The sequence below is a fragment of the Odocoileus virginianus genome, chromosome 15 (assembly GCF_023699985.2).
Source record: "Odocoileus virginianus isolate 20LAN1187 ecotype Illinois chromosome 15, Ovbor_1.2, whole genome shotgun sequence".
Lineage (NCBI taxonomy): Eukaryota > Metazoa > Chordata > Mammalia > Artiodactyla > Cervidae > Odocoileus > Odocoileus virginianus.
Window position 1 is genome coordinate 65,009,727 of NC_069688.1, and position 121,896 is coordinate 65,131,622.

Here is a 121,896-nt window from a genome sequence, read left to right on the forward strand (position 1 = left end):
TCTGAATAACACTTTTACTGTTTTGCCCTGTCTGTACTCCGTAAATATATACTGTCTTTTTTTTTTTTTCCTAAACAATATCTCCAATGTCTTCTGTAAAGTGCAATAAAACTTCTGGTCAGCCAGGAAACAAATGATGTGAAGTAAATTTGAAGTTGAAGTATTTTAGCTAATTTAAGAAATACTGTGGATCACAACAAAGTGGGAAATTCTTGAAGAGATGGGAATACCCGACCACCTTACTTGTCTCCTGAGAAAACTGTATGCAGGTCAGGAAGCAACAGTTAGAACCGGATATGGAACAGCTGACTGGTTCAAAATTGGGAAACGAGGATGACAAGGCTATATATTGTCACCTTGCTTATTTAATTTATATGCAGAGTGCCTGCTCAGTCATTCAGTCATGGCCTACTCTTTGCAACCCCATGCACTGTAGCCCACCAAGCTCCTCTGTCCATGGGATTCTCCAGACAAGAATACTGGAGTGGGTTGTCATGCCCTCCTCCAGGGGATCTTCCCAGCCCAGGGATCGAACCTGAGACTCCTACCACTCCTGCACTGCAGACAGATTCTTAACGGCTGAGCTATCTGGAAAGCCCATTATATGCAGAATACATCATGCAAAATGCCAAGTTGCATAAAGCACAGGCAGGAATTAAGATTTCCTGGAGAAGTATCAACAACCACAAGTACAAGTGATACCACTAGGACTTTAGCAAAGAGGAACTAAAGAGCCTCTTGATGAAGGTGAAAGAGGAGAGTGAAAAAGCTGGCTTGCAACTCAAAATTCAAAAAACTAAGATCATGGCATCCAGTCCCATCACTTAATAGCAAATAGAAGAGGAAAAAGTGGAAGCAATGACAGATTTTATTTCTTGAGCTCCAAAATCATTGCAGATGGTAACTGTAGCAATGAAATTAAAAGACACTTGTGCCTTGAAGGGAAAGCTATGACAAACCTGGTCAGCATATTAAAAAGCAGAGACATTACTTTGCTGATAAAAGAACTCTACATTCAAAGCTATGGTTTTTCCAGTAGTCGTGTACGGATGTGAGAGTTGTACCATAAATTAGAAGACTGAATGCTGAAGAACTGATGCTTTCAAATTGAGGTGCAGGAGAAGGCTCTTGAGAGTCCCTCGGACAGCAAGGAGATCAAACCATTCCATCCTAAAAGAAATCAACCCTGAATATTTATTGGAAGGACTATTGCTAAAGCTGAGGCTCCAATACTTTGGCCACCTATTGGAAAGAGTGACTCATTTGAAAAGACCCTAATGCTGGGCAAGATTGAAGGCAGGAGGAGAAGGGGACAACAGAGGATGAGATGGTTGGATGGCATCACCTTCTCAATGGACATGAATTTGAGCAAACTCTGGGAGGTAGTGGAGGGCAGAGGAGCCTGGTGTGACAAGTCTGGGTCAAAAAGAGTCAGACATTACTTAGCAACTGAACAGCAACAAGAAATACCTTCTCCAGCAGAAACATCAGTATGTATCTTGAAGAAATGAAAAGTAGAGACATGAACTAGACTTTGACCAACAGTTTATAAGTTGGTTCCACTGGACTGTAATGTAATGCTACCGAGGTATCCTTATTGGTCCTAGCTTCTCTGGAATTTTTCCTTTCTCTTTTTCTTTCTTCTTGCTTGGACTCCTAACTTTAACAGATTATTCACTTTGTTTTAATAAGACGTAAACAATTGTGGTGTGTAAAGTATCTACTACTCCAGTTTCTACTAAATAAATCAGTGCTCAGACTCAGTGTTTGCCAAGAAGGAGGAAATGCTGCAGTTCAGACTTAATCATTCTCAGTGGGTGAGTGGGCATTTGCTATTTGAGGTAGTATTTTAGATTTAGAAGGCCAACATCCATTCTGTCTTCTTCAGGTAAGATAACCTTGATTACGCTTTAGCAAACCGCCCTTCCCGCTTCTCAGCTCATGAGCATCCAGGAAGCTTGGCCAATCAAATATTCTGGCTTTGAAATTTGATCCTGAACGGGATACCAGCTTCTTCACAATGGCCGCAGCTTACCTTTCCTTGTTGTGGGGGACTGAGTCCCTCAGTCTGAGCTCCAGGGCCTCTGGTTTCATTCCTCTGATTTGCACTTCCAGCATTTTCTTTGATTATGGAAACTATCCAAATCACTTCTAAAGAATCCAGGCTTGTCTCTTAAGTTGTGCTGAGTGTGCTGCATGCATGCATGCCAGTTGCTCAGTCGAGTCTGACTCTCTGACCCCACGGACTGTGGCCCGCCAGGCCCCTCTGTCCACGGGATTCTCCAGGCAGGAACACTGGAGTGGGCTGCCATGCCCTCCTCCAGGGGATCTTCCCTACCAGGGACTGAACCTGTCTCCTGCACTGGCAGGCGGAGTCTTTACCGCTGAGCCAGCAGGTGTTTCTTATAGCCAAAGAGGAGAAAAGCCTGAGAGATACATTGGAAAACACTTTTATTTAAAAATACAAAACAGCCCTGACCAAATGGAGATCCACCCCTGGGGTACCACTGAATGCAGTGAAACCAGCTATTAGCAAACATCCCGGACTTTGTAACTTCCAAACAGAAGTTTTTCCATTCTAAGATGCCTTGCTGGAAACATATTTAGCTGACTGATTAGTACCTTTATTCTTTTGAATATCTCTTCAATCTAAGGATGATTTATACCTTTTCTCTCATTTCTTTCACTCCTTCCTTATTGTCAACAGAGGGGTAGGGTAGCATTATGATTTTATTTCATTGTGTTTTGTTTCTTTTTAGAATAAGAGGTCACCTTTTACAAAATTTGTTTTGTTTTGAACACAGGCATTTTAGTACTTCAAATCTACCTGTGCACTCATTGATAATGAGAAACTGATCTTCTTGCCCAAGGCTAACCAATAGAAATATAATGTGAACCACATATGTAATTTTCAATTTCCAAGTAGCCACATTTTAAAATGGTGAAAAGAAACAGCTGAAGTTAATTTTAATAATATATTTTACTTATACATTTAAAACAATATTTCAACATAAAATCAATATAAAGGTATTAATGATTCTTATTATACTAAGTCTTTGAAATCCAATATATGTTTTACACTCAGAGCACATCTCAATTCAGATGCAAATTTTAATTAGAAATACTTGCTCTGTATAGGGCTTCCCAGGTGGCTCAGTGGTAAAGAATCTTCCTGCCAATCCGGGAGATGCAGGAGACCCTGGTTCAATCCCTGGGCTGGGAAGATCGCCTGGAGGAGGAAATGACAACCCACTCCAGTGTTCTTGCCTGGAGAATCCCATGGACAGAGGAGCTTGGCGTGCTACCTGACTGTATATATATGCATATATATTTAATGCATGCATATACATTAAGTACTTGAAAAACTAAATACCCAAGTTTTTCCAGCATGCTTAATCTTGTCAAATAACTGAATTGGACTAGTTTTTACGTTTAAATTAATTAAAACTGAATGAAATTAAAAATTCAGTCCCTCAGCTGCACTGGCCACATTTCACGTGCTCATTTCATATGGCTAGTGGATACTGTTTGGACCTCACAGATCTAGCAGAACTAGCTGGGAATGTGTGTTTAAGTGGCAGGAGAGAGATGTCCAAACATGTCTCGGGTCTCGTTTATGAGCTTTCGATGCCTGAGGTATGTTAGGATTCACTGAGGGCTTCCCAGGTAGCTCTAGCCGAGCGGGCTACAGTCCATGGGGTCACAGAGAGTCAGACACGACTGGGTGACTCAGCACGATGCACACGAGCTTCACTGAACTGTAGGTTTATTGTTTTCATCAAGCTTGGGAATTTCTCAGCCATTATTTCTACAAAGTTTTTTTTCTATCCTATTCCATTCCCTACCCCAAACAAGCCACCTCTTCCCAAAATTCATCCAGTCCACCACCAAAATTCCAGACTTCAATATCCTGCATGTTAGACAGCTTAATGTGGTCTCAAAGCTTATTCTTCTTTATTTGTTCCATTTTTTTTCTTTAGTGTTTTATTTGGGGTAATTTCTGTTGCTGTGTCTTTAAGTTTACTAACCTTTCCTTCTTCAGTGTCTAATCTGATGTTACTCCCATCTACTATATTCTGTTTTTCATTTCAGATAATGTATTTTTCACTTCTAGAATTTCAATTTGGGTCTTTTTTTCTTAGATCTGCCATTTCTCTCTTCATTGTGATCATGTTTTTTTCTTCTTTTTCAAACATATGGAGTATATTTACTGTAGCAATTTTAATGAACATACAGAATATATTTACAGAAGCTGTTTTACTATCCCTTGCCTTCAAATTCTATCATCTGTGTCACTTCTGAGTCCGTTCCTACTCTGTGACTTTTCTCTTGGTTATGGGTTGTATTTTCCTACTTTTTTGCCTGCCTGGAATTTTCTCATTGGATGCCAGACTTCGGGAATGTTATCTGTTGGGTGCCAGTTTTATTTTAGTTGTTCTCTTATTATTACTTATTAGCTTTTATATTCCTTTAAGCATCTGGGCGTTTCCCTGGTGGCTCAGAGGTTAAAGCGTCTGCCTGCAATGCGGGAGACCTGGGTTCGATCCCTGGGTCGGGAAGATGCCCTGGAGAAGGAAATGGCAACCCACTCCAGTATTCTTGCCTGGAGAATCACACGGACGGAGGAGTCTGATGGGCTACTGTCCATGGGGTTGCAAAGAGTCGGACAGGACTGAGCGACTTCACTTTCACTTAAGCATCTGGGGGTTTTGTTCTGGGATGCAGTGAAGTTACTTGGAAACGTTTCATCCTGTTGCAGCTTGCTTTTAACCTTTTTGTGGGTCTTCCCTGGAAGCTTAGACAGTAAAGAGTCTGCGTGCATTGCGGAAGACTTGGGTTCGATCCCTGGGTCGGTAAGATCCCCTGGGGAAGGGAACGGCTACCCACTCCAGTGTTCTTGCCTGGAGAATCCCATGGACGGAGGGGCCTGGGGCTACAGTCCACGGGGTCGCAGAGGCGACTCTGCTGACTGACACTTTCACTTTTAAGCTCTTTAGGGTGGACCCAGAACAGCCTTTAGTCTAGGCATAATTTGACGTCACTAATGAGGCAATATCCTTGCAAGGACTCGATCTGATGCCCTTTAGTAGGAGGTCTTCCCCGTGGCCGACGGAGACGCGTCCCCCTGCCCTGTGTGAGCTGTCGGGACTGACCTGCTTCTTCTTTCCGGGGATCCCTCCGTGTCAGTCACTTCCTCAGACGTGCACAGATCCGTCCTGAGCCAAAAGCTCTGGAGGGGCCCCTCTGCGGATGTCCAGCGCGCGCTCTCCCTTTCCAGAAATCTCCCCCTCGGCTCTCCTGCCCCTCTAAGCCCAGCAGGCTCCCGGAGGCAGCGAGCGGGAACCGGAAGCCTCCGCCTGCCCCCGTCTTCTCTGCGGCCTTCCGTCCTGTGTCCGAAAACCGTCGCTTCACACGTTCCCTTCAGTTTTCTAGTTATGTGAGAGTAGAAGGTAAATCCAGTTCCTGTTATTCTGTCATGACCCCAAAGAGGTGAAAACCGCCTTTCAGGCGACACTGATAAGCCTCTACTGAACGACAGCTGCAGGAGAGGCTGCAGGCACACCGGCGGGGCTGACCCGGAGGAGGCACCGCAGCGCGGCGCGGCGCGGACGGAGCCGAGTGCGTCACCGCCGCTTCCCGGCGCAGGGGCCTGGGGCGCTCAGCCACGCCGAGAGCCGCTGGTCCCCGCCGCCGGGCCGGGCGGGCGAACGGGAGCTCTGGTGAAACGTGGCCCGCCGCGGCGGGGACGGGGAGAGAACCCCAGGAGACAAGCCGCGGGACTGCGGAGTCGCACGACGCGGGGACTGGGGAGCAACGGAGCGGCAGCAATAAGAAAGGGGTCGTTCCAGCACAGATGCAACGTAAACCGGGACGGGCGGCAGGGGAGAGCGCAGACGGCTGCGAGCGCGTTTAGAAGGGAGACCCCGGCGAGTCTGCAACCAGGAAAACATTTCCCAAAACAAAGGACGTTTTAACTGAGATTGAAGAGCTAAGACGTGGTATCTGTGCTGGGGTGGGTAGAAAGACTGCTAAGAAGGGCGTCACATGCAAAAGGCCTGTGGCAGGACGGAACCGTCAGCCCTATCAAGTCCAACCCTTAGATTTCTCAGTGAAAAAACACAGACTGAGTTTATGACTTGCCTAGTTGTATTGTGTTCATGGCAGAGCAGGAATAGGATCCAGAACTCCTACCTCCAAGCCTAGCGTTGTTTCCATTCCACTGGACCTTGTATTCCCTAAGCTAATGTTGGGAATTACTAGATCATTTTCTATAATGATACTTGTCATTTTATGGTCCGTGATACATTTATGGGCAGCACATAATTTTGAATTTTACTTTCATTTAAAAATCATTATGGCCAAATTTTATCTAAGATATATTTTTAATTGCCTATATTTCTATGTATTTACAAAGAATATGACGCAAATTGTAAATAAATGAACGACAGAGCCCAAAACATAAAAGAATGAACACACATTTAGCACACTGAAGCCACAATAGCATCATAATGGCCTGGGAACAGAAATGCAGCTCCCTAAACGGCTCAATGACACCCAGGAGATTCTCGCTCAGCAGTGGAAGCTGTTAGTGCTTCCAGACATTTTGGGAAATGCAGCCATTGCCCCATTCCAAGCTTAATTGGCATAATAAATGTCAATTAAAACTCCCTTAAGATTTTAAATTGCAAAACTCAATGAAACTATTTATGTGTAAACTCACAAAAGACTTCTTTTTACAAGGAGCCTCGCCTAGGAAGAGTTGTATTTCTTGAACATTTACCCTGGGCTACAAATCTCCTAACGTGGACACACACTGCAAACCCGCCTTCACACAGGGAGGCCAGTTCTCTCCTCCATCTTCCCTGAACACATCACTCTTAAGTGGCTTATAGTCGATTATATGTTTCACATGTAATAGGATTCAGTTTTCTTTCAACAAATACATAGAGAGTACCAACCATGTGCCAGGACTGGAAATACAGCAGGGAACAGGGTAGAGTGGTCCCTCCTATCGGGATGAAGAGATCCTCCAAAAGGCTACCGGGAAGTGCCTTTTCATCTTAAAGGGATCCTAAATCTACACATGACTCCTTTAACTTTTACCTATGAGGCTTAAAAGACAATTATTCATCCAGTATAAATATAAAACAGAATCTGTAATGGTGTCAGTATTTGGCAAAAACAAGGTCATGCCTTATGTACAGCTCTGTCCAAAACTTCCGTTCTAAGTAGCCCAAGCTGCCAAATGTTGGATGTCATCATCCTCTCCTTCTGTCCTCCTAGAAGATGCTGGAACAAAAAAAAAAAGGATAAAAATCAGTCACTGGTGACATTCACACCTTCAGCACAGAAAACAAATAAGAATTACTTATTAAAAGGCCTATATTTATGAAATGAAAAATAAGTGCTAAAAGAGATGTGTGTGCTAAGTCGCTTCAGTCGTGTCCGACTCTTTGCAACCCCATGGACTGTAGCCCACCCAGCTCCTGTGTCCCTGGGATTCTCCAGGCAAGAATACTGGAGTGGGGTGCCATGCCTTCCCCCGGGGGCTCTATCTTCCTGACCCAGGGACAAACCTGTGTCTCTTCCGTCTCCTGCATTAGCAGGCAGGCTCTTTATGACTGGCACCACCTGGGAGCCCAGACATGCTCGTTACTCTTGGAAGTTTCTTTTTTCTTGGCTGTGCAGGGCCTGAGGGATCTTACTTCCCTGACCAGGAATCAAACCCACGCCCTGCAGTGGAGGCACTGCATCTGAACCACTAGACCACCAGGGAAGTCTAGAGGAGAGGTCCCCCCGAGATAGGCCTGGCCATCATTTCAGGTCAGTATTTGACCACGGGGGCTGGGGTGAGGCACAGACCTGCTCGAGAGCGGTGTGCAGAGGACGCGCTGGGCATCCTACCCGACCCTCTGTCTGGCTGAGCTGGGAGCGAGGAGGAAGGCACATTCGGAAGTCTGATATTTGTCATCTTCTTATTTAATTCTTCCTGCTCCAGTTCTTCAAGTTCTGCCATCAGCTCATCCTGAACATAGGAGAAAGAAAGAATTATGGAGTTAACGTTTCAAGAAGTGGGTTTCCTCAAACACAATAACAAAAACATCTGCTACCCAATTGATATGTGAGAACCCAGTGAAATGGAATATTTATTTTAAGACTAAGTCTTTTTTGCAACACTGAGCAATAATTAAAATATGAATATTTGGGGTTGTGCAAATTTGTTGTAGCTAATCTTATAATACTTCAGTCAACAGCTTTTTTTTTTAAAGTAATTTGTGCTAGCTGAATATATAACCTCCAGAGCTTCTAGAAAATTTACACTTTGCCTGTCATTTTTGCAATGTAACTTTTATGTTCTACTGTTAGGAATTCAGAATCTGTGAAACTTTAATTAGAGGAAATATATATTTTCATTTTGGCTAATGCTACTGAAAATAAAACAGATATAGCAAAACCTTAACATACCAAAAATAAAAAGAATCAAAGATACTATGGCTCCTTTGTTAAACTGCCAAAGCCAGTAAAAACCATGCTGTGTGTTTGAGTTAAGAATAACTCCAGGTAGGTACATTGTATTTCTTTCTGTTAGCAATAGTCCCACACAGTCTGGTTTAATCTTAAACTACTCTGTCCTGAGAACCTTAGAAAAGCAAGTGCAGGTTGAGACTTTGAGGGTAAAAGTCACCTTATGACAGAAATGATATGACTTGAGATGACTAGCTCAGGCCTAACTGGCCCCAAGAGTCCTCAGGTTGAGTCCAACCCCCTGAATGAGGTTGGGAGTCAAAACTAAACTTGTCATCATTATAATTCTCAGGTCGTTGTCATTAGAAATGACCTAGGGCACTCATATTCTACCAAGGAGACTTCTTCATGTATTCATTCATCACTGAACAAATTTATCGAGAGCTCACTCCTGGCCAGGCCTGAGCTCAGGGCTCAGGAGACAAAGTCCAATCAACAGTCCCTACATTTAAGGGGCTTTTTGAATGCAGGAGAAAGGCTCACAAACAAATAATTATTCTGTCTTAAAAAATGAGAGTAACCATACTATGGCCAAGAGTGGAGATCTTGAAGTCAACCACAACTTTGGATCAAGTCACCATGTATGAGACATACAGCGAGCTGAACTGTCTGAGAACTGTTATATCTACCTCAAAAAAGGAAATAAACGCAAAAACATATAGCACAAGGTTATGTGAAATAGTGCCGCAGGGTAGTTGCTGGCTTTACAGTTCTCCACAGGCTGAATGAATAAAATACCTTCAGAATGACTATTCTGACATCCTATTTCTGCTCAAAAGAATAATTAGGAACAAATACAGCAAATGTAGAAGCAGCAGAACATACTACCCTGCACTGAATGTGCCCGGCATCGCCAACAGTGCTTGACGGCTACTAACAGCACTGAAAAGACTTACATTTCCTACAAGTATGTGGTCACAGAATAACCATTTCCATCATTTTCAGATTCAGGTAATAAACACTTAATTATTCACTGGGGAAGGAATTTTAGAATGTAAGGAACTTTAGAAGAGTCTAGTGATCGTCATGTTCATTTTATAAATGAGAAGACTGAGGGTCCAAAAGTGAAGGGACTTCACAGAGCTCTCGGCGCGTGGCAGAGCGGGGCGTCCTCACGAGCCCAGGGCCCCCTTCAGCACGCCCTAAAGCCTCCAGACGCTCACCAGCCAGCCGGGGCAGGCGGACTTCTCCTGGGAAGGGCCGCCAGCAACACTCCAGGCTCGGCCGACCACAGACGGTCTCTGTCGAGTGGCCTCCCTGTTGCTATCGTCATTGCTGCCGCTGTCCCCACAGTCATTCAAACACATAAAAACCCTGTTGCTCCACAGGCCAAACAAAGACGGACCTCGGGAAAGACCTGGCCCGAAAGCCATCCTTTCCCAAGCCGTGGCCCACATCATTGCAAAAGCTGTTGAAAGAAGCCAGCAGACACAGAAAACAAGCTCATGGTTACCGAAGGGAAGGGGATGGGGTTACGTGAGGACTTTGGGATTAACATTCACACGCTGTCATGAATGAAGTCGATAACCAACAAGGACCACGGTGCAGGGAGCCCTGCTCAGTATTTTAGAATAACCTATAAGAGAAACGAATCTGAGACAATAGCTTTGTGTGTGTAACTGAATCATGTTGCTGGACACCCGAAACTAGACAACACTGGTACATCAATTACACCTCAACTTTTTAAAAAGGAGAATGGAGAAAAATGAGATGAAATAAAATAAGTATAGAAACAAAAAACGGTTGACACCCAATCCTCACTCTCAAGGATTCTGTGGAACGACATCTTACTTACTAGATGTGCTGTTTTTAACAGTACATGAATGCAGGAAGTCAGATTCTTTGCCACGCTAATCTGAAACATTTCAAAACATGCACCAGGCTTCCTGTGTGTGCTTTGAGGAGGACAATTAAAATTCACAGCACAGACTTCACCAGTATAATGATAGTCTGTTATTACTGGACTGATGAACCTCAGTGGAATGTGTGTGTTAATAAAGCCACTCCACGTTTGTTTCACAGCCCGGGTAATAAACAGGCCGCCCGAGCCCTGATTGAACAGCAGCGTGCTCTGTCTGTCCCGTGCAGAGTGACACCGTCTGCCCTGTTTTGCCCAGATGTGTGAGCACTCCATTTCTCGTAATGGGGCTATTTAGGAACCCGTCAACAATTAAACATCACTGACATTACATAATCACATGCTGCTTTTTTTAATAGCTGGGAACTTAATTAGGGGGCAATTTGCCAAACTGTATTAATCTTTCCTTTAAATCAGAGCTGCCAGCACTTCATTTCCCTCTTAAGACAGGTGTTTTTCTAACAGATACCATTTATTCTTTAGTGATATTAAAGGACATATGTAAGGAAGCCTGCTTGCTTCTCATGGTGGGAAGCTATCTTTTTTTTTTAAGATTTTTTTTTTTGATGTGGACCACTTTTAAATTCTTTATTGAATTTGTTACAATACTGCTTGCTTTATGTCTTGGGTTTTTGGCCCTGAAGCACGTGGGATCTTAGCTCTCCAACCAGGGATCGAACCCACAACCCCTGCACTGGAAGGTGAAGCCGTAAGCAGTGGACCTCCAGGGAAGTCCCAGGAAGAGCTGCCCTTTTCAGAGACCACGGGCTCCATTCTTTACACTGTGCTACCCACCTCATCAAAGTCACCGCCGAATCCAACCCGCTGAGAAAATGCTTCAGAGATTTCCTGGGCAATATCCTGTTGCTCTGTGATCTCTTGCATCAAATCATCTATTTTGTTCAGATCCCTGGGAAACAATGTTTTGTTGAAATATTGTAGAATTTTGCTTTAAAATTATAAATTTAGATACAATCCCCTATGAAAAGTGAGTCAATTTAACATAAACTCTTAGTTATTTCAGTAGGACAATAAACATACCTGATGATAACATTTATCAACTTTAAGAAGAATTTACACTTCAACAAATTAATAATTCTGTATGTGCACACATATTTTAAAGTATGTAAGCTAAATGGATAGCCATTACCTTCGGGAGTCACTAGGAGACATGCCTGCAGACCCATTTCAAAATTCTGTCTGGCAGCTGAGGGGCTAAGTGGTGCCCGACTCCCTGCGACCCCATGGGCTATAGCCCACCAGGCTCGGACTTTGTCCACAGGATTCCCTAGGCAGGAACACTGGAAGGGGTTGCCATTTCCTTCTCCAGGGTGAAAGGGCATATGAAACGGTTAAAGACATGCTGTGTATTAACTCTGCAGGAAGTGATGCCACGGGCCATCAAGGACCACGGCGAGTGAGATAAGCCAGGGCGGCAGTCAGGAGCCGCTTTCTGTAGAAGATGGACTCTGGAGACCAGAGATCTATTTTCCAGGATGCCGCGTGGCCCTGAGATCCTGACTTCCTGAGAACTTCCCCACGGCTGCTGATGGGCCGGGAGACAACGGATGAGAGCAGGGTGAGGCCTGTGAAGGCCGGAGAAGCACACCGTCAGCAGAGGGATCACAGGCCCAGGGCCGACGGCGACTCTCAAGCCAGCTCCTGGCGCCTGAGCCCCTCTGGCCCCTGAAGCCCCGTGGGCTCGGGTCCGAGTGCCCCGGCGGCCGCGGCCGCATCCCGTCTCTGTGTCAGCCCTCCAGCTCTGAAGCCAGGCCACGCTGATGGGTACCGGGGAAGTGACAAGTTTACTCATTACTGAGTCACTAACACTGAAATTGTCATCCCCAGTGGAATTAAATACTTTGCATGTTTTCCAAACTCCACATATAGGAAAAGCTGAATATTTGACAGCATTTCATGTAGTAATCAAAAAGAGAACGTCAACATCCTGCTGTGCTGTGCTAAGTCGCTCAGGCGTCTCCGCCTCTTTGCAACCCCATGGACCACAGCCGGCCGGGCTCCTCTGTCCCGGGATCCTCCAGGCTCCTCTGTCCGTGGGAGTCTCCACCATGGACCACAGCCGGCCAGGCTCCTCTGTCCCAGGATCCTCCAGGCTCCTCTGTCCATGGGAGTCTCCACCATGGACCACAGCCGGCCGGGCTCCTCTGTCCGTGGGAGTCTCCACCATGGACCACAGCCGGCCGGGCTCCTCTGTCCCTGGGAGTCTCCACCATGGACCACAGCCGGCCGGGCTCCTCTGTCCCGGGATCCTCCAGGCTCCTCTGTCCGTGGGAGTCTCCACCATGGACCACAGCCGGCCGGGCTCCTCTGTCCCTGGGAGTCTCCACCATGGACCACAGCCGGCCGGGCTCCTCTGTCCATGGGAGTCTCCACCATGGACCACAGCCGGCCGGGCTCCTCTGTCCCGGGATCCTCCAGGCAGGACATGGGCGCAGGCCGCCAGTTCCTCCTCCAGTAGCCCTCCGACCACCCCTTATTTCCGCTTCTTATATTTATAACAAATATACTAGGGTCATGTATTTAAAAATCACATGTGAAAGGTACAGCTAAAATACGGGCCCAGGAGTAAATTTTTCCCAAAAGGAACACCCGGGGAGGATGCGGCTGGACTGCCCGGGAGAAAGGCTGTGATTCTGGAACGCAGCATCTAAGTCACAGCAATGACAGAGGCGGTGACCTTGAGAGGGACTCTAACAATCCCCCAGAAGCTGTCAGAGCGACGGCTGATGGTCAGCTGGTTATCAGGACAGGAAAACGTCAGCAAAGCCGCCGTCACTGACCATGGCCTCTCTCTCCCCGCCTCCTCCCACCCACGGACCCATCTCCACGTCCCTCAGACACTCGTGGCCCTTGTACACCTTTGGCCCAAATTTCACCATCATATTTAAGCTCAGGAAAGGATTAGGGCCCAGGCATTGATTCTCAGTGCAGATAAAAAGCAGTCAGGAGCCCCACTACCGCTATGAATTCTGATGACTGAGCACTTACTTTACGCTGCGAACTCCTAACGGCAATGTATCTCATTTCTCATCGTCTCTCACAAGAACCACGTGAGGTGAGTGCGATTATTATCTTTAACTTACAGACAAGGAAACTGAATCGGGAAGAGACAAAGTATTGTCCAAGGGCAGTCAGTCAGGATCTGGGATTACAATCCAGAAAATCTGCCCCAAATCCATGCTTGTATCTATTATATTGTATGCCAATGGTTCTCGAACATCGGTCAGGATCAGAATCACTCAGAGAACTTGGTTGAAAACAAAAAGGCCCAGTCCCGACCTTTCTTGAAGGGGCGTGGGCATCTCGGCTCTCTTTAGTGGTGATTTCTGAGCCGTCCCAAAGTTTGAGCCTGGAAAGGAAAGATCCCCTGGAAGAGAAAATGGCAACCCACTCCAGTATTCTTGCCTGGAAAATTCCAGGGATGGAGGAGCCTGGTGGGCTACAGTCCATGGGGTCGTGAAGAGTCAGACACGACTGAGCGACTTCACTTCTGCAAAGTTTGACAGCCACTATGGTACAGTTCTAACACCTTCACGGATGTTACCATTTAAGCCTCTTTAAAACTATATGATGAAAATATTGGCAGGTGGAGTATCAGAGAACAGTGAGGCCTGGAAAACATGAAAGGCAAAATGAGTGCCCTCTATTTTCTCATGATCTTTTCTTTTGCTAATACCTTAAAACTTCCGCTCTTTCTCTGTGGGAGCATTCCATTCCAACCTGTCAAAGAGTCTCAGATGAGTAAGCCCATGCCTGCCCAAGCCATCAAACAGTTCCAAAGCTCTGAGGGAACCCAAGACTCAGAGGAGGGCTGAAGTCACTCACATGTTCTCATGAACGGCTTTCATGGCTTTCGCTGCAAGGCCCATGTTCTTTAACACCTCCGTGTTCGTGTATGAGTTTTCCAAGGCTTCTCTTTGGAACTCAATGGTGGAAAGTGTGCCGTCAATCTGAGTGAGCTGCTTCTCATACCTCTTCTTCCTCTTCAGGGCCTGTAATGCAGCTAAATAAGGGAGAAGCCACATTTATAAGAAGCTTTACGTAAACTCACTTACTCACGAGACATTTACTCAGCATCAACCATGGAGACCCGGGTTTGATCCTTGGGTGGGGAAGATCCCCTGGAGAAGAGAATGGCATCCCACGCCAGTGTTCTTGCCTGGAGAATCCCATGGACAGAGGAGCCTGGCGGGCTACAGTCCACGGGGTCGCAGAGGCGGACACGACCGAGCGCCAGATGAGTGAGTGAGTGAGTGAACCACGGACTCAGCACTTTAGAAACCCACAAAGAGGACCCCAGACAACGCTGAGGAACGTAGTGGCAGCATCTCTCTTGCAATAGCTTGTACAAACTGCCACTCCCTAAAACATTTTGTTATTCTCCCAAAAATCTGCCAGGTGTCAGAGGACGAAGAGTCAGAATACCATATTCTATAATATATACCACAGAAACATTTTCGTTAATGTTGGATTTTAGAAAAAGACTAGGTAAAAATAGAAGTACATATTGTGTAAGATGAAAATAAAGCTTTAGAGAAAGAACGAGCCTGAACGACTATCTATTTTAGCCCTATATTCTTTCTTCAGTTAGCAATGATCGCGCCATGAATAAACCTCACTGGCTATGACACTGCCACTGTGCAAAGTTATTCTTATTTCAAAGACAAGTTAGTTGAGACCCAGAGAAGTTATATGAGTTGTCTGATGTTAATAACACTCCAAAACCCAGCAAGCCAACCATGTCGTTATCCGAAGTGACTATGAGACAATCAGTAAGGTTACACCTAATCATAAATGTCATGAAATCAACAGAGTCACACTCAAGGATTAGATGGCATACTGCTGAGGGAAAAGACTGCTGCCTTCAGAAAAATGATATCCAAATTCCCTCCCATCAGCCTCAGCAAAATCTTAACGAGCATCTTTCATAAGTCACGAGTCCATTCGACTATGGCACCTTTGAAAGCACCCTGAAAAATAGGTAGGCCTTAAAATGTGAGTTTTGAAGAGGCATTTAGTGAAAGTACAGGAAAGAGCAGTAGAAGAATGCTAACATGAAGATAATCAAATGGAATTGACAGAAGAACTCAAATAGTTTTATGGTTCAGAGTGAAACGTGATTGCGACAGATTTCTGAGAGAAGGCTCTTCTCTGTTTTGAACAATTCCTTCTTGCACTTCCAACAGATTTAGTACATTTATTCCAACGCTTTTTGTTTGGTGCACAAAGACTCCTAGCCATTATACTTTCTGCTGGAGTTTTATTAGCGATCAATAAATAAATATTTGTTGTCATTGTTTGTTGTTTAATCGTTAATTTGTGTCTAACTCTTTTGTGACCTCGTGGACTATAGCCTGCCAGGCTCCTCTGCCCATGAGATTTCCCAGGCAAGAATCCTAGAGTGGGCTGCCTTATTACTTGCTATCCATTTAATCCTCTTTACCTTAAATTCCATTTTGTTTCATATTAACGTTTAATATAAAATTAGTACTTACATACTATATATTAGCATTAAAGAAAATTAATGTTTCAGCTTCTTTCTGTTGAATTTTACCTGTAATACTTCTATGTGGACCTCAATTTCAAACTTTAAAAAAAAATTTTTTTGGTATGCCTATAACAGGTAGAATATATTTGAATGTTTAATGTGTATGATTATTTTTAACCATTTGAATACTCTCCAACTTTTAAGGTAAGTTTTTAAGTTATTTTTATTTATTGTAATAACTGATATGTTGTCCAAAAATGGTCTTTTTACCATCATCTTTTTTGTGTCTTCTGTTTGTTATGCTTTTTATTTTCTTTTTGCTTTCTTGTCTATATACAGATTAATTTCCCTTTGTTCATTTTATTCCCCTTTAATTGTGGGATAGTTATACATACTAAATTTATTCTCCTACTGGATACTCTTGTATTTAAAATATACACATAAAATTAAACTTAAGCTTTCTATTCATGTTGAAAATTAATCAGTATCTATAAAACTAATTATTCCTAAACAAGATTGTCTTAACACCCCAACACCCCAAGTACTGAAATATCTTACTTTTATCAGTTCCAGATGACTACCAGTTTTAAAAATTATTCTTTCAATTTTTTAAGGAAATATTTCTTAACAGCTGCATTAAGCTTCATAGACACAATTTCAACAGTTATTTACACTAAACTGAGAGTGTCTGCTGGCTTGTTTTCCTACGACTGCTTCTTGTATCCTATAATATCATGAACCCAAGAGAAGAGATAATGTAGAGAATAAATATGTTAAATAAAAATCTGTTAAAAACAAAACTTACATTAGTGTCTACAGAGAGAGCAAGAGGCTATTGTGTTATAAGACAAGAATGGGCTATCCCAAAAAATGAGCAACTAGAAAATAATAAACAGTTCTTAGAAATTAAAAACTCAACTAAAAAATAAATGTTTAAAAAGTAGAATAATAAATATAGCTGATGACTAAAACAGTGACCTGGAATATAAAGTTAAGGAAATCTACCAGAACAAAGAACAAAAAGATAGATAATTTAATAAATTAGAGGACAGAACCAAGGAATCCAACATCCATCTTACAGGAAGTTCAAAAGAAAAAAAGAAAGAATATTTCAGGGGAAGTGTGGATACTAAGATAAAAATAAGCAGCAGTCTCAGGAAAAAATAGGCAGAAATAATGGAGGGGGAAGAAGCAATAAAGAAATTACAGAATGCGCTGGAACTTTCTGAGCGCTTAGGACTCTGCCCTGCCACTGCAGCGGGCCCGGGGTTTGATCCCAGGTTGGGGAACTAAGACCCGAGAGCCGTGTCCTGTGGCCAAATAAGTAAATCAAAGACAGTTACTGCTGCCGACGTGATGAAAAGTAAAAAAGGAATTAGAGTACAGTTTCCCCAAGACGAAGGAAGATGATTCTTCAGAATACTCACTGAACACATAGATGGGAAAAACAAAATAAAAGGCACATGCCTAGCCCTCCACCAGTGAAATTTCGTTTCTCCAAGGTAAAAAAGAAAAAAAAAAAATCTTCGATGTCTCCAGAGAGGAAACAAACGAAACGACTACTGACAAAGGGATGAGACAGTACTATCAGTAAACCTCAGAAACTTTGGCGCTCCAACAGAAATGTGACTTAGAACTTAGGCAATGTGTTGAAGCTAGATTCTGTAAAAATCCAAGCAATTATTTAAGCGTGAAACAAATGAAGTCATCTTGAGACGCATAGGTATTTAGAGAATTTATATTTATGTACCCTTTCTGAAAAAGAATTCTTTACCTTTTACTCCAGTAAAACTAAAAAGAAAGAAAAAAAGTCTTAGGACAATCTAGGATACCGGAAGCAACTTGAAGGAAATGAGCCAGCAGATGTAAATAGCTGCCGCGATCACAGTCACAGAGGTGTTTCTCCAGAGGCCTCCCCGTAGACCCGGGCAGGGCAGGGCGTGCCGGCGGGCAGGCCTGCTCTCGGGGCGGGGAGGAAGCAGACGGCCGGGCGGTCCTGCAGCTGCCGAAGGCGCGGCAGGTGTGGACGTTCTCCTGTCGCCCTCGCGGCGGTAACTTCTCCTCCCGTCCCCTCCGCCCGCGGGGAAGGCCCAGGGTCATCTCGCCTCCTCCCCGGGGCGACACCGCAGCGTCCGGGATCGCATGAGCGGCACTTACTCCTAACTTTAACAACAGTTTTTATGTTTGTTTAATCTGTCCTTTAGGAAGGAAACTGAAAAAAGAGGCCTCTGGCGCAGGGGCCTTCCTACAGAATCTCAGCGCTGCTCTGCGGGGAGGCTCCCGGGCGGACCAGCGGCGCTGCGCTGTCCGCCCGGGGCCACGCTGCGCGCGGGCCTCGCGTGGGACTGCAGTCCTGTGTTAGTCAAGTCGGTCCGACCCCATCTCCCCGACCCTGAGGGTAAGCCCTTTGTAGAAAGATACAGCATCTCATTCACCTGCCTCCCCAGCACCTGGCCCAGCTCAGGGCACACGGCCAAGCACAACGAAACCAACTTGGATGGAGCATCTGCAGTCAAGTGAAGTGAGAGTGGCTCAGTCCTGTCCGACTCTGCGACCCCATGGACCCTACAGTCCACGGAGCTCTCCAGGCCAGAATCCTGGAGTGGGTGGCCTGTCCTTCTCCAGGGATCTTCCCGACCCAGGGATCAAACCCAGGTCTCCCGTGCTGCAGGCGGATTCTGCACCAGCTGAGCAACGATTTGTTACACTCTCACAAAAACTGCAAGAGTAAACAGGATCACTGATCCATTTCACAGAAGACAAGATCAATGAATGTTAAGCAAATAAATCTGATAATTTTGTGCACCGTCACAGCACAGTATAATGGAAAGAGCATGACCTGCAAGGCCAGAGGGTGAATTTTTCTTCCGTGACTTAATACATGTATATTCTTGGATAAGTCATTTCCCTTCTCTGAGCTTCAGTCTGCTGTGCTGGAAAAAGAAGACAGAATCCCCCAGAGGCTGGGTGATTATTCTAAGAATTAGGGATAATTTATGGAAACTGCCTTAGACTGAGCAACTAAGTATTGTTACTAATAACAGTGATTTATATAACATTCATTAATTAATGAGACTGTATATCTTATTTCTTTTTTGATTGAAGTATGGACAGAGGAGCCTGGAGGGTTACAGTCCATGGGGTAGCAAAGAGGCTGGCATGACTTAGCGACTAAACAACAAAACAGTTGATTTACAATGTTGCATTAATTTCTGCTGGATAGCAAAGTGACTCAGTTATACCTTGACACATTCTTTTTTATCCTCTTTTCCATTATGATTTACCTCGGGGTGCTGAATATAGTCCCGGTACTGTACAGTAGGACCCTGTTGTTTATCCATCCTATATAACAGCTTGCATCCACTAATCTGAAACTCTCAGTCCATGGATATCTTGTTTCTGAGACCCTCTGGGCAACAAGTTACCTGTTTTTTCACCATAGCTCACCATAACAAGAATATACTATTACAAAACAGCTCTACATTTCAATGGTGCAGTACAAAATACGATAATAGAGCAGAGTATCCTAAGAAGTTAAACTCTAAATACACATCTCCACCCAACAGGCCCAGAAGTGGAATGTCAAAGTACGCCTCCTCCCTGCCTTGCCAAGCAGCCTCAGTGTTTATACTCTTGGAACCACTAACCGCAAGGCATTTTCTTTATATTTTGAGAACTGTACAAAACGTTTTCATTTAAAAATATGCCACATTTCCTAGTAAGAATTAGTTGTAGATTACTTTCTGCAAATTGAGAAATGTAATTTGGTATAAAAGACGGGGCTTTGGGGTCACTAGATCAACATTTTAATCCTACCTATACCAGTTAAAACCTGCGTGTCATACCCTTAGTATGTGACCTTGATTCTCCTTAAATGATGCTTCCTCACTTGAACGTAACTCCTGCTGTTGCTGTTTAGTTGCTCAGTCACATCTAACTCTTTTGCAGCCCCATGAGCTGTACGTAGCCTGCCTGATTCCTCTGTCCATGGGATTCTCCGGGCAGAAACACTGGAGAGGGCTGCCACTCCCTTCTCCAGGCGATCTTTCAGACTCAGGGATCAAATCCACATCTGCACTGGCAGTCGGATTCTTTACCACTAAGCCACCTAGGAAGTCCCCACAACAACAATAATAACACACAGGATGAAGCAGTCTTTGGGGCCTAGAGAAGAGAACAGCAGTCTCAAAGGCCCCTTGCTGAATCATCTAACTTCGGAGAGAACAAAGCATAACGCTAGTTCCATCCTGATGCTCCAGGCCAGCTGCATCTATCTGGGACTTATCTCCCCCTGTCCGGAAACCTACCGCCCCCTCCACCCGCCCAGAAGACTTATCACCCCCTGCCCAGCTGCAAGTATCATCTCAACAGAGGAATACTCAAATATCCTGCCTGATTGACGTTTCCCTTATCGCTTCCACGAACCTCCCTATAAGTATGAAGCCTCCCTGATCCCTTTCGGCGCTCAGCCTGGTCCTTAGGCCGACTGTCGCCCCTCCTTGCCTGAATAAAGGTAACCTACTTCTGTTGAGGTTATCTTTCCTTTTCTGCCTCGCCGGAACTGTACCTTACACAGAAGATGAAAATAGAACATTGTACTCTGGAATCACGTTGCCTCCTTTCAAATCTAGCCTCCACCCATCCACTGCTACGTAGCGTTACATAGTTGCTTATTGGAAAATGGGAATAAAACTCACATTGTTGTTGAAGATTATATTAAATAATGTATGTAAAGTACTTAGACAAGCACCTGGTGAGTGGTTAATAAATATTAGAAACCTTCATCATTATCATCATCTCCTTCACAAGATGTCAAACCATATGGTGACATGTTTCCACCATGTGGTGGAAGCCACATGATATAATGCCCAACCTTGCCAATATTTTTTTATTAATAATAATAAGTTTTGGTTTGGACACAGTTTTGAATGTCTGTGTTCACATATGGGTTTGGCTCTTCAAAATAATTGGGAGAAATGTGAAAATTCACCAATATGTGAGGTCTCAACTTACACTATAATCCACATACCACAAGCTACACAGTGGCCTGAATCAGAATCCTAAATTCTGAAAGCAAGCTGGTAATGAAGGAAAGTGACCAAGAAAGAGATGTTAAGGGGAAAGGCTTTATTTTCTCACCTTTGAGAAAGAGACTGTCACAATAAAAGACAGTGCAAGAGTGACAATAAAGAGCAGTGGACGCTGGCTCCGGGGTCAGGGGCCCGCAGAAACAAGCGGGCCCTCTGGCCACCAGGAGAGGTCAAGCCTGACCTGTGGAAGCAACACGTGTGAAGCAGCCGTGAAGCTGCACACCCAGCCCTCCACACGCTCAAAACGAGCCAGATGTCTGGGTTTGCATCCCACACCCTTCAAATTTAAAAACTGAGCTACATTTTCAAAAAAACCTTGTGTGAGCCAAATTGATGAGGTCTGCATGGCTGGACCCGGCCCCAGGACAACTGACACTCCCTCTAGCTTCTATCTGGCACAGTAAGCTAAGACAGTAAGACAAGAGGCTTCTGTTTCAAAGAGCCGAGAGGTGTACATGTCAGGAATCTCTCTGTGAACTGCTTCTCATGAAATGATGATGCCATGGGCCCACCATGAGTTGGACAGGCTTTAACTCTGTTTCCTAATAAACAATCTAGGAAAGAAACAGCTGTATTTTTTTTTTCAAAGACATGCAATAAATGTTGCAAATCAAGCATGCCTCCGGATTCTGCAAAGAAGGACACTTTTAGAATCCTGTAATTTAAGCTGTGTAAAATGTGCAACTCAATCTTCCAAACTCCTACATGTGGTTTTAGGCAGCTGATGAGACCTGGGGAACATTGTTTTGAAAACAAAGGAATCTGCTGTAGTCCACTGAGGGGGAAAGCTTGCAGGGGCTTTGTCTCCTGTGTGACAGGGATGCGCCTTCCGTGATGGAGCTGCAGAACAATGCGCTGTCTGTGTTCCACTGAGGGATACAGGAAGAACCATTACTGTACAGTGCACCGAGGATTTAGGGCTGAAATGTAAGAATCACCCACTTGAACCAAAATTCAACTAGCCCTGTGCGACTTTATCACACTGCCAGAGGAGGGAGGCTTTCAGTCACCCGCTAAAAAGATAACTTCAAACAGCAGGAAAGAGCTGCAGTTTCATTGCTCAGATAAGGTACAGGGCATCCCAGTTAGAAAGGTCGACTTGTTCTTTGCTCATTCAAGGCATGTAAATGTGTCCATTGTTCATCCATCAGGTGGCAAAAAAGGAAAAACCTTTTTGGAACCATCATACCCAGGGACTATAGACAAAACTGTGAAATATGCAACTGCGTTTTGACAGCTCCTTTCTCCCCCAAGAATGGATGATTTCTGGAGAAGGCCTAAAAAGACGAAGCCTGTAAGATTTAATCCTAGACAGCGCTTAAGTGACATACGCCACACATAACTGGTTATGGTTCTGTTTTGTTTTTAACTGAGAAGTTTCATAATCATGTTGTTTTATATGAGAAACTTTAACGCAAGTCCGGTGACTCACATAAAACTCACTTGATTCATTACCCAGTACCTTCAACGTATGGCTCCTTGTTATTGTTCTCAAAAACACAATCTGTGTAAGCACCACCATGAGCATTCCATAAATGGAATAAAAACAAAAGGTCTCTCTTCAAAGTCACAGGTTAGATGGGAAACAGCCAGTGAAATATTAGAGAATTCTAACACTCATTTATTTGTCCAGAGCCAGGCCTTAATGAATTCTCTCTGGCCTTCTTCATTAAATATATATATATATATATATTTTTTAATTTATATAATGTATATATTCCTCATCTGTTCATTTTCAGTCACTCCATAATATGTACCGAAGCATCACCAAGTGCCCATCATTGCGTTAGGCCACTGCAGGGACGAAGAAAGAAGGCTACGATCTCAGAGGAAGCAAGAGAGAAAACAGGCGAGGGAAACCCTCATGGAGGAACGCATCGACTCTCTGGAGGGTGACGGACACCTTCGCAGAGGCGGTGATGCAGATGGAGCTCGGGTCAGGGAGACTGTCCACGCGGGCTCTCAAGCACGCGGCCCGCTCAGGACCAGGAGCAAAGGTGCTACACAGAGGCCCCCGCCCTCTCCCCTACTGCGAGCCTCCGGCTCAGTGATGCCAAGTTCCTGGCTGAGACACATTAGGAAAAAGTGAAGTCGCTCAGTCGTGTCCGACTCTGCGACCCTGGGGGCTGTAGCCCACCAGGCTCCTCCGTCCATGGGACTCTCCAGGCAAGAATACTGGAGTGGGTTGCTCGTTCCTTCTCCAGGGGATCTTCCCGACCCAGGGGTCGAACCCAGGTCTCTGGCACTGCGGGCAGAGGCTTTAACCTCTGAGCCACCAGGGAAGACACCAGAGCAAGTCACGCCAGCTTGCCACACTAGCTGAAACTTGTAAGCAAGATCCCATTTTCGGAGGTCTCACCAATATTAAATGACTTAAAAAAAGGATGACTAGCAAGTTAAAAGGAGACTAGACCACAGAAATGATGAAGCAGATTATACAGTGGCAAAGCAGATGCCCAAGAAAACAGTAAAAAGGAATGAGACTGGACAAAGTAAATAAGAGACACTCCGGGGGAAGGGCATTTGGAAGAGGAATGTTACTAAGCAGCTAGTGAGGTCGGGCTGAATTTTGTGTAAAAAAAAAAAAGAGTATTGATTAACATTGTACGGTGTGAAAGATTACGGTGAGGTGTCCTCACCCATCCGCAGAAAGACAGAAAGAGACAAGGGAAGCGGAAGTTGTTTTCCAGTAGAAATGTTCATCTCATCATCCTAGAAAGCTCAGACTCTCTTTCAGAGATGAGCGGGTGCTTACTGTCAGGATGTCACCCAAGAGATCATGACAGGAGATAAATCTGAGAGAAGGTCATGACCTCAAAGTGCCATCAGGCTTGAGTTGACGAAAAAGGAAGAAAGTCTTGCATAAAAGACTCATTTTAAATATCCACTGAAATTCCTATTTTTTTAAAATAATTCATTGCTTCCAAGGTCAATTTCCAGGCAAGTAAATTAACTTGATATTGGAACATGATACCGAACTATCATTAAGGTCTACTTGATATTCTTTGTAAAAATCCAATTAAGTGACCAGGCAGAATATATAACCAATTGAATGAATGGCTTCTTCTTGCTACTAGTATTACTGGTAACCTCACACACGGGTAACCTCTGGTGGCCCTGCTATTGCCGGGGATACAGAGAGCAAAGTATAAACCTGAAACCAGCAAATATGGAGCAGAAAAACCCTGAAACAGCTGAGTATGCTTCATTCTGCAGGGTAGACACAGGCACCTGTGGGTGTAATGTTGTGTGGTGTGTGTGTACGTTTGTGTCTGTATATACGAATGCATGTGTGTATGTATATACATGCATGTGTACATCTGTGTGCGTATGCATACATGTGTATGCATATATGTGTCTGTATGTGTATATACGTGTGTGTGTGATGTGCCTCTCTTTTCTGCTTGTAAGTAAGCATTCCTTGTTCACGTGATGTACCGATACTTCCAACTACTGTCGCTGTGCCTTGTAGGTGCTGCTGACAAGCAACAAACCTTGTCTCCAGAGCCGCCTTCAGCCCCCACTGCCTGTGACTCCCTGATTATTCCCCAGGGATCCTGTGATCAGCGAATCTGGAGGACTCCACAGCTCCTACCCCCGAAGCAAGCTATCACTATCAATACCTTTAATTCTTAAATAATACATTTAACTTGATGAACGATATGCACTATTCTTTTGTTTTTCAAATGTGAGAGAAAAACACTCAGCAAATATAGTTCACATAAATAAAGCAGTCCAATTGCTCAAAAAATGATAAAACATAGGTTCTTGGGTGTATGATCTTTGAACTACACATCAATATAAACTGGTTTAACATAATTGTAACTTTTTTCCTTTCTGCAGTTAACACAGTAGAAGTTCTGAGTTGGGATAATATCTTTATTCAAACTCCAAGGTTGTACTGACTTTCCCTTAACATGGATGAAACAGACAGGAAGAACTGGCCATGTAAATAGCACTGCTCGCTGAGAAAGGCCTGCTGAACAATGTTCCTGCTAAAGCAAAGGCGGCACACCCACTGTGACGGACAGCATACAGCACCACGTGGGAAAGGCAGACAAATTCGCTAGAAATTCATGTTCAAACAGAGAATGAAATATCCAAAGTGCTTGTCCAATGTTTGGCCACACAATGGTCTCTTTTATGTGTGACCAAATATAAAAGTGTAAACTTCATTCACTTTAACTAGATGGTTGACATTAAATTTTAATTTGCAAAAGCAGAACTTCTAATGCAGGGATTCCCAACTTCTAGCAGAGAATAACCCACTTTTCCGTTCCTATACTTTAAAGTCACCACTCCTGCTTGCTTGCTCTTGGAGAGCTTGTTTTGTCTGAGGGCAGCAGTTACACTGTTGGTATTTCCGTCACTAGACCGCTGGATTCAGAAGAGCTGCCAGAGGCTGCACAGAGCAGATGGCGGGTGGGTCGGGCTTTAGCTTTCCCCATCCTCTCACTGGAAATACCCACAAGGTAGAAATATTGGAGACAGAGGCTTAGCGTGGGCTGAGAAAGCCTCTGGTCCAGGTTTAAGAGTTCTTACTGCTTTAAAGTATAACCATATAAACTTTGGACTGAGTCCTAGATATTTCCAATGAGTTTGGAAAAGACCCTGATGCTGGGAAAGATTGAGGGTAGGAGGCGAAAGGGTCACGGAGGATAAAATGGTTGGATGGCATCACCAACTCAATAGACATGAGTTTGAGCAAACTCCAGGAGATAGCGAAGGACAGAGAAGCCTGATGTGCTGTAGTCCATGGGGTCACAAAGAGTTGGATACAACTTAGCAATGGAACAACAATTCCCTATTAGTACCCTATTAGAGGTAAGTAATTAAAATCTCTGGTATAAGAAAGTTACTCAGGAAATGGTTTACTATTTGCTTTATATTTATTCCATACTCTTGGTTTTTTTTTTGTTACTTCACCTTCTGCAAATTTTTGAGCCAACTGTGTATGTTAGAACTTCTTTCAAATGCTAGAAAAAGTAGGAGAAATTTAAACTACCAGTATATACTAGAAGTTCTGACTACTGTTTGCTAAAGCAGAGGACTGACAGTGTAACTTTAAAAAATAAATCCTCAATGTTATCTATATATTTTAAGCATTGGTGATAATTTTGTCCGCACAAATAAATTCACGTGTACTTAAGCATATAACAAAAATTAAATGCCAAAATAGATCAGTTATGTCCTTTCCAAATCAGAGCCCCAAAGCAAAGCATCATAAACTTTAAAACTCCGAATTGGAGCTCTTGCCTTATATCTCATATGTTTTGAGTTGTGGTTTTATTCTGTTATCTTGAAAATAAAATCTGATCTGAAATAAGTAGTCCTAAATACTGAGAAACATACTAATAATACTAACTACACCTGAGGGCAATCTCACAGTCTTCTCCTGTCATAGTTTCTTAAAGCTACACAGGTCATGGGATTTTGGCATAATCACGGTATTAGTAGTAATTTTTCTATCTTATTCTATTTTATTGTGGCTGATTCAATAAACTGTAAGATAGCATAAATCATGGAAAATTATATTTTTGCTGAATGGAAATATTTCCTAAAATAAGCTGCTGTTTTTTTCAGCTTTCTGGAATTTAGATGAAGAATAATAACAAATGAATGATCCTATATTTATAATATTGCTTCAAATTCATGAAGGAAAAAGTTAACTGTATATATAAAATGTTATGTAATACAAAAATAGTAACAATTAGCCTCATATAAGGAACTATAATACATCAGCAAACTGTCAAATTTTGTGCCACAGGTACTTGAAAGAATGATTCTAGAACAGAAAAACTATATACTCTAGTTTCCGAGGAAGTAGAAAAGAAGCCAGTGGTAACTAGAAGTCAATTCAAGTTCACAAAGATGAAAAATGAGTTCAAAACTAATCTCATAGGCTTCTTTTCTTTGGGTTACTGAAAGCTGACCCTAAGAAAAAATATGGACCACCCACTGGCTTTCTAACCTTAAATATATCAAAATCACCCAGAAAGCTATGAGTGCCACAATTCAAAGGCTTATCCCAGATCTCTTGAAACAGAATCTCCTGCTGGGGCAGCTTAAAAGCTCTCCAGGTGAATCTGATGAAGCTAATACTATCTGTTCATAAACTGGCATTTGCGAACCAGAGGCGTGTGAATATAGTTTGGTTTTAGGAAGATAATTCACAAAGTGTGCTGAGGCATTGTTAGGGAAAGAGAAAAAAGTAGAGGAGTGAGGTATATGGACCAGAGATAGAGGTCAGGTGTATTCCCAGTGAGAGCGGTCAAACGGGTAACCTCGCCTTAGCTGCATCTCACATGAAGCAGTGTTGCTCCATGCAGACAGGATCCCGGAATGCAGTCTCCAGGAGCATCCACCAGGCTCTGTCCTTCTGCGGGTGCGCTCAGCCGCTTCAGTCGTGTCCGACTCTCTTGCGACCCCACGGACTGTAGCCCGCCAGGCTCCTCTGTCCATGGGATTCTTCAGGCAAGAACCCTGGAGTGGGCTGCCACTTCCTCCTCCAGGGCATCTTCCCAACACAGGGATCTAATCTCTTGCATCTCCTGCATTGGCAGACGATTCTTTACCACTAGCACCACCTGGGAAGTTTTATTCAGTATATTTTAACAAATACTTTGACGACAACAACAACAACAAAGGCAACCGATTCAACTAAAAGAAATCACTCATACATTGTTTTTGTTGTTCGGTCGCCCAGTCGTGTCCGACTCTTTGTGACACCATGGACCGCAGCATGCCAGGCCTCTCTGTCCATCACCAACTCCCAAAGTTTGCCCAAGTTCATGCCCATTACATAAGTGATGCCATCCAGCCATCTCATCCTCTGATGCCCTATTCTCCTTCTGCCCTCAGTCTTTTCCAGTATCAGGGACTTTTCCAATAAGTCAGCTGTTCTCATCAGATGACAAAAATACTGGAGTTTCAGCTTCAGCATCAGTCTTTCCAACTAGCATTCAGGGTTGTTTTCCCTAAAGATTGACTGATTTGTCAATATGTCTTATGTCTCATTCATAAGACAATAAAATTGAAATTTAAAAATCTTAATTTTAAGACAACTGAATTTAAGATGATATTGAATAGACATAAAACACGGAATGCAAGGTTAACATGTTGATTTACATAAAGGGGCTAGGGTAAATCTGGCTGGGATTTTTTAACTCTTTCCAAGTCCAGTTGAACAAAAAGCAACTAATATGGCATCTGAAAAAAGCAGATACAAACTCAAACTGTGTCAGCAAAAAAGAGACACAGCTCTGAGCTGGTCAGTACCTAAGTGTGTAAGTGAGTGTTTAAATCTATGCAGGACCCTTGCCAGGGCCCAGAGGGGAGAAGGAGGTATTAGGAAAGCAAGAAGTTTTTAAAGTTACCGCTTAAGTGAATAGAGCTCCCAGGGCTGGTTCAGGTATTTTAGGTCTCGGTAAAGAAACTGCCTGCCAACGCAGGAGATGCAGGAGGCATGGGTTCGATCCCTGGGTCAAAAAGATCCCCTGGAGGAGGAAATGGCAACCCACTCCAGGATTCTTGCCTCGAGAATCCCATGGACAGAGGAGTCTGGCGGGCTACAGTCCATGGGGTCGCAAAGAGTGAACACGACTGAAGCGACTTAACATACCTAAAACACAACACAGGGTAAAGCCTGATGGGCTCCCGAGGTGAGGGAGGGAAGTTGAGGGTAGAGGCTAAGAAAGTATCATATTTCTATTGATCCGTCTTTTCCAGGAGAGAGCGAGGCAGTCGACAGGAGAATTAAACCTGGATACTGTTTGTCAGGGGCTTCCCAGGTGGCTCAGCGGTAAAGAATCCACCTGCCGCTGCAGGAGACGCAAGTTTGATCCCTGGGTCGGGAAGATCCCCTGGAGAAGGGAATGACAACCCCCTCCAGGATTCTTGCCTGAGGATCCCGTGGACAGGGGAGCTGGCGGGCCACAGTCCACGGGGTCACAAAAAGTCGGACACAACTGTGTGGGCAGTGCTTCAGAAATAAAGTTCTTTTCCCTGTCTTGGAGTACAGTGTGGTAAAAATAATCGGATAACCAGAGACAAACAGAACGCTTCATTCTGAGATGCTTGGGGGCACTCTGAATACTGGGTGACCCTGGCACCCGTCACGATGACTGTGGAGTTATAGGACCCTGTGACTTTCCTACTGAAGACTAATGCCCGGTGCCTGGAAGGCCTTGCCGGAGCCCGGGAAACGCGCCCTCACAGTCCGTATGCGGGAGGCGGTGGACGCTTCCCTTCCCACTGTCCGAGCCGCGGCAGGAGGGCGGGAGAAACAGGGACGGATGACGGAAAAGCAGAGCGGAGACAGTGCCCCCGTTTCCCGGCCGCTGAACGAGCCACAGGCCCTCAGACGGCATCCGAGTCACCGAGCTGTCTGTTCAGAGCTCAGGTTTCGGACGCCTCCACTCGCCCGCTGCACTGGAATTCTCAGGGGCTCAGGCCCGCGTGTAGAGAAGCTTTGTTCAGCAAGGAGGCCGCCCAGTCAGTGAGGCCTCCGCGGGGACCGTGCCCGCGGCCGGCCCGCCTCCTGTTACCCGAGGCCCTGGCACTCACCAGCTGGCGCTGGGGTGGTTCTCGTCACCCAGTTCTTCGGGGCCCCGGGGTGAGGCTGCAGGACAAGTGTCACAAAAAGCCGGAGGGGAGTCCGGCACGATCTAACCCGGGGGGCTGGACTCCGCGGAAGCCCCCTGACTGCGCCAAGTCAGCCTGCCCCCAGCGGCGCGCGGCTCGGCGCGAGGAGCAGACCCCCCACCTGGGCTCGCTCATGTCACCCGCGCCTGCAGAAGGGGTCGCCGGCCTCCCCCGGGCGGTCCCCGCCTTGTGACCCGGAGGGGCCGCGGTCCGAGCCCCTCGGCCTCCGCCTGCCCAGGGCCCCTTCCCCGCAGCTCCGGCCCGGCCCCGCTTCCCGCATGGAGACAGGCCTGGGTTCCTGCTCGGCCTGCGAGGCCGCCCCGGGGCCGAGAGGAGAGGGCAGAGAGGCCCCGACGCCGGGGCGCCGCTGACCTCGCCCGACGGGCCCGCCGCGAGCGGCCCTCTGCGGGCGGCCAGGAAGCCGCGGGCGTGGTGCTGCAGACAGGCGGCCCGGGGCTGGCCGCGGCCTCCACGCGCGCACGGCCTGCATTCGCCGCGTCTCAGGAAGCAAGACTCGAGCCCATGTGCAGCCGACCTCACCTTCAAAAAGCGCCGCGGTGTCACAGAGGCGGACACTCAGAGCCCCGGGTTAAGGGCTTTACACGCTAAAGTCAAGCGCCCTCAGCTCTGAGGATCAACCTTATCACCAACTTCACGCGGTGAAGAGGCTGAGACTCGGCCGGCCCAGCAAACGCTTCAAAATCGCCTGCTTCCAAGCGGCAGGACGCGGCCAGGCTCACACCCACGGCTACGTGCTCGGAAGCCCAGGCTCCGACCACACCACCAAGTTACCTTCTGTCAAATGCTTACACGTTTGATGGAAACTGAAGAGGTGTATGCTGATGTCAGGCAGGAACCATCACAACGCAGTAAAGCAATTATCCTCCACTTAAAACAAGTTTTTAAAAATAGATAACTAATGAGAACCTATTGAATAACACAGAGAACTTTACTTAAATGGGAAGGAAATCCAAAAAAGAGGGAATATATGTATATGTATACACACACACACACACACACATAGCTGATTCACTTTGCCGTACAGTAGAAACACAACGTTGTAAAGCAACTACACTTTTAAAATTTTAAAATAAATGAATAAAAACAATCTTTTAAAGAGTTCTCAAGCAGCGCTGGTCCTTGATCACCCCAGTGACACACGCAAATGTTATCAGTGCTCACGGGTGCCACGATATGAACACGGTTAGGAGCACTTGCATTTCCACCCCATTAACATGACCATGGATTTGGTTTCCTCATCCTGAACCCTGACCACAGGGCAGAGTCACCCCCGGAGGCACTTTGAAAAACTGACGTCCCAGCCCCACTCCAGCCAGTTACACTGGAATCTGTGGGGATGGGCTCCTCCGAGCATCAAGGCGACTTTCACACTCAGCCAGGATTGAAGACTGCTCTCAGGACAGTGCTCAGCAGAAGCAGGAAAAGGAATTAAGTGGTATCTAAAAGTTGTGCTTTTCCACAAAGCAGATTGCTAGTTATAAAGGAGTTCTATCATAGTAATCTAAATGAACTGTACTAAAGAATTTCTACTCTTCTCAAGTTTTTAACCAAACTATAGACCTTGCTTCCAAATGTTACTCTTTCAGATCAACAGGGCCTTGATGCCATGGTTGTTATCACTCAGGCTTGTTTAGGTAGAACATGGTAACTTCCAGAGAAGTCTGAAGGAAGCATTAGCCACCACTGCACGGCTTTGTTATGAGTTACAATGAAAGCAAGTTTCAGACTCATATCTGCAGATACACTTATGAAACAAACACATCTTGGCCACGCAGGCAAAAACAGTTTGTCCATCAGTTTTATGAGCTCACTGAAGCCCCAGCTCCATGTCTTTAAGTCCAATACACGTGATATGCAAGGCTCACTGAACACAGACACTGACCTTCACTGGCAGGGTGCTAGGCTCTATGGAAGGCCAGACACCCACCTGAACCCAGGGCTGGACACTGCACTGATCTGACCAAGCCCCAGGCACCATCCTGATGTTAGTTATACACCTCATACATTCTTAATGCCTGTCCTTACATTGCGAGCAAGGAAGTACCTCTAAACTCTTAGCCAATCCACATGTTTAGAATATCCACAATTTCACCAACGAGATCCCATTTCTAACATTTATTATGCTAATATAGCAGTTACTCATTTTACCAATAAAACCCATTTTTGACATTGATGATGCTAACTGTCAAAACTTCTGTTGCGGAGATCATGGAAGAATGTGAACTGGCCAGGAATGTGCAGCGTTCACTGCAGCACCATTTACAGCAGCCGAGACAGAGAAGCAACCTAAATGGCCATGGACAGAGAAATGGATGAAGAAGCTTGGTGCATATATACAAGGAAATATTGTTCTTGTTGTTTAGTCACTCAGCTGTGTCTAACTATTTTGCAATCCCATGCACTCTGGCCTGCCAAGCTCCCCTGTCCACGGGATTTCCCAGGCAAGAACACTGGTGTGGACTGCCATTTCCTTCTGGAGTGCAATATTACTCAGCCATTAAAAAGAGTGAAATAATGCCATTTGCAACAGCAAGGATGGACCCAGAGATTGCCATAGTGAGTGAAGTAACAAAAAGAAGGAGAAAGAGTATGATATTCTCTATATGCAGAATACAAAAAGAAATCTAAAAAAGAACCTAAAAAGAAATGATACAAATGAACTTATTTACAAAACAAAAACAAACTCACAGACTTAGAGAATGCAGTTATGGTTGCCAGGGGCACAAGAATAGGAGGAAGAGATCGTGAGGGAGTTTGGAATGATGTGCACACATCGCTATATTTAAAGTGGACCAGCAGGGACCTGCTGTAGGGCACAGAGAACTCTGCTCGATGTTCCGTGGCAGCCTGGGCGGGAGGGGAGGGGGCTCGGGGAGAATGGATACATGCGTATGTATGGCCCAGTCTCTCTGCCGTTCACCTGAAACTATCACAACATTGTTATCTGCTATTCTCCAATGCAAAATAAAAAGGTTTTTTTTTTCTTTTAATTGTTCTGTCTGGGAGTGTGGCCCTTTCTGAAATGATATTAACTGGCCAACCAGCAAGTGTTCTTGACAGCATGTTAGCTGACTAACCACCTCTAGAAGTAAAACCTTAAATGCAGGTACACATGTCACTCTGATTACCAGGTAATTTACAGCCATTCTAACACTGACATTGTGTGGCACAAGACCCTTTTAGCACTAAGTATATTTGACTTTATTATGTGTGTGAAAATATTTCTTAGTGGCTAATGGAAAATAGTAGCCATGAGCATGTGAAGTTACTTGGTTTATTTGGAAGATGCTGACATTGACAGTGTTTCCAATGCATGGTCTATGACAGGATTCTTTCATAGCTTAGATTACAGATGGCCTCACGCCAACCACACTCGTCCTATTCCAGGCCCATTGCAGAACCAGGTGAGGGCCACACCAATGAAGCTCCCATGGATAAATGACAAAAGGTAAATGGCCTTTCTGAAATCAATTGATTATTAACATTTGAACTTGAGACTTACATCTGTAGCTACTCTGATTTAAGGAAGTTAGATTGACATTCTTATCAGTGTTGTCTTTGTGTGTATCTTTATAAAGGCTACTTATAGACACTTTAGTGTATTGCCACCTCAAGAACATTTCTATATTATTTTACATTATTTTCTTCTGAAAACAAATCTATATTTCCACCACGTCGCAAAAGCAGATTTTTTTTTATTTTTCATATTTTTTAAGCCAATATTTACTTAACAACCACTGTGGATAAAGCTACAAACAGATCCAAATGGATAACAAAACAAAACAAAAATAAACCCTTGACAGACACTAAGCAAATGTCAGAGTTCCTATCAAACCAAAGAGGAAGGACTCAGGAAAAGAACAACCAATGGCTTTTTAGCAAGTCTTAATGTCAGAGTGTCTCTGCAGAAACTGCCATTGAATAACATCCCAAAATATTTTCAGACATGAAGTAAAAATAGAAACCAGAATTTAACTCTAAAACAGGCCATGATGTGGGCAAGAGTTGGACACAAGAGCATAGGAAAATGAAACTTGGTTTCTTTATTGTTGGTCATAAAATGGGCACAAATGTAGCGGGCACATTTTGGGGGGAAGAGCAAGACTTTTAAGGTTAATTCCAAGAGACATGATTCCTTTCCAGCATTAAACAATGGCAGGGTCATTTAGGACGAACTAAAACTTCCCGAGGCTTCATTATGACTCAAGAAGCCTAATTTCTTGAGGCTGCAAGTTCAGGGTTTGGTGGTGAGCAGAGTCCTGAACTGCCAGCCCAATTTCTGGGTCTGCCATTGACCTTGTGTTACAAGAGCAAATCATTTCAATTTGCTGGGTTTTTATATGCACCCCCGGGGGCTCTTTAGATTTGTTCTCTACAGAGAGAGCTGTTCACTGAGGAAAGCAAGTCACCCTGGCAAAGAACAAAGGGTTCAAGGTGCAAGAGAAGCGCCCAGAACCATTACTGACTCAAAGTCCTTCCCAAGCGGCAACAGCCAGTGGTAGAATTAATATTTAAATGTCTGAGGTTTTTTTTTTTTTTTTTTCATATCTCAAGGCACCACCGCCAGCTAAAGCCTTCAACAGCGAAGGGAAGCCGGAACACAGCAGAATATGCTCCCCTGGAGACTCACAGGCAAGTTACACTGTGATTCCAAATACAAACGCAGGGCAGAAGAGTTGGTATGTGCTGCTGGAGCCAGCAGGACTGGACCAGGGTGACACAAGCCAGGGGAAGACTTTAAAGTGGCACAAAAAAAAAAAAAAAAAAAGATTGTCTTATAATCAAGATAAGTAAGATTTTATTGGAATATTTTTGAAATTCAAAATTAAGGCGAAAAACTCGATGATGAAGAAGACATCCCATTTTTACATGAATTTGAATTAAAAAAAAAAAAAAGGCTGTACAGAACACATAGGTGTGTGAGCTAGTCGCTCAGTCGTGTCTGACTCTTTACGACTCCATGGACTGTAGCCCACCAGGCTCCTCTGTCCATGGGATTCTCCAGGCAAGAGTACTGGAGTGGGTCGCCATTTCCTTCTCCAGAATACATAGGAGCCAGTTGCAAAAGAAAAGAACCAATAACACCAATCCAGTCTTTACTTAAGATGTTGATATTTTGTTCATTACAGATGCTTCTGTGTCAACTTTGAGCTTTCTAAAGATACCATTAAAAATGCGGTTCATCTTGATCACTGGGACTTTTGGTGTGTCTTCCTCTTTCGCCATCGAGGATGGCGCTGCGCTCAGCCCCCTCCCAGTCCGGCCGGGGGGCCACCACCAGTTCCCAGAAAGGCTGGGCCAGGCGCCGGGCGGACGCGGCTGCCCCGGGCCGGGGCTGGGTGCCTACCTCGTTTGTTCTGCGTGCCGTGCTTCCTGGCCAGGCTGAGCTCCCTCTGGATGCGGCCTTCCAGGTACTCCTGCTTCTTGCCCAGCATCTCCTCCGTCTCCCGAAGTCGGGCCAGAGCTTCCTGGGCGCTGGGGGCCGCGCGGCTCTTGGAAGAGCCTCCGCCTTTGAAGAACTTGCCCAACTTGCTCATCGTGGTGGGGGGCCGGGCAGTCGTCCGCGGGGCTCGCGGCTCGGGCTCCGGACGCGCCGGGGAGCAGGTGAGCGTCTCCGCCCGGGTCTCGGCCAGGCCCGGGAGGCGGCGCCCCCGAGTCCACACGCCGTCGGGCGCAGGTGACTCCCTCTCCCGGGCATTTCCTGGCGGCCGGGCCCGCCCCGCTCGCGGGGAGGGGAGGGCACCGCAGGCGGACGCGGCCGGCGCCGCCCGGTCCCCGGGCATCGGAAGGAAAGAGAAGGAAGGAGCTGGAAAGGCCGCCGGGGCCACAGCCCGGGGCTGCTGCACCCACGCTGGGGACTCACCCGGGGCCAGTGACCGGTTTGATGCCGGCTCAGAGAAGCGCAGACCGCTGTCGGGGGGTTGTGCGGGGCCGAAGTTCAGTTCAGTTCGGTTCAGTCGCTCAGTCGTGTCCAACTATTTGCGACCCCATGGACTGCAGCACGCCAGGCCTCCCTGTCCATCACCAGCTCCCAGAGTTTACCAAACTCATGTCCATTGAGTCGGTGAGGCCATCCAACCATCTCATCCTCTGTCGTCCCCTTCTCCTCCTGCCTTCAATCTTTCCCAGCTTCAGGGTCTTTTCCAATGAGTCAGCTCTTCACATGAGGTGGCCAAAGTATTGGAGTTTCCGCTTCAGCATCAGTCCTTCCAATGAACACCCAGGATTGATCTCCTTTCGGATGGACTGGTTGGATCTCCTTGCAGTCTAAGGGACTCTCAAGAGTCTTTTCCAACACCACAGTTCAAAAGCATCAATTCTGAAGGGCTCAGCTTTCTTTATGGTCCAACTCTCACATGCATACATGGCTACTGGAAAAACTATAGCCTTGACTAGATGGACCTTTGTTGGCAAAGTGACGTCTTTGCTTTTTCATATGCTGTCTAGGTTGGTCATAACTTTCCTTCCAAGGAGTAAGCGTCTTTTAATTTCATGGCTGCAGTCACCATCTGCAGTGATTTTGGAGCCCAGAAAAATAAAGTCAGCCACTGTTCCCACTGCTTCCCCTGAAAGCCGGTGTGTAATGCACATGTACCTTGCTGGCCTGGGCTGGAAGGACAAGATGCTCGTGTTCCACACATGCGTTCTGTGTGTTTCTGTCTGTGATCGCGTGTGAGCACAGGGTCAGGTCTGTGTCCTTGTGAAAGAGTGTTCAGGTAGGTTCGTCCCTGTGTGCGTGGTGTGGGCTGGGAGGGTGGGGGCACCGGCTTGCAGGGACACTTGTCTGCCTCTGTGATGCAGGTGTGATGGCAAGAGGCTTATTCTCAGAACACCTGGTCTGACTGGGCATGCCGCTGCAGGTGTAGACTCTGGGCAGGTTGATGTGTGCTGGCTGCCAGTGGGCTTGGGTGGATTCTAGATCACCCTCACACGGTTTGAAGTGGTGAGAGGCGAGGACCATCTCTTTTCCTAACGTGGGGGCTTTGGAGTGTGTTCGGTGGCCGCATTCAATTCAGCGTCACTGTTAGTATCTCTCTCTTTAGTCACTCAGTCGTGCCCGACTCTTGCGACCCCATGGACTATAGCCTGCCAGGCTCCTCTGACCATGGAATTCTCCAGGCAAGAATACTAGAGAGGGTTGCTATTTCCTTCTCCAGCTGTTAATATATACAAAGCCTTTAATGGGGTGTCCTTGTGCTTGGATCTATGTCGGATGCCTTTGCAGAGACACCTCAGTAACAAAAGGGAAACAATGTCCTAGAGAAAAGCAATATTCTTTTGTTCCTTTTCAATACCTCAGTCCCATCTATTAGAGCTGCAAACAAAGAATTTGGTAAGATGAAAGGACAGCAATAGGTAATGATTATGGATGATGCGATTCAACTGAAAATCTGTGCGGAGCATGCTACAAAGATGTGGAATATGGGACTGAGTCTATGTCCTAGTTTTCCAGGGCTATTCTGTCCTCCACATAATACAGCGCTATTAGAGCAACATTACCCACCGCCATCAGGACCTATTTGTGATTAGCTAACCACTGATTATTAAAGGAGGGGAAGCATCCATTACTATGGCAGACACACCTTGGTTCTCAAGACCAGTAACCCACTTTTGTCTGCCATCACACCCACCCGGAAGCATCAGTTTGATCCATTTTACCCAACATTGGTAGATCCAGCATTGCATTTTGACAAAGAAATTGGATGTGTTTCTAAGAGGCTTACTGGTCCTATATCTTAGACACACAAACATGTGAACTTATAATTTCCCAATAACTACAGCCTGCCACCTCTTACCATTTTCTGCCTGGCCATCCAAAGCACTTATGAGCTGTAATATATCTAATCTTGTGTATATTACACTATAATAAGCATTATCTTTTGTTATTATCTAAATGTTTCATAAATCTGTTTTGGAACTTATTTTCTTGCTTAGATTTTAAGCCCCGTGAGAGTGGAGAAATAGCACATGTTCTGCTGGTCAGTTTAACCAAAGTTTACTGAGAGTATTCTACACATAAGGTACTGGGAATGCAAATATAGTCTGCCATCTGGGAGCTTACCTTATAGTAATAGCAGTAATGGGTGCCATATTTGAACACCTATCATATGGCAAGCACACCACATGTCTACTTAATAAGATGTAGATCAGCTGCACAAAACAGGTGCTGCCGCTTCTATGACAGATAAACAACCCGTTTCAGCTGGTGACTTGGACAAGGTCACATAGGTAGTGAGTGTAAAAGACGCTTTTGTCTGAAAGCTTCTGGTCTTTCTACTGTTTACATGACCTTTCCCTCTGTGTGGTTTGGACCAGAGGAGAAACTCACAGAGCATTTATTTAATTAAATAACATGGGGAGTAAAGAGGGTGGTATGAGGTATCAACTTCCAGAGATCATACAAGCATTACTAAGTTCATAGAGGAGTATGTTTAAGTAAGAACCTCTCCACTATAGAAAAAACATTCCTTTCTGGCTCCTAGACACTATATTTTTGTTGAGAGAACACTGAACAAGTGGAACAGAGGGATGGAAAGTTATAATGAGCTGCTTAGTCATCCATCTATCCATATTTTCATTCAACAGCTATTTATGGAGCATCTCTGTTTCAGGCATTATGGTAGACAGTGAGGAGATGATTAAGAACAAGATGGAGGCATTTTACAAGTTAGGAGAGAAGACAGGAGGTAAGCAACTTATCCCACAAATAATAGACTTTATAAGTTAAAGTTTTATTAAGTGCTATGGAGAACTCGGAAGGACAGAGACCTGTCAGGACAAATTGTAGATAAAGTTGATTTTGTCTTGGGTGTCAAAAAAAAGTGACTTGAAAAAGTGACATTTAACCTGGAATTTGAATGATGAATAGAGGATAGCTTGGTATAGAGAAGGGAAACTGGTATTCCAAGATAAGGAATCATTCGTTCATTATTTTTTTCTGAGTGCATATGATATAGCCAGTACAGATCTAGACGCTGGAGATTCAGCATTGAAGAAAGAGAAACTAAAATCCATGCATTTTTGAAGCCTACTTTCTAGTCAGGAAATGATGGACAATTAATGAAGAAAGCAATGTACTCTATGGAAAAAATAAAGCAGGTAGTGTTAGAGAATTAATGTTTCAGACAATGTGTGGAAAAACATTGAGTTTAAAGAAGACAGAAGAGCAGAGTGCTGTGAGATTGTCTCTAAATGTCAGCTGAGTCCTGATCACATAGGGGCCACCTGATATTCTAAGGAGCTTGTTTTGTATCCAAAGAGCAAATGAAAATCAGTCAGAAATTAAAATAAAGGATGTAGTCGTTAATTTATAATTCAATGGAAGAATCTATTTTACTCGATTTAGTGTGTCAGACTTTCAAAAACACATGTGGTGTGCAAAGCAAGCTTCATTTGAATTAAAAATCATTCCCTTCCATTAATATGTAATCTCAATAGGGAAAAGATAAAACTTGCAAGCAAGCAAGCCATCCAAATATACAGTAGTGTTTAATCCAGCAGTGGGATTTAGAGAATAAATGTTTAAATCAATGATGTAGAAGCTGAAAATAACACATTAATCTTCATTCAATACTCATCCTACAAATGTGGTTTCATAAAGAGTTCTCAGCATCTAGTATATTTTTCATTTTTTAATCTCAATTGATCTCAGCTAATAAGGAGGCTGTTGTTCAAAAGAATGATCTTGTTCAGAATGATTTACCATGGTTAAGATGGCAAAGGAAATTGGAAATTTATAGATCTGTTAAAAAGACTTAGATGTCAGGCTAATTGATACATTTTGGTCACCCCTTGAAATTACATCCATTTTTAGAATGCCAAATGAACTCTCCAAAGCAGCAGAAGAAGAATTATCCTTTAAACATACTGCAGAATCATCATCAAATAGTTATTTATTAAACAGCTCAGCTAGCATGTACACATTCTTTCCATCAGCAGTTTTTTGTTTGTTTCTCAGAACTAGATATTCATTGTATATAGCACAATCACAGTAATGAATACAAAAGTAGGCATTATGAAAAACAATAATTTTGCAAAAATAAAAGTTTTATTGCCCTAATTGATAATGAAGATCTATGATGCCTGTGACTGAGTTTTGCCTGCATAGCTTTGAATCCATATTTTCTCATATTTTTGTCCATTCCTGATTACAAAGAAATTAAAGAATCTAAGTGTTATCAGATTGAGCTGTAAAGTGTTTTCTACACCAGCCACTTAATGAATATAAAAGGAGAGGTAACCCGTCTACCTCAGCATCATCTTTATCACATCACCTTCCCAAAGTTGATTCTTAACGTGCATGCTAAGTCGCTTCAGTCGTGTCTGACTCTTTGTGACACTATGGACTGTAGCCCACCAGGCTCCTCTGTCCATGGGGATTCTCCAGGCAAGAATCCTGGAGTGGGTTGCTGTGCCCTCCTACAGGGGATCTTCCCGATGCTGGGATTGAGCCCACGTCTCTTACGTCTACCTGCAGTGGCAGGTGGGTTCTTTGCCACTAGTGCCACCTGGGAAGCCCCTGATTCTTAAAAAAGATCATTGGAGAATTGGATTCTCCCCCCAAGAGCCTGCAGAAGGAACACAGTTATGCCAACACGTTGGTTGTAAGAGTTTTCACGTCCAGTACTGTGAGATAATAAATTTGTGTTGTTTTAAGCCATTAAATATGTGGGAATTTGTTGTGGCGACAATAGAAAACTAGTGCATATAACAAGGAGCTGATCTGATCTAGGGCGGGTCCTAGAAACTCTTTTGAGAGCTGGATGATGAGGAGGAGAAAACTAAATAAGTGAGGAAAGGAGAGAGCATCCCAGGCTGAGACTAGCCCACGCGGTGGAGCAGAATAGCTGGTAAGTACAAGTAGTTAGGTCAGTGGGAAGACAGAGCAGGACAGTAGTTTTAGGTGCTAGGGACAGGAAAGCAGGAGGTGGGTGATTTTTTAAGCCATTCTATGAACTGGGGGTAGTAATAGCATATATCTTAAAGTGTCATTATAAAGATTAAGTGATTCACTTAAGTGCCTGGTACATAATAGCATAATCCAAAATTTTAGCTGTTATTATTGTTCAGTTCAGTTCAGTCACTCAGTCATGTCTGACTCTTTGTGGCTCCATGGACTGCAGCACGCCAGGCCTCCCTGTCTGTCACCAACTCCCGGAGCTTGCTCAAACTCGTGTCCATTGGGTCAGTGATGTCATGCAACCATCTCATCCTCTGTCATTCCCTTCTCCTCCAGCCTTCAATCTTTCCTAGCATCAGGGTCTTTTCCAATGAAGTCCTTCACATCAGGTGGCCCAAGTATTGAAGCTTCAGCTTTAGCAGTTCTTCCAATGAATATTCAGGACTGATTTCCTTTAGGATGGACTGGTTGGATCTCCTTGCAGTCCAAGGGGCCCTCAAGAGTCTTCTCCAGTATTGTTAGGTTTGAATAAATATTCAAGATTTGATTTTGAATATATTGTGCAAGATAAGTGTTAGGGATACAACAAACCTACTGAATGTCACATAAACATATAGAGACAGATTAACCAACAGTTATACAGGAAACATCTGTATAACCACGACACAGCCCGCTGGTCCTCATGGAGCTTACAGCACAGAGGGGAAGACAAACACTAATCAAAAAATTGTATAAACAAATCGAAAATCAAATCTGGGACAAATGTTTGGGAGGGGGTACGAGGTGAATGTTACAAAAGCAGGAGTTGTCCTAGACAGGAAGAACAAAGAGGACTTTCCTAAGGAGAACATACTTGTGGTCACAGCTAAGGGAAAAGCAGAAATGAACCAGATCAAACGGGAGAGGGAAGAGCATTCCAGGTACAAGAGCACAAGGGTGACGGGCCTGAGGCTCTGAGTGTGAAGAGGCCCTGGGAGACAAACAGAAGAGAAAGACAGGTCGGGCCAAGATTGGAAAGACTCTAAACGCCAAGCAGAGTCATTCCTTCCTAGGTCATGTGAGCTCCTTGAGATCAGGTCTTAATTCTATATCAAATCTAGAATCATATTTGATAAATAATAGATACTCAAAGGACTTGCTAAATCGACTTAAGTGCAGATTTTATTTAATAGCTAATAGAAGCCACAGAAGTTTGTTTGTTTGTTTGTTTTTGGCCAGGTAAATCATAATTTTGCCTGGTTAGTGTTAGTAAGAAAGATATGTTTCAAGTCCCACTTACTATAGCAGATGGCTAATGTCCTGGAGGACTGAATTTTTGCCTGTGCATTCAGAAGTCTTTCCCAGATGAAAGGTTAAAAGCATTACACTCTGAAGGTGGAGTAAGAGTGAAACCTGTTTGCTAAACTGGTCCAATGATAAGAATGACAGTGAGGGCACTTGTTAAAAACATAACTTCCCAGGACCCATCCTAGACCCTGTAAACAAGACCCCAGAAAAGGTGTGAGTGGCTGTATTTATTGACAAGCACTTACCTGATTCTTACTCTCAAGAAGGTTTAGAAAACTCTGGTATAGAGGACCTTTAAGGGCAAAGGAAAGGCATGTGTAAAACTATGAACATCTGAAAGAGCCAGGAGGTATATTATGAAAATGACTGGGGAATAGGGCACCTGAGAGGAGGTGGTTGTTACTGAGGCTGGAAATTGTGAAAAGCTTTACCGATAAAGTTTGTTCTTACTAAGCTAGAAAATCTTGTGAATAATGGAGAGCCAATGGAAGATCTTAGGCAAGGAAGTGAGTTTTGGGGGAAGAAATAATTCAAGAAATGGAAAAGTACAGGTTTGAGAGACATTTTTGAGAAATAATTGAGAGTGCTTAACTGCTACTTTTATGAGAGAAGTGAGAAAGGAGAGGTGGAGAGTGGATCCAAGGCTTCTCACGCGGCAGAGTGCCTCTGTTAGGGAGCGGATGCCATGGTAAGAGAGCGTTCCATTTTAGACTTAGGAATAAGGAAGGGGAAACCTCCAATTTGGGAGGAAGTTCTCAAGGTAGAGAATATGGTTGTGGAAGTCACTGGAAGCATGGGCATTTCACTAGTATGAGGATGTAAACTGATAAGTGCTCCAAGCACAAAATGATGGGGAAATGGGCATGTTTGAGCAGCACTTACAAAAATCTTTCCCAGGTGGCTCTGTGATAAAGAACCCCCCTGCCTGTGCAGGGGGCGCAGGAGATGTAGCTTCCATCCCTGGGTCGGGACGGTCCTCTGGAGAAAGGAACGGCTACCCACTCCAGTATTCTTGCCTGGGAAATCTCATGGACAGAGGAGCCTGGCAGGCTGCAGTCCATGGGGACTCAGAAGAGTAGGACACAACTTCGCAACTGAACAGCAACAAGAGGAGAAGTCAGCAAAGAGACCAAATGGGGATGGAAGAGTTAGCAACTGCGATCTTGGCTATCCTCACCACCTAATGGCGACCTCCTTCCGAAGGACTTACGCCAGGACTGTTGCACTCGGTGCCCTGACCCCACAGCAGGCCACCACTGACCCACGCCTCTGCCCGAGGCTCCTGGACACTCACAGCGAGTCCGGCTCAGTCTCCTGTGAGGTCACAAGGTTTTGTTTGTGCCCTCCAAGAGTCTGCTTCCCCAGTCCTGTGAAAGTTCTGTAACAAATCCCACTGGCCTTCACAGTCAGATTCCCTGGAGGTTCTCAGTTCCTTTGCTGGATCCCCAGGTTGGGAAATCTGCAGTGGGTCCTAGAACTTTCACAACAGTGTGAGAACTTCTTTGGTATAAATGTTCTCCAGCTTGTGGAACCGTCTAATGCTTCCTATACTCCCACACTAGAGAACTGAAAGAACAAACACATTTCCATTTTTATTGCACTGATAAATATTTGCCACCTATCTAAGAACATTTAAGAGTAAACTTCTAGAAAATCTGCCCTTGGTTAATGCTATCAGATAAAGAAACATACAAAAATCTAAATAAGCCACTGGTTTTTCATTTTTAATTTCTTTATTTTTTTATTGGAGTACAGTTGATTTACAATATTGTTTTACCTTCTGCTATGTTCAAGCTGGTTATAGAAAAGGCAGAGGAACCAGAGATCAAATTGCCAACATCCGCTGGATCATTGAAAAAGCAAGAGAGTTCCAGAAAAACATCTATTTCTGCTTTATTGACTATGCCAAAGCCTTTGACTGTGTGGATCACAATAAACTGTGGAAAATTCTGAAAGAGATGGGAATACCAGACCACCTGACCTGCCTTTTGAGAAACCTATATGCAGGTCAGGAAGCAACAGTTAGAACTGGACATGGAACAACAGTCTGGTTCCAAATAGGAAAAGGAGTACTTCAAAGCTGTATATTGTCACCCTGCTTATTTAACTTATATGCAGAGTACATTATGAGAAACACTGGGCTGGAGGAAGGACAAGCTGGAATCAAGATTGCCGGGAGAAATATCAATAACCTCAGACATGCAGATGACACCATCCTTATGGCAGAAAATAAAGAAGAACTAAAGAGCCTCTTGATGAAAGTGAAAGAAGAGAGTGAAAAAGTTGGCTTAAAGCTCAACATTCAGAAAACTAAGATCATGGCATCTGGTCCCATCACTTCATGGCAAATAGATGGGGAAACAGTGGAAACAGTAGCTGACTTTATTTTTCTGGGCTCCAAAATCACTGCAGATGGTGACTGCAGCCATGAAATTAAAAAACGCTGCTCCTTGGAAGGAAAGTTATGACCAACCTAGACAGCATATTAAAAAGCAGAGACATTACTTTGCCAACAAAGGTCTGTCTAGTCAAGGCTATGGTTTTTTCAAAAGTCATGTACGGATGTGAGAGTTGGGCTACAAAGAAAGCTGAGTGCTGAAGAATTGATGCTTTTGGACTGTGGTGTTGGAGAAGACTCTTAAGAGTCCCTTGGACTGCAAGAAGATCCAACCAGTCCATCCTAAAGGAGATCAGTCCTGAGTGTTCATTGGAAGGACTGATGCTAAAGCTGAAACTCCAGTACTTTGGCCACCTCATGCGAAGAGCTGACTTATTGGAAAAGACCCTGATGCTGGGAGGGATTGGGGGCAGGAGGAGAAGGGGACGACAGAGGATGAGATGGTTGGATGGCATCACTGACACAATGGACATGAGTTTGAGTGAACTCCGGGAGTTGATGATGGACAGGGAGGCCTGGCGTGCTGTGGTTCATGGGGTCACAAAGAGTCAGCCATGACAGAGACTGACCTGAACTGAATACAGCAAAGTGAATCAGTTGTACATATATCCACTCTTTTTTTAGGTTCTTTTCCCATATAGGCCATTAAAGAGTATTGAGTAAAGTTCCCTGTGCTGTTCAGTAGGTTCTGACTAGTTATCTCCTTTATATATAGTAATGAGCATGTCATCTCAGTCTCCCAATTTATCACTTCCCCCAAGCTGGGATTCCCTGTGGCTCAGTGGGTGAAGAATTCGCCTGCAATGCAGGAGATGGGGCTTTGATTCCCGTATCGGGAAGATCCCCTGGAGAAAGAAACGGCAACCCACTCCAATCTTTTTGCCTGGGAAATACCGTGGACAGAGGAACCTGGTAGGTTACAGTTAATGGGGTCGAAAGAGCCAGACACAACTTAGTGACTAAATCACCAGTCTCCTCCAAGCCACTGGTTCTTCAAAATACCGGAAGCTGTTGACACTTGGATTTTAGTCCAAACTCTTCCACTAACTTGAGCAAATCATTTAATTTCTCTGAACCTGAGATGCATGAGACAGGGTGCTTAGGGCTGGTGCACTGGGACGACCCTGAGGGATGGGATGGGGAGGGAGGAGGGTGGGGGATTCAAGATGGGGAACACGTGTACACCCATGGCTGACTCATGCGAATGTATGGCAAAAACCACCAGAATATTGTAAAGTAATTAGCCTCCAATTAAAATTTTAAAAAAATTCACACACAAAAAGAATTTCTCTGAACCTGCTTATCTATCTTCAAAAAAAAGCTGGGATAGCTAGATATCTTCTGATACTTCCAGCTCTAAAATCTAGTTTTTCTCCAGACCCAAACAAGCCTGAGATGAAAATTTTAAACAGATTTTTGAAGAGCAAATCTTGAAGTAAGGATACCTGTTTCCCAATCCACACTCCCCCTTCCTCAATGAATATTTGTTGGGAAATATTCAAAGTTATATATGACGCATTGGATACTTTTACAGTTCTTGTCCTTAGCACAGCTTTGTCATTCATCCTCTCTGAGTCGTGTGGCGTCATGTCAGTGGCATGGCATCCATTTAACCCCACCTAGAAGAGCCTGTCTTTTCTCAGTACATTTGGAGTGACTCATCAACACATGAAGCTTCCTACCTCCCCATGGAATGACCACAAGCTTTCTTTAGGATGTGTGTTAAATGAGTCTGTGCTCTGGCAACTGAGTGGCCCTAGGCGGCCCCTCAGGACTTCAAGAACTAGAGACTTTTTGCCTGCCAGAACGTTAAACAAACAAACGTCTACATTTAAAAAACCCTGATTCTCTTGCAAGGAGTACTTATATCATCAAGTAACACTGGTGTAGAATGAGTCAGGAATTGAACCACACACACACACTCCTGAGGAAGCCTTCCGCAACTCCAATTTCGCAGAAGGAAGATAAACCCAGAGGGCACACAAGCACGCAATCTCCCAGAAAACTGTATTTTTTTCTAAGGACTGGGCGACAGGACTTCCACCCACAGAGACGCCCAACAAGTCAACAACCCTTCCTCTGGCTCCGGACGCCCGGACCGGCCCTTCCCTCTCGGCACGGTAGGCCCTGCCCCCTCCCCGCCCGCTCCCAGCGGCCGCCGCGCGCCGCCTTGCCCCGCCCCCGCCCCACCTGCAGGCCCCGCCCGCTCCCCGCCCGTTCCCAGTGGGCGCCGCGCGCCCTCTGGCCCAGCCCCCTCTGCACCAGTTCCCCATCGCCACGCCCATTTTCACGCCCCACCTCATGCCCCCGCCCCGCCCCGCCCATTCCCAGCGGGCGCGGCGCCTCACTCCCTCGGCCCGCCCCTCGCCCCGCCGCCCCGCTTCTCGGCCCACCTCTCGCGCGCGCGGAGATGGCGGAGCTGAACGTCGGGCGGCACTGCCAGGTGGAACGCTGCCGGCGGCTAGGTGATGCGGCGCCCCAGCCCCAGCCTCGGGGGTCCTTGCCGCGCTCTGCCTCCGGGGCGGCGGGGCGTGAGGGCGACGGCGCGGGGCGGAGGCTGAGGAGGGGCAGGGCGTGTCCCGCGGGCCCCTCAGCTGGCCGGGTCGGAGCCCTTCTGGGGGCCCTGGAGCCTGGGAGCTGCTAGTCCTCCTGAGGGCCCTGCGCGCTCCTGGAAGCGCAGCCGGCAGCGCCCGCTCCGGTTTCCGAGGCCGCCTCGCCGAGGAGCCGCGCACGCCCGCCGCTGTCTGACGAGCCCGGGATGGAGCGCGTTTCGGTGTGGGAACCGGGAGAGTCCCCCGGCCCGCCGCGGCGCCCTGGATCCTCGTCCGCAGCGCTTCCGTTGTCTGTCAGGGAAGGATGGGCTGGGTCATCTTTGAGCCTCGTTTTTGTTGGCTGCTCTGGGGACGGACTTCCAGTGAGAAGGCCCCGAGCCTGGCCTTGGGAGCGTCTCTGCTCTCTCAGCTCTGTCTTCTTTGGTTCTGTCTCTGACTCAGTAAACACTTATTGAGCACCTGCTTTGCTTCTGGCCCACGTAAGGGTCTAAGATATGGCCATTTCCACAGAAAATCTCTCAGGGTAGTTCGCTGCGTCTTAGAGCTTTAGTCAGGTGATGTTCTGTCTCTGCTGAACCGAGAGACCTTGTGACACGCGGAGGCCACGCTCACGGCCAGTGAGCGTGTGGCACAGGCCTTAGGAACTGCAGCAGGCAAGTCCTGAAGCCGAGAGCCACGCAGAATGCCATCGGTCTCTGGTACCTGGCTTGCACTCCAAATGGGTGCTGTCATATCTGGCTCTTGCTGTTACACATCCCGGGGCCAAACAAGTTTTCTCTCCCATTGCAGCTTCAGTCTTTGGTAGCAGGGACCTGTCACTGTTGAGAAGGGCTCTGGGGTCTAGCTCAGAATTCGTGGGAGTGGTCCCAGTTGGTCAATGATGACCTGTCGTGGACGATGGGCTAAAGGGCACAATCCCTACGAGGTTCTTGTTACTTGCAAAACTCCGATTTGTAGCTTTCACCACTGACTGTCGTCCTCCGCCATCCTTCAGCAGGCAAGGACCGATGTTTCCTTGCAGACTCATAGGGAAGCTTAGCCGATTGGGTTTTGACCGTAAATTGTGTCATTCTGGTATACCTGATTATCAAGTCCATGATGTCTACCATCTGTTACATAGTTAATCTTTTCCAACTTCAGGTGTCTATTAAAGTGTAAGCACTGAAATGAAGCCAGGGTCTGGCTCTTTTGGAGTTCAGATTTCTCGCAGACTCTAGTGGAGAGGAATTAAGATTTAGAGGATATTGTGAGTGTACTAAATTTCATTTAGCTTCTGGATGAATAGAAGAATGGTTTTAAGTGTTAGGAAATTACCTTAATCTTAACTCTTACCCCTGGGTCCTCTTAGTTTGTGTCTAATACTTAGTTGGTCACCAAAGTCTCTAAAAGTATCGAGCATGTACATTTTCCCCATTTTAAAGAGACAAACAGGTTTTGCAGAGTGATGTATATTTCACTTTTCTTCTCTTTGACAAATGTATATCTACATACTTGGTATGGAGCAGATGCTTACAGTATCATGCTTTCAGGACAATAGTGACAATGCATTAAGCTCACTTCTCAGGTGAGGGAAGAACTATGTTAGAGTCCTCTGGCCCCACAAGCAGCAAGTCGCCAAGGGTCCCTTTGGGTCACTGTGCATGTGTGTTAAGTCACTTCTCTCTGCTTCTGACGTCTGACTCTGTGTGACCCTGTGGACAGTAGCCCTCCAGCTTCCTCAGCCCATGGGATTCTCCAGGCAAGAATACTGGAGTGGGTTGCCATGCCCTCCTCCAGGGGATCTTCCCGACCCAGGGATTGAACTTGCGTCTTTTACATCTCCTGCATTAGCAGGCAGGCTCTTTACCACTAACACCTACAGGGAAGCCCTGGGTTAAAATAGGACCTCTTTTTTCTTTGGGTTAGGATACCCTGTAGGATGAGATCTTTTAGAGTAATAGTGGCTTTCTCTTAAGTGCAGTACTTCCTGTTTTCATTTTGTAAAGGCAGTGTGATTAGATATATCCAGCCTCACTTGTGTGTGTACTGTAATTTATTATGAGGTACATTGAAAACAGATTGGAGAATGAGTAAATGATTACATTCAGTGATTTGTGGTCAATTGCCACATCTAAAAACAGATACTTTAATGTGCTTTTCAAAAATTCACTTCCTGACTTAATTGTTGCTTAGTCCTGACTTAGTTGTTCCTTAACAACAAGGAAAGGAACAGTTCAGGACTAAATTTTACACGATCAATCCGTCTGTTTAATTTCTGGAATATCTTTGAACATGTCCCTACCTAGTCACCCCAGGATTTTTCTCAGAGTTTGAGTATATTCAAAACAAGTGAATTGTTGTGATTATTCTTGTTAATTACAGCTTTTATCTTACTATTCTTATCTTTTACACATCTCATTTAGTTTTTACAATTACCCTATGAAGTAAGTGTGGCATATAACACAGATATGGACACACATAGATATACATACACACACAGATGCACACAAACACAATGTACTTATATCCTATTTTTATCTATATTACCTAATAATATATTTTTGATTTTGTATACATATACATGCACTATACCATATACTGTATCAAGAAATATATATATATATTCTGTGTGTGTTTTACATATTCTGTTTTATATATATATATATATATATGTAAAACCCAAAGCTCTACCTTTAAGTAACTTGCCTAGCATTGCTGGATTAGTAGGCAGTGCAATCAAAATTGAAATCCAAGATTGTCACTTCAAATGCAGAATTTTTGTGATATATGGTCCTCAGAAGCAGCATCTGGTAAACCTGGGGAAAACACTCCCAGGACTTCTTTTTTTCTGATTTAGTTTGTCACTGCAAGTGATATTTATCTCCTGATGATCTGGTTACTCCCAGAGTACTTGAGGTTGTGATGGCTTTTGTTTAACCACTACTTGCTGCACTAGGATATTGTTCAAAAGGAAGATCCTCCTGTAGCCACAGTTCAGTACTTGATTTTTTTTTTACTTAAAAAACCTAAATCAAAATCAGTTACTGACCAGAACATATAACATTTTCCCTTTATTTTAGATTTTCTTCCCTTTGTATGTGATGGATGTTCAGGAGTATTTTGGTAAGTTAAGGTTGTATGCAGGATTTGGCAGTAATTTTATTGTTTACAATATGAGATTTATTTCTAAAAAGCAGAATGATTTAAAATAGTTTGTACTTTAGCCATTGATATTTGATATTCACTAGAATAATCACCTGAGAAAAAAATAGATTAGTCATAGGCTCTGGTTACTTATGCATATATGTGGCTAGTCTTTAAACTTTCTATAGTTATGTGTGTGACTTTTATGTAAAAGTTATGTATATTAATCACAAGGAGAGAATATATCCATAATATAAAGAATATGATTTTTAAAATCCAATTATGATTATTAGTTTTTATTTTTATTAATAGAATGAAAAGAGCCCATCCTATATATTTCTTAAATCGGGTACTTTGTGCGTACATTACATGCAATGTAAAACCTGGGAACAAATAAGAATTTTGGATGTAATTTCAATTAAACTTTCAAGTATCAGGCATTTAATTTATTTAATAGAGCACTGAAAGAATAAGTTCTTTTCAGATAGTAGTTCAGAAAGACTTATTAGAAAGAAATAAAAATAGTACATATTTTTAAGTCATTCAGAACTAGAATACTCCTTTGACATATTATTATTGGTTATTTTTGAGAAATAAAAGGAATCAAAAGAGTCTGTATTTTCACGCACCTTAAAACAAAGTAAAAAGGAAATTGAGAGGTGAATAATTTGTACTCACATTGAATTTGAACAGTAGTTGGGTTTTAAAACTTTTGAGACTACAGGTGCTCTGTCTTTTATTTGTCTTTTCAGCTTATTCTTATATGCAGAGTTGTTAATGTGGTGTGAGTGTAATTAATCTTAAGGATCTAACCATTAAATAGCTCAAATTTCTGCAGTTATCTTTAAGTACATTATTTGATTACATTTAAATAAATACTTTTCTTTGTTGTTATTTAAGCCTTGAACACAGGAGCAGAGAGTCCCATAGCTGTCCTGAGGTATGTTAGTATCTCCTAGTGAAATGTGTTTGTATTTCAGAATTTGATTCTGTGTATCTATTTATCTTGGTTGTGCTGTGTCTTCGTTGCTGCTCACGGCCTTCTCTAGTTGCAGAGAACGGGGCTTCCTCTCCAATTGCAGAGTGTGGGCTCTAGGCACCGGGATTCAGTGGGTGCGGCGTTCAGACTCGGGCTTGTGGGCTTCAGTAACTGTGACTCCTGGGCCGCAGAACGTGCAGGCCAGTAGCTGTGGCCCACGAGCTTCAGTTGCTCCATGGCAGGTGGGATCTTTCTGGACCAAGGATCGAACACATGTCCCCTGCACTGGCAGACGAACTGCTGTCCACTGTATTACCAGGGAAGTCTTGATTTAATTTAGTACCAGGGTACTGCAGATTAAAATTTGGCATACTAAATTGATTTATAAGAGACTGTTACTTTATATTTTTTCTCAATTTGCTTTAAAAATAAACTCGTCTACTTGGTATTTATAAATTTTTATTCTTATAATTTTCTTTATACTGCCGTTCTGTGTGGGTAGCCCACTTTTAGCTTCAGGCTCTGTATTTATAACTATGTAATGGAATTGACATCCTCATCATATGCTGCCTCCAGTTTGCTTCACTGTTGTGTTCGTTTTCACTGGTGCCTGGGGTTAGGATTCTGTGGTAATAAATTGTGCTGACTCCATCAGCCTTAGATCATCAGGAGCAAACTTGTAGTCCATCAAAGTCCCTACCATAATTCTGCCCACATCAAGATATTAAAAAGACCTGTTAGATAAAAGCCAAAATACCATCTTTGTGACTGGTAAAGAATAAGTTGAATGATGAAGCTTAATGTAGAGCCAAAAAGATCTTCAAAGAAAATCCAGAATTCAGTGGGTTTGCCACCTGTCACAGCAGTGTTGCACCAGGTTAGGCCTCCTAGGAAATAAAGAAAAAGCTGAGCCTAATTAATTTTCTTGAATTTGTAATCAGAGAAGTTGCTCCACCTCCTTTGGGTCAGAGATCAGCAGGAAGTTAAACTGAATTCACTCCATTTGGAAAGAAGCATTTGCCTCCCATTTTGCAATTAATATTTATTCCTTCCCACCATTTACCAGACACTTTGCCAAGAATTTTTACCTCTGTTCTCTCAATTATAAAAATTAAGATTAAATGAGCTTCAGTCAAAATCTGGCCCTCTGAAGTTTTGGTGATTTGAGGGAAATAAAAATTAATTAACATATTGGTATTATTCAGGATTAACTGGAGAGAAATACTCAGAGTCATATAGTAAACAGTATTTCTCATGTAGCTTATAAATCTCTGTGCTTTCTTTTTTCTTGTGATATGATTTGCTTTCTATGAATGTCTCATAGAATGTCTCTCAGTTAGATCTTAATTAAATAGTGAAATAAAAATCTTCTACCTTTAGACCATTGAAACAAATTTGGAAAAATGGTTAAGAAATTAATTCCAATGAGATGTAACTCTATTTTTATAGAGGATACCCTTTGTTCATGGATTTCAAGCAATTACCATTGACCCTTGAGTGATACAGGTTTGAACTGTGTGTGTCCCCTCAAACGTGGATCTTTTTTATTCTCTAAATATGTGCTGCACAAAGCATTGAACCTGCAGACACAGAACTGCAGATTTGGAAAGCTACCTGTGAAGACAGACTTGGATTTTTAACAGTGTAGAGAGTTTGTACCCTAAGTCCTGAGTTGTTCAAGGGTCAACTGAGTTCATTTAATTCTAGAAATCTGGTTACTTAGTACTCAAAATAGCCTAAGTGATCGGATTTTTTTTTTTTTAATTTCATAAAATCTTTTTCCTCTGGTATAATATTTGCTAGTAATACAGTAGGTGGCACTAGTGGCAAAGAATCTGCCTGACAATGCAGAAGATGTAAGAGGTGTGGGTTCTATCCCTGGGTTAGGAAGATTCTCTGGAGAAGGAAATGGCAATTTACTTCAGTAATCTTGCCCAGGAAGTCCATTGGACAGGAGCCTGGCAATCCACAGTCCCTGAGGTTGCAAAGACTGGAACCAGCTGAGCATACACACAAAGAGTATTGTATCATTGTGAAAACTGTTTTTAACTGTATCATGGAAAAATATAATTTTAAGTGTTCTTTTACATATATTTAAGCCTCTAAAATCAGTGTGGAAAGTGGATATGACTTGTCATTTGAGGAGTGATGGGCTGATTTCCTCGTCTGTGAAAGTCACTCTAGTCATGTCTGACTCTGCGACCCCGTGGTCTATATACAGTCCATAGAATTCTCCAGGCCAGGATACTGGAGTGGGTAGCCTTTCCCTTCTCCAGGGGATCTTTCCAACCCAGGGATCAAACCCAGGTCTCCCACATTGCAGGCAGATTCTTTACCAGCTGAGCCACAGGGAAGCCCAAGAATACTGGAGTGGGTAGCCTTTCCCTTCTCCAGGGGATCTTCCCGACCCAGGAATCCAACTGGGGTTTCCTGCATTGCAGGAGGACTCTTCACCAACTGAGCTATTATTGGTACCTTGTGTAGTATGTTACAAAGTAGAAGACTAAACTTAGGGAAAATGACAGAGTAGTCATTTTAACCTGACTTAGAAGATAAACACACTACAGTAGGGAAATTTTGAAAATGTAGAGCAGTCAGCACAGTAATCATTCTGCACACAATTATTATAATCTATGCAAGATTGTGTGGGTTGCTTTTATAAGTTGAAGCAAAAATGCTCTGGATATCTAGAATAGATTTGTTGATTTGCTTTTAATGTGAAATATGATGCCATGCCCCCCTTCTCCCTTTTCAGGTGACTGTCCTCAACAAGAGAACGAAGTCAGACACCCATACATCTCACCCATGCTCTTTCAGGGAGTGTGCTGAGAGAGAGCTTGTGCCCATCATGTGTCCTTACTGTGAGAAGAACTTCTGCCTGAGGTGACCCCTATGACTGTTCAAACTGTGTATCTGTTTAAGTCACATGCAAGCACATGAACCATTGTCACTCTTTTGTTGCTCGCAGACACCGTCATCAGTCAGATCACAACTGTGAAAAACTGGAAATCCCTAGGCCTCGTATGGCTGCCTCTCAGAAACTCGTCAAAGATGTTATTGGCAAGTATCTGGACAGCGTGTCTGATGTCTGCTCACTGCTGTGTACTCGTGAGTCCCGAGCCCTGCTTGTGTCAGCTTGCCAGTCATGGGAGGTGTCAGCCGCCCCGATGGTTATAACTTGCTGTAGATGTTGAGGACATTCTTGTGACAGTGTTTTTCACAAGTCTTACCTAGCAAATGGGGATTTGGAAATTCCATAGAAATATCTGGCAGGTATTCTCTTTTGCTGGACCACTTGTATCAGCTGGTTAACCATCTTGGCTAGAAATTACATTCATGAGGCTTAAGTAGTGGTTTACATTCTTCAAGACTAAAGTTAGGATTTTACTGGTGGTCCAGTGATTAAGAATCCACCTGCCAATGCAGGGGACACGGGTTTAATCCCTGATGCGAGAAGACCCCACGTGCTGTGGGGCAGCTAAGGCCGTGTGCCCTGGAGTCCATGTTCCTCAAGAGAAGCCTGAACACCGCACCTAGGGAGGAGCCTCAGTCGCCACGACGAGAGAAAGCCCGCGTGCAGCAGTGAAAACTCAGCACAGCCAAAAATAAATAAGTAAAATTTAAATTAAAAAATAAAAGGTAAAATGATTAAAAAAAAAAACTTTAAAAAAATGAGAGAGAAAGATTCCTTTTAAAAAAAAAGACCAAAAAAAAAGACCGAAGTTTAAGCCTAGTCAGCTGTCCTGTGAATGCTGCTGATAATCTGAACGTATGTGGAAAGAATATCTGTGACGTTGACCAGTCTCACTGCCAACATACTCAACTGAATTTTCATTTTATATTAAGAATAGTGATTTAAATTAAATTCTATTAATTAAGTAAAAATCTTCTGCAACACCTCTCTGCAGAAGTGCTAGTGATTGCTTTGGATTAAATAGATTTAAGTTGGAAAGCACATATAACTTAAGTATTTTAATGTGTGGCTCACTTACATCCACTCAGTGGTAATGCTCCATTGTTCTTGTAAATATATCTAAAAAATGAATGTGGTCTCCATATATCTCTAGTATATGTAATTTATGTACGTTTCAAGGCCACAGTTAGTAATAATAAAACTTTGAAAAATGTGCAAGTTCCTATTTGCTTATATCCTTATGCTTGCTTCTTAGATTCCAAGACAGGAGAGACAGCAAGTAAACGACGGAAAGGTGCAAAAAATAGTGAAACAGCTGCAAAGGTAGCACTGATGAAATTAAAGATGCATGCTGCTGGAGATAAGTCATTGCCACAGGTTGGTTTTAGATATTTAGGAAACAAAAAAGTTCCAGATACAGTTGGAGCCCCCTTTGTATGCTTCCCTTTCATTAGTAACAACAAAACCTGAACTCGATATGTATCATTTCAAATATTACAAGGTATAAGCCTGCGTAAATAATAGTCTTACGAGTTTCTTTTACGTTATAGAAATGGCGGAAAGCCACATGTATCCTTCTTCAGCTTTTTTCTCTTACCCTTAGTATCATTTGTTTAAACATATATCCGTGCTGATATGTTCAGTCTCTTGCATTCATTCTGATAGCTCACATTTTTCTATAGTATGTATATTCCACAGCTTATCTATTCTCTTGGTGAACACGATTCAGATTTCTTTTCCAAGTTGTTTGTTGTTATAAACAGTTCAACAGTGAGCACCCTGTGTACACAGGGGAACATTTCTCTAAGGCAGTTTCTTTCAAACCCCATATTATCACCTGTATTTTCTGTAACCACCCAGTACCTATATACCCACATACACACCTTAACACAGCTCCAGTAAGTGAGATCTAGCCTTATAAGGATGTGTATCTACTCTGATATTTTTTATTCTATTTAAAGACTGTTGACTTTATAGCCCCTGCAGGATTGAGACCATTAAAATGAAACATGCTATTCCAGGGAACATACCTAGAAATAGAAAACTGGAGAATGGAGTTTGCTCATCTTTGGCTTTATTAGATATCGTCCGTATTTTGTTGTCAGTAATTGTACTGATTTGTCTCCTTGCAGCGTCTGAGTTTCCTGCCAGTGTTGGGCGTTCTTCATTATCACCAGTCTGACAGATTGAAACGGTGCATCACCGAGGTTTACAGTCGACTTTCCCGGTGATTAGTGAGGCTTAGCTACCCTGCATACGTTTATTGGCTCTTTGACTTTCTCTTCTGAATTATTTGTTCACATCCTTTGTGCATGCATATCGTCTGCTAGGTTGTTTGGAACTTTTAAAAAGGTTTATAAGAGTCTGTATATTCTAAGTTCTGATCTTTTCTTGATTAAATATGTTACACGTATCTTCTCTCAGTCTATAGCTTGTGTTTACTTTGGTTTTGATCTTTTTAGTGATCCAGACTTTTTAAATTTTAATGCATTCATATCTATTAATGATTTCTTTAGGATTGTAATTCTTAAAATGAGTTTTTTACTTACATTTTCCTTTAAAAGTTTTATTGCATTTTTTTGTTGAGCTTTTTATTCCATCTGGAACTTAATTGTAAGTAAGTAGAGGTAGAGATTTATTCCTCCCCCTCTCACCCAGCGGGTTACTGATTGTCACAACATAAGAAAGTGAAGAGTTCATCCTTGTAATGTCGCTTCTGTTACACACCAGATTGTTCTGCATATGTGGGACTGGTCTGGGGCTCTCAGTTCTGTTCCTTTGGTCTGTCTCTCTGCATCAATATCGTTCTGTGTTAATCGTAGTAGCTTTTACAGTAGTAACTAGGACAAGGCTGTCCACCTCATTCTTGACTTCCAACTGTGTCTATTCTTGGCCATTTATTCTTTTGTAAAAATTTTAGGATCACTTCATCTTGTTCTGTGAAATGGTGATTTTGATAGAAATTGTGCTCAATTTTAAGTAAGACAGTGGACATCTTTAAAATTTCATTCTTCCTTTTTATCTCCATAGTCTATCCCAACTTATTTAGGTCTGTATTTATGTCTTTAAATAACATTCTATAATGCCTACCATACACATGTAGGGGTCTTAAGTTTTTTCTTTGGCTCTTATAATTTTTGCTGCCATTATAAATGGTAACTTTTTTAAATTAACATTTTCCTAATTTGGTTATTGCTGGTTGTTGTATAATGTCTTTCTATCTAGCAAATAAACTCTAATAGTTCCCATATTTTTTCCTGTCTAGTTTTCCATGCAGTCACATCTTCTGCAAATGATAATTTTGTGTGGTATTTGTTTTTATTTTCAAATTTTCTTCTCTATTACTCTTCCTCCTCCTCATTATTCTTTGTGTTACTGTATTGGTTGAAACCTCCACAACAATGTTAGATAATGTAAGTGATAGCAGGGGTCTCCATCTTGTTTCTGACTTCAGTTCAAATAATTCTAAAGTTTCATCACTAAATATTACATTTGCTATAGATTTTTTGATAGTAGCCTTCCATGGGTTAACAATATTTTTCTGTCCCTAGGAATTTATATCAGGAATGGGTATTAAATATTGCTATAATTTTTTCCTCCATCTAGTAAGATGATTATATAGTGGTTTTTTTCCTTATTAATGTAATAAATTACATTGATCATCTTCTGTTGTGAATCACCCACATATTCTTAGATAAACCACTTGACTCTGGTATTTAATTTTTTTAAAATGTATTGCTAAACTGTTCACTAATATATTACTTACTGTTTTGTCCTGACATTAGTAGCAAAAAAAATTAGTTGAGTAGCTTTCCCTTTTCTGTTCTTTGAAATAGATACATATTGTCCTTGAAGGTTTGGTAATAGTTGTTAAAACCTTCAGATTTGTTGCCTTTTGTAGGGGGAGAATTTTGAATACTAATTAATGTGTTAAGTAGTTCTTTGGTTTATTTGGATAATCTATGTCTTCTGAAATATATGTTGGGAAATAACATTTTTCTTAAAAATTTCTGTTTAATACAGATTTTTCAGCTTATTGTTATGTTCCCAAATCTCTGTTGTGTCTTTCACTAGTCATTCTTAATATTTTTCAATTGTACTTTGATTTCCCCTTGAACGGACTTGCTAGAGGTTTGTGTTTACTTCTTTAATTGGCATTTTAGTTTTTTCAAAGAATCATGTTTTGGTTTTCTTGACTTCTCTATTGTTTCTTTGCTTTCTGCTTTACTGATTTTGTTGTTATATTATTGTTTCCTTTTTCTGCTTTGTTTAGATTGTCTCTGATGTTGTTTTTCTAACTTCTCACACTGAATGGTGAGCTTACTCTTTCATCCTACTTATTTGGGTGTTTTTTTCTAGCGGAGGTGACTTTATTTTGGGTTTCCTTTGTGGCACTAGTGGTAAAGACTCCACCTGCCACTGTAGGAGACATAAGAGATGTGGGTTCGATCCCTGGGTCAGGAAGATCCCCTGAAGGAGAGTGTGGCAACCCACTCCAGTATTCTTGCCTGGGAAATTCCATGGACAGAGGAGCCTAGTGGGCTACAGTCTATGGGGTCACAAAGAGTTGGACGTGACTGAGTGACTTAGCCCACATGCATGCAACTTTAATACAATTTCTAACACAGAAAAGTTCTAGACTAGTACAAAGAGTTTTTTCATACTGGTTACCCAGATGTTCCAATTACTTACATTTTGCCCTATTCGTTATTTAATATGCAGTCATTCTGTTTGTCCATATGTATATGTGTGTGTGTGCTTACTAATTTTTGGCCAGCTTGATCTATCAGGTTCTGAAACAGATGGTATTCAATAAAATCTCTCACATTTTTTTTCCTATAATTCTAATAGTTTTGCTGAGTTCTATATTATCAGGTACATTTAGTTTTTTCATCATTATGTCTTCAGTATGAATTTTTTGCCTTAAATCTATTTTGATTTATGATGATGTTTCACTGCCTTTCTTTTGGTGAATAGTTACTACTATGTGTGTATTCCTTTGTATTCAACTTTTCTGTATTGTTTTATTTTTAGGGTGTTTCTTATAAGCTGTATGTAGCTGGACTTTGTTTTTTTAATCCAATCTGATAATATCTCTCTTTCATAGGTGAGTTGAACCCATTTATATTTATTATGATCACAAGCATTTCAATATATTTGTTCTATCTTATGTTTTTTTTCTGATCATCCTTTTGCTGTTACTATTTCTTTCTTTCCAGTCATCTTTTGTATTGATTGAATTTTCTATATTCTCTTCTATTCTGCTGGTCTAGAAACCATTGATTATAAACTTCTTTTAATAATTTTTTTAATGTTTCTTTTTTGAAGCATTCCTTATTTTTAAGTTATAGAAATACTGCATACTTTTAACAAGGGTAATGTAAAAACTATATAAGGGGAAAAAGCCCAACACACCCTCCTGCGTCCACGTTCATCCCACTGAAGCAGTGGTTCTCAGCCGAGGGTGGTCGTGCCCCTTGGGGACGCGTGACTGTGTCTGCAGACAGTTTGGTGTCACCCCGGGCATGGGGATGCTCTCGTGCCGCTCAGTGTCCCGCAGGGCACAGGGCAGCACCCACAGGGAAGCATCGTCCAGTGTGAGGTGTCTGCAGTGACGTAACTGAGGGGGCCTGCTCTAGAGTGTCCAGTACTGTCATTCCCATTACTGTGCAGTTCTTTTATGACTTAAAACATAATAGCAGAAATTTCTGTAGCACTTACTTTGTTCCAGGCTCTCTTTTAACACATTTAATCCTTGCGGCAGTTTGTGAAATATGTACTATTATCTCTGTCTGATAGATGATGTAATTGAGGCACAAAAATGTTAAGTAACTTGGCAGTAACACAGCTAGTAAGTGAAAAACTGCGAATTGAATCAGGCAGGCTGGCTCAGAAACCATGTTCTCAGCACACTTAATACTTTATCACAGAGCATGCAGGTCTGTAGATAGAACTTTTCCCCCTGCATCATTGTTTGTGTGTGTTTATACATATATGTATGTATTGACATAAGTTATTTTTATATATCCACACCCATGTATATATTAATATAAGTGTCTAATTTTACATAAATGAAAGTATCTACTGGTATATGTATGCAAAGATATAAAGAGTGCTTTAGGATCACTATTTCATTAAAAGGGCATGCATTTAGTCAACACTTTTTTTGAATACCTGCTATAAATCAGGCCCTGAGGATATGACAGTAAATTGTTAAAACAAAGTCCCTGCCCATATAGAGTTTATATTCCAATAGGATGAGATGATTATTTAATGTATACTACAATTTTCAGATAGTCATAAAGCCTATAAATAAAAATAAAGCAGGTTTCAGATAGATAATATATTCTCTCAGCTCTATATATTCCTGTATAAGTTTCTGACAGCATTTCCTCCAAGGGAACTAGTATGGTTCTAAATCATTTTCTTCAAAAGATGGACAATCCAAGGGATCGTGAGTTTCATCGCCTTTTTCCTGTTAATGAACATTCTCTTTGTTTCCAGTTTTGGTGACTAGTTTCCTATTTCTGATTTCCTGTGTCTGTGAGATAGATTCCCTGGAGTATGTTTGCTGTGTCCAAGGGTATGTCTATTTTAAATCTTTATAGATGTTGTCAACCTGCTTTACAAAGAATTTGCAACAATTACATTTCTACCATCAGTAATTATGATAGTGAACTTTTATTGACTGATTATATCATGCCAAGCATTGTCTTGCGGCTCTGGGTTTTTTATCTCACTTAATACTCAGGACTATCCCGTGATACATTATTATCCTCATTTCACAGATGAGTAATCTGAAGTGTTGTTAAGATCACTCACCTGGTCAGACCCTGCCATCCTGCCCTGTTTAGTACACTGCCTCTTGTCATCATACATGAGCATACCTCTTCTCTCCCGTGGTGTCCAGTAACTGTTTATATAATCTTTTTAAATGTATTCCAGTCTAATGGCTGTGAAAAGATATCTTCTAATTGTTGTATTTTGGGTTTCCTTGACCATTGTTCAGGTTGCTGAACAATGTTTAGTTCAGGAGCTAAATCGAGTCCGACTCTCTGTGACCACATGGACTGCAGCACACCAGGCCTCCCTGTCCTTCACTGTCTCCCAGAGCTTGCTGAAACTCATGTCCATTGAGTCGGTGATGCCATCCAACCATCTCATCCTCTGTCGTCCCCTTCTCCTCCTGCCCTCAATCTTTCCCAGCATCAGGGTCTTTTCTAATAAGTCAGCTCTTTGTGTCCTTGCGTTCAGTAGCCAAAGTATTGTTCAGTTTAAGTATCTGTTTATTATGTTCATTGGCCGTGTGTGAATGCTCTTCCCTGAATTGCCCATCCTGTGATCATTTTTCTTTTACATTGTTATTTTTATTTCACTTTTATTTTGCTTCATCAACTGTGGAAATTCTTGGAATAGAATAGATATTGATCCTTTCTATAATCAGTCTGCTTTGGAAACTTTTTTTTCAAAACCTATCAAATAATCTTGATTTTGCTTATGTACCTTATTGACATATCATGCTCTAAATTTTTCTAGGGTCTGTCTTTTCTTTCATTTCTGGTTTGGTTTTCTTAGGGTTTTAGGTTTTTTTTTTTTCATCTGTCTTTAATAGGTCTGGAATTTGACTTTAACATATTATATGAGCTAAGGATATTTTCTTCCAGTTGTTTAGTTTTACCCACTAATTATTAAATAAATCATTTTTGTCCTATTAAGTTGAAATACCAAATATCACCTTCATGTTAAATTCAAGATTTATTTTTTACTAGGTTTGTTTTTGGATTTCCTATTCTAATTCCTTATCTGTTTTTTCCTCATATGTTAATACCAAGTTGACTTCATGTAATAAGTTTATAGAGTGTTCTAACATATGATCATGTAAGTCTCACTCATATTTTCCCATATTTTGTGTTAGCAGTTCTTTTCTCTTTTGGTTTGTTCATCCATTTGGACCTTACGATTATTATATACACTTTTTTTTAATCCATCTTGGGATCTCTGTGGTTGTCATGATGGGATAAGGTTGTCAGTGACAGACTCCAGCAGATACTGTTGAGGGACGTAGGCTCTTTAAAAGCAAAAATAGAGAAACGGAGAAAAAACATTATGAAAAGCAAAAAAGAACACAGCTTGATCTTAGAACGTAGTTTCTTATATCTGTCACTGTTTCCCACAAGGATGTAGGCTGTGAATAACAGTGCCTACAGAAGCCTGATTGCATTCTCAGGAGGATTTCTTACCCTGTTGGCCTCGTCCTCTTTGTGCTGGGGATTCTGGCTCCCTCCTTACCCACCAGGTCTAAGTAATTGATATAAAACCTCCTTTGTATTATCAAGTGATTTCTGCAAAGTTAGGTAAAGTAAACTCAATTTCCCAGCAGCATCTATTAACAAGTCCTGACTGAGGATCATTCCTGAGGGTTTCTCTGAATTTGCTTTACATTATATATATTAATTTTGAGAGAAATGACATTTTTATAACATTATCTTCCTGTCTATGAACTTTATGTCTTCTCTTTTATTTAGATATTTTATTGCCTTCTGTAACATTTTATATATTTTTCTTCATCTAAGTCTTATTCCTTGTTGAATCCACCTGCAACGCAGGAAATGTGAGTTTGGAAGTTCCCCTGGAAGAGGGGCGACTCTCTCCAGTACTCTTGTCTAGAGACTCCCATGGGCAGAAGAGCTTGGCGGGCTACCGGTAACCCGTAGGGTCTCAGAGAGTCGGACGCGACTAAAGCTACTGAGCGCACACGCGTACCAACATCTCCAGTTGTCTTACGGAGTTTCTTTCTTTGGTGAACAGAATATTTCCCTGTACCTGTTTCCAGAACTTACTGTTAACATAGGAAAAAAGGGCTTGATTTCTATATATTCATTGTATTCAATCACAGCATCAAATTCTTGTATTTATTTTAGAAGTTGTTTTGTTTTTGCCTTTGATTTCCTAGGTATACAATTACATCCCATTGACAAACAGCTTTAGTTTTCACCTTTCAATAATTAGTTCATTTTCTTGTACTATATTATATATAATCTCCAATATAATGTTTTGTAATAATGGTGATAAGAGGCATGTGCTTATATTTAAGATTTTTGACATATATAATTAAATACCAACTCTTCTCTCAGAATCTGAAGTTACTTGAGACCGTCTCCTCTTGAATGAGACCAGGAGTGGGACATGTTTCCTGAGGTTGAGTATCTCCCATCTCGTTGACTTCGTTTATGCACATGATTGCTTTTAAGTCAGTTGCTTTTTAAATTTGCCAATATATTTTTTGAGTTTCTTTTTTTCTTAAGACTCGTTTTTATTTTGGCTCAAGCACATTCTTTTGTAGTTCATCCGTCAGGGGTCTCTGTGGCAAACTCTTTCCATCTTTTGTGTCTGAAACTGCCCTTATTTTCCCTCACTTGAGCTGGATTGTCTATTTGCCTTTCTCAGCTCTTCTAATCAACTGTTCATTGGCCTCTTTTGTTTATTGTTTGGGAAGTATGTGCTGTAGATCTTACTCTTGTTGCTTTATGGGTAATCTATACCTTGTTTTGTAACTTAAGATTTTTGTCTTTGATATTTTACGTTTCAGTGCAAGGTTTCTAGGTATGGATTTGTTTTAATTACACAGCTTGACCTTGAGGTGCATTTTAGCTGTTGATCCCTTACCCTTAGAAAATTATTGTTGTTTTCTTTCTGAACATTGCTTCTGTTTCTTCTTTTCTGAAATTCTTATTGGACATGTTTTGGGGATGTATAATTTCTATCTTTATGTCTGTTTGTGTTGCCTTCTAGATGACAGCCTCAAATCCATCTTTCAATCAATTAAACCTTTTTATTGAATATTATAGAAATTTATTGTTTGGGTTTCTTATTTCAGAAACTGTATTTTTAAGTTTTTTTATTTCTAATTGGTTCTTCATAGCTTTTCATGTTTCGTTTCTGCCTGTTTCGGTTCTATAACTGTTTGTTCTGTTTTTATGAATATTCTTTCATTTTTCTCATTGTTCGTCCTAAATAGGGGCTCCCCGGGTAGCTCAGTGGTGAAAGAATCTGTTTGCCAATTCAGGGAACACAAGAAATGCCAGCTCGATCCCTGGGTCAGGAAGCTTCCCTGGAGGAAGAAATGACAACCCACTCCAATATTCTTGCCTGGAGAATCCCATGGACAGAGGAGCTCAGCGGGCTACAGTCCGTGGGGTCACAAAGAGACACAACTGAGTGACTGAGCACCCACAGATATCCTAAATAACTCTTTAAAATGTCTTTTTCAAGTTTAGTTTCTCCTACCCATAATAAACTAAGCTTTGATTTGTTTCGAAGTTTCAGCTTCAAGCTTCAGCATGTTCGCGTTGAGGAGCAGTTTCTTTCTGTGTCTCTCCTGTCTCACTCACCTCTCCCCAGGTCTCACCTTTTCTTCCACAGGCCCACCTACCCACGCCCTCTGTTCCAAACCCAGGTCTGAGACTGATAGTTTCTGCTTCTGCCCTGCAGAGATTTTCGGCCTCCTACAGATCCGTTACTGAGCTGGAGGCTTTGGCTCTGTTCCCTGAGGAGGTTGTATCTGTGCTCTTGTGCCTCCCTGAGCGTCGGCTTTGTGAGCAGCAGCCTCAGTCGGCCAGCCTCAGTGACTTCCTAAGCCTCCTCTGCTGGAGGGCCCAGCCCACACTGGCCGCTGCCTCCAGGCAGTTGGCCAGAGGCAGGGGCCGCTCACCCTGTGGCCCTGCTTTTTCTCGTTAACCCGCCTCTTCTGAGCCCTGGGGCCTATGGCTCAGCCTGCCTGCGTCACTCTGCATTTCTGTTTCATTTTAGATACTCAGGCATAGTTATTTTTTTACTTTTAGGTGAGGGTATATCTTTTAAAATTTCTCTTTTCATATGTATGCTTTTATTGCCATGTTACTGGAGCAAGAACTGTGAGGTTACAGAGTTGTCCCAAAGTTTGAATTTCCCATAATTTCTTCTTTTCCTGTTATCTGTAATAACGCATTCCACTGGTCTTTAACAAATCTAAATTTCTTAGTGCTGAGATGGAAATTGTGTTGAATCTATTATTTCTTAAAATAATTGTGATCTCTCCCTATAACTGAGAGACCTTCCAGTTATGCCAAAATATTTATTGTAGCAGGAATTGGTCTATAAAGCCAGTACTTTTTTTAAGTGATTTTAGAAAAGAAGGGTAGCTCAGAAGCTAAATACCCTTGCTTCTATTCTTGTTTCTTACATTTGTAATTTTGCAAGAAAATACAATATGTAAGAGGCATATAGGGTATAGAATACTAGAGGAACCATCTCTGAATTTGAGTTTTTCTCTTTTGTTGACATGATACTTTTCTGATTTTTCACGTTTCTTTTTTTCTCAAAGGCCCTGCAGTCTCTAAGTGTGTACTGAGGTCTTCCAGGTGAACAGAAATGTATAGGTATCAGGAATTTTTCAGTTATAAGAGACAGAAACTTGACTGAAACTCACTAGCCATTTCTTTTCTCGTATAATGGGAAGTAATGCATTGATCTGGTCTCACAGGATGACTGAATTCCAGGACTCAAATGCTGTTGAGAGAAGCCATCTGTTTTCTTGACTTCTCTCTTTCTCTGTGTTAGATTCACTGTTTTTCCTTTGAAGAAACTTTTCCACATTGGTTCAGGAGTGGCTGAGAGGCATAGGGGATAACTGCAGAAACCTTTGGATTTAATTTAGCAAGACTTTTTTTAAAAAACCTCTGAAAAAATTGTTGCTCCTCCCTACCCCCAGGTTTTGAATGCAAAATCCCAGGAAATGATTAGCCTAATTTAGGTCACATGCCTATTTTTGCACAGATCATCCAGACTAGGGACTTAGGTTCTCTGTCCATGCATTTAGATGGATGCTGGGATTCTATGATTGTCTTCCCAAAGTTGTGTCACTAGAGGATAATGCTTCTCTGGCCAGGAGAAACAAGGAAGAGATGTCATCAGAGAAAACCAGATGTCTACCTAATGTATATAACCTGTATTTTAACTTTTTATCTTTACAGATGGAAAGAATTTACTTTCAGGTTTTCTTACCTAAGGGGAGCAAAGAGAAGAGGAAAGCCATGTTCTTTTGCCGAGGATGGAGTGTCGGAAAGGCCACAGACTTCGCAGCTTCTTTAGCTAGCCTTAAAAATGACAACAACAGACTAACAGCTAAGGTAACAACAGGGTATAACTTGTCCCTGAAAGCTTTAGAATGCTCTATAAAGCATGTTTATTTACTGCCTTATGACGTATTTCTGTCTTAACAGAAATTGAGGTTATGTCACAGTGTCTCAGGAGAGGCCTTACCCTTGGATCATATTTTGGAAACCTGGATTGCTAAGGAGGATTGTCCTTTGTACAATGGTGGAAATATTATCTTGGAATATCTGAGTGATGAAGACCAGTTTTTAAAAAATGTTGATTCTTACTTGGAATAACCATGCAGGGACTCAAGCCAGAAATCAAGAAGAAAATTCAACATTAAGTCAACTTCTTTTACTACAAATACTATATATATATATTTTTTAAGTTCCTTTTGAATTCTATTATGTCATAATTTACATTATTAGTCTTCTATTAAATTGAATTTGAATTTTTGTGTTTTCAAGTGTAACCATTAACTGACATCCAGTTATTAACAAATTCTTGTACCTAATTAACTTTTATTAGTTTATGCTGTAATTACAACAACAAAGGTGTATTTCTCATTTGGTTAATGTCAGCTTTGATGGGCCGTGACTCTGCTCTATGTTATCTTTACTCCAGAATCTAAGATGAAGCTTTGACCCTTTTGGGGGACATTACCATTCTTATTGACTATGCCAAAGCCTTTGACTATGTGGATCACAATAAACTGTGGAAAATTCTGAAAGAGATGGGAATACCAGACCACCTGACCTGCCTCTTGAGAAACCTGTATACAGGTCAGGAAGCAACAGTTAGAACTGGACATGGAGCAACAGACTGGTTCCAAATAGGAAAAGGAGTACATCAAGGCTGTATATTGTCACCCTGCTTATTTAACTTATATGCACAGTACATCATGAGAAACGCTGGGCTGGAAGAAACACAAGCTGTAATCAAGATTGCCGGGAGAAATATCAATAACCTCAGATATGCAGATGACACCATCCTTATGGCAGAAAGTGAAGAGGAACTAAAAAGCCTCTTGATGAAAGTGAAAGAGAAGAGTGAAAAAGTTGGCTTAAAGGTCAACATTCAAAAAACTAAGATCATGGCATCTGGTCCCATCACTTCATGGGAAATAGATGTGGAAACAGTGTCAGACTTTATTTTGGGGGGCTCCAAAATCACTGCAGATGATGATTGCAGCCATGAAATTAAAAGATGCTTACTCCTTGGAAGGAAAGTTGTGACCAACCTAGATAGCCTATTAAAAAGCAGAGACATTGACGGAAACTGCAGCTGGGAGGGAGGAAGTGACTGGTCCGAGGTCTCAGAGCAGAGAAATGGACTAAGTTCTGATTCTGGGGCTGGGGCTGCTGCTTCAAGGCGGAGAGATACATAGTCCTCTTGAGCACCGGGAGCAAGGAGGGGTGGAGAATGAGGGGAGGCAGAAAGAAGAAAGTGTGGGAGATAATGGTGAGAACGACCAAGGAGAGAGGACCATGCCGTCCATCAGCAGTGACCGTGCTGTGCTGTGCGCCGGCTGCGGGGGCAAGATCTCCGACCGCTACTACCTGCTGGCGATGGACAAGCAGTGGCACATGCGCTGCCTCAAGTGCTGCGAGTGCAAGCTCAACCTGGAGTCGGAGCTCACCTGTTTCAGCAAGGATGGAAGCATCTACTGCGAGGAAGACTACTACAGGCGGTTCTCTGTGCAGCGCTGCGCCCGCTGCCACCTGGGCATCTCGGCCTCGGAGATGGTGATGCGAGCTCGGGACTTGGTTTATCACCTCAACTGCTTCACGTGCACCACGTGTAACAAGATGCTGACCACGGGTGACCACTTCGGCATGAAGGACAGCCTGGTCTACTGCCGCTTGCACTTCAAGGCACTGCTGCAGGGCGAGTACCCCGCGCACTTCAACCACGCCGACGTGGCGGCTGCAGTGGCGGCAGCCGCAGCGGCCAAGAGCGCCGGGCTGGGTGCAGCCGGGGCCAACCCTCTGGGTCTTCCCTACTACAATGGCATGGGCACAGTACAGAAGGGGCGGCCGAGGAAGCGCAAGAGCCCTGGGCCTGGGGCGGATCTGGCTGCCTGCAACGCTGCCCTGAGCTGTAACGAGAACAACGCGGAGCACCTGGACCGAGACCAGCCATACCCGAGCAGCCAGAAGACGAAGTGCATGCGCACCTCCTTCAAGCACCACCAGCTTCGGACCATGAAGTCTTACTTTGCCATTAACCACAACCCCGATGCCAAGGACTTGAAGCAGCTCGCGCAAAAGACAGGCCTCACCAAGCGGGTTCTGCAGGTCTGGTTTCAGAACGCCTGGGCCAAGTTCAGGCACAACCTCTTACGGCAGGAAAACACGGGCGTGGACAAGTCGCCGGAGGCGCTGCTGCAGACAGGGACTCCGTCAGGGCCGGCCTCGGAGCTGTCCAACGCCTCGCTCAGCCCCTCCGGCACGCCCGCCACCCTCACAGACTTGACTCGCCCCACCCTGCCGACTGTGACGTCCGTCTTAACTTCTGTGACTGGCAACCTGGAGGGCCACGAGCCTCACAGCCCCTCGCAAACGACTCTTACCAACCTTTTCTAATGACTCTCGCCCCGCCTCCCCACCTCTGCCCCCGCCCCGCTGTTTCTTTAATAAAGAAATTATCTTTAGTTGAATTCCAAGTGTATTTTAAAATAGAGGCTTTGAGCAACTAACTAACCACATTTTAGGATCTCGCCTGGAAACTGAGGAAGAAAATAATTGCGCCCCCCCACCCCCGGCTGACACAGCTCTTTGGACTGGAATTACTTGGAAGATCTATCTGCAACACAACATTTGTGTCACTGTACAGTTTTGTGGACTGAGCGAGGAAAAACAACAAGTAATTTAAGTTGGCTAGAGCTTCTGTATTTTCAAAGACTGCCACGTGCCTTAGGAATACTGTTTTATCGCCATACTTTGAATGACTTGTTCATTTTTTTCTCTCCCTCTTTTTCTCTGTATATTTATGACCAGAGCAAAAATGTAAAAAAAGAAAAAAAAAAGTTTGTTACTTTGAATAGTCCTAAACAGAAAAAAAAAAAAAGGAAAAAAATCAAACTCCCTCCAATGGTCACTTTGTTGTTTTAGAATTTTAAGGTGGAAGTCTGTTCAAATACCAGAATTTGTAAAATCTAACCAGTAATAAAACCACTTATTGAAACTAAAAAAAAAAAAAAAAAAACACCAGAGACATTAGTTTGCCAACAAATGTCCATCTAGTCAAGGCTATGGTTTTTCCAGCGGTCATGTATGGATGTGAGAGTTGGACTGTGAAGAAAGCTGAGCACTGAAGAATTGATGCTTTTCAACTGTGGTGTTGGAGAAGACTCTTTAGAGTCCCTTGGACTGCAAGGAGATCCAACCAGTCCATCCTAAAGGAGATCAGTCCTGAGTGTTCTTTGGAAGATTGATGCTGAAGCTGAAACTCCAATATTTTGGCCATCTCATGCAGAGAGCTAACTCATTGGAAAAGATCCTGATGCTGGGAGAGATTGGGGGCAGGAGGAGAAGGGGACGACAGAGGATGAGATGGCTGGATGGCATTACCGACTCAATGGACATGGGTTTGAGTAAACTCTGGAAGTTGGTGATGGACAGGGAGGCCTAGTGTGCTGCAATTCATGGGGTCACAAAGAGTCGGACACGATTGACTGACTGAACTAAACTGAACTGAACCATTCTTATGGTAGAAGAAAGAAATGGCTGTTAGAAGATAAGACACATGACCTTTTGCTTTAAGCAAGACACATGACCAAGCCTAGCCTCATGGGGTGGGGAACTATAGCCTTAGTATCTGCCTCCATTATGATGTGTAAATTGATGTGTATACATGAATCATAGAAACAGAGGTCATCTCATTCACTCTACAAAGTTTGTAGATGAGGAATCTCAGGCCTAGGAAGGGGGTTGAAATTATTTTTTTGTTGCCACCTAAGTGCTTTGGGGTATATCTCTGATAAAAACCCTCTCCAGTGACTTCATTCATCATTTTGTCAGTATGGATATATTACAGTAAAAAGGAAGATGGGATAGCTGAAGTTTATTACAGGCCATTATATATACCCAAGTACAACACATGCCACAAGTTACAACCTTGTACCAACACATTAAAATTAATGCTCCTGACTGATGTCTTCCATCTATACTCAACAAAGTACCACTATAGAGAAGGAATGGAAATTATTTCTCTTTGTTATCTGTCCCTTTCCTACCTTGCACTAGACAGGGATAGTGGTTTTAGGTTTACTTAAGGGAATAAACTCAGAATGTTTATTTCATCTCTAATTCTTTCTTCATACTGTTTTCATGCAGTGAATGGAGGTAACTTCTGATTTCTATCCGCTGCGTATACATTCATTTATTAACCAAGTTATTCAAGTACCTTCTCAATGTAAGGATTTGATTCTAACTGCCATGGTGGATACAATGAAGAGATGGATACATAATTAAAACTATAATACAAAGCAGTATAGCAAGTGCCAAATGAATATATAGTAAAGTGCCATTATACTCTAATAACTCTTTTATTAGAAACCAGGAGAACAGAAGTTAAAAAATCCTTAAATATGTTACCATATACCAGAAAGTTTTAATACCAACTAATACCTTAGCATCTGTCATAATTACTTGCACATAGTAAGCTTACCAGCACGTCTCATGAATTGAACAAAAGCTAAATATACCAGAAAAAATACCAATGGGGGTTGAAAAGAGAGGAAGTAAGGCTGCAGAGATTGAGCTAAACTTGAGACCAAAGAAGAGGTCCTGTCATGATTAGAAAAGAGAAAGCAGTGTGAAGGAAAGGACTTACTTAAATCCTCAGAAATCTGATCTTGGGTAGTTGAGCAGACTAGTTGGAAGACGCAGGTGCCAGCATTCTTGGAGGCGCTGTAGATCCAGGGTGCAGGGAGGGGCTGCAGCCTGAGCAGTCTTCTGAGAAGACCACCACTGTGGGCAGGAGAGGAAGGCCCTCGAGGGCCTCACTTCCAAATGGCCTTCAAATCTGACCCCTTTCTCAGGCTTTCTTCTAAGGCTTTGAGTCTGCTTAATATAACTCTAAGGTTGACTGTACCCACCTTCCCCTTTAGAATCTTTCACTGCTCACAGGCAACTAGAACTAAAAGTAGAAAACCCACAAATTGAAAGAAATTTTAAACTCAGATTAATATTTAACCTCCATGATGATAGAAATGAGTTTAGTTGTCATGTAAGCAGCCAGTAAATACACATGAATAATGAACTACTAGATTTTCCCCAGCTTTGTCAGATTTTATTCTGGATAGTTTTAAGGAGAAGGGGAGAGGCTGCAGACGGAAGGATCTGAGGAAAGTAAAATTTACATTTCACACCTCTTTGACCTGGGAGACAATTGTGAATTAAGATATTTGGTCACATAACGTAAAGGTAGCTTTGGTTTCAAGTTCTTCATGTTTGTTGTTCTTGTCTTTTTAAACCAGGGAAGTTCCCTGAGAATTTAATTGAGATATCACAGAAACAGTTCCAGTTGCTATTTTCAGTATTAGTACACTGTATCTTGTTTTTCTTAATGTGATACATGGAAATAAAATTTATGAACTACAATGTATTGCATTTGAAATATTAACCTACATAAATCAAATTTTCAAAAACTTGTAAAAATGTCCAGTAAAAATTGCTTGGATAGCTTTTGAAGAGCAAACATTTTATGATCTGAAATAGTCAATACATAACTGTCATTGTTGGATGAGACACAGTATCGTGAAAGGTCTGCTGAAATGGTTGTATGATCAGAGACTACTAGACCTGTAGGCTTGGCAGTAGATAACTATAATGGGTTTTTTGTTGTTTTGTCTTTTTTTTTTTTCCTGCTTAGCATCACAAGCCTTTCCTCTTCTCTCAGAAATGGAAAGCATTTGTGAGTCTATGGATTGAAGTCCAAAAAGCCTGATACTTTTCCTTTATTTCTGGCAGCCCTCAAGCATATGACCTAAGTTGGGTCAATTGAATATCTTTGCCCCTAGCTGTGAATAAGGAATAATGTTACAAGGAAGGAAGAAGAGTTCAGAATTAGTCCCAGTGGCCTCCATTGCCCCATTGGGTCAGAGTCCGAGTGTCCAGCAGCAGTGGCCCACTAACCACACTGCTGCTTTGGCCATGGATACGGCTGTGTGCTTCCTCTAGGTTGCCAAGCTGTCTGGTCACCACCCAGGAAGTTGTTTTTCTACCTAAGGACACCACAGACACTTTCAGTTTTTGCCTAACTGATTTGATCACTATTTAGAGTTGTGGGAAAACTTATTAGCCTAAGGTTGCTGCAAGGCCAGTTTATGGGCTCCGCAGTTTCCTAAGTAATGATAAGGAGCCTCCAGGACTAAGCTCCAGAAGAGAGTCATCTGGCTTGATACTGTGGTGTACCCTGCTCCTCGCCCAGGCCTCCAGCACATGTGTTCAGTAAATTTTTATTTGATTTTGACCTGAATGAATAAAATAATTGTACTCAACTTTAGGCCTCCTCAACATCTATTTAAATTTTTGGATCCTGTCTGCTTTTAGCATAGAAGGGAACAGAACTCAAAGACAATGGCACTAAGGTGTTAAATTCAGGCAGGTAGGAGGCTGTTTTTCCAGTGGCAAAAATGAGGAAGTGGGGGGAAGAGCTTAGGTTTCGATGGTGATAAATTGAACCTGTTAAATGCTGTGCTTTTTATGTTTCGTAACTGGGTTAAACCGGTTGTGTCACTCCTTAGACAGCTCTGTACTTGTTTGAATAGTACAATAGTCCCTCCTACTGAACTTTGATCCAGCAGAAACAACTGTTACCTAACTTCAGACCATCGGTGGAACACCTGTACAAAGAATGTTCTTCAGTTTAACTAGTTTTGTGTATGTGATTTCTTTTAAACTTTTAAAATGATTAGAAAACTTTTTATTGTCCTGCTTTTGTCGTCTGTGACTCTTGGAGAAGCCAGGAAATCCTTTCTCAGTTTGCTGAACGTAGAAAAGACTGAAGTACTGTTTTTCACAAAGTCGGAAGAAACCGTTGTTGTAAGGTCAAGTTACAGAGGTAAACAACCAAACTCCAGCTACCTCCTGGTGCAACTGGAAGATGATAAAATGCTCCAAGTGGTGAATGTGACCAAGACCTTGTCGGACGTGACCAACTTTACCATAAATCTGGTGACAGATGGAGACGGAGAGACAAATCTGACCATTCAGCTGTGGGATTTGGAAGGTAGGCGCGAAAGGCTCATTGAAGAGATAAAGAATGTCCGAGTCAGAGTGCTCAAACAGAGACAAGACAGTCCTTTCCCGGCATCAAACCTCATTGACAGAAACATCCTAATGCTTTTTCTGCCAATGATACTGTTAAATAAATGTGCGTTTGGTTGCAAGATTGAGTTCCAGGTGTTTGAAACAGTGTGGAAGAGACCTTTGCCGGTAGTTCTTGGGGCGGTTATACAGTTTTTTCTTATGCCATTTTGCGGATTCCTTCTGACGCAGATTTTGGCCTTGCCTGAGGCACAGGCTTTTGGATTTATAGTCACCTGCACGTGCCCAGGTGGTAGTGGGGGCTACCTCTTTGCTCTGCTTCTAGAAGGAGATGTCACTTTGGCCATCCTCATGACTTGCACATCAACGTTTCTGGCCCTGGTAACGATGCCTACCAATTCGTACATATACAGTAGAATCTTAGGGTTATCAGGTACACTGCATATTCCTATTTCTAGAATTATGTCAACCCTCCTCTTCATCCTCGCACCAATGTCAGTGGGAATAGCCATCAAGCGTAGACTGCCTAAAAAAGCAAACTTCTTGGAGAGGATCATCAGACCTCTGAGTTTTATTTTAATGTTTATAGGGATTTATTTGACTTTCAGCATGGGATCAGTGTTTCTGAAAACAATGAACCTCGAGGTGCTTCTGTTGGGTGTCTTAGTTCCTGCTTTGGGTTTGTTGTTCGGGTACTTTTTCGCTAAAATTTCTATGCTGCCTCTTCCTGTTTGTAAAACTGTTGCTATTGAAAGTGGGGTCCTGAATAGTTTCTTAGCGCTTGCCATCATTCAGCTTTCCTTTTCCCAGTCTGATGCAGACTCAGCTTCTGTGGCTCCGTTTACTGTGGCCATGTGCTCTGGATGTGAGATGTTACTGATCCTTCTGTTCTATAAGGCTAAGAAAAGATGTACCCTTAACATAGAAGAAAAAAGAATGAAAAATCCCCCAGTCTAACGGTTAAAGCTTTCCTGAATTTTCCTACTCTGAATGAGTTACTGTGGGAGATGCAAAGAATATCTGAGATGATTCCTGCTCTCAACTCACTTATGATCTGATTGATAACTTGACATTAGGGGAGCAATACAGTCATATGTGCCTAATACCCAGTGGACAGTCCAGACTCTTAAATGTGCAGGAATTCAGAAGAAGGAAACAACTATAGCATTGGATTGGAATATAATACCTTATTATGATATATCCCAAGTATTTACAAGAGGGCTGCCCTTCCACAATAGGCATTTGGTAACCGCTCACACAGTGAAGGGACATGTAAATTCCTATTTGAAACCAGTCTGTCTTAAATGCAGCATCTCTGGTCTCCTTGGTGCCCCTCCCGTCATCGCCACCGGAGATGCTGCCGTTTGCCCTGGAGCACGGGGTCCTGTCTCCCCACTCTTCTCCCTTCTCCCCTCCTCTTTCCTTCATTGCAGTAGAACTGTTTCCTACAGACAATCTCCCATAATACCTTTCTATCGGTCTCCTCTCCACTCTCAGTCCCACTTTGGTTCTGCCCTAGATCGCTGCCTCCCTAAACCTTTCTTCCCCAGCTTTTGGCCTCTCTGTCTACTCTCCAATCACTGGCAGATTAATGTTCCTAAAACTTAACTTCGATCATGTGCTTTCCCTGCTGCAAAGCCTTGTCACCTCTTGAATAAAGTCTGTATTCCTAGTGAGGCATTTCCTACTCTGCTGACTTTAGCTTTCCGGTTTTATCTCCTCTCCCACTTTTTACACGCAGGCTTTGTTCCAGTCAGCAGATAACTGGGTCACTCATGGCTGTGCCCTTTGTTCACATTGTCCCTGCAACCTGAGGGGCCCATACCATCTCTGTCTAAATTTTGACCATTCTCACAGACCTGGCTCAAACACAAGCTTTAACTAATTCCTGTTAGCTACCAGGAATTGAAATTTCCTCTAAATTCTCATCACAGTTTTTTTTCCTTCATAGTATTTAGCCAGTCTGGCTTTCATTACAGTTCTTTGTGTTCCTATTGTATCCTCCCTATTTTGCTATAAGTCTTTGAACATGCATTTTATAAACATAACATGTAAACAATACACTATAGTAAGTTTATATAATAGCATAAACAGTATAATATAAACAGTAGACTATAGTAATGCAAACTATTTATTTTGATGCATAATGTCTAGCACATTTCCTATGTGCTGATTCATATAAAGTGTTGAAGCACAGACTAGGGCCCAAATGAACAGTATGCTTGTTTTTATACTAACATTGAGTTTTTCAAAGGCAATTTTTAGTATCTAGTTTCAGTTTTCACTTTTTTACAAAGAGAGTGTGGGCATCAAGAAAGAGAAATACCACTCTAAATAAATCTGCTTCCCACATTTCACAGGCCTGTAGTTGTAGGCAAATTATTTAATCACCCTGTAGTACCATTTCCTCATCTAAAAAATGGAGATAATAGTGTAAACGCCAGCAAATTGTCATAGGAGTTAATTGAGATCTTACGAACAGTGTACATGCTCCTCAAGTGTGAGCTGCTATAATTATTTTACCACACTTCAAACTTTTGACCCTTGTGTACCTACTACTGTTTTGAAATACCAATCTGATAACTTTAGTGTGGAGGCTAAAACTTTGAACGTTTTCCTATCAGTGTCATTCACCATCTTACTACAGTATTAGGGAAATTTTGTTCAGTTTGCCAACTGACAAGACAACCATAGTTCTTTTTTTCTTATTTTACCAAATCAGTATTTGAATACCAAGATTTATCAAAGCCCTGGTTTGGCATGGTGATGGATGGTTATTATTCATTTTATAAAATGATAATTGCCTACATGAAACACTTTACTGTTGACTCCATTAAAACAGAAATCTCAACTTAGGGCATTAAATTATAATTAAGCTTGCATACATTTGACTTTTGCACATTTTCATGAACATATTTTACTGATGGGGAGATAAGAAATTGCCTTTCTAGTTGTACTTTATCCTTAACCTTGTGGCTTCAAACAAGACATTTCTCTGCAGTTCAGTTTTCAGATTTGTAAAAGGAAGAGATTCAATTGAAGTTTAAGATATTGCTCAACTCCTACGCCTGTAATTCTGGCATGAAACTCTGGGTCACTGACACCGCAGACGGTGGTGGATTCAGGTTGACAATAATAACCACCCACAGCAGCTGCTTTCTACTGGAGGCAAACACCAAAGTAGGAGTTTCTTGAAGGCGGAGACCACATAATATTCTTTGAATTTTTTGTAGTTTTTAACCAATGCCTTTAATCAAGTTAGTGCTCAGAAAACATTGAGTTAATTAATCATTAATGTCTGTAAAAGTAATGTCATATACTCAGAGGCCAGGTTGTGCCTGGGTCTTCATTTCCAGCTCTGTCACCAACTGGGTGACATTGGTCAAGTTACTTAGTCTCTGTGCCTAAATTGATGTGGAAAGTGGGGATAATGATAATACATACCTAATGGTATTTTTGTGAGGAGTAAATGAGTTAATATTAGTAAGATCCTCAGAGTAACACCTAACATACAGTAAACTCTGTAATTATTATGGTTACTCTGCCTGTTTGATCTTGCACCGAAAAGCAGACAAATGTGTATGAATGGAACTTGAAATGTATTTCATTCATCTTACAGATGTATCATATTGAAATTTTACCTGAGAAAGTTTGTCTAATTTAGATGGGGATAAAGTTATTCAAGCTCCTTATTTGTTCTTTAAGAATGAGAGACATAAAGCAGGCTACCTAATTGCTTGAGTTCAGACCAACAGCTTGTCCAGCAATAATCAGTATCAAGGCTACAGAGAACAAAGAGCTTTATTTGAGCTTTTTATAACTGCAGTTCAAGAGACACAGATTCGGGTAAACCTGAAAGAGTATCACGGGGGAGAAAGAGTCAGGAGCTTGTACAGGTGACAGTTACAAGGATGCTCACGAATTTTGACTGACCTTGATTAAAGAAAGGAAATAATTGTCCTTAGGGGACAGGCTGTCGTGAGTCATTTTAGGCTAAGGGCTCGATAATATCTTGAGTTTCTGGAGCACTGGGTAGATGTTCTGGGTGCTCATGCTAAGATATTAAGGTGTGTTTGGGCTGAGACATAAATCACACTTCCTCGATGGCATCCTACCAGCTCCATCTTGATTTTCTTTTCACACATTTCACACAGCCATGATTGGTTAGACAAAAGATCCAGGGTTAAAGGGGTAAGTCGTGTTTAAAAAAAGTTTCAATCCAATCTTTAATAGAGATGATTCTATGATATATATATTTTTTGCAACTAAAAACTCTATCAGAAATTTCAGCCTATGTTATGTCAAAACATAAAACCTTGTTAGGTATCCTGAAGATTCCCCCATTGCGTGTTTATAAATTCTTGTCATTTTTAATCAAAGTCCACTAAACAATTAATTATCAAGAAAATCTTGGTATGTAGAATCAGATTCTGTGTGTGTGTGTGTGTGTGTGTGAGAGAGAGAGAGAGAGAGAGAGAGAGAGAGGGAGAGGGAGAGGGAGAGGGAGAGGAGATTCCATTTAAAAGAAACCCACTCCGGAGACTAAATAGAGTTAGCAAGATACCCAGGACTGGGGAGGGATCACGATGAAGGTCACTCTTGACTACACAAATTGAGTGCAGCTGGACGCCCATCACTCAGGCAGGTGACGAGGAGTGCTCTGCTTGACAAAGGCCGCCCTTCCCAGCACCTCTCCACGGACACTCGGGTCTCGGCAAGTGTCAGCGGCACTGGATCGCACCTCTCCTCCAGGTTCTCATGGGTGGAAGTCAGCTAGTAGGAAAAGGTATCAACAGCCCCTAAGAGGGATCTCCTTATTAGGGAGCCTGGAGTGGTGACCTGGACACCAGGCCAGGCAGCAGATTCTGTCTGGAGGCAGTGGAAGCTGAGCCCTCCACAACACCCAAGCACTCTGGCACAGCAGTACACAATCGAGGGTTGGGAACGAAGCCTGCAGGCGTGACTGTGACTTTAAAAACGTCCCCTTTGGGAAGCCAAGAGCAATGCCCCAGGCACCAGTTCTCCGCAGCCACCTGAACTGCTCAGCACTGGACAAAAGCCTTGTGGATAGCAGGGAGCCAGTGTGCAATGCCGCCAAAACCAGATCTGAGCACCAGACCTCCCTGTGCCCTAGAGGACTCTTCATTTCACTTTTGGTCAGGCATCTGAAAGCAGAACAGCTTCCTTGGACTGAGAAATTTCCAAGTTACTTGACAATTGTAAAGTAGCAGCTGAGGCCCCAAGAAAAAGCTGTACTTTCTGCTCATTTGAGGTAGGAAGCTTGAAATAGTTTTTAATTTGAAGGAGTGAGATAGTCCATCCATCTTATTTCACTTCCAGTACTCTGATTTTAGCAGCTTTGCCAAAGCAGTGGGACCATGTTTATTTAAATGAAGTTTAAAGAGGACTCATGACATTTTTGCAAATGCCTGGAAAATTTTATTTGGTTAAAACCCAACACTTGTCATCACACAGTTGGCAAGATTATTCTTTTAAGATAACTGACAATGAAGAACCAAAAATCTAATTTTTGAAGTTATTTTTTTCATCAAGAAAACAAATGCAACTTTTATTAGACAAATCAAGGTTGTCAAATCAGATACAGCATCATTCTTTCGAAGGAGACAAAGTTCTGGCTCTTTGTGAGGTTTGAGAATTGGTCCCACGCTTCATGTCATTCACCTTTGAGAATTCTCATTTGCAATACATTGGTCACAGTATCCCATCTTCTGCTCAAGCTAAGAGAAGAAATCACTGCAAATACAAAAAGCCAAATAACCTGCTTCCTTGATCCTGCTGTGACATCTTGTATCTGTGCACTTCCATTTGCATTATAATGGTAAGACTGTATCATGCCAGATGTGTTATTTCAAGAAGAGGAAACATTTTAAGGACCATAGACTAGTCCTTGCACCTCATGTGATGCAACCTCATCATGCCAACACTCCACATTCCCTGAGTGTGGACTTTGGAGTCAGTGTTTTCTACACTCTCCTCTTGCTGTGTGACTTGAGGATACATAACCTCCCTGAGCCTCAGTTTCCTCATCCATATGATGCAGCTGATTATATCTTCTCACAGTACTGTCGCAACATTCAAGTAAAATAATGCATGTGAAAACAGAAGTGCTTGAAGCATGGTAAGTCCTCAGTAAATGGTAAGTAACCAAGAGAATTCTTAATAGGGGCGGTTGGTTCTGGCCAACAAATACCTATCTGTCTATCAACTATCTATTAATCATGGGTTAACTAGAATATATTGTTCAGAAGAAAGAAAACTTGCCTCTAGGAAACGTAAGCTCTTCTGGCTGGACTAAGAATTAAATTGACATGAAAATGAAAGTTGCTCAGTCATGTCTGGCTCTTTGCAACCCCATGGACTATACAGTCCATGGAATTCTCCAGGCCAGAATACTGGAGTGGGTAGCCTTTCCTTTCTCCAGGGGATCTTCCCAACCCAGGGATCGAGCCCAGGTCTCCTGCATTGCAGGTGGATTCTTTACCAGCTGAGCCACAAGGGAAGCCCTAAAATGACATGAGACAGAGGTAGCAGGAGAAAATCAAATTTAATTTTATACTTACGAGAATTCCACAAACATAAGAGGGCCAGAGACCCCACATGCAGGAGAGGGTCAGAGGCAGAAAAGCAAAATGAGAACTATATACCATCCTAAAGGAGATCAGTTCTGGGTGTTCACTGGAAGGATTGATGTTGAAGCCGAAACTCCAGTACTTTGGCCACCTGATGCGAAGAACTGACTCATTTGAAAAGACCCTAATTCTGGGAAAGATTGAAGGTGAGAGGAGAAGGGGATGACAGAGGATGAGATGGTTGGATGGCATCACCGACTCAATGGACATGAGTTTGGATAAACTCCGGGAGTCGGTGATGGACAGGGAGGCCTGGCGTGCTGAGGTTCATGCGGTCGCAAAGAGTTGGACACAACAGAGCGACTGAACTGAACTGATACACCGTCCTGAGTTAAGGAATGGGATGGGTCCTGGGAGCTTCCAAGGATAGGAGAATGGTAAGAAAAGCAGATGTTTGGTAATTAGATATTTGCCCTACCATTTAGATGGGCCCTTTAGATAAAGTATATCTCCAGTAATAAACTGTTTTCTGAGACAACCCCCTAATTTAAATTCTTCTAGGTAGTTAAGGGAGGGACAGTAATTTCTCTTGCATTCACCAGGTCTCAGTTGCCTTTAGCTCAAAATAATCCTCTTGCAAAACTGGAACATTTGGAAGAGGCTCCTTAGGAACCCCTACAACACGCAAACATATAGTGTAGGTTTACACAGCATCAGTTCAGTCACTCAGTCGTGTCCAACTCTTTGTGATCGCATGGACTGCAGCACGCCAGGCTTCCCTGTCCATCACCAACACCCAGAGCTTACTCAAACTTCTGTCCGTTGAGTTGGTGATGCCATCCAGCCATCTCATCCTCTGTCATCCCCTTCTCCTCCCACCTTCAATCTTTCCCAGCATCAGGGTCTTTTCCAGTGAGTCAGTTCTTTGCATCAGGTGGCCAATGTATTGGAGCTTCAGCATCAGTCCTTCTAATGAATATTCAGGACTGATTTCCTTTAGGATTGACTGGTTATCTCCTTGCAGTCCAAGGGACTCTCACGAGTCTTCTCCAACACCACAGTTCAAAAACATCAATTCTTCCGGGCTCAGCTTTCTTTATAGTCCAACTCTCACATGCATACATGACCACTAGGAAAACCATAGCTTTGACTAGACGGACCTTTGTCGGCAAAGTGATGTCTCTGCTTTTAAATATGCTGTCCAGATTGGTCATAGCTTTTCTTCCAAGGATCAAGCGTCTTTTAATTTCATGGCTGTAGTCGTCACCTGCAGTGATTTTGGAGCCCAAAAGCATAAAGTCTCTCACCGTTTCCACTGTTCCCCCATCTATTTCCCATGAAGTGATGGGACCAGATGCTGTGATCTTCGTTTTCTGAATGTTGAGTTTCAGGCCAACGTTTTCACTCTCCTCTTTCAGGCAGCATAGGTTTAACAAAAGTTGTAAAGCCAGAGACATCCACAGGATGGAATGAAAGACAGGGAGAAAGAAATGGAAATAGGAAAACGGGAAGGAATGAAAGACGCGAGAGATGGCAAAATAGAGAGGAATTTTCTTTTAATTACAGACAAATGTATGGACAGGAGAAAGAAGCACAGATGAAAGAGAAGGTGCCAGACCCCGCAGGCCTAGGCAGGGCGGGGCGCCTCCGGTAGCTTTGAGCCGCTGGGGTCTGGGGGCTGGGGGCTGGGCGCAGGGGTGCGCGGTGTGGGCGGGGCATGAGCAGGCCCCGCCCAGGACGGGACTTCCTGTCGGGCGGACGCTCCAGCTCCCCTCCTCCCGCTGCCCTCTCGCTGCGGAAGCGCCGAGGGTCTGACAGGCTGGTGCGCCCGCCGCCCTGAGGTGAGACCGGTCTCCCCGCTGCACTTGGGCGGGCATGGGGGCGGCTGGCGCCCACGGCCCCGCGGGCCGGGGCGGGGGGTGGGCTCGGCCGGGGGCGCCCGGCGCGGAGGCCCCGGCTGAGAGCCCGGGACGACCCCCGCACCGCGGGGCCTCTGAGCGGCGGGTGCGGGGTGACCCACTGGCTCTCGCCTCGCCGATCCCAGAGGAGGCCCAGAGGCCCGGCCGTGTCCGGGGCGGGTGGTCCCCGCCAGCCCCCGACCGCGATTCGCGCCGCCGCGGACGGGCGGCAGGGGGCGGCGAGCGGGGCAGAGAAGTCCACCGCGCCTCAGGGGTTCGTCTCCGAGCAGGCGAAGGCGGCGCTGCCTTTGGGCTTGTCGTAAGACTGGTTGGAAGGCAAAGGCGCGCGCACAGCTGAGCAGTGTGCGGAAGACCCCCGAGAGCGCCAGGAATGACGGCCGGCGGCCGGTGGGCTCCCGGGCGGGGCGGCCTCCTCAGTGTCAGTCAGAGGCGGCGCTCGGTGGCTGCCTGCTCGCGTAACTGACGTGTTTGTGTCTGCAGGCCGTGCTTCCCTTCTGAGGTCAGGACCCGTGTGTTCAGCGGCCCAGCGCCCCTCTCCGTTTGGCCTCACAAAGGCTCCTCACGCTCTCCTAATTAAACTTCTGATTTCCCCATCTCCTACCCAGATCTCAGATTTGCCTGTCTTCTATCGGTCCATGTTTCGGTTGATGTCACCGTTATCCATTCATTTGCCTAGGTGGGAAATCCGGGCCTCGTTAAACTCGCCCCCTTCCTCATGGTCCGTGTCCACTCTGTTGCTGAGTGCCCTGGCCCCTTCCTCCCAGAGCGGTTCCCTGCCGCCGTTCCTCCCCCCACCCTGCCGGCGGCCTTGTTCTGCAGCCCCCATGTGTGAGGCCTCATGGCTCTCGCATGGGAATCATGCCTCTAAGGGGTGAGCACCGTGGCACGACCCCCAGCCACACCCCTCCTCCTGTTCCTCTTAGTCTCCGAGCTGGCACTTAGGCCTTTTGGTTCCTCTTCACATACCAGGAGTCCTGCAGTTGAGTTAGTCCTTCAAATCTTGGTTGAATCGTGTTCTTAGGGAAATCATATCTGGTACCTAAGACCAGGTCAGTGTTCTCCTGTTAGGTGCTTCTCGTTGAATAAATAGTCAGTGCATAGCTCTCAACTGATTGAACAAGTACAGCCTCTGGGTGAAAAATCCCCAGAAGAAAGGGTAACTTTTGAAATGAGCCCAGAAGATTTGGTAGGAGTTACACATATCAGAGCTGTGAGAAGGGGGAAATATGAGTAGCTTAAGCACAGTTTCCCTCTAGAAAGCAGATTCACCATGAGAACATCCAGTTCTGTTGAAGCCTAGAAGAAGGGGACAGGAGTAAGAATGAAAAGAAGAAAGAAGATCTTAGAAACAATTCTTAAACTGTTCTGAGTAACTCAAAAAGTGGCTTCCTTCTAAAATCATTTAAATGCTTATATTAAGAAACAGGTTTCTCATGTGGCTCAGTGGTAAAAGAATCCGCTAGTCCAGGCAGGAGTTGCAGCAGACCCTGGATTGATCCCTGGGTTGGGAAGATCCCCTGGAGAAGGAAATGGCAACCCACACCAGTACTCTTGCCTGGAGAACCCCATGACAGAGGAGCCTGGCGGGCTACAATCCATGGGGTTGCGAAGAGTCAGACATGACTGAGCACGCACACATATAATATATATATTAAGAAGAAACAGCTAGCAGAAACAGCTGAAAGTATCTGTCTTTTGCCCCCACCCCCATCCCCTCTCATCCCCATTCCGATACTGTGAGCACCATGATTGGGATTTCAGACCAGTCTCCAGGGTGAAACTCTGTCAGTTATTCTCAACTGTAAAGATTAAACAATTAGGGTTGCTTTATAAATGATGCCACACATTTCTGAATCTGACAGCTTAAAAAAGCTTCACAGTCCTAGGTACAGATTTTGGAGTGTGGTTAAGCCTGTGGTGAGTTATTTTAGTCTTCTCTGTAAAAAGTCAGTGGAAAGTTGGACAGTTCAGAAGACAAAACTGTTTTATTTTTTGCCCTCTCTGAAACCTGGGGCAATTCATTTTTAGCTTTATACATTTTTTTAGTCCTGGAATTTTCTTTCCTCAGAATGTCACAGTAGAAAGAGCAGTGGACTTTCAATTCAGAATTGAGTTCAAATTCTGGTTGTGTCATCTGTCTACAAAACCTTAGGCAAATTAGTTATATTCACTGAGCTTTAAGTTCTTCATCTTTATAGTATCTTTAAAAATAATTTTACATGTACAAAGCACCATACTCAATTAGTGCTTTCTCCCCCTTCCCTTTAAAACTTCTTTAATTTCCATCCATGGTCATTTGAATCCATGGATGCCAAAACTGCAGATACTGAGGGCTAACTGTTCTCTGTATTCTTTTTTGAATTTTTACTTTATTCTTAAACCCAAATATGCGTCTATCTTTTAGAATATTTCTTGTGTCATTTCTTCTCCATTCCTCAGATGATTGTTGTTTTTTAAAGTAGATATGGTATGGGCCCTTTGAGAAACACTTTCATAGAATACTTTTTGTTATGAAACTGTTTCTACAATAGAAGTGAATGAGGCTAGGTTAAAAATGTTTCTTAATGAACCTGTGAATGAATAGAGGAAAAAAAAAAAAAAGAATTCTAGAATCAGGAGGAGGGTGAATCCTGAAGGGAAGTATTTTGCAAATTGAGATGTTTTTGTGAACGAACTTCTGTAATTAAGACTTTTTAAGCAATTTGTAACTGCTTTGTCTTTGTATGTTTTGAATTTGTTGAGAAGATGGCTGATCCTTGGCAGGAATGCATGGATTATGCAGTAACCCTAGCAGGACAAGCTGGAGAGGTACGAACTGAAATTTCAGCTATGATGTGATGGATGTGGGTAGTATGTGGTTGCCTCCTTAAACAAAACATGTATTTTTATTGATCTGGATTTGTTTTCAATTTACTTAATGGGTGAATACTTCCATTTTATGTCATTAAATGTTTTGTAATAACAGTTGTATATCTAAAATTGGTTGTAAGAGTCTATGGTTTTATACATAGAAAGTCATAACCACTAAGGGTTTATTTTATATACATTGTGGCAAGAAATATTTAAGAATATCATTCCAGGCAGATTGATTGTTTCAAATCATTTCTATTATTCATCTTTTAATTTGATTTAAAATGACTTATATGCTTTTCTTATTTGCTTACCAAAAAATATCTTTTTAGGTGGTTCGTGAAGCTCTCAAGAATGAAATGAATATTATGGTTAAAAGTTCTCCGGCTGATTTGGTAACTGCTACTGACCAAAAAGTTGAAAAAATGCTTATCTCATCCATAAAGGAAAAGTATCCATCTCACAGGTATTGCTTATGTCAGTTTCATGTGATAAAAATGAAATCTAGGTTGGAGTCCAAGAATTTTGACTTTAGACTCAGAAATTGACTGTCCTTAATTTAAGCTGAACTGGAATTTATTTGGAGGGTGTCAGAATCCCTGAGAGTAGGACTGAGCAACCAGGGAGGAAGGCAGAGCTGGTTAGGGTTGGGTCAGGGTTAGCTGCCTCACTCCTGACTACTCTCTTTGGATGTCTTACCCCATTAGCTCAAGGTTACAAATCATGTGCAAAAACATCACTTGCTGAACTTAGGGTTTTTTTCCCTAAGCTCAAACTTCCAGGGAGCAGTGAACAGGGGATATTTGGATTCCTTTATAGAAAGAGGAGTGTTAGATGCTGGGAAGTTAATGTGACAAATGTCTGTCATAGAGAAGATTTGAAAGTTCAGTTTTATTCTCTATATTGCAAACATTTTTAGGTGCTAAAGGAGTGGTAGCTTTGAGTTTGAGAGAAAATACTAAAATCTGTCTCTCTTACGGTCACAGAAATATAACTGAAATATTGTCATCGTTTTAAAAGTTTTAACATTGTCATTTGGCAGTTCTTCATCATGCCATTGACCTTTCCTGGTATTTTAGCCACTGAGGAGAAAAAAAATTGTTTAAATCTGCATATGCTTTCTCTCAGTAAAAAGGTTTTTATAGCTAAGAGAAAAAGACATAAAAGATACTCATGGTAATGATTATTAGGACTTTTCAGTTTTGAATAAAGGACATAAATAACAAAGAAAGTAGGAAAGGAAAGAAGAAATCCAATGAATTCAGACACCATTTACAGAGTTCACCTGACATTTACTGTGGAGTATGTTTTAGGAATGCATATTGATACAGTAATTTTGGTGGGTGATTTTCTTTCTCTTTAACTTATTTCATGTTCTCTGTATTATCGCTGCATAGCAAGTTACTCTTTAAAAACTTAGCAGCTCTAGATAACAGAGTTTTCTAGGATCAGGAATACGGGAGTAGCTGGACTGCGTGGTCCTGGCGAGGGTCTCATCGAGTTAGAGTCGAACTGTCATCTCCTCAAGGCTCAGCCGGGGCTGAGGACCCATCCGCTCATGGTTTTGGTGACTCAGCTCCTCATGGCCTGCCTACTGGCAGCTTCCTTCAGTTTCTTCACCATGGGGGCCCCTCCACAGAGCGGCTCCTCGTGTGGTGAGCAGCTTCACCTGGAAAACAGGGAAGGGGAAGGTGGAGAAATAGTGAGTAAGACGGAAACCTCAGTGTCATTTTGTCAAAGAGCCTTCAGAATTGCACGTTGTCACGTACCTTTGTTCTTTTGGTTAGAAACGAGTCCCTAAGTCCAGATTCACACGCAAGGCCAGGGACATTAAGCTCTACCTCTTGAAGAGAGGGTTATGAGAGAGTTGGTAGACTTAAACCTCCACATTTCCTTAGTAAGTTATCATCTGCAATAAAAGCCTTTTTTCAGCGTGTGTCTTTTCTTATCTTAGTAATACATTTGAGAATTTTGAATTCTGTCATCTTTCACATGACTTGTTCTGGGGGAAATAAAATTTTCTCACTTTCATCTGTCTGTAGGAAAAACAATAGAAAAGTGTAGTTGTGTAGACTTTTGTTATGTTTTATAGTAGACTAAAGGTTTGAAAATTGTTGAAAACTGTAAAGATTCAGAATTTGTCATATTTGCTTTTAGTTTCATTGGTGAGGAGTCTGTGGCAGCTGGGGAAAAAAGTATCTTAACTGACAACCCTACGTGGATCATTGACCCTATTGATGGAACAACTAACTTTGTACACGGGTATGTTTTAAAAATTTTAATATTGTAATTGTTCGTGTATTAACTGAATGGACTGTTCAATATGGTTTTCATAACCACATATACTTTAGAGAATTCTGTAGTTGTAAAATATGTTATGCATAATTTTCCTCAGCTGTGGATGAGGTAATGAACTATTAATGTTATAGACATGTGCAGTCAAGTGCCCTGTTCACCATTCTTTTTCTCATTGTTGAAACCACATAAAGATGTATGCAAGCAACATTGCTGCTTTGAAATCAATTAAGGACCTGACTAACTCAGTACTAGAGTATTCATTTATAGAGTGCGTTTAATCCAGGAGAAAAAACTTTAGAAAGACCATGGGTTTAGAGCATGTGACCTTGTGACCTTGGGCAAGTTAACTTAATCTTTTTAAGCCTCAGTTTTATTTTTTTCTTTTGCTAAAATGGGCACATTGATGGTACCTGCCTCATAGAATTGTTAATGGGACTTAATGAGTTGTACATTTATATAAAAACTTAATATAGTGCCTGGCACAAAGTAAGTATGTAATTCAGTATATGCTGAGAAGAATATGTAGGGAAAAAAAAAGTATATATATATATACAAATTAAGTATATAAGTCCAGATATATAGAAGAAAGCCTGATGGAATTAAGAGTTTCAACAAGTAGCCCAGTTTGGTGGGATGACACATGGTTGTTATATTTGAAGTTGTCGTATGTGGCTGTATGTATCTTTACAAATAGAACTGTTAAAGCCATAAAGCTAAGAGGTAGGATCTATATATAATAGAATGTTACTGCAGAAAGATGCTCATGATATGAGGTAACATACAGAAGATTATAGTACAGTGGATAGTATGATCCCATTTTTGTTGACCTTTAAGCTATATTCGTGGAACTTGGCATTCAAAAAGTATAGAAAGGCATGTGGTGCCAAGTGGCCTTCCCACTTCCAATCCCAGCTTCTCAGAATCTGTTTCCGGAGGCAGCTGTTGTTATCAGTTTCTCGTGGATCCTTTCAGAGATGTCTCGTGTCTATAGAAGCATTCTGCATGTATACATCTGTGTATTCCTCCGCCCCTGCCCCATACTTATACAGAGGGTTGCATACTATACACACAGTTCTGGGAAGGGATGAGACTGTTCATAGGAGAAAAATTGTAAGCAGTTATATCATGAAAAACAGTTTGTTGAAAATAAGTTCTACCTTGGTAAATTTGTGTTTTGTTTTGTTTTTTTAAGATTTCCTTTTGTAGCTGTTTCAATTGGCTTTGTGGTAAATAAAAAGGTATGTTGTTTAAATTTATGGTTGGTAAAATGCCTTGCTGTCGTTTTCTGAGAAAGAGTAAATGAGTCTCCATGATAAATTTAGGTTGTCTCTATTCAATATATGTAGTACCATTATTTTGAAATAAAATACAGACCTGCTAAACTTGTTGTGATACTTTTTCCCAGTGAAGAAAACGTAGTGTCTTCTGAGAAGATTTTACAAGGAAAAAATATGCACAAGTAACTGAAATATGATTCAGTATTTAATCACCATTATATATGTGAATATGATAGGAGTTGATATAGGATCTGAAATGTTTAATGAAAGAGTTGGGTACTGAGCTAGGAATGCTTTAGTAGACATTTAGTGAAGGGAAAGACCAGGAAGTGGTAGGGGCCAAGTGTGATGAGAAAATACTGAGTATATTCAGGAACCTAAATACTTACTATTTCTAAAGCCCAGTAAGCGTACACTCTACACCTATTGCATTTCCATGCTGTCTGAGTATTTGATTAATAAAAAAATGAATGATATTTAACATTACATAACACCTTACATAACTGTCTTCAAGAAGCTTGTGATATATTTGATCAACATGTACACAAAAGAGTTAAGAAAACCCTGAAAATAAAAACATAAATTAAAAAAAGACATAAATTAGTGCAAATGAAATCTTAGGCACAGGATTGTATTAATCAGTGAGAACCTTCAAAAGGAGATAAGTGAGCATTTCTCTTATCATCCATTCTGGACTGTTGAATTCCCAGTTCAGTGCAAAAGTTAGATGTCGAACTATAAAAAAATAAAAAGTAAGAACGTGAAGAGGGTGTAACGAATCCTGTCAGCAGCGGTTTGAGGAAGTCTTCATAATAAATTGAAGGGGTCTTAGAATTTGGTCATGTGAGTTGGGTCATATTGGGAATTTTCCAGGTAAAGAAGAAAAGGAAAGTATTTTAATCAGAAAGAACAGTCTGGGGGTGAGCAGAATGTGTATGGGCGACAGTGAGATGTTTGTTGTGAGTGGAACTCTGGAAATGGTCGGAGCAGAACTGGCGAGGTGAGCTTGCTGTGGTCAGGCCATGAGGCCATGTGGTCTGTCTGTGCCGGAACAGTTAGTGGCTTCGAGGTGGTTGGAAACCAGGAGAGGTTTTTCAGTGCAGAGTGCCAGATGATTCCAGCACCGTTCAAGGCCACACCAGAGGGGTGGGCAATTCTGAACTGAGATGGAGGTAGTGAGAATAACTGAGGAAATAGCCAAAATCAGGAAGTGTTTTCAAGATAAAATTGACTCATGGGGAAGGACTGAGGCATGCATGATCAGGTTGCGAGGGAGCGTGACCTCTGTGGCTGAGGTTTCTGCAAGCCTAGGTTCCGAAGCACAGCTCCTGACCTGCGGTGATGGGGTTGATGGGAGCCACACCTATAAGGGTAGTTGACTTTGTGGAGTGGAAAGAAAAAGCCTGTTGCAATCAAGAGAGCTAAAAGGGAATTGGAAGAAAAGGAAGGGTGAAAACGGCTGAGACACACAACTGTTGGGGGTTAGGCAGAGAGGACAGTCGGAAGAAGAAGTGGCCCCAAGAGAGAGCAGCGTGAGGACAGCACCAGGACCACAGAGTACGGCGTTGGCGGCTGGCGGCCCGCAGCCCCCAGACCCTCAGAGAGGACGCCCGGTCCGTGAGGGTCCGTTCACGGCCTCTCTGCAGGGAGCTTCAAGAGAGCACGATCAGAGCAGAAGCCAGGTCGCGATGTGGAAAGAGAGCGAGAGACCCAAAGTCTAGACCACTCTGTGGCAGTGAGGAGAACAGGAAGGTAACGAAGGCCTGGTGAGGGAGGGTCACTCTAGCGAGAAAGTACCAGAATCACAGCCCAAGAGACAGGGATCTGTTGATGGAGCAGGCTTTCAGAGAAGTGTGACACAGGAGGAAAGAGGCACCTTAGAAAACAGGGAAGATCTGCCTTCATCTGAGGCGGGAAGGAGAGAGGTCAAAACATACACCTCGAGTTTGGAACCTGACAGGAGGAGACTCAGGGTTCAGACCTGATGACCTCTTCCTCGGCTCAGCTGGGAATTAGCATTTCAAATAGCCCACAGTCTAGCCGTTTAAAAACATTAACGTACCAGATATTCTTGCTGCTTTCTTAGAAAAAGTATTGATTGAATGAAGAAAAATGCTCAGGTTTGGTAAAGAAAGCTTGCATTGTTCCTTCCGCAGATGGAGTTTGGAATTGTGTACAGTTGCCTGGAAAATAAGATGTACACTGGCCGGAAAGGAAGAGGTGCCTTTTGTAATGGGCAGAAACTGCAGGTTTCACGCCAAGAAGGTGGGTTCACCCTCATGTTTGGTGTGATTCAGACCACGCACTCGTACGGTAACCTTGGTATTCTCCAAGCATGACCTGACTCGTAAGTGTGTCTGTTTTCTCTGTACTTTCTCATCGTGACCACAGTTGTGGACGCGGCCGTGGAAGCTGGGGAGGCAGGTACAGCGAGCAGACGGGCGTGTACGCAAGGATGGGCTTTGTTAGGGGCCCTGGGGAGCGAGCGCGCTTCCCACCGCAGGGCGCTGTTGGGTCATTGCTTCAGCCCTGCGTCTCAGATTCTTTCTAGAATTCCTCTGCTCTGATGCCACTGGGACTAGTTATTAGTAAATCGAAAGGGAAAAGGCCCTTCAAGTTGGGAATCATTTAAAATGAGACATAAAGCTCTTATATATAAGGATGGGTAAAGAGCACCTTTCTACTGTATAGCACAGGGAACTATATTCAGGGTCCCATGGTAAACCATAATGGAGAAGAATATGGAAAAGAATACCTAGATACACATATATTATATATAAAGCTATAACTGAATCACTTTGCTGTGCAACAGAAACTAACACAGCATCGTAAATCAACTATACTTGGATAAATTTTTTTTAAATGAGGCATAAAACTTTTTGTAATGAGCATAGTGATTGGCCTTTTTAAGTCTGCTTTCTCTAGGGCAGCTCACTGTGTTTTGGAGGCACTTATCTTCCCTAAAGCAATCCCAACATTTTCCACAGTTTACATTTGCAGGTTCGTTTCTTTTCTTTTTTTTTTCAGATTCTTTTATGTGCAGCAAAAACTTTAGAATCCTCCTCCGCTTTTATAATTTTTCTCCTCAGGCTCTTAATTTGAGGGCAGATTTTGAATTTGTTTTCTTTTTATTGAACTCTAAGACCCCAGAGATTAGAAGATACATCCTAATTTTCGAGATGTTAACATGTGAAAAAAATGTGCATCTTAGAATTGAAGGAATGTGGCAGCTTTCATAGAAAGAATTCTTTCCCCTTCTCTGTTATTTCTTTCACTTAAACAGGTTATGTGATCATTAGAAGAGTTCACAGTAATAAGCAGGGCTCGGAACAAGCTGGCGGGCACATCTCAGCTGTGGGCACAGGTGAAGTGTGAGGTGTCCCAAGAGTAGCCTGTGAACCAGGAGGGTTGAGTGTGTCCTGAGCTTTGGTCACAGTGTTTCAAAGAGAAAAATGGGAAGCACTGGATAATTTGTCAGGTTACTAAGTGGAGGTCAGATGATTAATTTTATTGAAGTATAGTTGATTTATAGTGTGTGAGTTTCTGCTATACAGCAGAGTGGTTCCATTGTACACATTTGTATTCTTTTCCATTGTGGTTGATCACAGGATGTTGAGCGTGGTGCCCTGTGCTGTACGGGGCCTTGTTTATCTGTTCTATATGTGGTAGCTTGCATTCCGCAATCCCAGACTCCCAATCCTCCCCTGCCCCACCTCTTCTCCCCTTGGGCCACCCCAAGGCCGTTCTCTGTATCTGAGCCGCTTTCTGTTTCATTGGTGTTCATCTGTGTCGTGTTTTACACTCCACATGTAAGTGATGTCGTATGGTGTTTGTCTGTATCTTTCTCACTTCTCTTAGTATGATAACCTCTAGGTTCATCCATGGAGCTGCAAATGGCATCATTTTGTGGTCGAGTAATATTCCACTGTATATATGTACCACATCCTCTTTATCCATTCATCTGTTGATGGACGTTTAGGTTGCCTCCATATCGTGGGTGTGGTACATAGTGCTGCGGTGAATGTAGGAGTGCATGTATCTTTTCATGTTACAGTTTTGTGTGGATATATGTCCACCTAGATCATATGGCAACCCCATTTTTAGTTTTCTAAACAGTACCTCCGTACTGTTTTCCATAGTGGTTACACCTGTTTACATTTCTACCAACAGTCAGTCAGTCAGTTCAGTCGCTCAGTCATGTCCAACTCTTTGCGACCCCATGGACTGCAACACACCAGGCCTCCCTGCCCGTCACAACTCCTGGAGCTTACTCAAACTCATGTCCACTGAGTCGGTGAAGCCATCCAACCATCTCATCCTCTGTTATCCCCTTCTCCTCCCGCCTTCAATCTTTCCCAGCATCAGAATCTTTTCAGATGAGTCAGTTCTTCGCATCAGGTGGTCAAAGTATTGGAGTTTCAGCTTTAACATCGGTCCTTCCAATGAACATTCGGGACTGATTTCCTTTAGGATGGACTGGTTGGATCTCCTTGCAGTCCAAGGGACTCTCAAGAGTCTTCTCCAACACCACAGTTCAAAAAGCATCAATTCTTAGGTGCTCAGCTTTCTTTACAGTCCAACTCTCACATCCATACATGACTACTGGAAAAACCATAGCCTTGACTAGATGTTCCTTTGTTGGCAAAGTGATATCTCTGCTTTTTAATACACTGTCTAGGTTTGTCATGGCTTTTCTTCCAAGGAGCAAGCATCTTTTAATTTCATGGCTGCAGTCACCATCTACAGTGATTTTGGAGCCCAAAAAAATAAAGTCTCACAGTTTCCATTGTTTCCCCATCTATTTGTCATGAAGTGATGGGACCAGATCCCATGATCTTCCTGTTTTGAATGTTGAGCTCTAAGCCAACTTTTTCACTCTTCTCTTTCACTTTCATCAAGAGTCTCTTTAGTTCTTCATTTAACAGTGGTACCATTTAATTTTAATTTTTGTTTTATTTCAAATCTATATATAAATTATTTTTAAATTCTACTTTTTAAAAACATATATAAGGCATTTGGTGGCTAAATGTATCATGCATGTAGGCAAACTGGTTATATTCTGCACTTTTGGGGAGGTAGGCTAAGAAGCTAGATGCCCTTTGATGATTATAAAAATGATGATAAAATGACTAAAAGAGAAGAAGAATTCATAAATATTTAAAGCCTCAGAAAGAAACAAATATGATTCAACTAGGAAGAAGGATAAAAATGTCCAATTTGTTGAGCTACAAGTGTCAAATTTTTTTGTCAGGTTCTTATTTATAAACTGTAGTAATTATTTGAAACTTTTTCTTTTAGATGTTACCAAATCTCTCTTGGTGACAGAGTTGGGCTCTTCCAGAACACCAGAGACTGTGAGAATTATTCTTTCTAATATGGAAAGGCTTCTTTGCCTTCCCATCCATGGGTAAGCTCTTTTTACTTTACCCCTGAAGTTGAACATTCTATTATATTAATGCTATAGATAATTTGACATTCTAAGGAATGAATTTTTATTTAGAAATGAACTTTTAATTAATAGACATGGAGTCAGTACCGTAATTCTAAAATGTGATTTTTAAAACCTTTATTTGAAAATAATTTGAAATTTTAAAAAATTTGCAGAAATAAAAACCTATAAGAAACAGCAGTATGCAGTTAAAAACCTATAAGAAACAATTCAGCTATTGTTAACATTGTACCCATTGCTTTATCATTTTCTCATTCCTTCTTTTCTGTCTCTTTCTCTGTGTATGTGTGTGTGTTTGTGTAAATATTCTCCTTTTTTCCCCCTCAGCAATTTCATGATAAATTACTTAGTGTGTGGCTCTTTACCCCTACATAATTCAGTTTGTTATTTCTTAAGAACAGGGATATTCTCTTCTGTAACCACAGTACAACTATTGACTTCGTAACTTTATCTATCCACACATACTTAGTTTTGTCAGCTAATCTATGTCTTTTATAGCATTTTTTTCCTCCAGGGCAAGATTCAGTCTAGAGTTAGCATTACGTTTGGTTGTCGTGTCTATTTCACCGCCTTTAACCTGGAACATTTCCGTAGCCTGAGCGTTACCCACTTTCTCTAAGTTTTCAAGTTATTTGCACAAGGTAGGCAAGGTAGACTCTTACAGTTCATTTCTGACCTGTCTGTGTCAGTAGTTTTCTTGCCCCCTTATCATTTCTTATTTTATGTTATTTGTTCTTCTTTTTAAAAAATCCTGATTAAATTACTTGGCCGCTTGTCAGTGTTTTTTTTTAAAGAAAGAACCAGGATTTTGATTATTAATCTGGTCTGCTGTCTTTATCCTCCCTGCTTTATTGTTTTCATCATTGTGCTTTCTTGTCATTAATTTTATTGTTTCCTGTTTTTTTTTCCCTTTTTAAGTAGAGAATTTATTTTTATGCTTTGATTTTTATTGAGGTGAGTATTTAGGCTATGAGTTTTTATCTGATTGCTGCTTTAAATGTATCCCACAGATTTTGATGTGTTTTCATTGCAATTATTTTTTGCAAAATTTGTAACTTCTGTTTGTATTTCCACTTTTACCCAAGAGTTGTATTCTTAAACTTCCATGGGGAAATGCTTTTTGTGCTTTCTTAGTTTTGTTTTTTAATTTGTAGTCTTATTACATTGTAATAAATATATTTTATGGAGCTTTATGTTCCCTTTGGGCCTAGTATATGATCAGTTTTTGTGGAACTTCTATATACACTGGAAAAAAGTACATTTTGTACTTTGATGTTTGGACTTGAAGTCTAATTGTTTCCATTTGTCTGGTTAATCTTTGTCCACCTTTATTTTTAGTGTTTTTGAAATCAGTGCATTTTAAGTGCACCTTTTGAATACAGCATAGAGTGGAGTTTTGCTCTATAATCAATTTGAAAATCTTTTCTTTTTAATAAAAAAGTTAGGCTTATTCATTTATTTATATGACCATTTTGTTTGGTCTCAATTTTGTATTATCTTATGTTGTAATTGTATTATGATTTGTATATTGTTATGTTTTATATTAAGTACTCTGTACTTATTTAGTGTATCCTCTTTTTTTTCCTCTCTTTTTCTATTTATAAAAGATTCAATTTTATTCTCATGGGTTTCTTTTATATTAAAACTCTTTATAATGCCCTTAATATTCTCTTTTCTTACTTAACTGTTCTGTTAGTTCTGTAAAGACTCCAGAACTGCTTAGCTTCTGCCTGTTGCCTGTATAACATTCAGTGATTTTACTCTGCTTTTCTCTTTTTCTCTCCCTCTCAGTCTAGTTTTTTTTTTTTAAGTTACATTCTTGCTAATTTATCAGGCATATTACTACTACATATTGTTTCACCCATAGTCCCATCCTGTGGTCTTAGTTTTTCCTTTATAAAATGGTCACTGTCCTGTGAAGTTATCTTGGTGTCAAAAGTTCAGAAATAACAAGTAAAACCATTGAATCACTGAATTCAATTTTTATTATGCACAAACCAAAAAGACACTTGGCAAACCAGGAACACCCAGACCAAAACATGGGATGAGGCTCAGCCATGTATTGTTATAAAGCAGCTTATACAATAAGAAGGCAGCAACTAGTTATTCTTCAAAATGATTGACTATAATAGAATTTTCTTAAATGATAGGGCATTGATTAGTGGCTAACTCATATCCACCTTGAGAAACAATTTAAGTTTGCTTGTAATTTTCAGAAGCATAAGCAAGAGATGATCCAGGTCTAGTTACTTTTGTAAAATGTGCTAAATTAACCTTTGTTTTCATGACTAAACTGATTTGGTCTGCTCAGGGAATTTTCAAGACTGGTCTCTTTTTTTTGCTTTAACACCTATCACCTTTGTATTGGTGAAGCTCATCCTCTAGTAGATTTCTTGGGAAGGGCACCTGTGCGTGGTATTCCATGATTTCTGGCATATTCCAAACTGTTTTCCTATGGTCTTAAAACTCCAAGGATAGCTTGGCTGGATAGAACATCCTTAGTGAAAGAAAGTATGAAGAATATTTCTTTAAAAATCATGTTTCACTGTTGCTTTGCTTTGTATGTTGTTTTTGAGAAATCTGATGCCAGTCTGATTTTATTGGCTTTTGAATTATTTCATGTTTTGTTTGGAGTCTCTGAGAAATTTTTTTTTCTTTTAATCTTTCATGGCTGACACTTTTATAAGGGTATATCTTGGAATTCTTAGAGTTGCTTGTTGTGGGATGGTTTTCTCCCTTTAATTGATAGATTAATGTCTCTTTTTCTTGTTTTCTAGCAAGTTTTCTTAAATTTTAAATATTAGTTCACTTAAGCTATTTTCATTTTCTTCTTCAAAGACACCAGCAGTAACATTCAACCTCCTTTGTATCTTCTCTTCTGTTACTTTCTCTGTGGCCCCTTTTACTTTCTTTTATTGTTTTTTTTCTCACTGCCCTTTTTCAAGTTTTCATTTGCATCTCTTCTGTTTAAGGGTACCTTGTGATTCAGTCTTAATTTCTGATAAAGTTTTGTCTTTTTTTATTCCTCTTCATTTCTAAGTTCTATTATCTCTTATATTATTTTTTCCTTCTTTTATTTTGTTCACTTCTGTGCTTGCTTTTCCTTTTGCAGAGGAAGTTTATCAGCCAGAAAAAATCCAAACACTGTTATTAATGATGTTAGATGTTTCACCGTAGTTACATGCGGCTGTGTCTACTTTTTTCCATTTCTGTTCACTTTGTGATCTGGGTTCCTGGTTTCAGAGTTTCTTCTTCCGTTAGTTCTCTTCTGTGTAATTTCTGTTAGGAATCCCTGTTAGGTGTAGGAGACAAGGATTGGCATGTCATTTTCTCTTTCATTTCTCAGGATTTTTCATTTCTTTTACTTTTTAAAGACTTATTTATTTCTGGCTGTGCTGGGTCTTTGTTGCCATGCTCAGGCTTTCTCTAGTTGTGGCGAGCGGGGGCTGCTCTCCACCGTGGGCCACAGGCTCTAGGGCACTCGGGCTCGGGAGTTGTGGCTCACGGGCTCTGGAGCACCCGGGCTCGGGAGTTGTGGCTCACGGGCTCTGGGGCACCCGGGCTCGGGAGTTGTGGCTCACGGGCTCTGGGGCACCCGGGCTCGGGAGTTGTGGCTCACGGGCTCTGGAACATGGGTCAGTAGTTGTGGTGTCCAGGCTTAGTTGCTCCATGGAGTGTGGGGTCTTCCCAGACCAGGGATTGAACCCACATCCCCTGTATTGGCAGGTGGATTCTTTACCACTAGATCACCAGGGAAGCTCACCACCTCCTTTATTTTAAGTTGAAGTATAATTGTATATTAATTGTAAATGACATTTATGAGGCAAAGTAAATCATTATGGATCCCATTTCCTTTTTGGGGGGGATTCATTTAATGAAATGCACTATATTTGTTTATTTCAATGATGTTTCTTGTGTGTTGCTTTAGGGAATGATTTGATCATGACTTGGCTCCTCTTTTGAGACCCTTTAATCTGCTAGGCCCTCCATGGGGTGCTTTGCTTCTGTTGTTTCTGATCATTGCAGCTGTAGCCAAGTTGGTATCCCCATTTCGATGAAAAGAAGACTAAAATTTGAAGAAGATTTGAAGAAAATTTTTCAAAATTACAGCTTTTAAGCAGCTGAGCAGGGAAGCAAACTCAAATCTTTGTGATTCTGAAGATAGATAGGTTCTTTTTAGCTCTGTACCATCCTAACTGAAAAGGAGGATCAGACTAACATGGGATTCAGACAGAACACATTTGCAAAATCTAGGCCACAGCCTCAATTGTTTGGTGATTAAGTACTATCTTTAGTAATACTTACCCATAAAAGACTATACTTACTGATCAAAAGACCTCTTGCCAGAGAGCTATTGAGATACATCAGGAGTAGGTAGAAGCATTGCATCCAGTGTTGGTCTTCCAGCCCAGGGTGCAATGTCTGAATAGAATGCCAGGAGATGATTTGTGGAAGATCTTGGTGTTTCTTTCTGTGATGTGAGGTATGAACTATCACATATCCCCTGAGAAAGGAGGAAAGTACACCATTCTTGATAAACTGAAAAAAGCCATAATTTTAATTTGAGTTTATATATCTATGGACATTTTCAGAATTGCTAGTTCTTAATTTTGATACATAGTAAAATTGTAGGCAGTAAAATGTATTTAAAATCAAGGGCATCATGTAATTCTGGTCCTTTTTTGTTGTTAAATTGCTTTGGCATGAAGGATGTACTAGGCACAGTACTAGTTTATATTTACTTTTTAGATACAAAACAGATATCACATTATTTTTTTTTAATTTTATTGGAGTATAGTTGATTTACAGTGTTGTGTTTGTTTCAGGTGTATAGCAAAGTGATTCAGTTATGTACATTCATATTCATTCTTTTTTAGATTCCTTTCTCACATGGGTTGTCCCAGAATATTGAGTGGAGTTTGCTGTGCTAGACAGTAGACCCTTGTTGGTTGTCTGTCTTACATGTAGTAGTGTGTGTGTGTTCATCTCAAGCCCTGATGGGTTCCTCCCCCATGTTTCCCCTGGGAATCGTAAGCTTGCTTTCAGTATCTGTTTCTGTTTTGTGAATAAATTCATTTGTCTCAGTTTTTTAAAATTAGATTCCATGTGTCATACAATACCACTGACATGTGAAATCCTCTTATTTCTTAAAAAATAATGAAGGGTCTCAGTGAACAGACCTGACTGCTTTATCTTCATAGGACTTGCCTGGTGGCTTAGAGGGTAAAGCATCTGCCTGCAATGCGGCAGACCTGGGTTCAATCCCTGGGTTGGGAGGATCCCCTAGAGAAGGAAATGGCAATCCACTCCAGTATTCTTGCCCAGAAAATCCCATGGACGGAGGAACCTGGTGGGCTACAGTCCATGGGGTCACAAAGAATCAGACACAACTGAGCAACTTCACTTTCACCTTCAAACAATTAAAAGAAGAAGTTTGAGTAAAAACCACTTGAAAGTAGTTAATTTACAGACATGGCAACTCCTTTTTCTTAAATACTTCAGTGTGTATATTTGTGATAAAAGGGACATACTCTAAGATAACCACAACACAGTCATAAAAATCAGGAAATTAGCTTTGATACATTGTCTAATATAGTGACAATTAAATTTTGAAAGAATTCTAATCCAAGGTCCAAGCCAGAATCACATGCTGCACTTTAAGTGTTATTCTTATCAAGCCTTTTTTTTTTTTTTAAGATTTATATAATTTGGCTGTACTGGGTCTTTTTTGTTTGTTTGGTTGGTTGTTTTTGTTTTTTGTTTTTTTTTTCTTTTTTGTTTTTTTTTAATTTTTATTAGTTGGAGGCTAATTACTTTACAATATTGTAGTGGTTTTGTCATACATTGACATGAATCAGCCATGGAGTTACATGTATTCCCCATCTCGATCCCCCTTCCCACCTCCCTCTCTACCCGATCCCTCTGGGTCTTCCCAGTGCACCAGGCCCGAGCACTTGTCTCATGCATCCAACCTGGGCTGGTGATCTGTTTCACTATAGATAATATACATGTCTCGATGCTGTTCTCTTGAAACATCCCACCCTCGCCTTCTCCCACAGAGTCCAAAAGTCTGTTCTATACATCTGTGTCTCTTTTTCTGTTTTGCATATAGGGTTATCATTACCATCTTTCTAAATTCCATATATATGTGTTAGTATACTGTAATGGTCTTTATCTTTCTGGCTTACTTCACTCTGTATAATGGGCTCCAGTTTCATCCATCTCATTAGAACTGATTCAAATGAATTCTTTTTAATGGCTGAGTAATATTTTTGTTGTGGCCCACAGGCTTTCTTGAGCTGCGGCGGCTGGGGCTCCTCCTTGTGGGGGCTCATCTGGTCTGGGAGCACAGCCCCCGCACAGGCGCAGAAGTTGCCGCTCCCAGGCTCCAGAGCCCTGGCTCAGGAGTTGTGGTGCTTGGGCTTAGTTGCTCCTTGGCACGTGGGGTCTTCCCGGACCAAGGATCGAACCTGTATCCCTGCATTGGCAGGCAGATTCTTTACCATTGAGCCACCAGGGAAGCCCTCATCAATGCCCTTTAATCTGGAACAGTTGCTTAGCCTTTATCTTTTATGACCGTGACATTTTTGAAGAATGTAGGGCAGTTGCTTTACAGCATGTGTTTTGATTTGAGTTTGTTGGATTTCCTTGATTAGATTTGGGTTATGCAATTTTGTCAGGAATGCAACAGAAGCACTGTTATGTCCTCCTCAGTGCATTCTGTCAGGAGACACAGGGCACCCTTGTTCCGTCGTGTGCGTGTGTGTGTATCCAACTCTGTGACCCCAGGGACTGCAGCCCGCCAGGCTCCTCTGTCCGTGGGAGTCTCCAGGCAGAACACTGCAGCGGGTGACCACGCCCTCCTCCAGGGAACCCCCCGACCCAGGGACTGAACCCAGGTCGCATTGCAGGTGGATTCTTTTCCAGCTGAGCCACCAGGGACGCCGTTTGTCCCATTACTGGATGCTAACTCTGATCACTCAGTAGTGATCTTGCCATCTTTCCCATTGTAATTATGATGTATCTTATAGGGAGATACTTCAATGTGTAAATATCAATCATTTTAGCATTTATTGATGATTCTTTCCTGAATCAGTTATTATTACAATGGCTGATATAATGATGTCTGTACTCACCCTGACTTGGTGTATTTCCAAGGACAAGGTTCAGTGAGAAGGCCCGGCAGGGCTGCCACCTCCTGGTCGCACGTGCTGATGCCCGCGCCACTGGGGGCGACCAGGGGCACCCTCGCACGAAGCTCCGCCAGACTCCTTGTGTCGTGGGGCTGTCGTCCCCGGGTTTAGACCACAGTGACGAGGCATGCATGCTGTGGCAGCAGAATTACAGCATTTTCTTCAGTGATTTTCTTCCCAAAGTATCATCGTTTTAATGTTTACCTTACACCTGATTGGTTTGTTAGGATTCATTCTGTCATTTATTTAGTGTATCATGATAATTAGGTTTTACGTATTTTGATTTTAAAATTCAGTGCCACCTTTTTTTTTTTTAACATTCGGTAGATTGGTTCAAGTGTTCTCAGTCCATACTTGAAACTGAAGCTAAGGAGGAATGCCTTACTTGAAGAATTATTTTTTCCTGTCTTGTCTGTTAGGATCCGGGGTGTTGGAACAGCAGCTCTGAACATGTGCCTGGTGGCCGCTGGGGCTGCGGACGCGTATTATGAAATGGGGATTCACTGCTGGGATGTTGCAGGTGCTGGCATCATTGTGACTGAAGCTGGCGGAGTGCTCCTGGATGTCACAGGTAAAACCGCGGAACCAGAAAACATTTCTTTCCATACCTATGGGACTGTCCTCCAAATATGGCCTTTTTTTTTAGATGTATCTTTTAATGTTTCCCTTTAATATTTTTTCAATGTTTATACTTCAGCTCTTCAAGGCAACTCAAACCATGTAATTTTCTGCAGAATCAAAATGGCATATATTGGGAGACTGAGGCAAAAATGAAAAGTTAATGGTAGTGTGCAATTAATAAATAGCTAAGCCTCTTCAGGGCTTCCCTGGTGGCTCAGCTGGTAAAGAATCCGCCTGCAATGCAGGAGACCCGGGTTCAATCTATGGGTTGGGAAGATCCCCTGGAGAAGGGAAAGGCTACCCACTCCAGTATTCTGGCCTGGAGAATTCCAGGGACTGTATAGTCCATGGGGTCACAAGCGACTTTCACTTTCACTTTCAAGCCTCTTCAACTATGAGTACCAGGAACTCTAGAGAGGCTATAGAGAAAGTCTAGAAGGGCACCAGATCTGAGGTTGTGCCAAAAGCTCTTTGAGTGGTGACTGTGGTGGCAGCTGAGTATGGGCCTCCTCCACCATCCCTTTCTGCCTTGGCCCTAGGGGAGTTACATACTTTCTCTGCACTGATGATGAAATTTTTAAAAGTAAAGAGTGAACCTGGGTTAAAATAATTCACCAGCTGTCTTGGAGAAAAGCAGCAAAGAATTAAGGAGCTGGGAAGGAGAGCAGCGTGCAGATCCCTGGCCTCGGCTTTTCTGTCAGTAGGTCCCAAACATGAAATAAAGATGACGTGTGTCAGACCCCCCACTTCCTTCAAAACTGGGATTTCTAAAAGATGCTGAGAAACTCATTTATGTATTAGCAAAGCTTAAACATTGTGGTTATGACACAGTGTAGCTTTTTTTCAAGATAATAGAAAATATAAAATGTTACGATCAACCACAGTACATACTGCTATGCTTGTTTTGTAGGAATTATTTTTTACAAGATATAACCATTTTCCATGTTTGATTTTAGGTGGACCATTTGATTTGATGTCACGAAGAGTAATTGCTTCAAGCAGTAAAACATTAGCAGAAAGGATAGCCAAAGAAATTCAGATAATACCTCTTCAAAGAGATGATGAAGATTAACTCTGACAGCTTCACACATTCAGTCACAGTTGGTCTCCCCAGGTTTTCTGATGTGCTCGTGGTGTTAACAAAATTCAGGACTTCTGTTTCACTTGAACAATATGATTGGTGTAAATTGCTTTCAGCGTCCATATTTAAAAACTACAACTTGTTCTGTGTTTTACTAAGAGTAGGTGTGCAAGAGTGGATGAAATAGTTCATTGTTTTAAAAATGTCTGTGTGGTAAGAATGTACTTTGGGAAAGTACACAGGCAGTTGGTGAGATAGGTTATCACATCAGCTGAAATAGCCAGTTAGCAGTTTAGAGTTTCTAAGTATTTATGAGCCTGTGAAATTTTGAGTTACTATTTCTGTGCATATGCATTCTTAATGAGACAGTTAACTTTTTGGAAAATTTTTTCTTTAGTTTCAAAAGCCATAGTAAATTTGTAAGATGTATATAATGAATACTGCCTAGACCAAGATCTCTTCTCTGCAGAAAACCTTGTTTTATTCATCAATGTAGAACCAAACATGGTACCTGTCAAATAGGAGGCAATCCAAAAATAAGCATTGAAAGAATGAGTATTTTGAAGGTAGTAATTCCTAGTTGCTACGGAAAGTAATGAGCTGATCACTCTGTAATTTTACTTCAGATTTGGACATAAGAACTATCTGGTCATCCTTTTTATATTTCATGTTACTGTTCCTGTTAGCATTTCATATTACCATGCCATTCCAGTGACCGCACCAAACAAAACTCACCCCGCCGCTCTCGCTGTGCGTTTGTTTTAAATCGACAGTGGTGGCAGTTGGAGCCGAGCAGAAACTGGTGGGCCAGAAACAGCGCTCTCCCCGCGCCCGCGTGGCCGCCTGTGTCGGTTTCCTGTTGCACAGAACACGTTGTCCCCGAGCCCAGTAGCGTCCATGGTGCCTGCTTACCACGGCACAGTCTGGGAGCAGCGGTTCCGGGCACCCTCGCGAGGATCCTGTCCCGAGGGTCTTCCATGCGCTTGCAGCCGAGACGTTGAACGGAGCTGCAGCATCTCGGTTTGACTGGGGCTGAAGCTCCTCCTCAGTCTCGCTTGTGTGGCTGTTGGCGGCAGCTCCTTGCTGTCTGGTGGCTCCAGGCTTGCCTTCCTCTCCATCTTCGTAGCTGTGTCCTCATCACGTGGCGACGGCCTTCCCCCGGAGGAAGTGAACCGAGAGAGGAGGCAAGCAGGAGACCGCTGTGCCTCCTATAACCTGGTCTCTCAAGTCGTCACTCTCACTTCCATTCTTTTCTGTTCAGCAGATGTGACTCTTTAAGTCAGCCACACTCAAAGGCTGGGGATTTCCCTGAATAGATAGCATCATTCTAGAATTCTGTCTCTTGAGCTCCAGACTCATGCTTCCAGAGGCCAAGTAAAATCTCTCTCAATGTATTGCAGATGTCTCATGCTGAACGTGTCTCCAAATAAACTCAATCCCTGCTCCCATCCGTTCCTCTCCTTACATTTTTTCTCTTAGTTCATAGTATTTTACCCAGGCAGACAGGTGATATTTTCCCTCCCGTGCCTCTCACCTCCTGCGCAGTTGGCCACCACTTGTGTTCAGATGTATCAGGAAGTGTCTCTGGAATTTTTCTCCGGTTCTGCATCTCCACTGCAACACCTGGACAGTTACCTCCTGAACTGTTACAATAGTCTTGAGTTACTACTGCCCCTCCAGTCTCTCCTCCACGCTAACGCCCAGATCTCTCACTTAAAATCTAATCCCTCACATAAATATGAAAAAAAAAAAAGGACTTATGTGGTGGTCCGGTGGTTAAGAATCTCCAAGTCCCCTTGCAATTCAGGGGACTCGGGTTCCAGCCCTGGTCAGGGAGCTAAGATCTCCGTTGCTGTGGAGCAGCTGAGTCCACCGCCAGAGGGACGCCTGCGCACCACGACAGAGGAGCCTGCGTGCTCGACTGAGACTCAGGTGAGACACCCCTGCCGTGGAGCAACTCAGTGCACTCGAGAGTCGCCTGCCCACAGCAACAGAGGAGCCTGCGTGCTCGACTGAGACCCAGCGCAGCCGCAGAAATCATGTTCTCAGATCCAGTCCCTCCCCAGGCGAGGATACTGGGGTGGAAGTCCACGTAACGTACACCTGGGCCTCCCTGGGCTCAGTCAGTAAAGAAGCCGCCTGCAGTGCAGGAGACCGGGTCCCACCCCTGGGTCGGGAAGATCCCTGGAGGAGGAGGTGGAAGCCCACCCGTGTGCCGGCCTGGGAAGTCTCACAGAGGAGCCCGTGGGCTGCAGCTACAGTTGCGAGAGTCGAACACGACTCAGAGACTAAAGCGCCAGCGCCACCGCCACCGCTCGCCAGGTTAAGTTTATCTCTGATCCCTCGTTTCCAACACGCAAACCTGAATTCCGCACGCGATGCCCGCGTCCCTGCACTGTTGGAGTCCTGCACTCAGTCCTGGCTTCTTTTGGCCAAAGCCCCACGGGCAGCTTGTGATCAAGCTGCCACCGGGAAGTACCAGAGTCGGCCTCACCCCAGCCTCAGCCGCCTGGGATTCCCTCCTCCTACCAGACCCAACATGTGTGCCCACCTTCCAAAACGTAAGCCAAGGGTCACCGCCTCTCTACCCCATCTTTGGCTCACCTCTTCTTTTGGATTTTGTGCAAACCCACATTGAATTTGTCTCAGTGAATAAGAGTTTTTGTTTGTCTGTCTGTATCCCCACAATACGCTGAGCTCTTTGGGAGCAAGGATCATGAATAAGTCAGTTTTCTGACTGTCAAGCGGTAAAGGTCAATATTTTAGTGGGGAAAAGAAATTGGTACGTATTAATTATTTTTTAAGAGAATGGGTTTTATTTATTCAGCCATAGTTTGTTCTTTTACGAGTGTTTTCTGGAGAAAGTGAAATCTTTTTAGATTTCTGAGTAGATAAATTGGGCTTAAAGGACAGAATATCTGCATTTCAGAATTCCCAGCCTGTCTCTTTGCTGAAGACCCTCTGCGCTGGCAGAGAATGGCCACGAGGGGGCATCATAGCTACGTTCGCGTTATTCACTGCTAAGTGGTTAACTTCAGGGCAAAGGCCAGTTTTGAAAACAAAAAGCTCTTTATGACCCAGGGTTGTTTAGCTGTGCGTGCCTTTTGAAAGAAAATTAACATTTAAACTTCCTACCCCTTATCTCCATTCTTCATGCCACTCAGAAATCCTTCCGCCAACAGTCATATTTGGAATGTTTGCTAAGAAAACTCAACTCCCCATTTTCTATCTCCAGCGAATTCTTCACTAAACAAACATTATCTCCAACTCTACACAAACCACTTTGACAGAAAATATCGAAGACAGAACATTTTCAACGAGCATTTATTAGGAGGCAGGCACTGTGCTGAGGTGTACATAGGTAGGGGAAAAGTAAGTAAGAGTTGGTACATAGTTTGTCTATTTATAATCTAAAGTGAAAAAAAGTAACTGGGCATTTTAAAGAAGTAACAGAACAGAAGAATAAGTATGCAAATAAAGCAACAATGCAGGAATTTGGAAACAATTGGGTTGAATTGCTAGAGTTAGCTGGACTTAGGGGAGGAGAAAGCCAATTTAGGGTTTTGGGGGTTTTGGCCATGCTGTGTGGTATGCGGGATCTTAGTTTGGTGACCAGGGATCAAACCCATGCCACCTGCTTCGGGAGCTTGGAGTCTCAACAGCTGGACCGGCAGGGAAGTCCTGAGTAAGCCAATTCAGGAAGAGCATATACAAAAAAAATTTAAAAGAACAATGCATAAGTTTCTACTATTGATGGCCTATTCTAAACAAAACAGTCAATCCTGTGTAAAAATGTGCTTTCTAAATGGAAGAAGAAATCCCGAGGTCTCTCAGGTTTCCTTAAGGATGTATCTTCAGTGTATTCCATACTTTGCATTCAGCGTAGTCGATGAGTCAGAAGACTAGCTTTGGAAGAGGAGGACAGGGAAGGTGGACCTTAGAATCTGCATTTACCAAAGACCGCGAGAGAGGGGTAGAGTGGCTCCCACTTGGGAGCCTTCAGGCCAGAGCAAAGAGGAATCTTCTCTGAAGGACAGCATTCTTAACTTAGACCTTGGGGTGCCCACAGATTAAAATCAACCATCTGTAAGCTTAGAATCAAGGTCACCAAACACAAAATAAGCCGCCACCAGTGAAAGCTACAGGCAGCAACAGTTTAGACACCTTAGGACTTCAGATCTTAGAACTGTCAGACCCCAAATAGGAAACAGCTAGATATAAACTGTTTAGCTAGGGTAAAAGGTGCATGTTTAGTTGCTTCACTCGGGTCTGACTCTGCGACCCCGCGCACTCTAGCCCACCAGGCCCCTCTGCCCACGGGAGCCTCCAGGCAGGAACACTGGAGTCGTTGCTGTGCCCTCCCCCAGGGGAGCTTCCCGACCCACAGATGGAACCCGCATCTCTCATATCCCCTGCGGTGGCAGGCAGGTTCTTCACCACCAGGGCCAGCTGGGAAACCCAGGGTAAAAGGTACACAGACAAACAATGAGCAGATACGCTTGGGGGAAAGAACAAGACAGCTTTTAGGAATGAAATAAAGATCGTTTAAGTACAGAACTTGGTATGTAGGTAAAAGAGCAAAATACAGATCTGTGACATGAGGGGGTCCGTGTGCACGTGCATTCACTTTGGTCACGTCCGATTCTGTGACGCTGTGGACTGCAGCCCACCAGGCTCCTCTGCCCACGGGAGTCTTCAGGCAGGAATACAGGAATGCGTTGATGTGCCCTCCTCTGGGGAGGTTCCCGACCTGGGGATCGAACCTGCGTCTCCTCCCTTGGCAGGCAGATTCTTTACCACCAGCACCAGCTGACGGGGTTGCATCCCTGTCAACAATAGTAAGCTGAAAATACTGTTGAGCCAAAATGGATTGAATGCACCTAACCTACTGAACATCAAAGCTTGGCCTAGCCTGCCTTAACGTGCTCAGAACAGTTACATCAGCCCACAGCAGAGTAAACTAACATAAGATCTAACATACAGATGAAAATTAAACATACTCTTGAATATCCAATGGGTCAGAAAAAACCAGTAATTGCACTCCCATTCATTTACCCCAGAGAAATGAAAACGTGAGCATATAGAAAGCAGCACCCGGATGTTCACAGACGCTTTATACATAATAGTCAGAAACGGGAAACAACCCAGATGCTCTTTAACAAAGGCGTCGTTAGCACACTCTGCTACATCCATACCACATGTGACAGGCAGAGTCATGGACTCCCAGCGATGTCCACGTCCTGTATCCACAACCTGTGTGTATTTTCTCAACGTGTCAACATGACAAGTGACTCTGTAGGTGTGATGGTGGGTACAGGCCAACAGCCATCAAAGTGTGCGCGACATCGCTAGCCAGCAGGACATGCAAACTAAAACCATGTGACATAGCATTTTAATTTTAGAGTGGCTAAGATTAAAATCCTCTAGAGCAAAATGATGATAATGTGGAGGAACTGGAATGTTCATTCATCATCACTAGTTAATATAAAATTGTACAAGCACTTTGGAAAAATTTTAGTAGATTTTTTTTTTAAAGTAGACATCCTCTTTCCTTATGTTCTGGCAACTCCACTTCTAGGTATCTAACCAAAATAAACAAAGGGTTGTGTCCACAAAAAGGCTTGTATCAGAATGTTTACTGCAACTAGATCTAGAAGGGCCAAGCCTGGGGGAGACAAACCAGGTGTCCAGCAACAAGTAAAGGTTTAAATTGCTGCTGTTCTGTCACTAAGTTGTGTTCAACTCTGTGACCCCACGGACTTCAGCACGCCAGGCTTCCCTGTCCTTCACTATCTCCCAGAGTTTGCTCAGACTCATGGCCTTTGAGTTGGTGATGCCAAATAACCATTTCTAAATGGATAAATAAATTTCTCTAAATAGATAAATAAATTAGTGTATATTTTTCAATGGAATATTACTAAAAAACAATGAACTACTAGTGTGACATAACTACTGAGATGATATTACTGTGGTGGTGGACATGTGACTCTCTACACTTTTAAAACTCATAGAACTAGACCATTAAAGAGTCATTTTTACCATATGCAAGATGGAAACCCTCAACCAGGACAGTGGGGAGGAAGGAAGATTAAATGTATACTGCTACAAGTGAATTTAACTTTATTATAGATGAATGACATAACCCAGCTGGAGGGGAAGGGGAAGAGATAAACTGGTCTAAATATCTTTGTAAAGAAGTGGGTCTGGAAGGACTCACTTCTTGACACACCTGTAGAAAAAGAAACTGTTTTGACTATATTCTGCACGTAAACAGTATACAGTGGAAACCGTGCTCTTTGCTCTAGCTGAAATTTTTGTTTCTTACAGGGATATGAATAACCATTCCAAAACAACTTTACATGTAGACTGAGACTGAACAGTTTAGTCAATAAACTGTTGAGGATGAGAGACAGGTTTCTCACTGTCAGAGAAAACAAGTTGCAAATTAACAGAGGAGATGGTAGAATGAGCCCTGTGAGACCTTGGAATCAGAGATATCAACGTATCTCAAGGTTCTCCTAATGTGTGTGCACCTTGGAATCTGCATATCTACTTATGTTTGTGTGTATGTACATATACAGATTAATCAGTACAGACACGAACAGAGATGTGTGTCTATATGGGTTAGCAGAAATACATTTATTTCCTAGATGTTAACATAAGGAGAACCTGGATATAGTATTTTTACTAACTTCCAATAAGTATAAATTATTTCAACATTTAATAAACTATATAAACTTAGAATTAAGTTCTGTCATACTCACAGAGATCAGACTTGTGGTTGCCCCGGGAGCGGACGGTTGGGGAGGGGCCTAATAGAAATAGACCTAAGAGTTCATAATGTATGATTCTATTCATATCAACTTTGAGAACAGGAGAAAAGTAAATGGTGATAGAAATTTTATAGTGAGTGCCCCTGGGCAGGGAGGGAATGACTGCAAAAGAAAATAAGAGAACTTTCTGGGCGAGTGAAAATACCTTGTGTCTTAACTGAGGTGATGGCTACATGGGTGTATACATTTCTAAAATCTCGTCAAACTGCACTTTAATGGTGCATTTATTGTATGTAAATCATACCCCTAGTCAAGTTGCCTTTTAAACAAGATGAGAGAGTAGAAAAATGAATTTAAAGCAAAAATGTATAAAGCATATGAGACAAATAAAATGACACTAACTTGATCAGGAAAAGACCCAAGAACAAGCTCAGGTCTGTTTAAAGCTTTGAAAATAACCGTAACCTCCAGATTGAGCCCAAACTTCTGAGCGCTAAAACTGGAAAACGGTCTAAATTTCCAGGAAGCTAGGGTGAAAGCAGGCTGTCCCCGCACCTCGAACTAGCCTTGGCCTCCGTGTCCGTTTGAGATTAGTTTACAACTTATTGAAGTCCTAATAAACAATCGGCACCCGCGGCACCCACTCTGTGCAGCCGCTCATTCTGATGTTCATGCCTTTTCCTTCCTTGGCTTGGAAGCTCCTGAGGCCGAAGACCGCTGTTATCCAAAGAGCCTGTTCAAGGAGTGCATCCAAAGAGCTAATCGCACACATCCTGGAGGCACCTTCACCCACACCTCCAGCCCCACAGAAGGATCCCCTGGGGGCCTACCAAGCCCAGTAAGCCACTGACGGGACATTTAGCTGGGAGAAGATCACGGGAAAGAGCTGACTTGGGAGACCCTTTCCACGGGTCATCGGCGTGACCGGAATGGCGGCCTGGGGAAGAGACAGATCTGACGGAGGAAGGACCCTGGGCCTAGGTGTCACCGGGGTCAGAAATTCGGAAAAGGCGCTCTTGGGAAACTTTTTTAAACCATCTGGGATTAAGCTACCTCATCTAAAAAATGTTAGTCGCTCAGTCACGTCCGACCCTTTGGGAACCCATGGACTGTAGCCTCTGTCTGTGGAAATTCTCCAGGCAAGACTACTGGAGTGGGGTTGCCATGCCCTTCTCCAGGGGATCTTCCTGGCCCAGGGACTGAACCTGGGTCTCCACACTGCAGGCAGGCTTTTTACCGTCTAAGCCACCAGGGAAGGCCCAGGTGAAAGTGTCAGTCGCTCAGTTGTGTCCCAACTCTTTGTGACCCCATGCACGGAAGCCTGCCCGGGTCCTCAGCCCATGGGATTCTCCAGGCAAGAATAGCAGAGTGGGTGGCCATTCCCCTCTCCAGGAGATCCTCCTAACCCAGGGATCAGACTCAGGTTTCCTGCACTGCGGGCAGATTCTTTGCCATCTGAGCCACCAGGGAAGCCCCGGGAATTCCACGGACTGAGGAAGCTGGCAGGCTACAGCTCATGGGGTCACCACAGAGTCAGAGACTGAGTGACCGAGTTCCACTTTTCACCTCTGGAAAAAGTGGGTGTACCATATCAAGGTGTACCCACGCTACGTCAGTAACCCTCCCTGGAGAGCTACTGAACATGACAAACCTAAGTGAAAGGGCTTCCCTGGTAGCTCAGAGGGTAAAGCGTCTGCCTACAATGCAGGAGACCTGGGTTCGATCCCCGGGTTGGGAAGATCCCCAGGAGAAGGAAATGGCAACCCACTCTAGTACTCTTGCCTGGAAAATTCCATGGATGGAGGAGCCCAGTAGGCTACAGTCCATGGGGTCGCAGAGTCAGACACAACTGAGCAACTTCACTGGTTCAAGCAAAAGGTTATGGTTTTCAGGCCTCCTAACCCAGTGGCTGGGCTTCCCAGGTGCCTCAGCAGTGAAGAATCTGCCTGCCAATGCGAGAAACACAGGAGACTCGGGTTTGATCCTGGGTTGGGAAGATCTCTGGGAGAAGGAAATGGTAACCCACTCCAGTATTCTTGCCTGCAGAACCCCACGGACGGAGGAGCCTGGCGGGCTGCGGTCCATGGCATCGCAGAGCTGGACACGACTGAGCACAGTGTGTCCTCATGGTTCGGGCCAGGTTTCCGCCCTGGAGAGGCTTATCCCAGGTGAGATGCTGAGGTCTTCTCATCGCGCGTGATTTCAAACTGCCCCGTGACTGTTCACTTTATCACTCATTTGAGAAAAGAGGGTGGAGCTGGGTCACGTTGGAGACGGTAAAGGAGAGGAGAGGCAAGGCAGAAGCCTGCCACGTCGGCCTGGGCTCCCTGCTCCGGTAGCTCTGGATGTTTGGCGCGTGACAGTCTGCCTTACGGTTTCTAAACACAATCCAGAGAAGGAAAATACATCTCACGTCCCCCATTCTGAGGAGATGGCATTTTCTTTCTCTTTGGAGAACAGACCAAAGTGAAAGATCCGTTTCCTCAAAGGTCTGAAGCCTTTTTTATAACCATTTCCTATTGAATCTGTAGCAGCAGTCTGCCTTCTTCCATTGCCAAGTTGAAGCAAAACTCGAGGCTGTGGCTTTCAAGGAGAGAAAAAAATTCCTAAGAATAATAGAATAACAGTTGAAGGGGAACAAATCTTATTTCAAAGGGGTTCCACATCACCAACCATGCAGCCCAGCTGAGCACAGGACTGGACCAGCCATGGCATGAACAAGCCAGCAGGCCTTCTTATCTGTCAAAGGGGAGGCTCCTTAAATCTTGAGCTACAGCTGTTCATTGGAAGGACTGATGTTGAAGCTGAAACTCCAATACTTTGGCCACCTGATGCGAAGAGCTGACTTATTTGAAAAGACCCTGATGCTGGGAGGGGTTGGGGGCAGGAGGAGAAGGGGATGACAGAGGATGAGATGGCTGGATGGCATCACCAACTCGATGGAAGTGGGTTTGTGTAGACTCCGGGAGTTGGTGATGGACAGGGAGGCCTGGCGTGCTGCGGTTCATGTGGTTGCAAAGAGTTGGACACGACTGAGTGACTGAACTGAATTGAACATTTGTCTGAAGACGTGATTCCAGAATGAGAACTGCACTTCGTCCCTTCTTCCTTGGTCATCTGCTCCATGGAAGAACTTATTTTTATACACTTTTCTTTCCTACACTCAATGCACACAAATACACACACACACATATACACAATTTTCTTTCCTTAGCTGAAAACATGGACACTTTTAGATTAAAGCCATTAATGCCCTATCCTTGCAAAGTTGACTTTCATTTTTAATTTTCCTTGTGACATTTTGGATAAACACAGCAGTTATTTCCATTTCTAGGCAATATTACATTAATCACATAGGCTTTGAGGTCAAAGAGAACCATGTTCATATCCTTAAGTGCCAATACTTCCTGGGTGACTTAAGTCAAATCACTTAAATCCACATAGTAAATGACTAGCAATATATCAAGTTAGTAGAATTTGGGCAATTAGACAGAATAAATATGAGTACTATGAAATATAGAAAATATTTGCAAAGCTGTGGGAACACAAAATTTCATTATCAGTAAAACTATCATTCAGAGCATGATATTTAGTTCACAAAGTTCTTTACATGTATAGTATCTAAATAAGATAATAAATAATGCTGCACAATGACCTTAATAGGGTGATATTATCAGAAGTCTTATTTTACAGATCAAGAAACCCAGACGGCCAATAGTTAGGTAACTTGCCAAAGATCATGCACTTAGTAAATACAGAATTAAGGCTTAGTTTCTAAAACTCATATAATAGCTCTCATTTTAAAGATAGATAATTTTAAATGTCAAAAAATAATAAAACAACATTACAGAAAGTCTAGAAGTTTTGCTATTTACAGATTTTAGATTTTCAATTAATGTTGTACCTTTCATGATATGTTGGGAACATATTCTCAATATATTGACTCTATTTCTGACACAAATGGCTTTGAACCCAGTTGAAGATAACAGAACATGAATTTGGGTCATGGTCATCCACTACAACCCTGGATGTGGTCACCCACTACGTCCACGACCCTGATGCTGGGAAAGATTGAGGGCAGAAGGAGAAGAGGGCGACAGAGGATGAGATGTTGGATGGTATCACTGGTTCAACAGACATGAACTTGGGCAAACTCTGGGAGATGGTGAGGGACGGGAGGCCTGGTGTGCTGCAGTCCATGGGGTCTCGAAAAGTCGGACATGCCTTGGCCCCTGGACAACACAGCACCCGCTGCAGAGCCTTGAGTAAACGTGAGCCTCAGCTAACTATGTGTAGAGTGGGGATATAATAGCTTCAGGAAGATTACACAAGACCACATATGCAAAGCACTTAGCGGGGTGCCTGGCAGAAGGTGGTCCAGACGCATTGGTTTCTCTTTTCCTGTGTCCCCCTCCCCAGCGGCTCTGAGTGTTCATTGGCAGCTCACAGCTGCCTGCCCCCAACTCAGGCGAGGAACGTCGTCCAGCCCGGGAAGGCACACACCTCCCTGGCTGACACAGAAGGACGGAAGGCTGACCTTGGCTTTACTACGGAGCCTCTCTGATGTTCTGCGGGCCCTGTGGGCGACGCCAAGCCTGGACTCTACTAACGCTCGACAGCTTTCCTTGGCTCCTTCCTTCTTCCCTTGTTGTTGTTGTTTAAACAGGATCTTCCTGAAAGGTGCTCCTTTATCGGTCACACCAGTTCCTGCTACTAGAGAATCAGATGTGAGATACTTAAAGGGTCCAAGCTCAAAGAATTCTCCTCAAAGTCTTTTGACAATAATTCCTACGGAAACTGGCTAGATGCATTTTTCTATCTTGAATCAGCTCAAAACTCCTCCCTTCTGACATGGGCCCAGGGAAGTTGATTGCCATCAGCGATCTTTCACCCAAAGACAGCCGGTCTCGTGGTTGACCTGACGTCCGCAGAGCGGATGCTCCGTCTGTCTGTCCGCCTAAGCCGTCTTGCGGTCGTCCAGTCGCTGAGCTCTGTCCCTTTGCGGCCCCGCAGACCGCAGTCCGCCAGGCTCCTCGGTCCACGGGATCTCCTGGAGTGGGTTTCCATCTCCTCCTCCAGAGGATCGAACCCACGTCCCCTGTGTTAGCAGGAGGATACTCGACCACTAAGCCATCAGGCGGCCCAGACAGCATCTGACCCTGTCCTGCTACAGTTTATTAGGAAAATGGAGGTTATCGAGAGCTCAGGAAAAAATATGTGCGATTTCCTGATGTGGAAGAGCCTGGTATTAAAATCAGTAGGCTTCTAGAAGTAACTATTTTTAGCCTAAAACTGGTTGATTTTCCTTTTTCTTTATTTCTCATAAAGCAAGCTCTGGAGACTGGTAACATGAAGGGGACTCAGGGCTTCTTGAGAAAACATTGGGTTTAAAAATGGTTCCATGTGGTACGAAATATATTTTAGACATTTGGTAGGAAAAAGTGTGCACTTAATCATAATAATGAGATTTGGAAAAGGTTTCTGTTAGCAGAAAACTCCAGGGAGAGGAGCTGGGGACTGTGAGGCATAGCCTTAAATGGTTACGTGCAAAGCTTGTTCTCACCAGCACGCTGGGAAGAGAGAATGGGCTGACTAAACGGGAGATGGCGGTGATGGGAAGAGCACACAGGCATGGGCGGGTGTGAGCGACCAGGAATCGTCGCTGTGCGCATTTAACGAGGAGCCGTCTATTCACAGACACAGCGACTGTCAGCAAGTAGGTAGCATCCAGTAGAAAATGGGTGCTAGAAATCTTAGTAAAAGTCAGATTCATTCATTCTGTCATGTATGCATTCAACAAAACTGTGTTTCTATGTACTGGGAACACAGTTCAGTTCAGTTCACTCTCTGTCGTGTCTGACTCAGCAATCGCGTGGACTGCAGCACGCCAGGCCTCCCTGTCCATCACCAACTCCCGGAGTTTGCTCAAACCCATGTCCATTGAGTCGGTGATGCCATCCAACCATCTCATCCTCTGTCGTCCCCTTCTCCTCCCACCTTCAATCTTTCCCAGCATCAGGGTCATTTCAAATGAGTCAGCTCTTCGCATCAGGTGGCCAAAGTATTGGAGTTTCAGCTTCAGCATCAGTCCATCCAATGAATATTCTGGACCAATATCCTTTAGAATGGACTGGTTGGATCTCCTTGCAGTCCAAGGGACTTTTTAAGAGTCTTCTCCAACGCTACACTTCCAAGACATTGATTCTTTAGCACTCAGCTTTCTTTATAGTCCAACTCTCACATCCATACATGACCACTGGAAAAACCATATCTTTGACTGACTTTCCTGGCGGCTCAGATGGTAAAAGCATCTGTCTACAAATCAGGAGATGTGGGTTCAATCCCTGAGTCGGGAAGATCCCCTGGAGAAGGAAATGGCAACCCACTCCAGTACTCTTGCCTGGAAAATCCCATGGACAGAAGAGCCTAGTAGGCTACAGTCCATGGGGTCGCAAAGGGTTTGATACAACTTTCACTTTCTTTCTTTCTTCTTTTTTTCTTTTGACTAGATGAACCTTTGTTGCCAAAGTAATGTCTCTACTTTTTAATATGCTGTCTAGGTTGGTCATAACTTGTCTTCCAAGGAGCAAGCGTCTTTTAATCTCATGGCTGCAGTCACCATCTGCAGTGATTTTCAAGCATAAAAAAATAGTCTGTCACAGTTTCCACTGTTTCCTCATCTATCTGCCATGAAGTGATGGGACCAGATGCCATGATCACAAAGATGAGTAAAATCCCTAGGGAGGTTTCCATACTCAAAGACCAGCTGTAAGAATGGATCCAGTCTTATTTCACTTAGCATTATGTCCTCAAAATTCATTCACATTGTTGCATATGGTAAGACTTCCTTTTATGGCTGAATAATATTCCATTTCATGTCCTGCTGAAGCCTCGCTTGAAGGATTTTGAGCATAACCTTGCTAGCATGTGAAATGAGCCCAATTGTACAGTAGTTTGAATATTCTTTGGGTGCCGAAGAATTGATGCTTTTGAACTGTGGTGTTGGAGAAGACTCTTGAGAGTCCCTTGGACTGCAAGGAGATCCAACCAGTCAATCCTAAAGGAAATCAACTGAATTTTCACTGAAAGGACTGTTGCAATACTTTGGCCACTTGTTGCAAAGAGCTGACTTATTGGAAAAGACCCTGATGCTGGGAAAGATTGAAGGCAAAAGGAGAAGGGGGTGACAGAGGATGAGATAGTTACATAGCATCACTGACTCAAAGGACATGAATTTGAGAAAACTCTGGGAGATAGAAGAGGACAGAGGCACCTGGCTTACTGCAGGCCGTGGGGTCACAAAGAGTTGGACATGACTTAGCAACTGAACAACAACAAATGACTCCATTTACATACACACATTGTGCTGCCCATGCATCCGTCAGCGGACATTCAGTTTGCTTCCACTCACATGAGTTATTTTAAATAGTCAAATTCAAAGAAGCAGAAAGAAGAATGGTGGTTGCCAGGGGCTGGGGCTGGGAAAATGGAGCAATGTTGTTTACTGGTTGAAAAGTTTTAGTAATGCAAGATAAATAAGCTCTAGAGGTCTGTGTACAACAGCATGCTTGTATGTAACAATATTGCACCTATACTAAAAATTGGTTAAGAGGGTTGTTCTCAATTATGTTCTTAACACAAACTGAAAAAATAAAAACCAGGACATCTTGATCCTGGATCTAACAATATCTTTAAAGGCAAATAAAAAGTTGAGGGAAGAGAGATTCTAGGGTTCTGGGAAGAGGCCAGGTTAGAGAACTGGTGAAGCTAGAAGATGGTTAAAATACAGAGAAAAGGAAAAGAAGCCAAGGACTGGAAGTGACGCTGAGCACAGACCAAGGAGGGAGTCAGGGACAGAAAGGAGGACGTCGAGATTTGCTGCCCTGGATGCGGATGATTTAAGTTTAGGGAGCCCTCTTTGGGGGGATATATATTCTCTCAAACTTTTTCTCCCTCTACCCCATACATATTAAAAAGCAGAGACATTACTTTGCCAACAAACGTCCGTCTGGTCAAGGCTATGGTTTTTCCAGTGGTCATGTATGGATGTGAGAGTTGGACTATAAAGAAAGCTGAGCACCGGAGAATTGATGCTTTTGAACTGTGGTGCTGGAGAAGACTCTTGAGAGACCCTTGGACTGCAAGGAGATCCAACCAGTGCATCCTAAAGGAGATCAGTCCTGGATGTTCATTGGAAGGACTGATGCTGAAGCTGAAACTCCAATACTTTGGCCACCTGATGCGAAGAGCTGACTCATTTGAAATGACCCTGATGCTGGGAAAGATTGAAGGTGGGAAGAGAAGGGGATGACAGAGGATGAGATGGCTGGATGGCATCACCGACTCGATGGACATGAGTTTGAGTACACTCCGGGAGTTGGTGATGGACAGGGAGGCCTGGTGCGCTGCGGTTCACGGCAGCACGGCTGAGCGACTGAACTGGCTGAGGCCGTACATGCAGGGTTTTGTACGAGCTGATCAACCTCACCCCCCCTGCTCAGTGAGTATTACACTCTATCCTAAGCAATTTGATTCTTTTTTAAATTTTTTCTAAAAGCATGATTAGGAAAATAAGAAAAGGAGATAGGACTGGAGGCACGGAAGGAAGGGGAAGAGTCATTCTTCAGGCTCTCCATGTCTGCTGAGAATTCGAGGAATAGGGAAGGCAGAGAATTAAACTCTAAATAAAATACCAGTGAAGCTAAGGCAATCTACGGATAAGAGCTGACAGACACACATGAAAGAAAACAAAATCTGGCAAAATGGCAGAAAGAGAAAGAGAGAGAGAGATTCCTTTTAGAGCAACTATAAGATGGGAGAATAGGGAAGACAAAAGAACATTTAGAAATATTTTTCCCTGCATTATTGACTAAATTCCCCTAAGAGGTAAATGGCATGCACTGATTTATTTCAGCAGTGATTTTTATAACCGATCGCTTCCTTTCACTGCCACATTTAGTTGAGATTGAGCCAAATTAATCCTGAGATTTACGCAGGATACAGAAGTTCTACCCTCGAATATGACTCAGATGGGCCCATTGAGGATCGCTTCTTACTTAGGATCATCTTCCAACCTTCATGTGCAAACTGGAGACCGCAGCGATGCACTGACTAGCCCCTGTCACAATACTAGTGAGTGAGACACTCATATTTGTCAGACTCCACACCCCAAATGAACTGATTCGCCCCCGTCACAACATTAGTGAGTGAGACACTCACATGTCAGACTCCATGCCCCAAAAGGGAGCAGCTCTACCTGGGAACCGACTTGAAGGAGTCACAGTCTTGTGTGTGTGCAGCTACAATGGAATGGCATGGTGCTCACTGAAGTTAGAAAGAAGGAACAGAAATGGAAAGCCTGCTGGTTTGCACACGGGTGTGTGTGTACGTGAGCCGCTCCGTCGTGTCCGAGTCTTTGCGACCCCGTGGACTGTAGGCCGCCAGGCTCCTCTGTCCATGCGGTTCTCCAGGCGCTGGAGTGGGCTGCCGTGCCCTCCTCCAGGGGATCTCCCCGGCCCAGGGATCAACCCCGCGCCTCTTAGGTCTCCTGCACTGGCAAGCAGGTTCTTTACCACCTCCCACCGTATTCTGTTGCTTAATGCAATCCCAGGACATGCTCAGATTCAAGGGGGTAGAAAACTTAATTCTACCCCTAATGAGGGAGGGGAAGACAAAGTCATGTTGCATGTGGGATGAGCATTAGGACCATTTTTGATAAGCTATAATCTGCCACGATTATTATTATTATACATGTCAAGTTAAGTAACTTGCTTAAGAACACAAAGGTAGTAGCGGAACCAGATCTGAAACATAAGCACATAAACCCTACACTCGAACAACCGGTAGTGACTCCAAGAGCCAGTTCACGCGCTGAACCACAGTCGTGTGCTTGCCTGCCTGTCTCTTCAGAGATGGTGTGCTTCTGGAGCTGTTGTTTAGTCAGTAAGTGGTATCCAACTTGTTGAAACCCCATGTTTCAGGCTCCTCTGTCCATGGGATTTCCCAGACAAGAATACGGGAGCGGGTTGCCATTTCCTTCTCCAGGGGATTTTCCCGACCCAGGGATCGAACCCGTGTCTGTCTCCTGCACCGGCGGGCGGATTCCTCACCGCTGAGCCGTCGCGGCAGCCCTGGCTCCGAGCGCGCTGTGTCTAACTCCTCTTTGTATTTCTCCCAGTGTCTGGTACAAGTTCTGTCACAGGGCGGTTACTCGACACGTGTTTTGCTGAGAAAACATGTGAATCACACAACAGCACTCATCGCACAAGCTCCGAAGGGGCTGTTTTCTGGGACGACCTGTGTTCCGGCCCCTCTGGACATGAATGATGCTGACGACAAGGAAGGTCCTGAAGCGGGTCGGCTCTGAACTAGTCCTGCAGAGCGAATTCACGATCCTATACGGAAGAGTCTGTCATCTTTTCACTTCATTCTCATTGCAGATGTTGATGGTAAAGGTGAAGCATTAAGAAAGGAGAGCCCGCTTCGGCGGGAGGGGCGTCTGGGGGAAATGACAGGTGTACCGGCTCGGCCGAGGCCCTGGGCCGTCCGCCCGACTATCACACGGTGTTAAGCGGCTATATTCCAAAATAAAGTAGAAGGTTTAATAGAAAAGAAGGGAACTCATGCTGGAAAACACCTTGGCAAACTAGTCCATGCGTATAAGTTTGTACCTGATTTATTCTAATTATTATTTCCACGTTTTCTCCACAATTCCTGAACGTAAGAGGCGGTCTGCATGTCAGAGGGCCGTGCGGGCGTTGCCCACTCGCTTTTCGCGCCCCGCTGGGCGCGGCAGGGTGGACCTGCGAGGGCGGGATCGCTGGGTCCTCTGTGTCTGCAGGCAGCCCTGGCCGGGGATGACAGCGCGGTGGGGGCGCGGCAGGGTGGACCTGCGAGGGCGGGATCGCTGGGTCCTCTGTGTCTGCAGGCAGCCCTGGCCGGGGATGACAGCGCGGTGGGGGCGCGGCAGGGTGGACCTGCGAGGGCGGGATCGCTGGGTCCTCTGTGTCTGCAGGCAGCCCTGGCCGGGGATGACAGCGCGGTGGGGGCGCGGCAGGGTGGACCTGCGAGGGCGGGATCGCTGGGTCCTCTGTGTCTGCAGGCAGCCCTGGCCGGGGATGACAGCGCGGTGGGGGCGCGGCAGGGTGGACCTGCGAGGGCGGGATCGCTGGGTCCTCTGTGTCTGCAGGCAGCCCTGGCCGGGGATGACAGCGCGGTGGAAGCGCAGGCGGACAGCTGGCCCGCGCCTGCGGGACTGCCCCGCGCAGGGCCGGGCTCCTCTGCAGAAGCCGCTTCACGTTAGCGGCGGGCACCCCCTCCACGGCCTCTGCACCCCGGCTTCCAGCCTGACCGCCAGGCCTGAGCCTCCAGGCTCGGGAGCAGGACCCGGGCCCGCGCCTCAGCTGCCTCGCCCGCGGGCCGGCGCCGTGAATCAGCCTCGATGCTCGCCCAGTCATCCATTACAGGCGCCTCCACCACCTCGAAAGTGGATTTTCTGACAGGCCCTGACTGATAAAAATGGTGTTAGGAATCTGAAGCTTTGCAAACGCCTTGGAACGAACTCCCTCATGAATCACTCACGACTTTGGTTAATGTTCTAAATCTGTTACAGAGGGAAGCTTGGGCCGGTGGAGGGGATATGAAATCAGCTTCTCTTTGAATCTTAGCTTAAGTTGTCCTTGGCTTCTGTGTAATAAAAGAACATTTTACATGAGGTTTTCTCCCTGGCTTGATCCTTTAAGATACATACTTTATGTTCATTAGTTTCGCATCATTTCATAGTCAATCTTACTTTTCAATCATAAATTTAACCTCTTTAGGGAAAGCGATTAAGGCACAGATGTTTTTATGATTAAACTATATTATTTTAATTTATGACATAGAACTACAAAAGGATTGATTTCAGTGGATTTATGTCACAAAGGGAAATTAATTGAATAAATATATATATATTTTTAGCTGATACTATGTTCTAAGCACAGGATCAGGTTCTGAGGATGGACACATTGACTTAAAATATAGACACAGACATACATATCTTATCACTGCTTTACTGAAACATAATTCACACACCACGATTCCCCCTTTTTATACAATAGCCCACGCTGCTGCTGCTGCGAAGTCGCTTCAGTCGCGTCCGACTCTGTGTGACCCCATAGACGGCAGCCCACCAGGCTCCCCCGTCCCTGGGATTCTCCAGGCAAGAACACTGGAGTGGGCTGCCATTGCCTTCTCCAAGTTTAGTGAAAAAAATACTATCATGCCAGATTAAATAAAGTGAAATATTTAGCATTGTCTTCCATGTCCATCAATAGTAGAACAGAATGATATAATAGTTGGAAAAATTTTGAAGTGCATTCATAGTTGTCTACTGAAAAATAAGTTATACCCACAGCTACTGATGTGGAAATATATCAGTGATGTATTATTAAGTGAGAAAGGACATTTGTAGAGTAATGTACATGATATAATTTCACTTATTATTGGGAAAAAAAGACCAGCCAAAACAATTCTAGACATGTCTCTGTACCCTTTGTCCATAAATAGGGGAAAAAATATAGAAGACCTTGAAGTGTTAACATTACTCTGGAGTAATTGGGATGAAGAAATGTATTGATATATACTTTACATAACTTT

At 43.2% G+C, this 121,896-nt stretch overlaps 5 protein-coding genes and 1 non-coding gene across 11 annotated transcripts; 5 read left to right on the forward strand and 1 right to left on the reverse strand.

Moving 5' to 3' along the window:
- Positions 1–6,364: 6,364 nt before the first annotated feature.
- CHMP4C (charged multivesicular body protein 4C) lies at positions 6,365–35,314 on the reverse strand. Its single transcript, XM_070477465.1, has 5 exons — positions 34,995–35,314; positions 14,231–14,408; positions 11,180–11,294; positions 7,864–8,026; positions 6,365–7,290 (listed from the first exon to the last, which is right to left on the reverse strand). The coding sequence occupies exons 1-5, from the start codon at positions 35,182–35,184 to the stop codon at positions 7,226–7,228; spliced, it is 711 nt and encodes a 236-aa protein (XP_070333566.1). The 5' UTR covers positions 35,185–35,314; the 3' UTR covers positions 6,365–7,225.
- Positions 35,315–46,590: 11,276 nt separating this feature from the next.
- ZFAND1 (zinc finger AN1-type containing 1) lies at positions 46,591–66,407 on the forward strand. 3 transcript variants are annotated; one of them, XM_070477462.1, is made up of 9 exons: positions 46,591–46,697; positions 49,844–49,886; positions 50,808–50,847; positions 53,642–53,769; positions 53,855–53,946; positions 55,056–55,177; positions 55,933–56,027; positions 65,812–65,967; positions 66,061–66,149. In XM_070477462.1, the coding sequence occupies exons 1-8, from the start codon at positions 46,643–46,645 to the stop codon at positions 65,927–65,929; spliced, it is 693 nt and encodes a 230-aa protein (XP_070333563.1). In that variant the 5' UTR covers positions 46,591–46,642; the 3' UTR covers positions 65,930–65,967; positions 66,061–66,149. The 3 variants fall into 3 exon arrangements, with proteins under 3 accessions (XP_070333563.1, XP_070333565.1, XP_020727721.1); XM_070477464.1 differs by lacking the exon at positions 66,061–66,149 and adding an exon at positions 58,835–58,907 and having other exon boundaries at positions 65,812–65,899; XM_020872062.2 differs by lacking the exon at positions 55,933–56,027 and having other exon boundaries at positions 46,592–46,697; positions 66,061–66,407.
- A 1,010-nt stretch (positions 66,408–67,417) lies between these two features.
- On the forward strand, positions 67,418–70,238 carry LOC110123828 (LIM/homeobox protein Lhx2-like). 2 transcript variants are annotated; one of them, XM_070477460.1, is made up of 2 exons: positions 67,418–68,028; positions 68,059–70,238. In XM_070477460.1, the coding sequence occupies exons 1-2, from the start codon at positions 67,423–67,425 to the stop codon at positions 68,518–68,520; spliced, it is 1,068 nt and encodes a 355-aa protein (XP_070333561.1). In that variant the 5' UTR covers positions 67,418–67,422; the 3' UTR covers positions 68,521–70,238. The 2 variants fall into 2 exon arrangements, with proteins under 2 accessions (XP_070333561.1, XP_070333560.1); XM_070477459.1 differs by having other exon boundaries at positions 67,418–70,238.
- A 1,659-nt stretch (positions 70,239–71,897) lies between these two features.
- Positions 71,898–77,677, forward strand: SLC10A5 (solute carrier family 10 member 5). Its single transcript, XM_020872054.2, has one exon. It carries the CDS (start codon positions 72,850–72,852, stop codon positions 74,164–74,166), a length of 1,317 nt encoding a protein of 438 aa, XP_020727713.1. The 5' UTR covers positions 71,898–72,849; the 3' UTR covers positions 74,167–77,677.
- Positions 77,678–77,771: 94 nt separating this feature from the next.
- IMPA1 (inositol monophosphatase 1) lies at positions 77,772–103,935 on the forward strand. 3 transcript variants are annotated; one of them, XM_020872055.2, is made up of 9 exons: positions 77,772–79,348; positions 84,464–84,526; positions 84,901–85,034; positions 86,726–86,830; positions 88,059–88,104; positions 90,300–90,408; positions 93,442–93,550; positions 101,205–101,356; positions 102,363–103,935. In XM_020872055.2, exons 1-9 carry the CDS (start codon positions 79,346–79,348, stop codon positions 102,476–102,478), a joined length of 837 nt encoding a protein of 278 aa, XP_020727714.1. In that variant the 5' UTR covers positions 77,772–79,345; the 3' UTR covers positions 102,479–103,935. The 3 variants fall into 3 exon arrangements, with proteins under 3 accessions (XP_020727714.1, XP_070333562.1, XP_020727716.1); XM_020872057.2 differs by lacking the exon at positions 77,772–79,348 and adding an exon at positions 81,533–81,640; XM_070477461.1 differs by lacking the exons at positions 93,442–93,550; positions 102,363–103,935 and having other exon boundaries at positions 101,205–101,322.
- Positions 103,936–110,926: 6,991 nt separating this feature from the next.
- TRNAC-ACA (transfer RNA cysteine (anticodon ACA)) lies at positions 110,927–110,998 on the forward strand. The gene has a single exon. It is a non-coding gene; the product is annotated as a tRNA-Cys (tRNA).
- The last annotated feature ends 10,898 nt before the right edge of the window (positions 110,999–121,896 follow it).

Coding starts and splice junctions, on each gene's coding strand:
- CHMP4C (XM_070477465.1), bottom strand. CDS start 35,184: ATGAGCAAGTTGGGCAAGTTCTTCAAAGGCGGAGGCTCTTCCAAGAGC. Junction 11,295..14,230: donor AAAGCCGTTCATGAGAACAT/GTGAGTGACTTC, acceptor ATTGTTTCCCAG/GGATCTGAACAAAATAGATG. Junction 7,291..7,863: donor TGCACACCGCTCTCGAGCAG/GTCTGTGCCTCA, acceptor TTTTTGTTCCAG/CATCTTCTAGGAGGACAGAA.
- ZFAND1 (XM_020872062.2), top strand. CDS start 46,643: ATGGCGGAGCTGAACGTCGGGCGGCACTGCCAGGTGGAACGCTGCCGG. Junction 50,848..53,641: donor AGTCCCATAGCTGTCCTGAG/GTATGTTAGTAT, acceptor CTCCCTTTTCAG/GTGACTGTCCTCAACAAGAG. Junction 65,968..66,060: donor ACAACAGACTAACAGCTAAG/GTAACAACAGGG, acceptor CTGTCTTAACAG/AAATTGAGGTTATGTCACAG.
- LOC110123828 (XM_070477459.1), top strand. CDS start 67,423: ATGCCGTCCATCAGCAGTGACCGTGCTGTGCTGTGCGCCGGCTGCGGG.
- SLC10A5 (XM_020872054.2), top strand. CDS start 72,850: ATGATTAGAAAACTTTTTATTGTCCTGCTTTTGTCGTCTGTGACTCTT.
- IMPA1 (XM_020872055.2), top strand. Junction 84,527..84,900: donor TAGCAGGACAAGCTGGAGAG/GTACGAACTGAA, acceptor ATATCTTTTTAG/GTGGTTCGTGAAGCTCTCAA. Junction 90,409..93,441: donor GCAGGTTTCACGCCAAGAAG/GTGGGTTCACCC, acceptor TTTTTCTTTTAG/ATGTTACCAAATCTCTCTTG.